At 41.0% G+C, this 144179-nt stretch overlaps 5 protein-coding genes across 10 annotated transcripts; 2 read left to right on the top strand and 3 right to left on the bottom strand.

Moving 5' to 3' along the window:
- Nucleotides 1-15383: 15383 nt before the first annotated feature.
- Nucleotides 15384-18282, bottom strand: LOC101688655 (thiamine transporter 2). Its single transcript, XM_045078493.1, is given in 1 exon segment — nucleotides 15384-18282. A coding segment is annotated over 1 exon segment (906 nt). The 3' UTR covers nucleotides 15384-17376.
- Nucleotides 18283-40980: 22698 nt separating this feature from the next.
- SLC19A3 (solute carrier family 19 member 3) lies at nucleotides 40981-63022 on the bottom strand. 6 transcript variants are annotated; one of them, XM_045078819.1, is made up of 8 exons: nucleotides 62225-63022; nucleotides 61650-61731; nucleotides 52249-52311; nucleotides 49678-49829; nucleotides 46891-47716; nucleotides 45087-45279; nucleotides 43274-43415; nucleotides 40981-42516 (listed from the first exon to the last, which is right to left on the bottom strand). In XM_045078819.1, the coding sequence occupies exons 4-8, from the start codon at nucleotides 49825-49827 to the stop codon at nucleotides 42340-42342; spliced, it is 1488 nt and encodes a 495-aa protein (XP_044934754.1). In that variant the 5' UTR covers nucleotides 49828-49829; nucleotides 52249-52311; nucleotides 61650-61731; nucleotides 62225-63022; the 3' UTR covers nucleotides 40981-42339. The 6 variants fall into 6 exon arrangements, with proteins under 6 accessions (XP_044934754.1, XP_004776664.1, XP_012903364.1 ...); XM_004776607.2 differs by lacking the exon at nucleotides 52249-52311; XM_013047910.2 differs by lacking the exons at nucleotides 52249-52311; nucleotides 61650-61731; nucleotides 62225-63022 and adding exons at nucleotides 56928-57197; nucleotides 60157-60452.
- A 2851-nt stretch (nucleotides 63023-65873) lies between these two features.
- Nucleotides 65874-67639, bottom strand: LOC123391657 (small cysteine and glycine repeat-containing protein 3-like). The gene has a single exon (XM_045078821.1). The coding sequence runs from the start codon at nucleotides 67054-67056 to the stop codon at nucleotides 66478-66480; it is 579 nt and encodes a 192-aa protein (XP_044934756.1). The 5' UTR covers nucleotides 67057-67639; the 3' UTR covers nucleotides 65874-66477.
- A 4613-nt stretch (nucleotides 67640-72252) lies between these two features.
- Nucleotides 72253-73051, top strand: LOC123391658 (small cysteine and glycine repeat-containing protein 3-like). Its single transcript, XM_045078822.1, has one exon. The coding sequence runs from the start codon at nucleotides 72291-72293 to the stop codon at nucleotides 72663-72665; it is 375 nt and encodes a 124-aa protein (XP_044934757.1). The 5' UTR covers nucleotides 72253-72290; the 3' UTR covers nucleotides 72666-73051.
- A 14597-nt stretch (nucleotides 73052-87648) lies between these two features.
- On the top strand, nucleotides 87649-88433 carry LOC123391659 (small cysteine and glycine repeat-containing protein 3-like). The gene has a single exon (XM_045078823.1). It carries the CDS (start codon nucleotides 87687-87689, stop codon nucleotides 88059-88061), a length of 375 nt encoding a protein of 124 aa, XP_044934758.1. The 5' UTR covers nucleotides 87649-87686; the 3' UTR covers nucleotides 88062-88433.
- Nucleotides 88434-144179: the final 55746 nt, after the last annotated feature.

A 144179-nucleotide genomic window follows, 5' to 3' on the forward strand; every position in this document is an offset into this window, starting at 1 on the left:
GAGCAGAGAACCCAATGTGGGACTCGATCCCAGGACCCTGAGATCATGACCTGAGCCGAAGGCAGCAGCCTAACCCACTGAGCCACCCAGGTACCCTAGATTGTTTTTGTAAAGGTTTGTTGGTGATAACACACTGATTCTATTTCCGTTTGTCTGAAAATGTCCTTGTTTTACTCTTATTTTTATAACAGAGTTTCTCTTTGTCTATGATTCTGGGCTGGCCATTATTCTCTGTAACACTTGAAGCCATTGCTTTGTTGGCTTCTACTGTAAGCTACTGACAGTTCCACTCTTGACCACCTATACCTGATTTCTGTTTCTCTAATTTTAAGATTTCTTTTTCTTTCGTTTTCTGCATTTAACCACAGTGTGCTTAGATATGAATTTCTTTTTACTTACTCTTTTTGAGATTTTGGGGGCTTCTTTCTTAATTCTGAGAATACTTCTGGAAAATTCTCAGTGAATATTTCTTTTTTTGGCATCTCTTTACTGCTTTTATTATCTCCTCAAGGAATTCCAGATAGATATTTGTTCAACTTTCTCAGTTTCATCTCCACATGTGTTAATTTTTCCACTTCCCTCTTTCTTTGCTGCATTCTTGGTGATTTTTTCCCCATTCAGTAATTTTTCCTATTATGTGTCTAACTTGTTCTTAACATATTTAAGTTTCTAATCTCATGAGTTCTATTTTCCCCAAATATTCACAAGCATTCATGAAGTACCTCATTCCATTCTCATGTTATTATTTTCCTTTGTGTACAAGCTTGTCAAACATCTTTATATTCTAATGCTGGCAATTCTTCTGTCTCAAATCTTTGTCAGTCAGTCTGATTCTGCTTTTTATTATTTCACTTGGCTGGCTCATGCTACTTTATATCCAGGCACGATTTGGGGCTTTTTAAAAAATAATCTCATATTTGGTGGCATTTTATCTGTGGCATTTTTTTTTTTTTAAATTTCTGTATTGAGGGACAGTCTTTCCAGAGAACATTTGTTTTGATACATACAGGTACCTGGGGGCCATTATGGACCAGGGCCATTTTAAATGAAATACTCAGCTTTAGGAAAAGAAAAAAAATATTTAGCCTGTAGAAACTGGGCCCTAGAATTATGTGAGTGCTGGCTTATGAAAGTAAATTTCCAGGGTAAATTCCTCTGATACCACCCAGATTCATCTTCTTTGTTGGCGTTTCCCCTGTCATTTCATGTTTTGTTTCTGCTTCACCACTCACAGAGGATATAGCTTTTGGGGTTGCCACTAAAGCCAAAATTCCAGGTCGCTGGGGAATCAGCAAATGCTCAAGCACATGAGAGATTCAGTGCTTCCTTATCTATCTGGTTTCCTGTTCTTGCTTTGACCTCTGCAGAGTGTTCTTATTTCTTACCAATTCAGCCGTTTATTTAAAAAAAAAAAAATCTCAACTTTATATCCAGGAGTTTTAGGTGTTTTGTAGTGTAAAGGACTTTTTCTGATATCCAGTTTATTGTTGCTTTAATGGAAATAAGCCTTTCTTATTTTAGTATTTCTTAAATTCTATAGCTCTTAATGGAAGGAAGTCTTTCTTAATTTAATATTTTAAAGAAAAAAAACCACTTGTTTACTTTAAACTTCAAACAACGTGGACACCACCCTTCTTCTCTTTCTTCAAACACAATCCTCAACCCCACTCCTCTCAAGGTGTTTGCCTTCAGACCATTTCCACTAGAACAGAAAAGTAAGAAAACAAGACAATGTCTGAAGATCAGGACTCGAACTCATTGAAAATTCGTATCGGCAGTTATTTTGTTTGATAATGAAAATCTGCGCTCACCTTCAGTTACTCTTTAAGATTCCAAAACGGAATCTTAAATCCAACAGACCACACATCTCACATGTTTTGAGTTAATGAATGCGGCCTGAAAACATTCATCTGAGCTTTCTGGACGGGCCAATAGTCCATGCTTTAAATACATCAAAAACATCTCAGGATTGATATGGGAGGCTTCCCAGGATCTAAAGGAATCCCCATTCCATGCACTCAAATAATAGCGTCCCTGTTCTACTTTTTGTGAGATAATCTTTCTGCTTAGAGTGCCCCTTCCCTTATTAAGCCCTTTGCGGTTAAAACTAAAACTCCATTTTCATGATTCTAATTTTTATTTAATTTAAGGCAGCCAAAAGTACCAGTTATCCTAGCTAGATAATCTAATGGAGTGTGTAATCAGGGGTCCATCTGGTCCCCGAGTGGCTAAGGGCAGTGGCTTCCTGCCAAGAGAGCTGGGGAGGATCATTTCTCATTTCTCCATGAGGACATGGCAGATAGAGCAGAGCAGCAGCTGTGGTGTCCATGTCATCGAAGGGTCACTTTGTACCAGTGGCCTTCCCCTTTTCTTTTTCTTGTGTGCTTCCCCAACTTGCTGGTGATGGGGTTCAGGACAAGTTGCTCCCAAATATGACACTTTGGCATAGTGAATGTTTTTTAACTGAAGGAGTCTGAGGCATGGCAGGTGCAGGAAGGACTTTCCGACCTTCCTTTGGAGCCGGTCCTAAGAACCGAGTGTCTATACCCAGAGGAAAGGAACATCCTTATCTCCAAAGATAAAAGGACACAGAGAGGAATCTGAATGAACAGGCATTGTGAAGTTCCCCCAATTTACTATTCTTAGTTTATATCCTTTTCGTCCTATCATATTTTTTTTTTCATAGCTTTCCACCCTTTTTCAAATCTAGCGTAAAAACATTCAGGCTCAACTATTACTTGGGGTCTTCACTTCCTCAAGAAGGTTCCTGTGTTACACAAAACTTAAATCAAATACATTTGTATGCTTTTGCTAATTTGTTTTTGTTACAGAGATGCAGCTGAGAACCAAATTGGGTGAGAGGAAACAATATTTTTCCTCCCTGACAGGATCAAGAGTTGCTTTTCATGTTAAGCTTCAAGATCATCCAGGGAGGAGGCTGGTGAAAGTAATGAGATTCATGAAAGGGAGTTGAATGAATGTCAACTCTCTCAATCAATACAAAATTGATGATTGGGGCGCCTGGGTGGCTCAGTGGGTTAACTCTGCCTTCGGTTCAGGTCATGGTCCCAGGGTCTTGGGATCGAGCCCCACATCAGGCTCTCTGCTCCGCAGGGAGCCTGCTTCCTCCTCTCTCTCTGCCTGCCTCTCTGCCTAGTTGTGATTTATCTCTGCTAAATAAATAAAATATTTAAAAAATTGATAATTACCGTGTATTCTCCATTGCAAAGGGCATCTCTGCACACTGAAGGATGGAACCGGGTGGGGAGCGTGAGGAATAGAGGGATATAGTAACAGGTAACCAACCTGTGAGTAATTGGGTGTTTTCATGTGAAACCTAACAAAGGGATTATTTTTTAAAGATTTTATTTGTTTACTTATTTGGGGCGGTGGAGAGCAAGCATACAGGGGGTGGAGCAGAGGGAGAGGGTGAAGGGTATAATTTCCAGAAGACTATCTGCTGAGTGTAGAGCCTGATGCCAGGCTCCATCTCAAGACCATGAGATCATGACCTGAGCTGAAACCAAGAGTCAGACACTGAACTGACTAAGCCACTCAGGTGCCCCTCAAAAGGATTATTTAAAAAAAATTAACCTTTTTGGATTTGTGTGATTATTCACCCACTCCCTCTGAAAGTCCCTCATATTTACACCTACGAATTTCATCTATTTTTTAAAAACAAAATTGCCCCCAAAGATTATTTTATATCATCAGTGTACCACAGTATGTTCTTATGGCTTCAGTAAAGCTATATTCTAAAGTTACCTCTTCTTACATAACTAGCTAAATTACTCCTTAGCTTTTTCTAGATGAGGTAAAAAGATTCTTTTAGCTGCTCTCATGGGCATTTTCCCCCTAACCTTTCAGTAATATTCAAAGATATACAAGGAACTTTTTTTTTTTTTTTTTTTTAAGATCTCTATGGTCCTTTTAAATGGAGAAATCTAAAAAAGCCTATGTTGGGATAACAGGCTGAAAAATAATGAGGAAATGGAGGAATTCGTTCAGGATGCCTCAATGCAGATTTCTTTCCACTGAATCTCTATGTCCTATGAAAATGCTGACTTAGGTTGTAGTTTCTATTTTTTAGATTCCAATCTTTTAAAATGGCACTTGAAATTATATTAAGAAGCTCATGGGATATCATTAAGTGCATAACCAATGATAAATGGACATTTATGATTGAGACTTGGGAGTTCTTAATCAACATAACTATTCTTGGCTTTCTGAAGTTAATCCAATTTCGCTAGATTTCTACCCAAAACCAATTTTAAGAGGGCTGCTTTTCAAACCCAGAAATCTGCGGTAAAACTTTTTTGTTTGGGGAATATTTGATAGAAATAGGGATTGTCTTCCCTTATGCCTTTGGACTGTATATTTTGTGCTTACCCTGCTTTGGCACCTGGGGAAACTAGTACTTTATTTAGGAGTTGAGTTTTACTTTACCTAACTTACATGAAAGAATCTCAAAGAAAGTTGTTGTAGCATTGAGGTTAGTGGTAGAGATGATAAGACAAGATAGAAATACAAAGAAAGATTTTATTTTATTTTATTTTTAAAGATTTTTATTTATTTATTTGACAGAGAGAGATCACAATTAGGTGGAGAGGCAGGCAGAGAGAGAGAGAGAGAGAGAGAGAGAGAAGCAGGCTCCCCTCTGAGCAGAGACCCCGACGTGGGACTCGATGCCAGGACCCTGAGATCATGACCTGAGCCGAAGGCAGCGGCTTAACCCACTGAGCCACCCAGGCGCCCCCAAAGAAAGATTTTAGAGGAGTGCTCTGAAACTAGATTTCCCTTGGTTGAGAAGATAAAAGGATTTGGAAATCTTGGCTTATCGGGGGAAACAAAAATGAAGCTTGACTTTTTCTGCCAAACTTAATTTTCACCCCCGGCTTTGGATGTCCACGTGAACTCTCCCAAAAGGTCAAAATTTATTGATTTTCCGACAAAGTTGTCATTTAAATCAGGTTACACAAAATAGTGCAAGGAGGAGGACGGACAGACTGACAGACAATTTTCTTCTTAAGTTCTGGGTTGCCTCCTTCAGTTCTAGGAATTCATTAATTTCAGATTAAGACTCAATGGATTTGTGGAAAAATAAAGGAGATTTCTGGAGGATATTCCTGCAGAAGTCCTCAGAAAAGGTAAGTGCATCCTAACAGTGTTGACTCATGTGAGTAATTCTTGTTTCTTTGTATTAAGAAAGGAGAGAGACACATCTATGTATTGAGTACACTATAGCCTGGGAATGGTATATTTTATAGGCAAGCATCTAATCTGTGTATGAACTCAGATATTATATTTTCCATTCTACTGAAGAGAAAACAGACATTAAAAAAAATAAATTACAGAGGGCACCCGGGTGGCTCTGTTGGTTAAGCGTCTGCCTTCAGCTCAGGTCATGGTCCCAGGGTCCTGGAATCGAATCCCATATCAGGCTCCTTGCCCAGTGGGGAGTCTGCTTTTCCCTCTCCCTCTGTGCTCTCTCATGGTCTCTCAGGTAATAAACAAAATCTTTAAAAAAATTGTATCTCTAGGCGCCTGGGTGGCTCCGTGGGTTAAGCCGCTGCCTTCGGCTCAGGTCATGATCTCAGGGTCCTGGGATTGAGTCCCGCATCGGGCTCTCTGCTCAGGGGGGAGCCTGCTTCCCTTCCTCTCTCTCTGCCTGCCTCTCTGCCTACTTGTGATCTCTCTCTGTCAAATAAATAAATAAAAATCTTAAAAAAAAATTGTATCTCTAGGGGAAGAAAGAGGAAGTGTGTGGCAGGTACAGATGAAATAAGATTGGCCATAAATTTGAGTGATGGATGCCTGATATCATGACACTATTCTTTCTAGTTTTATAATAGAATTAATTAAAAGTTCTTAAGAAATCACTCATAAACATCAAGATTTATATCCATACTTTGTTGATTTCAGGCTTGTGCTCTCTTGATCACATCACATACCAAATGATTTCTAAAAAGCTGGAAAGCGGGATGATAAAATAGGAATTTAAATTTTATTTTAGAAAGTAGCAACTGATCTCTTTATGTCCTCAAAAAGACACGAGTCTATAGTAATCTCAGTTTTAATATTTATTCAATGAAGGTATCTTTCCTTCTGTTAAGCTAGTTTGAGATTAAAATAGATTTCTTAAATATTACTCATTCAATTGTGTTTCCTGAAATGATTTCTTTTCTCTTTTTGTTTTTAAAGAAGATGACTCAATATTCTAAACATTTGCATAGAGACATGTAAGATTTACCGTTTTGTCCATGAGACTGAGTAGGCTTATGAAATCTGTGAACTAAGCATTCATAAGATTGAATTTTAACCAGGGCAAGAAAAACATTTAGCTGTGGGTAATGAGAACCTCTTAAACTGGAATGACTTTATGGGTCTATTTTAGGTAATGCTTTCATTCTTTCACATGCTCAATGAAAAGGTCACCTGTTTAATGAAAAAGTTTCCTAAGAAATAGAATGTATCTTAACTACATCGTATTTATACCTCTCGGTATAAAATTACTCCACTGAAGACACCATGCTAAATGAAAACAAGCCAGAAATAAAAGGCTATATCTCTATGATTCCATTTATATGACTTCCTAAAATGACAAAACGATAGGGATTGAAAACCCATCGATTGATTGGGGAGGTAGCATGGAGAGAGGCAGCTGACAGCAAGGGGGGGGTGGGCATTGTCTGGCTGAAGGGGCGGTTCTTTATTTTCATGTGGTGGTGGCTACACAGCTGTGTGTTTGCCCAAATTAATAGAACCATAAATAAATTTTTTATATGTCAATTTATTTTATGAAAAATATCTCAGCAGGTCCAATTACTATGTGTAATAATATAAACATATGTATGTGTGTGTGTATAGTTTTTAAAGTATACCTCTGTGTCAGTGAGGGCACAGAGGCATGCCCTTACCTGGATGCTGACCGGAAGCCCCAGTCCCTGCTTGTCAACCACAGCTACAGTCATGACAGTCTGGATCACCGGGGCAATGAAGGTGTTGATTCCGAACACCAGGGCATAGCGTTCCACACTGAGATTAACAGCAACCTGAAATCTAAAAGTGTACAAATGGAAAGAGTTTTGAAAGGACACATATGTGGGCTTTTATTTTGTTTAAAAAAATTTTTTTTTATTCATTTGGGAGAGAGAGAAAGCAGAGAGAGCACACAAGTGACAGTGGGAAGAGGCAGAGCAAGAAGGAGAAGCAGACTCCTCACTGACTAGAGAGCCCTCTTCAGGGCTTGATGTGGGGCTCCATCCCAGGACCCTGGGATCATGACCTGAGCCGAAGGCAGATGCTTAACCCACTGTGCCACCCAGGCGCCCACATATGTAGACAGAGCAGGGAGTTGTGTTGTTTCCAAGATTTCTCTCCCCTCAGGCAGCCCAGGCTTCTGTTGAAGTTCTTGCTGAAAAGTTCTTCTAGCAGAGAAAAAGGAAAGAAGGGTAAATGGAATAGTGAGGTGTTATATTTTTAACATTCCATGTGATGAGATATAGTATAAGAATTTAAAGCTAATTAACCTTCTCTAAAATTAAGCCAAATATTCCAAATGTTCTGCAACTAAGGAACACTGAACATTATTGGACATGGATATGGTTTAACAGTCACTCTTTAACCTTGATATATCAATGAGTAAATCACAAGTCTATTTGATGAGTTTTTACTTATTTGGATTCTCTTCTGGATCATTGACTATCTACATTAGCAGTTTCAGAGTCTAATTGATGAATTTTTCTCTGGAAAACTCACAAATTATTTGCTCTCACAGTTGGTTCAGTATGACTGTTAGTTCATTTTAAATAAATGACTGGGTTTTTGAATTTGGTCAGGAAAGACTGACATATATACATTCAAATTCTTCCATCTAATTGAGCTAAAATATTTATAACCTGAATTTATTTAAAAATATGAAAACAAATGGAAGATTTTAAACAATTTTCACATCCTCTCCCCAAATCCTCACATTAAAAAACAAATATAAGCATTTTAAAATTATGTGATTCAATGAAAATGTATTATTTCAGTGCAAAACATTACCAACATAACAAAACCCATAAATTATCCTAGATCCCACAAAGCGAATATAACATGTGGTCCAGGTGAGCCTTAAAATTTCAGGAGTGTTTTGCTCAGCTAACAAATTTTCCTTTGGCAGAAAAAATGCTATACTAGATAGATGCTCTTGAAAGCTAGATTAAATCAAATGGCAGATTCCCTTTTAGTATACAGATTATTCCAGGTTGGAATCTTGATTTAATCTGTACAGATGCTTAAACAAAGTATCAGTGATTACTTTGTTTTGGATAAGACCTTTATATGTGGTAGATTCAGATAGAGGCATAATGATGACATCAGGCTCAGTGTGACATTGAATGCTAAGCTTTTTCAGACTAAACCCCAAAATTATTGTCCCAGGTAACTGAAATGACAAGGAATCATACTATCTAAAATCTTTTTCAAAGCTCCTACTGAGTCATTTCTACATAGGCATAAATCTACTGTGCTGAGTACACTGCTCAGGGCTAAAAAATTCTTGGGAACTGAATTGTATTCATGTTCTGTTAGGCAATTAACGCTAAATACAGATAAGCCTGTAAGACAGTCTGTAATTTAAAGATAGAACCACTTTGAAATTTTATTTGATCATTTATGTTCCATATATTATGGCATTAGGGGATTGAATTTACCCATTTACCCTATCTGTTAAAGGAAAGTCATAGAACAATTTATAAAGCAAAGAAAAACATTGCTTTTTGCCCATAAAAAAATTCAATAGGTTAAAGGTTTTTTTAATGTTATATTATTGTATTTGTTTGTAGTTTTTTTTTTTTTTAAGATTTTATTTATTTGAGAGAGAGATTGAACATGAGCAGGAAAAGGGACAGAGGGAGAGGGAGAGAGAAGTGGACTCTCTGATGAGCAGGGAGCCTGACATAGGACTTGATTCCAGGACCCCAGAATCATGACCTGAGCTGAAAGCAGATGCCTAACAGACTGAGTCACCCAGGTACCCCTTGCTTATTGTTATTGTTGTTGTTGTTTTCCAGACATGCTCACCAAATGTTCATTATGGAGCAGGGACTTCATGGGCATACCAGTGCATGAGCATGGGCATACCAGTGCATGAGCACGATTCTACTTTCACTCCAACAGGGAATACTTAACTGGACCCAGATAACAGCTTTGACTAATATTAATTAAATTAACCACTTTTGTCATGAAACAGAAATATAAAGTAAATATCTTCTTTTATAGAATAATCAGATTTTTTTATATGGACTTCTTGTATCACAGGATGGTTGAAACCATGGATGGTCAATCACCTTAGAATTTCTTCCAAATCTGAACTCTAATCCTTTGCATTAGAAATACACTTATCCTACACATGCTAAATTTATTTTAAAATTTTCTTAGAAGTTAGAGAAGTAAAAAGATGTAAGTGAGGTTACAGAGACTGGATTCACCTACAGAGAAAATGATATTCTATTAGGATTCTGAAATTGGACATGGGAGTGATAATTTCATTTAGCACCAAATTTCATGGATATTTGAGGTCAAGTTCTCTTTCCCACCCCCATGTGAGTGTGTATCCTAACACTAAGATACTATTTGTTGAGTCCTGCCCAGTAATTAGATAACTTAATTAATGTAACCAAAGTTAATTACATCTAAAATAATACCCCTTTTCAATGAGCTTATCAGTCATCTGACTGAACTGACAAATTAGATGAAAGATGATCATTGAGCTTTATGTAGAATGCTCTGAGCATACTGTCTGGGAAAACCCTGACAATGAAAATATGAGTTCCATCTTCATGGCCTCTCAAAATCTTAGCATTCTTGCTATTCCTATAGTTTAACCCTTGCTTCCTCATGTCTATAATAAATCATTCTGAGAATTTCTCAAAACACCAAAACATTTGGGTTGTTTGTTTTTTCCTAAACCATCTCATATTCTGACAGTTAATCTTACAATTTTTTTTTCAAATTTTCCTATTTCTTTCTTTAGTAGAGCAAATTGACTCGCTTCATAGTATGCAATAAATATGCAGATGGCTGTGTACCAATCTGTTCTGAAATATTCAAGAATAACATACTTTTTACTCTTTCACTATGTGAAAACTGTGGTCAACAACAGTAAAAATAACTCTGAAAAAAATATTTTTACTAATTTGCAAGGTCTCCATCTTCCTAAATGTAGCCATTGAGCATTAAATCAAACTAATTTAAGTTTGACTTAAGTTCCTTTTCCTAATCAAGAGTTAGACTGCTGAGAGAAAATGAAACCTTTCAAATAATTTCTAAAATAAAAGTGGGGGAAGGTAGAGATCTCCTTGTTAAGATGTTGATGGTCAGAAAAGACTAAAATAACAATAATAAAATAACAGGGCAAGCCAAAAACCATACTATTCCATAAAGAAAACGTAAGTATAGTAAAGTTGCTGAAAATCCAATAAAAATAGAAAATCTTAGAAACAGCCAAAAGCAAAATTATCATCACATTTAGAGGAAGAACAACAATGAGAATGACAACAAACTCCATAAGGCAAGCTGGAACACAATGGAATAATAATAAATCCTTAAAATGTTGAATGGGGGGGGAAAAAAAACACTATCAACTTACAATTCTAATTAGCAAAAATATACTTTAAAATGACATAAAATGTATTTTCAAATAAATAAAATTTGAGCAAAATTGTCACCAGGTGGCTAGTACTAAAAGAAATGTTAAAACAAGTTTTCAGGGGGCCTGGGTGGCTTGGTTGGTTAAGTGACTGCCTTCAGCTCAGGTCATGATCCTGGAGTCCCAGGATTGAGTCAGGCATCAGGCTCCCTGCTCAGCGGGGAGTCTGTTTCTTCCTCTGACCTCTCCCCTCTCATGCTCCCTCTCTCTCATTCTCTTTCTTTCTCTCACATAAATAAATAAATAAATAAAATCTTTAAAAAAAATAAAATAAGTTTTCAGGCTTGGGGAATCAATAGCAGATGGAAACATGGATCTACACAAAGAAATGAGAAGAATTAGGAATTGTAAATCTATGAGTAAATATAAAAGATTTTCTTTTGGTCCTAATTAAAAAAATTATTTTCCTGTTTAAAGTAAATATACTAATAATGTATTGTAGGGTTTATAACAGAAACTGAAGTAAAATCTCTAAAACAGTACAAGGCACAGGGAGTAAATGAAATTATGTTGCTGTAAAGAACTTACACACAAAGTGGTATAATATTAATTTAACAAAAACCAACGAGTTAAAATCTAATCCCTCTAAAAACAAAAAGACTTAGCCAAGAAAAACAAGAAAAATGGAATTAAAAAAGAAAACTCAATTAACTTCGAAAGAGGAATAAAGGCAAATGAATAGGTGGGACAAATAGTAAACAAATAACAAACTGGTAGCTATAAACTCAATTGTAAGTTACATGGAGTTCATGGGTGAGCCTCTTGAATGTACAAATTAATGTTTTAAATGAATGTTCATGCATTTTTTGAATATATGATTAATGCTTTTGATCAAATCTGGGAACTTTCTCACCATTATCACAACACCTTTTTTCTCCTTTATGTTCACGTCTTCTGGGACTTCATAATGCATATATTAATATAGTTTTTTTGTGTTCCATAGGTCTCTAAGAAAAATTTAAGGCCAAAGAGCATGTCCAAGATTATACAGTTGATGTTAGGTCAAGGAAAATATTTTTAGATGTTTGCTTTGTCTTTGATCAACTTCCTAATTAAAATTAAACATACTGCCACACAGGAAATGAGGAGCAATACCTACCTCGTCCTTTTTTAGGTATTCTCTAGGCACCATTCATCACTTCCTTAGCTCATTTTCTTTCTATTCTAATTAATCAAGATCAAATATTCCCTATGTTTAAACTACTGTATGATTTAACGTTTCTTATTTTTATACGTAGTTTTATAGAACAGCTTCAGTTCTACAGCTGCTCTGAGACTACTTGATAATTTGTTTCAAAAAGAAACAGATGTGCTATGATTATTCAAGCAGGTAGGGAGTGAAAACTAAATTGAGTCAAAATTAGAAACAATCACATCTCAATTTGTTGCTAAATAAAACAAAATCAAATTGGAGAAATTAGAACTATGGTACACTGTTGGTGGGAATACAAAATGGTACAGCCATTATGGAAAACAGTATGGAGGTCCCTCAACAAATTAAAAATAAACTACCATACAATCCAGAAATTCCCACTTCTGAGTATTTATTGAAAATAATTGAAATCAGGACCTAGAAGAAATGAGAGCACTCCCATATTCATTATACTGCTATTCATAATAACCAAGATGTGGAAACAACCTAAATGTCTGTAGATGGATTAATGAATAAAGAAAATGTGGTATATACATACAAATGACTATAATTTAGCCTTAAAAACAAAAGGAAATCCTGCAATATGGGACAACATGGGTGCATCTTGGGAACACTACGCTACATGAAATGTTTCAGTCATAGAAGGGCATATGTTGCATGATTCCATTGATATGTGATGTCTAAAATAATCAAATTCATAGAAGAAAGAATGGGGATGCCTGGGTGGCTCAGTTGGTTAAGCAGCTGCCTTCGGCTCAGGTCATGATCCCAGCGTCCTGGGATCGAGTCCTACATCAGGCTCCTTTCTTGGCGGGGAGCCTCCTTCTCCCTCTGCCTCTGCCTGCCATTCTGTCTGCCTGTGCTCGCTCTCTCCCCTCTCTCTCTCTCTGAAAAAAAAAAAAAAAAAAAAAAGAAAGAATAGAATGGTAGTTTCCAGGGGCTTTGTGAAGAGGAAGATTAAGTTGCTACTTAATGTATATAAATACTTATTTTTCAGTTATGCATCATAAATAAGTTCTAGCAGTCTGGTGTATACTATTGTACCTACAGATAGCAATCCTGCATTGTGCACTTAAAAGTCTGCTAAGAAAAATAGATCTCATGTTACATGTTTTTACCAAATTTAAAAAAAAAGAGGACTATAAAAGAAAAAAAATCAATAAAATTATTCTGTTAAATAAATACAATAGAAAAAAACATAAAAAGTCAAAACCTCAGAGCATATTGCTGTTTACTAATTATGAGAACTTTGAATTTTTTTGCCTGATTAATAACCTTAATCAAGTTCCAGGAGAAAGTCTGTTAAAAAAGAAATATAGTTGTTGTCTCTTATATTAAGCATTAAATATAACATTGAAAATGCTATTCAGAAGAACTAGAAGAATAAATAAAGAAACCTGTTCTGTTGCTTGAGATTAAATTAAGAAATGATAAATACTTACGCTATCGTTATGAGAAGCATGTAACTTGACTTGAATATCACAAAACCAGCATAACACACCCAAATATTATTTGTGTAATGCATGAAAAGTAGAGAACCGGCATCCACTGCTGAGAACATTGCCAGGGCCATCTCTCCCAGGAGATCCCAGTTGACTTTCACACAGCCTGCTGTGAAGGCTGCCAGAGCCTCTGAAAAGGAAGAAATCAATATATATTACAACTTGTCATTCCACATATACAAAGTAGGGTGATGTTTTGTTAAAATTCACAGTGGATGGGCACTGAAGCATTTCCAGGCTATGGTAAAAAATGTTGACCAATCATGACCTTTGACTGAATGACAATCACTTGATCCACCTCTGGGATGTGTGCATATCTTTTTCTCTTAAAGTTTGAAATAGACCAACTGAATTTGGGTCTCCATAAATCACAGACTGGAATCGCCCCAGAGAGGCCTTTTTTCCCCTTTCTTCTTCCCTTTGCAGAAGATAAAACTTGGGTTCAGAAAACTGGTGTCAAACAAAAACAAATCCAGACTTTGATAGGGGGAGGCTTTATTTAGAAGAAAGAATTGCAATATGAAGGACACTCTGATTGCCCAAATCTGCAAGCATCTTAAAATCAAACAGAAAAAGGGTTTTCTTTTATAGTGTAATCCTTCACTGTAGGGCAAGCAGCCATAAATGGGATCTTTGGAGAGGAAGCTGGACAAGGAAGGGGAAATGATCAGTGGAGACTGACAGGAAAGTGTCCTGCTGCGGTCCATTTTCAGAAGATGATGGGGGCTGGGGCACAGTCCACCTTTGTGGTGTTTACTCAGAATTGGGGCAAGCAGAATGTAAGGGGTCTGTAATAAGGAGAGGAGTCTGACTCAAGTTCAGTCAAGACAAAGCACCGTGGAAGGAACAGTCAGTTGTGAACACTTGGTGACCAAGTGAGGCACCAGGTTCTTCAGACTGAATGCCAGCCCTTGCTACCATGTCTTTCTCTGTGCCGCATAACAGATGTTCTAGCAAGAAGGAATTCTCTCTCTGTCCTTATCCTGTTTTCTCTATCTTCTCTATAACATCGATTTAAAAATTCCCTCGAATCCCTAAAACATACCTATCTTCTTTTTAAGAATTCTCTCTATACACTTCCCCATTTGTTGGTTTAATCATTCCCCTCTTTGTTGACTCATTCATTCACCTACTCACTCATCAAATGTTTTTGAGCTTCTCTGTGAGAAAATATGGTGGTAAATTTTGGATCCTTGCTCTTGAAAATAATATAGCCAACTGGAGAAATGAGATGTATCAATTTTTCATTTTAATAGTGTGTGACAGAATTGTAGAAATGCTGACCTTAACTCAAATTTAAACTAATCGTAACCTAGTGGTTCTCACAGAGGTGTTTTTGTCCTTCAGGGGAGAGATGGCAATATTTGAAGACAATTTTGGTTGTCATGACTTGTCAGGGGTGTGGGGTGGTGCTGGTGGTATGTTAAGGGGATCTTGTGGGTTGGGACCGATGATGTTGTGGAACATCTTACAAAGCACAGGACAGCCCCCCAGGACAAAGAATTTCCCTGCCCAAAATGTCAGCATTGCTGAGGATGAGAAACTCTGACCCAAGCCCTACATGTAGTCACAAGACATACCCCCGGGACATATGCATGTGATGATATGTATTATATGGATATATGTATAATATGTTCCTACATCGTGCTGTGAATGAAGTAATCAGTTGTCAGGTTTCTTGCTACCCTTAGCTTTCTTTCTTAAAGACATGGTTTAATTTACATGAGGCATTAGGTCAACAAACCAGTCTACTTACCTGGTTCTGCCTAAAAATTTGACACTAATTAGGGTCATCGCAATCACAAAGAGACTAAAGAAAAATTGTGAATTGTGTTTGGGAAGCTTTTTTTTTTTTTTTAAAGATTTTATTTATTTATTTGACAGAGATCACAAGTAGGCAGAGAGGCAGGCAGAGAGAGAGAGGGGAAGAGAAGCAGGCTCCCCGCTGAGCAGAGAGTCCGATGTGGGGCTCGATCCCAGCACCCTGGACTCATGACCTGAGCCGAAGGCAGAGGATTTAACCCCCTGAGCCACCGAGGTGTCCCTGTTTGGGGAGCTTTTAAAGAATGAATTTTATGCATATTTTACCTTTCCTACACATGCCTTCAGTAAGGGTACATTATCTAAAGAGAAGAAGATTATTTTCTCCCTTCTCCCAGGGAGCAAGTCCTTAGAGAGGAAAAGGGTTTAAGGTAAACAAATCCTAGAACAGGTTTCTAGGAGTCAAAATGGAATTTTTAGAAAGGGAAGTGAGAAGAATATTATCTCAACAATGGACCCTGAAATTTTCAATAAATATATGGGTGTGGAACACCCCAACTTCAAAAATAATATCTTCAAAGTCTTATTTGATGTGAAAGCTTTGTTATATCAGGAAAAACCATGTGCATTGTTGGGCTTACTTCAAAGACAGCTCTGGGCTCTACCCTTCAAACTCTAGAGGATTAACTCTGTATCAACCCCCTTCCCTCCTCTTCACCTCATTCTCTTTGGAAAAGGATTTTAAACTTCACAAAATATGTTCGGGGGAAAAAGGAAGAGTCCGTGGACAAGAATCTAAGAACCCCCCAAACCACGGTAGCTTCTCAGCCAGGAGGGAAGTTTTTGAAAGTCGAAAGCCCAGGATGGGGTTGAGGGGGAATCCTGTAGCAGAAGCTGGAAACCCTCATTCTCTCAGGATCTTCTCAGGGTCACTCAGTCTCGCTGCCTCTTTCCTGCTGCACAAAAAGCAGTATCAGAAATCCATTAATAAGTAAATAAGGTTGAAGCAAACACTTAACCAGTCAGCTCCAGGAGAAGGAATATGTACTCAGGAACACACATAGCCTCTTGGAGGTCCCGCCTCTCCCAACAGGTCACAGCCTGTCTTTCTCCTTTCCTAGCACTCTCTGTCTCCCGCTGCCATTTTCTCCACACTCAAAGATTGCTATTTGTTAAGAACTACTGTGGAGAGACACAATTCTTACTGCTTCTTACTAATGTCAAATGAATGAAAGTATATTGTGTAGGAAAGACCAGAGAGAACAGTATACAAGGTAATACAATAAGCTAGCTGTGGAGAAGAAATGGGATGTAAGATTATAAGAACCCCGTTTTGATTCACTATTATTCCAGAAAAAATCTGGATATAATAGGGAATGGGGGAAGCTGAGTAGGGAAAATAATCTTAATCAGAAGGCAACAAGTTTTGGCAAATCTCTGCATGTAGAGTTAAGGAAAGATATAAATAAATTATTTAAGTTGTCTCAAAAGGAACCTTTGAATGATAAAGTAGCTCATAGAACAGTAGCTTTCAAACCTCTTTGACCATAGCCTGAAAAAAAGAAATATGTTTTATATGTCCACCAGTACATATATATTTGTATGTAAACAGTTTTCACAAAACAGACCTTATCCCTATAAGCTGCTGTGCTCTGTATTCTATTCTATTCTAAATTTTCTATTCTGTTCTTTGATTTAAAAATGCTGGTCAGAAATCCACTACATTGATTTCAAAATCTGTATTCTATAAAGGGTCAGAAAGTAAATATTTTAGGCTTGCAGACTACATAGCCTTCTTTGTTTTTATGTGGTTGATTTATTATTTTTACAAACCTTGGCATATATTATTTTTTCCCTTATAGCCCATTAAAAATGTAAAAATTATTAGCTCTCACGGGTCTTGGGCCATCATTTGCTCACCTCTGTTAATAGTTTGCAAACCACAGTTTATCAATTAGAATTGGAGAGCAATTAGAGAGGAAAGTGATTTGGTAGCTTAACCTTAAACCATTCAACTCTTTACGGCCAAACCAAGTTTGGTCAGTGGGACAGAAATTTGCAGTCCCTGTTTCTAGGGGGTAGGTAAAACTTTATTTTCCATGGATAACTTCGCCAATCTTCCCTTATATTCAATGCCTCTTTTAAATTTTTAAAGTTTGTGTTAAAGCTTTTTTTTTTTTTCCAGAGTATTTGGTATTTAGTATTGAAGTCAGTACAATGAATCTAAGATGATGATTTGGAAGACTATATTTCTTGCACTAAGAACACTATCTGAAAAGATAAAGTCTGGTATGCTGACCTCCAAAGGTTGCAAGGGCTTCTACTGCTCCATTATAGATTGTAGAATTCTGGGACGGTGCCTTGTAATCCCACAGGATTTGAACATAGTTCAAAACCTGATTGAAACCTGCTGTGGAGAAGGCTCACCACAGGGACCAGTAAAAAAGTTGCTCTGAGGAGTAGCACTCCTTCAGATCTTGGAACCACTGCACAAAACCCCTCAAAGTTACGTTTTCCGGCTTTGGAGTGCTTAACGAACCATCATCCAGATTCCTTGAAAAGGTGAATGTTTCTTGGCAGACTAGTTTGTGACCCTTTTGAGGTTCCTCTAAGAAAGCATCTCTTCCTCTTGGTTTTGGAGAAGCCCCTGTGCTGGGTTTTGCGTGAAAAAACATGCTCTTCTTAGGCATTGGTAGGAGAAGTGAGAAAAGAAAGGCCATAGAGACGGAGGCCAAAGATATGATGTTGAGGCAAAAGCACCAGAGGCTGGCCAGGGACATGAGGAGCTGGGCCAGCACCAAGGCTGCTGTGTAGGCCACTAGTGTGATGCTCCTGCAGTAGCCGCTCACTTTCTGGTAGTGCTCGGGGCTGACCACGCTGTAAATGTAGGCATAGTATGCCACCTCGGTGGCAGAGACCATCCCATAGAAGAACTCTAGCACCTGCATGGCTCTTAATCCTTGGCCAAATACAAGAAACAGCCAGGTGATGATGAAGCTGACTCCTTGCAGGATGATGACTGGCTTGTAGCGGACGTAATCGGTCAGGATGAACACGGGGAGCAGCAGCACCAGGTAAGAGTATGTCCAGATTGGGAAGATCTCATTTGTGATCTGTGAGATTAAATGGGGGAGGGGCATAAGGACCAAAGCACTGGACGTGAAACACACCATAGTTCTCTGACATAATATATTACCCAAAGGACAATGTATCCATCCTAGGACACATTGCTTGGCCCACATCAATTTGATACTTCACATGAGTATTCGACGTTATAGTGGAAAGTCGTGGGAAATGGAAATTCAAGGAAAACAAATGGCCCAAATCATGGATATTCCTAACATGTGGGTTCCCCTCTCCAGTGTAAAGAAAGAGCAGTTATTGTTCTTAGTTACCTGCTTCTTACATTTTAAAATGGAATATTTAAATTTAAATAATAATATTTTATATTTAATTATTTTAATATTTAAATATTCAATTAAAAATGGAAAATCTGCATAAACCACTGAGGCTGGGAAAGAGGCCATAATGCATACGTTAGGCTTACCAGCTTTCCCGAGGGCAGTGTCGGACTGCTCACGTGCTGTTGCCTCTCCTTTTAAAATAGTTGACTCTTCTTCAATAAGGTTAAAAAGAATGTTTCGGTACTGGCAGCGCCTAACCATATTTGCCTTTGATCCACAGCAGTATGTGCAGACCCTCAAGAGATCATCTGGGTCATCAGGAACACATAGGACAAATGACCAGTTCAAGATCAAATATCAGAAGAAGGAATGCTCGTCTGTCTTCTGTTCTTCCGCATTCTTGGCCTTACTCTCTTGGGCTGCTTTGGAGGAGCCATGAGAAACCAGTTAGTATCTCTCTTGTTTAAGTCAGCTTTGGCCACAGTTTTCCAGGAAGGAGTCGGTGGTATCGGCCAATCATCTGAGCCCATCAATAGGACATAATTACTTTAGCTTCTATAAGCTGAATCTATAGTGGGTGGGAGATGAGGTAAGGATGGGATAGAACCCCGTAAATCCTTCTCAGATCCCTGATGTAAACCTGCCAACTTATTGAGCCCGAGAGTCTGTTTTGACCTAACCTGTGTCCTGACTCCTTGAGTTCTCAGGTCACCTTCTACCTAAGTGTTCTTATACTTGGGTAGAACTTCATGCAGGCTCTTCCCGACATTAGGTGTATTCACTAACCCGGGAAAAGCTACATTCCAGATCTGTTTTTAGGGACCATCTCTGGACTCTAAATCCAGTCCAGGGGTATCTCCCAGACAAACCTACCTGCACCTACCAGCATTCAAGACTGGCACGTACCTTTTTAACTGGGAAGGAAAATGGTGGATGGGTTTAGAGGGAAGACTTTCCTTGGTGTCCAGTAAGGACATGAGGATGTTTTCTGGCCAAGGGAGATATAATTGTAACGACCCATCTGCTGAATAACCAGCTCATAAAATGGGTGTGACATTTTTTTCCCTAAGGAAATTGAATCAATACAGTGCTTTGTCTGATCTTGTTATTGTTCAGTGATTAAAGGGAAGGTTCGAAAATTTTAGTGTGTAGCCGATTTATCTGGAAGGTTTATTAAAAACCAGACATTTAGACTCAGTAGATCCGGGGTGGGGCCTGAAAATGAACATTTCTAACAAGTTACCCAGGTGATGCTCTTGCGTGGGTCGACGGACCATGCTTTGAGAAACACTGACTCATAGGCTCTTTAGGATTAGATCCTATGACCTAACTAGAAGCCAATAATAGCCTTCATTTTTACACATAAAGAGGAAAATAAAATCTTCAGAGGATTTTTTTCATATGCTTTTTCCTAATTTTCCCCCTATAAATCTTATACTATCCTCTAAGGTTTATATGTAGGTATGGCTACTTTATTTTAGATTCATAATAATAAGCAATGACATCCAGGAGTATTGTTTTTATATAGCTCAAAGCTTGTTTTGAACTCACCCTATCTGTGTGGTAGCAAAGAATTTTATATTTTAAATGACAAATACACAGAAATCATTAAGGCCCATTTGTTCATCTTTGAGATTGTAAGAAGTGTTGATACTTTGCTCCCACCCAAGGTTTAGACATTGGTTCTAACAAGACATAAATCTGAGATAAGCACGTTAGTAAACTTACCACACCGAGGCTTATATTTTTATCTGGTCCTGCTAAATAAGGTACCACAAACGGTTCTGATGGTTTCATCATTGAGAAAATCCAAAGCAGCAGAGGTTTACTGTGGGGAAAACCCAGGAATTGCTTGGTGATGTCTGGCAACAATTCATGGACGGTTAAGCTGTGGGAGAAAAAAGCAAAAAGGAAGTCTGAAGATTGATGCTTTCTTTTCATAAAACTCGTGTTCTCTTCCCCATGCTCCATTTGTCCTATGGTCTTAAAAGTGACAAAAAGCAAATCGTGTGACAGTAAGTACACATATCACAGATCAAAATACAGGGACTTGAGTCTTGTCTTTGGATTTTTTGGTTTAAAGAGAAAACCAATGGTTATCGGAAAACACTGCAGTAAAGGGGTTAAGTTTCATCTCTGCTGGAGTGGCGGGGTCACTGAGGAAAATTTACTCCCCAGTACCGCAAGCCAGTGGGTTTCTCCTGTAATCTTCTTCAGTAGAAAGGAGTCAGGGAATTTCTCCTCAGGCAGAAATCTTGGGCATAAGATAAGATTGGTGGAATTTTGATAAACGTAGTTGCTAAGCAAACATCTCCTTCAAGCCCCCCTGTCATGAGCCTATTACCCTGTAGCAGCTGATGAACTGGAAATTCATTTTACTGAGTGCTTTAAAATAGTGAATAAAATAGCCTTTGCGAAGTGAAGATTTATAAAGCAGATAGACCCCTTGCTTTTTCTAAGAATCAAACTCAAGGTGAACCTTGGTTTAGCATAAGAAGCCTCCACAGATTTTCATTGTCAACCACCCAGGTGATTTGATTTGTTTTTAATATCTCTCTTCAGAAGAACTCCATGACATCTAGACAACATGGCATCATGCATGAAATTCAACAGGACTTAAAAGTATTTCTGAGGTGATACTTAGCACTTGCTCTGTTCCTGTTTTTTTGCCGCTTACATTATTAATACTGAAATGTGAGAACTTAAGTTCAGGAGGTTAAGCCTTAAAGTCTGCTGAGGGAAGATATGTGCAGCCCTTAGGGAGGCAGTCGACTGCTCTGAGAGAACGTCACTCACTCAGTCATTGACCATTTCCTCCCTGAAGCTTCCAGACCCTCTCCAGCTTCTCTCCCTCCTTCATCTATGCTTCCTCTCAGTCACAGCCCTGACAAAGCAGGGTGCCCTGACGGTCAAGGGCAGGGCTCTGGAGTCAGTAAGGTCCAAATTCTTCCTGCTAATTACAAGCTTAAAAACTATGTCAAGTTACCAACCTCTTCAGTACCTCAGATTTCTCATCTGTAAAGTGAAGATAATGATATCTACCTCATGTTGTAAAGATGACACACATTATTATAAGCTAGAACGATGCCAGTCAGTAAGCACGCACTATGCGTTCTGTGGAAGGCATGTCTTTGGAAGACATTGAGGTGCCTTTGACGTGCACATCTGTTTGTTAGCCTGGCAGTTAGAGGGGGCAGGAGGCAGGGATTCATTTTTGTCACTGAGTCTAACACACAATCTCACACATCAAAAGTCTCCTGGAAATGTTTGTTCAAAGTACAGCCACTGGGCCAAACATGGTTTATAATGGACCAGAACAACTCAAATAATAATAAGGAGATATTTCCCAAGTTTTCTAATTACTTAAAGTTGTTCTCTGGAGTAGGAAATACAAGCCACTGTTTGCTTCTCAAGAATATGGAAGTTTGGGGCTCCTGGGTGGCTCCCTGGGTTAAGCCTCTGCCTTCAGCTCAGGTCATGATTCCAGGGTCCTGGGACTGAGCCCTGCATCGGGCTCTCAGCTCAGCAGGGAGCCTGCTTCACTTTCTCTCTCTGCCTGCCTCTCTGCTTACTTATCATTTCTCCCTCTGTCAAATAAATAAATAAAATCTTAAAAAAAAAAAAAAAGAACATAGAGGTTATTCTTTTTTTCCCCAAAAAAGATTTATTTATTTATTTGAGGGGGGCAGGGAGAGAATCCCAGGCAGAACCCCCATCACCACCCCGCTGAGCATGGAGCCTGATGTGGGGCTCAATCCCAGGACCCTGAGACCATGACCTGAGCTGAAACCAAGTGTCAGTCATTTAACCAACTGAGCCCTCAGATGCCCCTGGAGGTTACCATGAAAATAGTTTTGGATCAACAAAACGAGGATTTCCTGATGAGAAGAACACGGCTTTTGCAGTTGAGAAATTCAAATCTGGACTACACCTTTTGAGCTGTGTGACCCCTGGACACAGTTTCTTAAGGGGCCGAGGCCCCAGTTGTCCTCATCTGGGCAAGTGGGTAACTTCCCTTTCCACCTCAGATGTTGGCAGCTGGTTTGTCAAAGAGTGTTGAACTCAGGATGGGTGGATTGGTGGGTCTGATTAGAATACGGAATCCGTTACCACCACCATGGGAAGATTCACATGACAAGTGATCATGTGGAGAAACAGCCAGAACAAATCCTCTCGAATGTGAAATGGGGCTGCTCTCAGGACGGGCTCCAAGTTGGCCCCCTGCTGGTATCCTCACTTACTGCAAAGGGACCCTGCGTTTTCCTTTTCTCTGTGGTGCTCTGCATGCATAGCCCCTCTGAATTGAAGGGCTTTCCTTATGGCCTGTGGAAAACGAATGCGAAGAACCTTGAAACCACGAGGTGTGTCCTATTCCTTGATATGTGGTCTCCCCTGAGATTGACGGGAGTGAAGAACCCAACATGATAGATGCAAACATTCCTTCCTTAGACCTCCTTTTCTAATTCCAAGGCATTTTCCCCCTTTTAAAATTAATGGTGGGGTTACAGCTTTAAAAAAGAGACATATACTGAATTTACAATCTCAGGTTACTCTAGTGGTGTGATGTTAATAGTTCAAGCAGGTGATAATTCTTAGTTGATTTTTAACCTGTTGCTTCAAAGGTCATTGGAAATTAGTTAAAAAGTTACCGAACAAAGGCCCTGATTTGCTTAGTTATGTCAAAAATGTAAATTTCTAGTCTTCTGGAGGAGGATGTTGGGTGCACTGAACACAGTGGGCTTCTGTTTCAGGACACAGTTCCATCCCAGGTGTTTGAGGAGGGGTGTTCTGCAGCTTCGGGGCCCTTGCTATTTGAGGAGCAGGTGCACTGCCATGAGTGGGTGGGCATTTAATAAGTATCCCAGCTATTACTGCAATGTGGACCTTCTGATAGATGTGTTTTCTGTTGTACTTAACATAGCTGGCTGAACTTAGTCAAATTCCTTTGCCTCTCTGAGCCCCACTGATTAAAAGAAGGTAAGAGTGATCTACTTTATTATTTGTGAAGAGTACATGAGGTCAACAGGGGACGACTCAGGGCACTGCCTAACACAGTAAATACCAATGTCTTCCCCTGGCCTTTCTTTGAGAGTCTTCTAGTCCCAGTGACCCAGGAAATCATACCACCAATGAATCCCTGATAAAGTAACAGCTCATAATGTTAGACCCACATAAGTTGAATTATTGATCATCAGTACACAATGTAGGAATAATTTCAAAATTAATTTAAGAGAATAAGAAGACACGGAAAGAGTAAGTTTACAATTTAAGATCACAAGGAAAACTATTTCTTTAAGGAATTAAATTGTCTGAAATCCCTTTATAAATACTAACTTACATATGAGAGATCATAAGTCATTCTTACTTGTCTTTTAATCAGACCTTTATGGTTTGCCATAAAGGGAACATAATCAATTTAGTTAGGTTTTGCTCAAAACACATGCTGTCCACACCTATAATTCTCCATTTAAATGTTTTACTAAATTCATTTAGATTCTTCTCTAGATTAGTGAACATTTACTGGACATACTTTTTAAAGAATTTGGAGAAAATGATCTCTATATTCCAGCTCACCATGACTCAGTATTAAAATTTGTTTTTTTTTTTTTTAAATCTAGATGACTTAAGTTAGCTTTCCATGTCAACATTTTCCATCTGAACCTTGCTCTGCCCTTTCTAACCAGCTGTGTTGGTTAATACACACTGACCAAAACCATCATTTTTAATGGTGATTAGACAGATTTCTTTCTAGTTGACTTTCAGTGTTCATATCACTAATCTTGCTATTTGGATGCTATCAGGTAAGATTAGGGACTCATTTCAATGGCATGGTTCCCTTGTACCCAGGAAATCACAAGGATTAATGAATTGTTGAGACCAGTTTTGGTACTGGGAAGTGACATGGTACCGTAACAAACATAGAAGCATGGAAGTGACTTTGGACTGGAAAATGGGTAGAGGCTGGAAGAATTGTGAGGTACTAGATAAAAAAAAATTTAGAATGCCTTGAAGAGATTGTTGGTAGAAATATTGCCATTATTTGCACTTCTGCTGAGGGCTCAGGAAGAAGAGAGGAGGCACACTACAGAGAAAGCGTCTATTGTTTTAGAGAAGACATATCTCACCAGGAACAGAATGTTGCTAGACATATGAATGGTAAAAGTGTTTTGGTGATGTCCTAGATGGGAAGGAGAAACATGTAATTGGACACTGGAAGAAAGGTGATTTGGTTCTAAAGAAAGGTTCTAAAATGGCAAAGAACACAGTTTAATTATGTTTTGTTGTTGGAAAGAGAGTAGAACTTATAAGCAATGAATTTTGCTTGGAGCTAACTTTGCTTGGAGAGTTCCAAGCAGTGTTGAAGGTACAGCCTGGCTTCTCCTTTCTACTTATAATAAAATGTGAAAGAAAGGAAAGAAATCGAGGGATGAACTCCGAAGCAAAAAGGAATCAGCACTCAGTGACTTGGAAGATTCTCAGCCAATCTAGATAGCATACTTTATAAACAGAGCCAACAGTGTGGCTGGACCATCACTGGCTAAATAGCTCAGGTGTTTGGGTGATGGATCCAATCAACCATCTTGGTAGAAGCCAGGAATGGAGATGGGGTTATCCTGGAAAGCTCTGTAGAGGACCCTCTGGTCTGATGGCTTGGACCTCTGTGAATTGCATTCTACTGGTATAAAACTGAGAATGTTATACCAGTAGAATCACTACCAGCATGGCTTAATAGGGACAGAAGCAGCATGAAACAAAAAAGTGAGTGAGTCTGAAAGCAGAGGCACAGATGCAGAAGTTTGGGCTGATGAGACCCCCTCAGGTCTACAGGGTGAGGCTGCTGTCCTGTCAGGCCCAGAGGACAGAGAGAGTACTGAGCCACAAGGAATGATTCTCAGGTCTTGAAATCATTTTATTAAAATGATTTAAATAAAAATTTACAAATTTCCTTAGAGCTTAGTCATTACTCATAAGTTTATTTTCTATTGACGTTCCCGCTGAGATACTGATGTTGATAATGACAGCACTCCATTTTACTGAGTCTGTCTTCTTTATCAAATTTCAAGTTTTAGAAATGAGTGTGCCACAATGGTAATGAAGGTGTCTTTTGTACAGGAGACTGATGTTCTTAGGGCACCTTTGGTTGGGTTTGTGCTTTTCAGCCAACAGAACTAGTCAGGAAGCCTTTGGGGAAGGAAGACACCCCAACTAGTCAGGAAGCCTTTGGGGAAGGAAGAAAAAGGAAGGAAGGAAGAAAGCCAGTTCTGTTGTAGTTGTAGTAAAATTGTTCTAACTCATTCTCATTCACCCATATTTGGTCTGCCTGGTCTGAACAGAGCTGATCCAGGATGGTGGGCCAGGAAAAAAGACTTATGATGTCTCTTTCTCTGGAACTTACCCTGCTGGATTTTAAGTCTTCCTTGGGACCCATTACCCGCCTTTTCCCCTTCCAATTTCTCCTATTTGGTATGAGAATGTCTATCCTATGCCATGAAAATTATATTTTATAAGCAGATACCTTGTTCTCTGGTTCACAGATGGAGGGGAATTTTACCAAAGGATGAATCATACCCTGGGTCTCACCCGTAGTGATTTATATGATTTAAATGAGGAAATTTGGGACTCTGAATTGATGATATTTAGATGGCAGCCTAGATTTAGAGTGAATACTGGGATAGTTAAGACATTTGGGAATGTTGGGAATGGGGTGAATGTAATTTTGTATGTGGGGGGTGGATGTGAATTTTGGGAGGCCAGAAGGTGGGCTGTTAAGGGTTGAATTGTGTCCCCACCCCAAAAATATGTTGAAGTCCTAATTCCCAGTACGTTAAAATGGAACTTACTTGCAAACAGGGTTGTTGCAGAATTATATAATTAGTTAAGATGAGGTCATCCTAGAGTAGGGTGGGCCTTTATTCCGATATGAGTGAGAAGCTCATAAGGAGAGACACAGATACAGAGACCCACAGGGAGAAGGTGGCCATGTGCCAACAAAGGAAAAGACTGGAATGATAGATCTATAAACCAAGGAACAGTAAGTATTGCCAGGAAACACCTTAAGTTGGCAGAGGCAAGGAAGGCTCTTCCCTACAGCCTTTAGAGGGAGAAGGGACCTACGGACACCTTAGTTCTAAGCTTCTAGTCTCCAGAACTATGAAAGAGGCAATAAATTCCTGATGTTTTAAGCCACCCAGCTTTGTAGTGCTTTGCAGCCACTTTAGGAAGCTGATATTGATTATAATACATCGAATTTGAAATTTTTAAAATTTAAATTCAATTTATTAACATATAGTATATTATTAGTTTCAGAGGTAGAGGTCCGTGACTCATCGGTTGGATATAACACCCAGTGCTTATCATATCACGTGCCCTCCTTATCATCCAGTTACCCTACTCCCCACCCACCTCCCCTCTAGTAACCCTCAGTTTGTTTCCTAGAGTTAAGAGTCTCTTGTGGTTTGTCTCTTTCTCTGTTTTCATCTTATTTTATTTTTCCCCCCTTCTCCTTGTAATTTGAATTTTTAATAATTTGGACAAAATGTATGATACATTACACTTTAAAATTTTTCATTGAATATGTTCTATCCTGGATTTTCTTGTATTCATACTTTCATTATTGTTAACTATAAATAGGACACATGAGTCTTTTTTTACATATTGAATGAAATTTCCCAGTTCGTTTTTATAGCTACCTATAAATATCTTCACCTAGGTAATAAACATTGGTTATACCCCATACATTAGTGGTTCAAAAAACTGAAGTGTTCTCATTGTATGAGTTGCAGAAATGACAAAAGAGTTCCTCACTCTTTTAGGTCACCTGCCTAAGCAGACTGTAATTTTTAAATAAAAATTTACAAATTTCCTTAGAGCTTAGTCATTACTCATAAGTTTATTTTCTATTGACGTTCCCGCTGAGATACTGATGTTGATAATGACAGCACTCCATTTTACTGAGTCTGTCTTCTTTATCAAATTTCAAGTTTTAGAAATGAGTGTGCCACAATGGTAATGAAGGTGTCTTTTGTACAGGAGACTGATGTTCTTAGGGCACCTTTGGTTGGGTTTGTGCTTTTCAGCCAACAGAACTAGTCAGGAAGCCTTTGGGGAAGGAAGACACCCCAACTAGTCAGGAAGCCTTTGGGGAAGGAAGAAAAAGGAAGGAAGGAAGAAAGCCAGTTCTGTTGTAGTTGTAGTAAAATTGTTCTAACTCATTCTCATTCACCCATATTTGGTCTGCCTGGTCTGAACAGAGCTGATCCAGGATGGTGGGCCAGGAAAAAAGACTTATGATGGAAAGACCACCTTGTGTATGTACTAAACACAAGTTAGAGTTACAGGGTTTTCATCACTACTTCACAATGCAAACCCTATGTTTTACGATGGGCATTACCATTACAGAAATTTTCTTTAAAGAAAAGTGGGACAGGCTCATTCTAGAACCTTCTTTTGTCATTCATGGCAATGCTACAGATAAATTGGGTCCAGTGCTATTGTTGGAGTGGATGTAACTCATACTGAGTCTGAAAGAATGGCATAAAGTGAAAATTGTTGAACGAGTCCTAGGTAAAGAAAGACCTCTGTGAATTTTTGGTTGTCAACCGAGCTGTTCCAAGTTCTTTTTTTTTTTCTTAATTGAAAGCGACATGGTACTCCCACCTGTGGGGGATGGGCTGAGCTGTGATTTTGCTTCTCATTTGGAGAAGGTGTTTAAACACCAACTGTCGGGTCTCTTCCCTACTTACTGATTCAGCATGTCTTGGCAAGGAAAGGAAGAGACTGAGAATTTTCATTTCTAACAAGTAGCCAGGTGGTGCTGACCGTTGGGGACCTCACTTTGAGAATCACAGATTAGCAAACAGGAGTTTGGGGCCACTCTAGAGGCTGGAAGTTTTAGAGATTTCTGTAGTAGTTTTAGCTTCACTCTCTTTGCGTATTAGGCACTAGAGGGCAGTGTGATCCCAGCACATGGGGACAGAGAACCAATGATGTCACAGCAAATCCAGACCTGTTTCAGCCCAAGCATCTCTGATTTTTATCTGCTTTGTTTATTGACGGTTAACATAGGAATTTAGTAATTTTTATTATTTTTTTTCACATAGGAATTTATATGTCAAAAAGGTTCTACCGCCAAAAATAAATTTAAAAGTTATTCTCTCTCCAGTCCCTTCTTTTTGAAGTCCTAGGGCCTGCTAGCTAGACAGCAGGGGTGACGGGGGTGTGTGATTTTATGTCCCATTATTCAGACAGCTATAGAACTGAAAGATAAACTGGCTCCTTAGAGTCCGGTATTTCTGATAGTGTTTGCAATGCACTCAAATTCTATTCATAACAGAAATAGAGTTTTGAGACCAAATAAGTTCAGAAGCATTGGGTTACTTTGCTGGAATGTTCCTCAGAGTCTTTAATTGTACATTGGAAATCCTTGAGAGGAGGTTGTAGAATGCAAGTCCACTACAAGTATTTTGGAAAGAATCACCAATCTGGTCCTAATTCTTCATTTTTCTCGAAGTAGAGACCGGAAGATAACATGGCTGCTGGGTAGTGACAGGGCCTGTCTCCTGAGTGCAACTCAATGTACTTCCCACGGGATAGACCTATAAGCCTGCGTGCAATGACAACACCCACGTGGGTTAAATGTGCTTCCTGTTTGGGACCACGAGTCTTCCTAATCCACCTGTTGGAATACTCCTCCTCTAGGTGCTTGCAGGCTGCGCCCCATACTTTCCAACAGATGGGGCTCCAAGGCCCCTTCCTAGACAGAGTCCTCCTCAGGACACCCTGTCTAAATTTTTTTTTTCTCCTGTTGGTAATGCTTTGTCACCACTTGCTATATATTAATATGCTTAATGGTCTTTGCTCATTTCTGCCTTTTAAAATAGAAGAGCCAGAATCATCTTGGTGTCTACTATATTCACATTTAGTAGGTGCTCAATTAACATTTTTTGGATAAATTATCTAGTGTTGGCAAAGTATATAACCTGAGATTGATTATTGTATCAGTCAGGGTTCTCCAGAGAAATAGAATTAGTAGGAGTTATATATGTTATGGGTTAAAATGGCAAAAGCTAGTGTGTTTTATGAAATGGTTCTAATAGGACCCAGATAACCTAAGTGTTATATGAATTTACAGACAAATTTCCACTTGCATTTCTGGGCTTAAAAGTACAATATCTGACACTACCTAGTAATTGTTTAAGTTTAATGGTATTTTATTTGTATACATCCTGCTATGTTACAGAATATTTTTTTTTTTTTTTTAAAGATTTTATTTATTTACTTGACAGGCAGAGATCACAAGCAGGCAGAGAGGCAGACAGAGAGAGAGGGGGAGGCAGGCTCCCTGCCGAGCAGAGAGCCCGATTAAGCCTCTGTTATAGAATATTCTTATAGGCTTCGGGAAGTTTGGATTTAAATGTTATTAAGGTGATAGGTATTTACATTTATCCAAAGGCCTCTCTGAGAAGGGGTTCTACCCTGGTTTTTATTGCAGTTAAGGTAACTGTCTTGGAAAATACTAGTCACTTCTTTATTTTCCATCTTCTGAATCTCACAGGAGTGCTTTTCATGAGCAGACTGACCCGAAACCATACAGGGAATTAAAATCAGCTGATGTCCCAGGCAGGAGGGAGGAAGCCCTGGAAGGTGGCGGTGGTCCGCGGGGATGACATCAAGTTACCAACAGCCAGAGAAGCACAGATATTGGTGAGGTTAACTAACAAGATAAAAATCTACCCTCTGAGGAGATTCCCCTGCTCAGCCTCCCAGAGCCTATCTTCTCTCCTTGAATCCCAAGATCCCTCCTGTTTCGCAGACCATTGAGGTAAGTGAGCAGGGAGTGGGGGTGCGTGTGTGCGTGCGTGAAAGCCTGCAGTATTAGATATAAGAGAAATCTGAAAAGAGATGTGACGTGTTAAAGGACTCGTATGTTAGGTACCTGGCTTCTGGTATTCTCAGCCTGAGCAGTGCTGTCTACAGTGAGAGGTACAAGCTTCCACAAGGGCGTTCACACTTACTTGCCAGTAATAATCCATGAGTCCTCTGGTAATTTCACTTTGAAGGAAGGGTAGAGATAATGCTCACCGTGGAACAAGATGTTCTCTGGAAAAGAGTGAATAGCGTGGGTGGAATCTTGGCTTTGGGAGGGATGACCTTCCAGGTGACGTCATGTAATCTACTACCCACTCTCTCCCTTCATAAGGGGGGCCCACGTGAAGGTTGATTTATTTGAAGATCTATTAGATTGATTGTCCTCTTCCTTGAGGTAAAGTAAATACTGATCCGGTTTTAGTAATAAAGCTCTTACTTAAGCAGAGTAGGAGGCAATAAAAATCAGAAACTGAACTACGTCAGAATGACAACAACGAAAAATATTTGCCAGAGGTTAAATTGAGATAACTGCTTTCCATTTACTTCTACTTCACACAAAGTAGAGATTTGCTCTCCCATATGGAATGCTTTTGGGGTTTTCTAGGTCTTTCTTGTGTAATCAATGAAATGATTATCTGTGGAGCCATGGACGAGCCTCACCTGTTCTCTGTGCTCCTAGAAGCCCACGCTCTTCTTTAATTCATTATGTTTCTGTCTAGCCTGACTGTGGGTGGTTGGCCCAACTCCGTAATTGAATGTGGAGCTGAACTTCTGGTCTTTTCTTCTCCATGACTTTCAGGGACCTACAGCTATTTCTACTATCCTGGAGATGTTGAAATTCCTCTGCCCTCTGAATTTTGGTTTGAGAAAACCAGAGATCAACCTAATAGAAGAAACACAATCGCTGACTTGATGGGGAGGGGGGAAAACCTCAGCCTTTGTGGAGAGAAGAGGAGAAGAATAGGCAAAATCCCAAGACTGAGCAAGAATATAGAAATGGAGGAGGTGATAATGAGAGCGAAGGGGATGGAAGTTATTTCCTGCAGCTAAGGAGAGCAATAATTCTGCTAGTATTTTCCAGGATCTTGAGTTCAAATATCAGCTCCATCATTTTCTAGCTGTGATTTCGGGTGTTCACATGTGGTAGTTGATACTGTCCTTGACCCTCCAGGCTGTCTCCAGACAATGTTCATTTCTTCAGAACTCACTTATCTTGACCACTTCATCGCGGTCTACTTGCCGATATTCACTGACTTCCCCGTCTCTCTTCCTCTGTCTTCCAAATCCTGGGCATCAATTCTTCAACCCAAGTCCTGCTATTATTTTACAGTTCTTCAATATCCAACTGAAATGCATCTCATCTTCCCAGTTCCTCAGTCTTCTCATCTGTAGGGACTCTTTTTCCATGCTGTCTCCATTCCCCATTCTCATGGCCACACCCTATTCTCCTTCTAATAAGGGACCTCATCAACTGGCTCTATCTACAATTACCTCTTCTTGCTTAAGTCATTAGCTACTTTGGTCATACCATTCCTTAGCTCCATTGGGATGTCTCTGTTTTGCTTCCAATATCTCTGTCTTCTCTTTTCCTTCTTTCTCTTGTAATTTCTACAATAATCATACCAACGCTCTAAATTCCACTGCCTGTCCATGTTTTGATCACATCTGTGTGGAAAAAAAACCTCATCTTCAGGTTTTTTTCAGGGTACATTTCTTAGTTGGTGATTTTGCTTTCCTGATCTTGTCTTTTAGACTCAAAACTAAGTTCTCCATTAGGGCTTTCCCCATGTTCCATGAAGATCCTAGGGTGCCCTTCCAAGAGAGGGTGCTGGAATCTCCTGCATGCAATTTTCAACAGCTACTCAGAGATTCTCTAGATTTTGATGCACCCCTAATCTGAAGACCACTCTGATACCCCCACCCAGATGCTTTCCCAAAAAGGGACCACCTGAGTGTTGGGTCTGCATGCTGTTTGGATTAGTGATGCACAAGGGGGGGCGTGGCAGGTTTCCATGGCTCAAAAGACATATGCACACAAGTATCTGAAATTCTTCAGCCCACAGAGACTCTCATCCCCTCCATACCCCCTGGAATCTCCTGAGAGGTCAAATACAACAAGTCTTCTTCTGATACCACTTTAGTTTGAATAACCACCTGTAAATATCACTTCTAGGGACCTCCTTCAACCTGGATGTGCCTGTCTGTCCACATTTTCTGAGATTTCAAGTGCTCAGCCTGTGCTCCAAGTATGCAATTCTCTACCAAAACCAAATTAATTCTTTCTAATCCATATTATCAATAAGCATGTAAAAATAATACCGCTGGGGGTTGCCATTGACCCTAATACCTGCTTGGGTAGACATTTATACAACATACTTTCTATGCCTTGTTTTTAATCCTCTGAAAATTTCACAAAGTAGATATCACCTCCACTTGACAGTTAAGGAAGCAGCCATTCCAGGAGAGATAATGTGGCTGGCCCAGGGTCACGCAGTTTAGAATCCAGTTCTATAAGGATGCAAGGTTTGAACTCTTCTTCTTCTACCTGCTGGATGGGGCATACTGGTTTTGTTTCCTTCTTGCATTCCTTTCAAGTTCTTTCATGGTCTTGTTTACTTTCTGCTCTGCCCTTGCTGGCTATTCCCTAAATTAGAACTGCGTCGTATACAACTTAAGGTTGCCATGTAAAATGATGAACATTGGGGTACATGGATGGTACTGTTGGTTGAGCTTCCAACTCTTGATTTTGGCTCAGGTTGTGGTCTCAAGGTCATAAGATTGAGAGCCCCCCCATGTCCAGCTCCCCACTTGGCAGGGAGTCTGCTTGAGATTCTCTCCTTCTCCCTCTGCCCCTCCCCCTATGTTTGTGAGCACACACTCTCTTTAATAAATAGTTAAATCTTAAAAAAATAAAATGATGAGCATCATTAAATGTCACATATGACCCCAACTGATAATAAACATAGTATGCATTCTCTTTTTCTTATTGAAGTGTAATTGAAATCCAATATCCTGTTAGTTTCATATGTGCATCATAATGATTTAATATTTTTAGATATTATAAAATGGTTCTCACAATAAGTGTAGTTACTATTTGTCACCATACAAATTTATTATAATAATATTATTATATTCCCTATGCTGTATAATATATTTCCATGGCTTATTTATTTTGAAACTGGAAATTTGTACCTCTTCATCTTTTCACCTGTTTTGTCTAACTCCAGCCCCTCCTCCTCTATTTTATGTATCTGTGAGTCTGTTTCTGTTTTGTTTTATTTATTAATTTTTAAATTTAGATTCCACATGTAAGTGAAGTCATACAGTATTTGTTTTCCTGTGTTTGACTTATTTCCCTCAGCATAGTACCCCCCCCCCCAGGTCCATCTATGTTGTTACAAAAGGCAAGATTTCATTCTTTTTATGGCTGAGGAAGGCAGCAGGCATCCTTGAAATCAGTTCAATGGACATTTACAGAAGTTGCTTCGAGGATGCTTTGCTTTTATTGTTACACCTAATAGTGTATAATTTTGAGTAAATGTTGCAGTCCTGTCCAACCCTGGAAAAATTCTAAAAAGCAATGACATTTAAACTATTATTTGACTCATGTACCTTCTCCATGACAAGGAGTAGAATCAGAATTCTATACAAATCATTATTTTGCTATTGCCCTCTCTGTTCTGATACACCCCCCACCCCACCCTGGAATGAATACTTTACCATACTTTCTTTTATCATATGAAGATGAAGCAAAAGTGGTTCCGTATTTGGTGGAACCAGCGTCTATAGCAAAAACTAGAAAGGTGTCTTTCATCAGCTGCTTCCTCCAGCAGATAAGTTAAAACTTGTGCGGGCTTACCTTTGTGCTCTTAAAAGCGAGAGGAGAGGAGGCTTTATACAAAAGGAAATCATTAGTCAACAAAAGCCAAAGTTCACAAGATGAGCGTGGCGGTCTGTCCTCTGCTCTACTGGGACACAAAGCCAGCCGCCATCAGCCACGATCTCAAAGTTCCAGTATGTAGGGCAGACCCGTAACACCTGCAGAACACCTTGATTGAGCAATGAAGCACGCCGTGGCACGCGGTGGCATGCTATCCTCAGCAGACAGGAAGGAAGGACCAGCGTTCCTTAACCCAGAGTAAGGAGACCTCCACTTCTGCATCAGCAGGGACTTGATCTCTCCCGGTATTAAACACAAATCCCTGCTATCCTATCAACAACCGCTTAGAGACACTACGTTTTTGGATTTTCTCAGCACCAGATTTTGTTGAGTGGCCAGAAAACCAGTCAGACACATTCCTGCTATTACTTCGCTAGCTTCCTATGATAATCTCACCCCCCCCCCCCCCCACCCCAGGCTCATCCAAAGTCCTATTTGCTTCCTGGAACCTCTCATCCGGTTGAATTTTTGAGTGCGCACACTTGCCTTTCTCTTCCATGACATTTGACTTTAATTCCTGTTTCCAAAGCTAGATGCATTTTGCCCCCTTTCATTTCCTTCAAGAAAGACTCCCTTTCTAGGATCTCCAAAGCAATTTGGTCTCTCAGTGGGGAGATTCAGGTATCCACCTTCCTCTCCGGCTGCTGCTAACGTCCTGTCCCATTTCTCCTACCCTATCACTTACGACCTGTTTTTGAGCCACTTACAGACATTGGCAACTGGCTCCTGGCCAGCATGTTTCTCCCTCAACATGGGTGTAGCTCACAGGGCTGGCGTTCATCCACCAGTCAGCACTGTGGATTTTATATAATAACCTCAAAGCTCACATGCATTCTTAGGTCAGTTGTCCTTATAATCATTTCAAAAGACAGAAAAGGAAAGAAACAAACAAAAAAAGGACAAGGTTCTCATTTTGTGTTTAGTGGAAGGGAACAGAGTGTGGGACGTGCCTCCTCCCCAAATACTCTGTGAATTTGCTGTGGGTACTGCAGCCTCCCCTGATCCCCAATATTCATCCCTTAGCTTTCTTTTTTTCAAATTTAAATTCAATTTAGCCAGCATCTAGTACATCATTAGGTTCAGATATCATGTTCAATAATTCATCAGTTGCATAAAGCACCCAGTGTTCATCACATCATGTGCCCTCCTTAAAGCCCATTGCCCAATTACCCCATGCCCCCACCCACCTCTGCTCTAGCAGCCCTCAGTTTGTTTTCTATAGGGGTGCCCGGGTGGATCAGTTGGTTAAGCATCTGCCTTTGGCTCAGGTCACGATCCCGGGGTCCTAGGGTCAAGCCCCGCGTTAGGCTCGATGCTCAGTAGGGAGCATGGCTTCTCCCTCTTACCCTCTCCCTGCTCACGCTCTCTCTCTCTCAGATGAATGAATAAAATCTTAAAAAAAAAAAAAATCCGCTAGTTTCCTGAGTCACCTTGCCTGCCGAAGAGAAACTCCAGTGTGATACCTCTAGTAACATGGTCTATGGAGTGGACACAGCTATGTTCTCTAATACTGTTTTGTGCCACCCCCGTCCCACACTTTTTTTTTTTTTTAATTCCGAAGGTCTGGAAGAGCTAAATTGGTGAAAAAAAATTTGTAAAATGACTTGCTTCCCATTGCCCAAAAAGCTGACATTATTTGGCAACTATGTTTTACACCCTTCATTATAACCCACCAATTCCTACAGTGTCCCTAGAATAAACTCTAACTAGAAAGTTACAGATGGAGGCACCTGGGTGGCTCAGTGGGTTAAAGCCTGTGCCTTCGGCTGAGGTCATGATCCCAGGGTCCTGGGATCAAGCCCCGCATCGGGCTCTCGGCTCGGCAGGGAGCCTGCTTCCTCCTCTCTCTCTGCCTGCCTGCCTCTCTGCCTACTTGTGATCTCTGTCTGTCAAACAAACAAATAAATAAATAAATAAATAAATAAATAAAATCTTAAGAAAAGAAAAGAAAAGAAAGTTGCGGATGGATGCTGGGGAAAAGGTCTACCAAAATTGGATACCTGACAATGGAAATATAAGCATTTAGTTAAATTGCCCATACCTTCACATAAAATAACATTTTAATTTACTCTCTAGTGTTCAAGCAGGAAAACCATGGTACATTTAGATTAAAGCCAGCATATGTTGTTGTAATCTGGGCCAGGATCTGCTGGAGCAGAAGCTGATGCTAGAGGAAGTAAGGAGAGTTAATTTCTGTTTCTTTGCTGCAAATAGAAAATGAAGAAGCCTGGGTTTTTGAAGATTTCTGATTAAAAATAAGCTAACTGCAGGAACTAGAACAATGTCTGGTTCAGACCAAGCACTGAATTAATAATTAATAAAAATGTTCTACTACTTAGAATCTCCACTAGGGCAGTTCAAGGTTTTCAGCCTCACACAGACAGGTTTAGCCTCCTTTTGCCATTAGAGCAATGGCCTTCATTTCCAAAACTCAAAACGTATGCTCTGCACTATAATTAGGCAGTACCATGAGATACTTGAATTGCAACTGTCCTAGGAAAATGCCACTAATGTGGTCTCTCAATCAAAACTCAGGCAGCTCAAGAAAATATGTATGCCTGGACAGCTCACATTTAGAAAGGTAATTATTGCTAGTAATATCAGCCAAGACTTACCAAGCCTTTACTGTGTGCTGGGTGCTCTTGGGTACTTGATATACACGTCTTTGCTCATTCAATCCTCACAAAAATCCCATGAAATAAGACTGCTCTTGTCCCCATTTTATAGATGAGAACACTGGGGTGTAAAAACCGTGAAGTAAACTCCCCCCCCCCCCCCCCCCGCCCCGAGTCATGCAGCTTGCAGGAATATTTTCAGTGGGGCAGGTTGATGGCATGGACCAAAATCCCCTGGAAGCTCCATCAAATACCACATCAGCTCTTTTCATTCCTTCTTTCATTGTCAGGGAGACAGAAGGTTGGCAAATTCAACAAGCTATCTTTTCCCAGTTCTGCTTGTTTTCATTCCTTTCCGGACGAGTTCTGCTCTTTGCCTCTCCCACTGCCAGTGCTGGAGACTGCCCGGCTCCCGGTCCTCTGAGCCACTTCCCTCCCTGCCAAACTGTCAGGGCATAGTCCAGACATCTAGGGATACACCCCCTGAAGCCAGCTTCCCCTGTAAAGTCCAACAGAGACTTAATGTTTGGATCCAGATCTTTTTGAGAATATGGGTGGCTGGGGGAAAAACGCAAGCCAGCATCTTCCCCAGGCTGCCAAGATCGAAGGAACTTAATTCAGAATTTCTTCAGAATTTTGTGATCAGTGGCTCAAAGTCCTAGAACCACGGACTCAGAGAAGACTCCCAGGGCAGTCTCCCTCCCACTCAGTGTAGACACAACCAGAACCCTCCCCCTGCCCATCCCGGCCCTGTCCCCTGGCCTCCCACAGGTTATGTTTTTCTGCCTCTGCAAGAGTAAAGGAACATCCAATCAATGATCAGGTCAGAATATTGTGCTTTCGTCTTGCTTTTTTACTTTTCAACTGAATTTGAGGTGTTTTGATACATAGGACAGTATCTGTGCATCAGGAAAGAATGAGACGGACGCTGTCTAGACTCTAAAGCACATTTTGCCAGTTACCTGATTCTAGCTTTCCATTACCAGGGAGCTATTTTCCAGATCTGGACATTGCAGGTAGCAACATGAAATCATTCTTAGGGACAGGCATGCAAGTGAATTCTGTCCAGTAGAGGGACCATCCTCTTTCCACGTGGCAAAAACTCTCCATGTTTCCAGTAAGCACATAAATGAGAAGGGGCTCTCGATTCTCTTCTGGATGTTGGAATAAGTAATAAAGAAGAAGCTATTTGTTGGGGGTGGCGATGGTGGAGGGAGAAAACAGGTGAAGGAGGTCAAAAAATTAGAAGAAATTAAATAAGTAAAAAATGCAGAAAAATGCGGAAAACAACTGTGCTCTGCTATGGCACGAGGGTGCACCTGTCCCCTCGGCCAAGGGAAGTGGTATGCGTGCGCCGCAGCCACGCAAACTCAGAGCTGCTGGGAGGCCCGGCCAGGCCGCCGGCCACCGCTCCTGTCATTTTTCCACGACGTTGGCAGGCACTTCCCTTGGACCTTTCAACACCCGCTACCGTGCGTGCCCCTTCCTGAAAGACCTGGTGACCCTGCTTATTTGTCAAATGCACCCCACGTGCCCCTTCACGTGACACCTTCCTTAAACTGGATCTACACATTTCACCGAAATCAAGGGCCTAGTATAGACAAAGGGCAAGTGTAGACAAGCTAGAATCATAACCTCTTTCTTCTCAGAAATGTTTACTCTTGTCATTTTGAGCCCCTTACTTCTGTTATTTGTTTATGAAGTCTGTTTGTCATTTCCACGAGTCCTTCTGTGTACAAAACAAAGCATTTAAGGTATTTCTCCATAAGGTGTTACAACCAGTCAAGAAACCCCACACCTTACAAAGCAAATCTATGTTTTAATATTAAAAAACCTTTCCCTTTAATGAGATACCAAATGAAAAAAACCTCTTTTTAAGATACTCTTCTGTCTTCTGCGTTTGTTCCTTTTGATTATACATGTACATTTAGGTTACTCCTGCATATTACAAAAAAAAAGAAAAGAAAAAAATCAGAATGGTTACATGTAAAAAATAAAAATCTCCAGCTCCTTATTCTTCGATGCTAATTTATATCCCAAGAGGCTAAACACTTTTTAAAAGTTAGCATTTCAATTTCAGTTATGGTAATTTATGTGGTACAAGCATCAAAAACCATGGAAAGATGCCTTTTTCTCCCCTCCCCCATTCCTCATTACTCCATAGCAGGTAACTGTTAGCAGTTTTGTTTGTCCTGCCAGAAAAGTTGTATGTGTGTATGTAAGCTGATACAGGTATTTTTCTCCTTACTTTTGCACAAATAGTGAACTACCATACTCATTATTTTGGCACTTGACTTTTCCCACTTAATTTATTTTAGATACTTTTTAGTATCTGTAAGTATTTAGATACTGTAAGTATTTAGATACTGTACAGTATTTAAATACTGTAAGTCTCTTCCTTAATTTTTCATCCAGTTAATATTATTACAAGAGAATATATTGATGCACCATAATACATTTTCCCTGTCTCAATATAATGACATTTAAATAGCTTCTAATCCTTTGTTCTCGGAAACACTACTGTAATGAAAAACACCTGTGCGAGTCATTTCCGAGGCAGGCAGTGTTCATTAGTAATATATATTTCTACCAGAGAAATCTATAGGTGGAATTTGTAATTGGGAGAGTGCAGAATTTTCCTTCACAGCAATGAGGCAAATTTATACCCCCACCACTCATCTTTGAGACTGCCTGTTGACTCATCCCCAGATAACCAAGTGTATTGTTATACTTTTGGATTATTTTCTAGTCTGCCAGGTGAAAAATGGTATCTCATTATACTTTAATAAACGTTTCCTTCATGAGTTAATTTAAATATCATCTACATGTCCGGGCCATTTGTGTTTTGCCTTCTCTGAATTCCCTGTTCACATGCTTTGCCCATTTTTCTATTAGGTAACTGATCTTTTTCTTATCAGTTGATATTCATTCTTTCTAAATTAAGGAAAGCAGCTTTGAAGCATTGTAATATTTACTCCAGATTATCATCTGTCTTTTGGGTTTGTTTGCAGTGACTTTTCTTCCATACGTTAAGTTTAGTTTTATGCTGTCAATTCACTTTATTACATGACTTCAAGGTTTTACACTACTTTAGAAAGATTTGAGGTTATAAAATAACCTAGTATTTTTGTGGTTTCTTTTTTTTTTTTAAGTTTCATTCTTTTCTTTCTTAAAAAAAAAAAAAGATTTTTAAAATTTATTTGACAGAGAGAGAGAGACTGTGAGAGAGGGAATATAAGCAGGGGAAGTGGGAGAGGGAGAAGCAGGCTTCCCCCTGAGTAGGGAGCCGCATGTGGAACTCGATCCAGGGACTCTGGAGTCAGGACCAGAGCTGAAGGCAGATGCTTAACGACTGAGCCACCCAGGTGCCCTTCTTTTTTAAATCTGTGCTTTAACACATATATATTGCATATGGATGGAGTTATTCTAGCATTCTTGGGTGCAACTTTGTTTTCCTTGAAGAAAATTGTTCCAATTTATTAAATATTCAGTCTTTTTCTTCCTTTTGTATGAGAAGCTATCTTAATCACAGTCTAACCCATTAGGAACTAAGAATTGATTCAGAACTTTTTACTCTTTTCCAGTGGACTGTCTCTTCATGTTGCTATGTTACTGCAGATGAGAGTTTAAATAGAATTTTATTCTCTGCAAATAATTAAATTTCATTTTCCCGCTTGATGAAGTATTTTCTTGGTTCTTTTTTGTTAATGTTCCAAATACAATTTAGAATCACTAGTTCTGGAAAAAAAAATGTATTTTTTTTTTTTTTTACCTCCGGGATAGGATTTAACTTATAAATTCATTTAGAAAGCATGATCATAGGGGAAGAGAGGGAAAAGTAAAACGACAAAACCAGAGAGAGACACAAACCTTAACAGACTCTTAATTATTGGAAACAAACTGAGGGTTGCTGGAGGGGAGAGGGGTGAGGGAATGGGCCAACTGGGTGATGGACAAGTAATGAGCTCTGGATATTATATAAAACTGATGAATCACAGACCTGAACCTCTGAAACAAATAACACATTATATATTAACAACAACAAAAAAGGAAAGCATGATATCTTTATATTTTTTTTCTTCCTAACCAAGAAGAAGATACACTTTTCCATATGTTTAGGCGTTACCTTGTAATCTACAGAAGTGTTTGTAGGCATATTCATATATGCTTCACACATTTATTAAATAGATTGCATGTAATTATTTTGTATTATTTTTGTTCTACCATAAATTGGGTATTTTACTCCCATGAATCTTCTAAATGGTCGTTGTATCATGAAGGCAGGTGATTTCTATATACTGCGATCTCAGCTTTTAGCTGAGTTTCCCGGGTATATACTTGCTTATGGAATAGTGAGAGTTTTACTTTGTCTTTTACAGTTCTTCTCATTTTTTTTTTTGCTTGTGTAATTGTTTTGGCTTATACTTCTAGTACAATAAATTAAATGAGAATAATAGTGATCATCTTTTCCTTGGTTTTGATAGAAGTAGGAATGTCATTAGTTTTCTCTACTAAGTAAGTGTTGGCTTTGGGGCTGAATTTTATTTTCAGTCCATAATCGAATTTTAGAATTTGGAGAAAAGTGTATTTGAAACCTAAATCTTGAATCAGCATTCTTTATTTCCATGGCAGACTATTCCATGTGTCCTCTTTTGAAGTTTCAAAGGACACAAGCACAGGTGATTCTCAGCACAATTCATCAAAAATTTAGAAAGGCTCTTTAATATTTTTGCACACCTTATTTTATGTAGCACAATCTCTGCCATTTAAAAAGTAGGTGTTCCCCCTCATCAGTGTTTCTTACTTACAAATACTTTTAGAAACTCTGGAAATTTCTACTTAAGTTTTTCTATTTTAGAGATCACACCGACACGGCATTGGAGTGAAGAAAGGTCCTTAGAAATGGGACCTTGAAATTCTCGCAGAGAACTGCAAGGAATATAGAAATACACTTAATGAAAGAAGGAGGCAAATGGCTATGTGATTAAAAAAAAACGTCCATCTCTTGCCTGTTTTGGTAAGATAAAATATCTAAAACAAGCAAAGGGGTCAGTCCAGTTAGTATTTCTGCTTACGAATGGGGAACATCAACTGCAGGTTGAGTGGCGTTTTCTCGTGGTTTGTTTCCATGCCATTGATATGTCCTAGGGAGGAACCAAAACCAGAACTTCCCAATCCTTGCTACTTGTTGGGAGTACCCAACGTCGGCTATTTGACTGAGGCGACGGGTCTTGTCAGCTGCATCCAGCTGGGCACGTAGTATCTGGTCTAAAACTAAGATTTTGTTGTGGTTTTGAAAAGGTTCCTTGAAATCCAGGCTTTGGAAGTGTGTCAGTTTATGGCGCTCAGTGACTTTGTGACCAAGAAGGTCCTTGTTCAGTGGATGCAGTGGCTGCCGTAAGGTCAGAGCTTTGTTCCTGTAATGACATTCCTTGGTCCCTCTGGGTGGAGCTCATCTGGGTTCTGACTTGCTGGAGAGCTCTGTGCTTGCTTTTGGCATTTGGTTGAGTAGATGATGTATGTGCTTCTCGTTAGAAAAATGGCAGCAATAACGGCAAAATAACTCCCATAAACTAAAAACTAGAGAAAAACAAATGGAATTAATTAGACACACATAAAATATGACTGTGTATATCATTGATAATACACAGTCATGGCGCTGATTTGCTTGGATTGTGGGATGACTAAGACCTAGGACTTTAACATGCATCATTTAGATTTGCACAATATTTTCTTCTATCTTAGAAGAATCAGCTATAAAAGTGTAAGAAATGCAGTAACTAAGAATGTGGGTTCTGGAGCCAAGGTTGCTTGGGTTCAAACCCCATTTAACACCACCAAAGTGAAAAAAAAAAACACTAAATCCCACTGATCTATGTGTTTATGTCTTCAGGGTAGTGCAATGCTATGAGTAAATTTTATATAATGAGGCTACTTCTTACATGCTTTTCCCTCCCTTTCCCAGATCCAAATGTAAGATGTGACATTGGGCTAATTTCAAGTCCCGCGGTAGAGTAGGGAAAAGGAACTGAGCTCTGCAATCATGTACCATTTCGAGTCAAATCTCCTAACCCTTGGAAGGGAATTATGGGAGGGAGAGCAGACATACAGGGGACACAATGACCAGAGTAGCACCTGATGAGGTCTTAGGAGCCACAGGCAAACACTAACCGACTGTGCTTATTGCCGAAAACCTGTGTTACGGTATGATAATTAAGGAATTGCTTATTTTAAAAGTTGCCCAACTAAGCAATTCAAGAAATTAAATATTGGATTACCTAGGTATTCTGCATTCCCCCAGCTACCTGACTAGGAAAACAGTAATACTGCAGCTTACCTGAATGCTGATCGGCAGGTTGAGTCCTTTCTGATCTACAACAATCACTGTCATAATGGTCTGAATTACCAGTGCCATGAAGGTGTTCATTCCAAACACCAGGGCGTAGCGTTCCACACTCAGATTAACTGCGATCTGAAATCTGTCATTGAATGTTGAATTACGTTTCTTTTTAAACAAAATACACAAGGGACTCTTATCTTTAAAAGACAGAAACTGGAGATAAAAGTGATGTCTTGTTACCAATACTCTGTCTAAATCTCCTCCAGTTTAGACAAACAGGGAGAGCAAAGAAAGGGAATTAATTTTAAAAATACAACTGAAGGCTGAATTAGAATACCCATTGAGGAAATACAGCACAATTACTCCAATCCAATTTAATGCTTCCAAAAGTGAAAACTAAATATTCTAAGTTCTCATAACCTGAGAATATTCGATACTATCTGGTTTTAGATTCTGTTTCACAGTGAATTTTTATGAAAATGCCAGCAATATCCCATCTATGGAATCATTTGGAGAGTTATTCCTTTTTACTGTCAATTGTATCAACAGTTTCAAATTTGGGTAGGTGAGGTATTTATTCTTTCAGACAGCCAGATCTTGGCTGGCTGTGCAATGGAGTGAATCTATAATTAGTTTGCTTTTAATAATTATATAGATTTTGACATCTTACAACTCACGAATGATTGGCCAGTGTATGTTATTTAGAGCTCTTCTAAATAACAAAGGCAAAGACTTTTGGTTCTGAAGATTCTTTTTTTTTTTTTTTTTTTTTAAGATCTATTTATTTATTAGAGAGAGAGAGAGATCACAAGTAGGCAGAGGGGCAGGCAGAGAGGGGGGTGGGGAAGCAGGCTCCCTACTGAGCAGAGAGCCTGGTGCGGGGCTCAATCCCAAGGACCCTGAGATCATGACCTGAGCTGAAGGCAGAGACTTTTTAACCTACTGAGCCACCCAGGCGCCCCAGTTCTGAAGATTCTTAAAATGAAAAGAAGCAATGTAATCCTACCTTAACAATGTCCTCTCACATAAAAAGAGAAACTTAAGAGACATGAGTTTGATTCATTAAACTGACATATTTCCATTAAAAAAGTAAACTCGTCAATAAGCTTATTCTCTTTCTTTGGTTCCATCTTTTCAAAGTCTGCTTATATTCTTGTGTTTCATCAATTCCTTATCAAACATTTTTGACACATTAAATCCCAAAATTTAACAGAGTTTCTGGCTCTACTTCTTTCATATGATTTGAAATTCAAATATTTCTTATCTCTTTTAGTTAATACCAAAGCCTATTTCCTATAGTCAGCTCTCCCTGAACTTCTGTATGGAACAAAACATTTTTCATTGTTAAAACTATGATTTCTGGGATATACAGTTTTTTATAATCGCATCTACTTTTTTCAATATCCAACTTTTTATAACTTGCTGAGCCTATTTTGCTTCACACAAAAGTACATACCTGGAATGACACAAACAACTAAATGAAATTAACAATAAACTTAATCATTCAAAATCAGATTGCACCACACCTTGTTAGGGCAAAGAGTCTGAAATAAAAGTCACAATCATTGCTTTTGGTTATGAACCCACAGAGCTCTTTTTTTCTTTGATGACTAATCTTAGTAACATTCACAGGGCAAATAGTTAAGTGAAAACATGGCTTACCTGTGTCCCATTCAATACACAATCAACATTTAAAATACTACAATTGATTAAAATCCTTCCAAAGTTCTGCGAGGAACTACAGAAATGCTAGTGAAGAGAGAATATGGTGTGGTTTCAGGAATGGAGAGAAATGGTTGGTAATACTTACACTGCTATGGTTATAAGCAACATATAGCTGGACTTGAATATCAGATAGCCAGCATAGCATGCCCAGATGTCGGTCGTGTAATGCATGAGAAACAGAGAGCCTGCGCTAATGATGGAGAAGATGGCTAGGGCCAGCTCCCCCAGAAGATCCCAGTTGACTTTCACATAGCCCACTGCAAAGGCAGCCACAGCCCCTGAAAAAGAAACATTAAGGGAACTCCAACACATTGACTTTGAGCATGGGATAGGTCAACATGCTCTCTTTACAAAGCCACATCCTGGGCAAATCTACAAGGTGAATACATGGTTTTCACAGAAACAGTGTGATCCACCCAAATGTGGATTTATCCTTTTCTCAACCGTGTTTTCTTTTAGCTTCTCTCTTTACCTACTCTTCTTTCAGTCTGGTAGTTGCCACAATTTTAATTGGCATCTGCTGCATGCCCTGCAGAGCACCCTGGAGAAGGGCCAGAAAGGTTCATTAGAAAGGGGTCAGAAAGGTTCACAGCAGCGTGGGGAGGAGTGATACACAAACCCAGTCACTTGCTACAACATGCAAGGGGCTAGGACAGACAAGAGTGAAAGGGCTGCTCTGGTAGTATACCTAGCCTGTCCATACTTGCCTTTCTGTTTCATTGTTTATTGTAAATTTTTTCAGTGGGTTAAGGATGTGTTGCACTGGGTAGGTTGAGTCTTCACCTTAACCTTCTGGTCTCCATCTGGGTGTCTTTGAGATCTGGTCTCATTTACTTGAGATTTTCAGTGAACTCTGTACTGACTTATGGAGTTTAAGAGATTGAATAATTGGCAGTCATGACAGTTAGTATTTATAGTTTTTTTTTTTTTTATCAAAATGAAAGGTAAAACGTCTTATCAAAACAAAAGGTATTTATGTTTCAAATAACTGATATTTGATTAACTTTTCCATGTGTGAGCCAGGAAAGAATCAGTGCTACAAAGGAAATAAAATTCTTTTCCCTCTCCCCCAGAATTTGGAGCATAGGAGAAAGAATTTCAGTGAACCAATTCCAGCACAGTCCTGGTGTATAGGAGTTAAGGTGAAGCCTCCCAAAAGAGAGACAATAAGAGAACAGACACCACATGAGTTTCTGAAATTTTTGGTAAATGAGGGTGTGGAAATCTCCTACTTCCTAGAAAATATCTTTAAAGTCTCAGTTGAATTAAAGTTTCCACTTACCAGGATATAAATATTTATTGTAGAGTAAACTTCAAAGGCAGATTTCCTTCTGATATTGGAATCTTGACTCTCACATTTATTCCACTTCTCCACTTAAATTTCTTAAGAAAGCTACTTTGGGAAATTTTTGGTGTGGAACCTAGAATTGCTAAAGATGGGCACTAGCTAAATCAAGTCCTTTGTTAACAAAACTCTTCCCATTGTAATTTGGAAGTCTTGATTGATAGTTCAATCTATTTTACTAAACTAATAAAATTTCCTTACTTATATACAAGGTGAGTATTTTCCTTTGGATATAAAAATAACCTGGAAGAAGAAGCGGCATTATTAACCCCTTCCCTGATGGTGAATTGGAATCTTAAGAATTTGGCCAGAATTTAATCATTTGTTGCTTAATCCTGAGCTCTTGAGTTATTTGGCTGTAACTCTACCACATTGAATAGAAGTGTCATGGTCCTCTTTTTATTTTTTCCAGTGACTTCTATTTAAAAAAGAATATTAATACGCCCTCCAAACAAAACCAGTTTACCACCATGGAATTTAGCAACTGAAGACATAAACTTAATGGGAATAGCCATTAAAGGAAGATAAATCAATGTCTGCTTACCTCCAAAGGTTGCAATAGCTTCTACTGCCCCATTGTAGACGAAAGAACTCTGGGATGGTGCCTTGTAATCCCACAGGATTTGAACATAGTTCAAAACCTGGTTAAAACCTGCTGTTGAGAAGGCCCACCATAGGGACCAGTAAAATAGTCGCTTGGAGGAGTAGCACTCCTTCAGATCTTGGAACCACTGCACAAAAACATTCAACGCTACATTTCGCAGCATCGGGCTGCTCAAAGGACCACCATCCAGGTTCCCTGAAATGGTGGATATTTCTGAAGCGGGCTTCTCTTCACCGCCTGGTGTGTTAATTTTGTAAGATGCATCTGACACCTCATTTTTGTTCGGTTGCTTCTGTATTTCTTTGCTGGATTTTGCATGGAAAAACATGCTCTTCTTGGGCATTGGCAGGAAAAGGGACAAAACGAAGGCCACAGAGACGGAAGCCAAGGATATGACGTTGAGGTAAAAGTACGAGAGGCTGGCCAGGGACACCAGGAGCTGGGCTAGCACCGAGGCCGCTGTGTAGGCCACCAGCGTGATGCTCCTGCAGTAGCCGCTCACTTTCTGGTAGTGCTCAGGGCTGACCACGCTGTAAATGTAGGCATAGTACGCCACCTCGGTGGCGGTGACCATCCCGTAGAAGAACTCCACCACCTGCATGGCCTTCACTCCCTGGCCGAACAAGAGCAGCAACCATGTGATGATGAAGCTGACTCCTTGCAGGATGATGACTGGCTTGTAGCGGACGTAATCGGTCAGGATGAACACGGGGAGCAGCAGCACCAGGTAAGAGTATGTCCAGATTGGGAAGATCTCATTTGTGATCTGTGAGGTTGAAAAGCGGAGCACATGACCATGAGGCACCGGGAGGGGAAAGGAATACCTTTTCGGTAGTATGTTACTAAGGTACAGGTGGCTTGCCTAATAGCAAATTCCATATCCAGTTGGATGGAATGTTCTTCATATTATGGAAAAGCACAAGAGAAAACTGATTTTCTAGGAAGAGAGAGCTCCTCCCCCTTCTCCAAAACAAAACCAATTTATGAATGTATGCACCTTCCAACATAAGAATATATTTGCTTAATGTGCAATCTGAACTCTAAAGTTAAATAGTATATACATTTGAGTTAAATTAATTAAAAAATGCTCAACAGCCACTTTAGAATTTTTCAGGCTCTTCGAAAGTAGCATTCCTTCTTGTTCAAAGATTTTTAAAATTAGACAAAGTGGCTACAAAATTAGAAGTGAAAATCGTTTTGTTTATTTGATCCATCACCGTGTCATAAATATCTACAGTCTAGTGAACACATGAGAAGACAGAAAAGAGTAAATAACCTTGCACAATTACAAAGTGGGAACAAGTAATGCACTGGATTTTCCTCCTGGCCAAATTTGCTGGGTTCCCAAAGCCTTTCCCTCCCAGTTCTACTGGTTAATCTCTGCTTACTCAATTCTGCCCTCAACTTGAGGTGGGTATTTTGCAGCTATCATTGGAAATGCTGCAGACCTCAGTGATCAGTCCTAGAAAGGAAGGACCGAAGGGGCTGATCTTTGGGGCAAGATATGGGTATGGTGGCAGCTCTACCACACCAGCCTTTGTTTTGTGCCTCTGTTGTCCACAGCAACCTCTGTGGACCCTAAGGTCAACGACAAGGGAAACAATGAGGGAAAGTTCAGTGATTGGAAGGCTAGTGGGACTGAGTGGCACCTTGGAACCTGGGTACATTAACTGGTCCCTAGTGTTTGCAGAAGCAGACCCCACCGGGTTCACTGTTTGATTTGGGACCTGTATTTGTTAGTCCTTTGTTTCGTCTTCATCATGATAGGCTTCTACCTGGAGAAAATTAGAAACACAGCTGTGGCAAACTGATCTTACATTGCCGCACAACAAGCTTGCTTTTCTGTCTGTAGCACCTCATCACCAAATTAACGAGTGTCGAGGAGCCTTCCAGGTGAAGCCACACTCTGCAGGACTTTTGTGGCTCTGGCTGGAGATGGGGATAAAACCAGCGCAGGCTAATTCTCCAGTTGGGTGAGTGCATTTTCTTGTTGCACTTATTATAAAAAAGGACGTGAAACTTTGAAGTAAGAGAATTTGGCCTTCCGGGGAAGATAAAACTGAGATAAAGCTGTTAATGTCTCACCGACTGGTTGATAGTTTCTCACAACTGAATAACTATCCTCAAGAACTGATATTATTCTTTATCAGATCCTGCTTATACCTCTGCAGCCCAAAACGTCGTGAGGACTGGAGGCCTGGCAGAGATTTTCCTCTAGGATTAGTATAACAGAATCAACTAAGTCCTCCATGAAAGTTACCATGGGTTAAGACTAATGGTAGAACTCCATAAAAGTTAAAATATTTATCAGACATATAATGTGCTATAGTTTCCCATTTTTGTAAGTGTGAGGAGGGAAAAGTAGTTTGAATCATTGTATTAAATGGCAAATATCATGAAAATGGGATCACTGAAGTCAATGGGTTAATGTCTCAAGTTGAATGAAGCCCTAACCCCACATCCTGTTCAAATCCTGTAAAATTAAACCATGTTAAGATATGTCTGTATGTGGGTGCCTGGGAGGCTCAGTGGGTTAAAGCCTCTACTTTCAGTTCAGGTCATGATTCCAGGGTCCTGGGACCAAGCCCCAAATCGGGCTCTGCTCAGTGGGGAGCCTGCCTCCCCCTCTCTTTCTGCCTGCTGCTCTGCCTACTTCAATCTCTCTCTGTCAAATAAATAAATAAAATCTTAAAAAAAAAAGATATGTCTGTATGTATATTAACTTACCTCTGAACTGGTCAGGTTTTTATCTGGTCCAGATAAATATGGTATAAGGAAGGGTTCTGAGGGTCTCATCATGGAGAAAAATCCAAATAAGCACAGGATCACCGTGGGATAAATCCAGGAATGACTTGGTGAAGTTCTGAAACAATCCATGGCTGATCAAATGGGAACAAAGTCAAAATTAGCTGATGTTTAATTACTTTTAGCATCCTGGATATAACGCAAAACTGATCTCTAAATGTTTTGTGAAAGGATAAAGTTTCATCTCTCTGCAGTTGAAATGGAAAGGCAAGTGATGAATGTGTTCTCAAATACTCCTTAGGGCTCCAGTCAAACCATCCTCTGTCAATGGGCTTCTTACTCATTATTGCTGGGACAGTTACACCTCCTTAAGTGTTCTTCATCATGAACGTGGTAAGGAGTACTTACTAATAAATGATAAACTTGGGTTAATTAATACTTGAAAGTAAGTAAAACATTGGCTGGTGAGTTATTGGTGTCCATGTGGTAAGTCAAGTACCTCTAGGAGGTCAAATCCAATTTTACCGCAGATTTAGTGGCTCAAGTTACTACTAATCTGCTCACTCTATTTTGTACTATGACCCTGACATCTTCCACACACTGAATGGCATGTATTTATTTATACATTTATCTCCCCATTAGACTGTCCCTTGCACTGTATGGTGCTTGACACATAACATATGTTCAAGATACTTTTGTTAGGTGTCTTCAATCTGATAATCTGTAATTCTTCAGTTAAAAAAATTAAGCCAGGGACGCCTGGGTGGCTCAGTTGGTTAAGCAGCTGCCTTCGGCTCAGGTCATGGTCCCAGCGTCCTGGGATCGAGTCCCACATCGGGCTCCTTGCTCTGCAGGGAGCCTGCTTCTCCCTCTGACTCTGCCTTCCACTCTGTCTGCCTATGCTCACTCTCGCTCGTTCTCTCTCTGACAAATAAATAAATAAAATTAAAAAAATAAATAAATAAATAAATTAAGCCAGATAAATATCTGACGGGCCATTTTCCCCCATCTCTCCCCATTCCAGACTGATGCTAAGTCTACTTTGGGAAGGCAAGGCATCACTTCGTAGACTGCTCTTCTCCTTTTCATTACCGCTGGGCCCATTTCTTCTCTCTGTCTGCAGTTTCACACCACTCAGTAGGGCAGGGAGCTAATTAATAGTTCATGCTCTTTTTTTCTAAGCCACAAATAAAATTGCTTGAAATTCAAACTCCAGACAGAAAATCCAAAGGAGAATCTGAAACAGAAAAATTCCCTCTCACTCCTTCATATTTGGGATCCAGCTTTTTTTCACAAAGCCTCCACATTTTTGGTGGCCTTGGATGGGGAAACAAACTTACTGTAGAATGCTTTTGTGCATATTATCTAATTAAGTCCTAATAATAACTATAAAATAGATAGCATTCTCCCAAGTTCCCAGTTGAGCATGTAAGAGGTCCAAGGTATCCTACAACTGGCTTCAAACCACATGGTCAAGATTTGAATCCAGATCTCTAGGAATTCTCTCTGGGTCCTCTCCTGTGCTCCACTCTGCGTCATTCTGGTGGCCCTTCTTCCTGGGCTGCTGGCAGCAACCTAATGACCACCTTTCCCTGCAGTGAGGAATCTTTAGGATGAGGGTGTTCATGAAAACACTTTCTTTCCTCACTGCAAGGAAAGGATCTCTCATTGAGCTTCCAGGACCAACAGTAGCTTGAAAGCAGACCCGAGAGAGAGAAAAAGTGATGCTCACTCCAGAAGAGCAAGTCCCTGGATGCAATTCCAGGTATCCAAGAAGAGGAATTTGTTAGGGGCTAGAGAGGTGTGGAGGACCTTCTGGACCACCCTATCTTTTCACAAGTTGACCCCAGACAGTGGCATAGTCCTCTTAAGTTAAATGAGGGGAACGCTGTCTCTGTTTATGTCAACAAGACCCTTGATAGAAACAGTGCAGAGACAATGGAAATTGGAATTTGGATGAGATTATAACTGTGAGTAATGCTGACAATGTGAAAATTTTGCTAGAAGCATACTGGGTTTGACTGTCCTCAGCCTTCAATGTCTGGGATTTATCTCTTCCTGGGTTGTTGCTAGAAACACTGGCAAACTACTGGGGCCTTCTTTCTTTGTGAGTCAGTTCTTGTAGAAAAGTCTGTCATGGGAAGGCAACTACTGAGGCTTGGCTATCTTTCAAAACGTGGTCTTAATAGGGTAACATCTACTGACTCTACATTTAGAACATTCTTTCCATCTATGCTGACTGTGGATTGTCTGCTACTTCAAAGTCATCATCTTCTCCATACATCTCAGAGAACTAAGTCTGCTCCTATGGTTCCCTGGGGTGTTAGGAGTGCCTTGGATTATCTATCCCTTCATCTCTTTACTATCCTAATACTCCTACCCAATGGCATTTGGCTGGAAAGGTCACACAGAAAAAGACGGTCTATGTCCCATGAGAGTGTAAGCAGAAGGGCAGGACTTTTTGTTCGGATGGTTCATGGCTCTATGTTTAGTGCCTATAAGAGTGTCCAACACTAGTAGAGCTTTGTCTGCATTTCCAGAGTGTACTTCTACCTGCATCAGGTGAAGGCCAAGGAGGTCCTTAATTCTACAAGTGTCTCAAGTTCAGTTGTGCATCTAAAATACAGAAAGGGAAATTAGAGAATCGATTCCATTTACTATAGCACCAAGAACCATAAGATACCTGGGAATAAACTTAACCAAAGAGGTAAAGGATCTGTACTTGAGGGACTACAGAACACTCATGAAAGAAATTGAAGAAGACACAAAAAGATGGAAGACCATTCCCTGCTCTTGGATCGGAAGAATAAACATTGTTAAAATGTCTATACTGCCTACAGTCATCTATACTTTTAATGTCATTTATATCAAAATTCCACTGGTATTCTTCAAAGAGCTGGAGCAAATAATCCAAAAATTTGTATGGAATCAGAAGAGACCCCGAATCACTAAAGAAATGTTGAAAAACAAAGATAAAACTGGGGGCATCACGTTACCTGATTTCAAGCTTTATTACAAAGCTGTGATCACCAAGACAGCATGGTACTGGCATACAAACAGACACATAGACCAGTGGAACAGAGTAGAGAGCCCAGATATGGACCCTCAACTGTATGGTCAATTAATCTTCGACAAAACAGGAAAAAATATACAGTGGAAAAAAGACAGTCTCTTCAATAAATGGTGCTGGGAAAACTGGACAGCTATATGTAGAAGAATGAAACTCGACCATTCTCTTACACTGTACACAAAGATAAACTCAAAATGGATAAAAGACCTCAATGTGAGACACAAATCCATCAGAATCCTAGAGGAGAACATAGGCAGTAACCTCTTCGATATCAGCCACAGCAACTTCTTTCAAGATATGTCTCCAAAGGCAAAGGAAACAAAAGCGAAAATAAACTTTTGGGACTTCATCAAAATCAAAAGCTTCTGCACAGCAAATGAAACAGTCAAGAAAACAAAGAGGCAACCCACGGAATGGGAGAAGATATTTGCAAATGACAGTACAGACAAAAGGTTGATATCCAGGATCTATAAAGAACTCCTCAAACTCAACACACACAAAAGAGGCAATCATATCAAAAAATGGGCAGAAGATATGAACAGACACTTCTCCAATGAAGACATACAAATGGCTCTCAGACACATGAAAAAATGTTCATCATCACTAGCCCTCAGGGAGATTCAAATTAAAACCACATTGAGATATCACCTTACACCAATTAGAATGGCCAAAATTAACAAGACAGGAAACATGTGTTGGAGGGGATGTAGAGAAAGGGGAACCCTCTTATACTGTCGGTGGGAATGCAAGTTGGTGCAGCCACTTTGGAGAACAGTGTGAAGATTCCTCAAGAAATTAAAAATAGAACTTCCCTATGACCCTACAATTGTACTCCTGGGTATTTACCGCAAAGATACAGATGTCATGAAAAGAAGGGCCATCTGTACCCCAATGTTTATAGCAGCAATGGTCACGGTCGCCAAACTATGGAAAGAACCAAGATACCCTTCAATGGACGAATGGATAAGGAAAATGTGGTCCTTATACACTATGGAGTATTATGCCTCCATCAGAAAGGATGAATACCCAACTTTTGTAGCAACATGGACGGGACTCGAAGAGATTATGCTGAGTGAAATAAGTCAAGCAGACAGAGTCAATTATCATATGGTTTCACTTATTTGTGGAGCATAACAAAAAGCATGGAGGACATGGGGAGTTAGAGAGGAGAGGGAGTTGGGGGAAATTGGAAGGGGAGGTGAATCATGAGAGACTATGGACTCTGAAAAACAATCTGAGGGGTTTGAAGTGGCAGGGGGGTGGGAGGTTGGGGTACCAGGTGGTGGGTATTATAGAGGGCACGGATTGCATGGAGCACTGGGTGTGGTGAAAAAATAATGAATATTTTTATGCTGAAAATAAATAAATTAATTAAAAAAATAAAATGGGGTAATGATGCTAAATATGTGTGCACTTTCTGTGAGCATCAAGCATCCTGACTGATATCTGGAGGCACCATATAGGGCACAGAGTGACAAACACATGGCTTCTCTCTTCCCTTTTCTCTCATCATGTTGGAGGATCCATAGTGATTCTAGCTTAACAAGGCAAAAACAAGGGAAGATCTCTGACCGTAGTTGAAAACTGAGAAAGATCTGGGGGGCTCACACCTGCATCCTAGGATGCTGGGCTTCCTTTCCTTGCTCCTTTGCCAGCCTCCTTCCCACAGAAAAAAACACAGGCTCCAAAGCTAGATTTTCTGCCAGAGGAAATAAGATAAAGCATCTAACCAAACATTAGCAGGAATCCTTTAGCCCGGGGAGGACTGGGCAGAGCAGCAGGAGTGACCAGACCCTTTCCGAGGCCAAGTCTTGCCTTCAGCTTGCAGGGCTCCAGCCTGGTCACTGCCTGCTGGGAGACTTCTCAGAGGCGAGTATCTGGCTGTTCTTTCTCCTTCCCCCAGCCCAGGATCTCTTTGTCTAGCACGGGCCTCATTCCAGAATCCTTTCCTACTCTGCCTACTTAACAAAGACCTTGTGAACTTGACTCGCCCATCACATCGCCTGGGAACTGGATAAATAGGGACCCCTGGACTCCGTCCCTCACGTGTGGCTCAGGAGGCCAGGGAATCTGCATTTATACAGAATGATTCTGACACAGGAGGCCCAAGGACCACTTGTCCCCTTCCCATGCCCTGGGGCAAACTGGCTGCATGCCACAGCCTTAGAGTTTAACAAGGTGGAGGGGGAAGTGGATGGAAATTGTCCAGGAAGTTTTTGCAAAACTACACATAGACATGCGACCCTGAAATTCTTTTCTGGCATTCCAGGCCCTGAAGAGTCCAGGACAGCTGGAAACATTCTCCGGTGACTCTGATGTTTTGGACATGCCTCTCACACTCTGTCTGCCCAACCCACGAACCCTTTCATGTGCACAAATCACTCCCTATTTGTGACCCATTCCTTCCCAGGCAGCTGAAAGCCTTTTTCAGTAGGGGCCCTGGAGTGTCTGTGTCTCATTGTGAATAAATACCATACAGCACACAGGTATCTGAAGTTCTCCAGCCCAGCATCGCCTTTCACCCACCATCTGAAGGCAGTGATTCTTCTCTTACGTATGTAAGAGGCTGCAAGCCACACAGGTAAAATGACAGCAATCTATCAGCTATTGTCTGCTTGGCTCCTGCTTGACCCCAAATATTGTATTCGTTGCTATACATAATTATTGTCTCTAGCCCTTAGAACAATCCTAATTATATACATTACATATATTGATCTATAATTATGTGTTTTATATAATAATTGTATAAGATATTGTACATAATTATTGTCTCTAGCCCTTAGAACAATCCTAATTATATACATTACATATATTGATCTATAATTATGTGTTTTATATAATAATTGTATAAGATATTTATTGTATAAATAATTATATTATTAAATTCGGTTTTATTAAATAAATATAATTATATGATATAATATATAATTATATATATAATTATAAATAAATATAATTATATGATATAATATATAATTATATATATATATATTTTTTTAAGATTTTATTTTTTTGACAGAGAGAGACACAGTGAGAGAAGGAACGGAAGCAGGGGGAGTGGGAGAAGGAGAAGCAGGCTTCCGGCTGAGTAGGAAGCCCAATTCGGGGCTTGATCCCAGGATCCTGGGATCATGACGTGAGCAGAAGGCAGACTGAGCGCCGTGTCCAGCTCTGCACTGGGTGGGGAGCCTGCTTAAGATTCTTTCTCTCCTTTTCCCTTTGCTCCTCCCCCATGCTCACCCAAGCTCTCTATCTCTCTCAGAAAAGAAGAAAAGGGAAAAAAAAGAAGTTGCAGAGGAAAATATAGGACTAAATATTTATTCATGTCTCTCAGAAACATCCCTGTTAAGGTCATCATAGAACACCTGTTCTCTTTGGGAGGGTCTCAGCCTTCACAGCAAAGCAGCATCCTGGAAAAAAACTGTACTTTTGCTACTTTTCCATTTATCATTATTTTTGACCTTGTAATTTTATCCTCCTCCTAGAGAATACTCTAAACCTTCCCTCATTTCATTGATTCTTATTCAAGGACAGGAATCAGATTGATTTTCTCACTTTGACTGTTTTCCAGATAAGATAATCCTTTTAAAAGTTGCTCCTGTAGTAATAATTCTCATATATGACTCATATGCTCCATTACCACTTTTCAAAAGCGCAAGAACATCATATGGGCGGTTGGTTGAAAGAAAATACAATAAAAGTATATTCTTTAAACAAAAGTCAGCTTATTGGACTATCCTGATTTGAAATCTATAGTGAAAATGCCAGAAATAACATGAAAGACTGAGAGAATCAGCTGCTCCTTCAGGAGGAGACATGGTGCAGCAGCTGTATCTCCCCCAGAGCTTACCTGGGGCAGCTGGGCCATGTGGGAGAGCTCTTCAGAGGTCTAGCAACAGCAGATGGAGGAGGTAAACGCTGGGCATTAGCCTCTGGTGGCCCCGGGCGGGGTGCAGTCTCTTTGCTCTGCCTGCCCAGTGGACTAGAGAGCACCTACTTCTGACCCAGTTGCACCATCTGCACACGTGTAACACATCACGTGGGCCCCAGTGGTAAATGGGCCACATGCACTGTTGGGGTTGCCAGCCAGCACATGTGACCTTCTATGAGCTTGGGAGACCTCGAAACACCTTTGCACTGGGAAGTGATCCATCTAAATTACCTTGGAGATGATTTGTTCCTCATTCTTTTTGCTGGTAAGAAAATAATGATGATTTTTCCATTAAAATTCACCAAGGACCCTCCAGAAAGAGTCTGGTCTCTTCTCTCAGTCTCTACTTGGGGTCTATTTCTGGAAGGCCACCTACTTCTGCTGCCACTTCCCTTTCTTCAGAGACCATAGGATGCTGTAGCCTTCTTCAGAATCACAGTTCCCTGGTGAGTGTAGCGAGACCAACTTTGTTTTATGGTGCTCATAGACCTTTCCCATCTCCTAAAAAAATGTAAGGATTACTTATGTTTCAGCTATGATCAAGTTGTGCTGGGTAGCTTCTCATTATTTTTATTCTCATCTTCCTTAGAACAATTTCTTTTAATTCATCCTCTTATGTGTGTTTCCAATCTCTTGCTATCAGAGTTCAAGTTTTTATCTGTGCTTTCATACCAATCATTACCATATTATTGACTTTTCCCCTTGTTTTTATTCTTTTAACCATGTCTTTAAATCTTTCCAACTGGCTTCAGGCCAATATCTTTTCTGTATGAATGTGCATAGCTTTAATAATCATAATCATAAATATTATTTGACTTATAATAGTGTCCTCGAAATTCCCAACTTACTTATACTGACCACAAAAGAAGTTCACTGGTCATTATAACCCTATGGTATGGAGAAAAGAAAACCTTTTGTTTATCGTTGCCAGGATCCCCATTTGGATTGAGTTGTAAGGTAAACCTAGAACTCACATTGCTTAAGTCTACGACCAGTCACTCGGCTGTATTTCCTTAACTAACTTATAGACTCATTGTGTGAACTAAACCTTTTCCATATTTGTCCATTTCAAAATTTTCATGTGTTTTTCATCTATGCCCTGGAGAACTGTATTGGGCCTGTGCCAATGTAGACCTTATCTAAGTGGGAAGCATGGAAAGTGTCCAATTTCCTAAACAATAGGCTATACATATGTACTACTGTGTATGTATATGAAAACTTTGTAGCCACAAATATTTCTAGGAGTGTATTTCCAGTAACATATAATAGACAACTATTAAAAAGCAAGAACTATAGAAACTGGCATACACTAGTGGGCCTCCGGTCTCCTTGAGGCCTGGGTGGACCTCCCAAGTTAGGGGGACTTTAGGGTGACCACATTCCTCAGCCCACTCTGAAAAAATGGAATTCTCCTCCCACTGCTGGAGACTTCAGAGCTGTGGCCTCCCTGATGCCGGGGAGCAAGATGACCTATCAAAGCAAAGATGTTTCCCAAATGTGGTTTTTCCAAAGGTTTCCCACAACCTTGGTATATCAGAGACTAGGTCAGCAGAAAGGAGCCATTTCCTCAAATCCTCTCCTATGTTTGTTTAGAAGATGCTGCCAAGATTAACTGAGGTGCTAATACGTTTGGAGAAAACTATCTAGAATCCCCAGTCTCCACTCAATTCCTGTCCGATTCTCCCTACTAAACATTTCAGTCATCTCAGAAAGGGTGCTTGACAAGGCAACTAGCCTCTGAGAATGGGCTACCCTAATTTTCAGACTATTCTCCAGAACCTTTACTGCAGTCAAAACATCAATTTCCAATAACACAGCCTCAGGTTGGCATTTTAAAATAACCATGAATCTCACCACCTCTAAATGCCAAAGGACTTGGGACATCAGGTCAAGAGAGATGACATCTGCAAAGGGTTTCACTCCCCAAGCTCCAAAGCTGTTTTAGAAACAGAGTGAGGGCCAGTATTGGTCCCATTTTCCAAAAACTCATCGTTCAGGTTTTTCAATGCCGCTGGAGCCAAGCCCCTCACCAGACAGAAGCAAACCCAAAATCTGACTACTGAGAACTGAAGTATATGCCTGTCACTGACAGTAGAGTATAACACTAATTATGCCTTTCAATCTACTTGCTATTAATGGAGAAGAGAATAGGACTTTGAGTGAAAACATCCAAATAAAGGGAGGGACTGTCTGCATAAGTCAAGCCAGCCAATGTGGGAGACAAGCATAGGGAAGTGATTGCAGGGAGTTGCTAAATTACCATTCCTCTGTTGCAAAATCCTGGATGGGAGGGTGTTTTCACCAATTTCCAGTATCTTAGCCTTCGTCTACCTTAAAATGCATTTCACTGATCTCTACTTCACTCCATACGCCAAAACTAATTTGACATCATCTATTCCAGGAACCACAGAGTAACCTCTAAGGAAAACAGATGATTATGACACAGGGATTGCAAAATGTGTCACCGAAATGGTAAGAAAGACTCGACTTAAAATAAATCGATAAACTGGATTTCATCAGAAAACCGTATCTGCTACTTCACAGATACCATTAGGAAAATGGAAAGGAAAACCACAGGTTTTCCATTTTATAACCACTAGAACACCTAAGCACAAACAGACTAGCAAACCGAATGTTAACAAAGATTTAGAATTCATACACATTGCTTGTGGGAAAGTAAAATGATACCAACTCTTTGGGAAACCATTTGACACTCTATACAAGAAAATTCATATACTCACAATAGTGAAAAAACAGGAAGAAGCTGAAATGTCTATTGAAAGTGAATGGACAATATTATATATATAAGCAACAAATACTGCTTTAATCAGCAACAAGAAGCATTGAACTACTGCACAACTTGCATGAATGTTTATAAAGTTATGCTCTGTCAAAGAATCCAGACACAAAACTGTGATTCCATTAATGTATATAGTCCTAAAACCAGCAGAACTAATCTACAATGTAGAAACTGGATCAGTAGTAGGTAGCCCAGGGTGGGAGACAGGGGAGGAACTGACTGCAGTAGAGCACAAGGGAACTTTTGGAGTGATGAAATATCCTATATCTTGATGAGATATGGATACATGGGTGTATATAACTGCAAACACTCAAACTTAAAATCCATACTTTATATTGTATGTAGATTATGCCTTAAGTAAAAAAAAAAAAAAGAAAAAAAAATCTACTCCTTCTCCCCATCCCCTATCCCTTAAAAACATTTCATTCTGTGGGACCCTCTGCGGCCTTGGACTTCTCTTATTGTTGTAAGCACTGAGGTTTTTCAAATTCTACATGGTACAGTCTGAAAACAGAACAGCATCTTTCTAACTGGGTCTTCCCTAGAAAATTTAGAACAGAAACCGTGCCCACAAATCAGAGCTAGGACAGACCCACAAGCTTTGGAAGCCTGGTCACACAGAACATCCTTCGAAGTAATACAAAGAGAAATCAGAGTTACCTGTTTCTTTTGTGTCCTGAGCTTATTTCTTTCTAAAACCGAGTCCAGTTTCCTGCCTTCAGATCCAACTCCTGCTCCTTCCTGATGTTCCCTGCTGGGAGTCCCTGTCCCATTGCCCCACCCTCTCCTGGGAGTCTGGAGTCCTTTAGAACTGAGCTGTCAAGAGCAATGGCTTTATACACCAGAGCCCACCCCCTTCTGAGGGCTTGCGACACAGGAACCCAACTCTTCCGCAGCCACCCTCTTTTTGGAATCTCATTAGAAGGAAAAAACCCAAACAGAGAAACAGATCTTTGTGAAACAACAGAGAGGTAAACATATCAAAAACACCTTTTCCTGAATGCTAGAACTAAAATAATCTAGTTTTTCTTGAATTTTCTATTAAGTACTTAGAATCTCAGGAAACCAGGAAGTAGAACTATCACCTACCATCCACTCATAAGGTTTTCTGTAACCCCCCCCTCCATCCAGCCTCCAAGAAAAAAAAAAAAGACAAAAGCAAACACTAGGGAAGTTTGCGGAAATGAAGCTCTCCACACAACTTCAAAGAGCATGAATGAGGTGTGAACTGCATACTCAACATGCAGGCCAGAAGAGTTCTGCTTCTGGTCAAGACCACTGTAAGAGCAGATGCAAGTGATCTTTCGAACACATGCTTCGGATTCCATTTTGTCATCTATGGCATTATTCTTTTTGGCTCGTGTGAAACATTTGCTGATGAAGTCATCATCCCCTTCCAGGCTTCATCCTTCATCACTTCATCCTTTTCCAAAAATTATTTTTTTTTGAAAGATTATTTATTTAAGAGAGAGGGGTGAGAGGGGTAGAGGGAGAGAAAGAGAATCCTGAAGAAGATCATCCCCCTTAAAGCGTGATGTGGGGCTTGATCTCATGTCCCTGAGGTCATGACCTGAGCCGAAATCAACAGCTGGATGCTTAACCATCTGAGCCACCAAGGCGCCCCCCAAAATTATCTTTTCATACTTGTTACCATTCATCATGTCTCTAGCTTATCCAAATAACTTCCAATTTATTCCTTTATTCTAAATGATTTGCTAATAGTTGTTAATAACGGAATGGACTATTTAAAACTCTGACATCTTATTGCAGACCTTCCCGGCTTTAGGCTTTATCCCCCACTCTCTTTTCAGGTTTGGGTTTGTGGTGGCCACGGTTTAGTGGAAAAAACATGACTTTGGAGTCCAAAGCTCCAATTCCTCCTCACCTCACCCCTGTTTGTGCCAAGTACTTAACCTCCTCAAGCTTGTTCTTAAAATGTGGATAACCAGATGCCTGGGTGGCTCAGTTGATTAAGCATTTGCCTCTTTGGCTCATGATCCCAGGGTCCTGGGATGAGCCCCACATCAGACTCCCAGCTCAGTAGGGATCCTGCTTCTCCCTTTCCCTTGGTCTGCCACTCCGCCCACTTGTGCACTCTCTTTCTCTCTCTCTCAAATATTAAAAAAGAAACAAATGTGTACAACCACACCCACCTCACGAGGTTGTTCAGGAACTGCTCAGTCTCGTTCTAGGCACATAGCAGTTGCTCAATAAAGCTTCCTTCCCATCTGCTTCCTGTAAACACACGTAGCAAATTCAACCAGAATGAACACAGCTGGGCACTCATAGATCAGAGAGTGTAATCTCAGAAAACAGACACAGTAAATAACTTCACCTAAATTCATTTAAATATTTATCCTTGAATTATCCAACTTTTAGAAACCATTGATAATCTCTGAACAACAATGACTGAGAAAACCTAGTATTTTTGTTCATTTCAGCTACTTCCAAGGCAGTGTGAAGAAAAACATATTCGGAAGTTAGTTATGTTTGGTTCTATTTAAAATATGTACCTTGGGGCACCTGGGTGGCTCAGTGGGTTAAAGCCTCTGCCTTTGGCTCAGGTCGTGATCCCAGGGTCCTCGGATAGAGCCCTATATCGGGCAGCAAGGAGCCTACTTCCCTTCCTCTCTCTCTGCCTGTCTCTGCCTAATGGTGATCTCTGTCAAATAAAAAAAAAATAAATAAAATCTTTAAAAAAAAAAAAAAAAATTAATAAAATATGTACCTTAATGAAAACACACTTTGCCTTAGGAGATACAAATGTATTCCAGTCTTGATAGCAGCAAAGACAGTTCTGTAGGAGTATTTGTAGAGAACATTTTCTTTTCAAACTTTAAGTAACCCAAATCCTCACATCTATTGCACATTTATAGCGGCAATCCTGACTTGACAAATCATTAGGTATCCTTCCCAGGAATATTATTGTAAGATATGGTTGTGTTTCCCTTTAATCTCAGTTAACGGAGTCTCTAAATAGAGTCCTATTTCCCTTCATTTCCAAGTCCCATTTTTCTCACTGGGGCCTTTTTCTCCCTTCTTGGGTTGGGATCTAGAATTCTGCGCTCAAGTTTCCTTTCAGTTAGAAGCGGTGCACGTGGGTATAACGGTGGGGGATGCTGACCCTTTCCCGGGGTCGTGGTCTCATTTAATTGGCTTGGCAGATGGCTGAAAGTGAGATTCTCGCAGACCTAGTTGGGGAGCCTCAGCATCGGCAGGCAGGAGAGCACAGGAGCCTCAGCGCGACGTCGCTCAGGGCGCGCGATGGAATCCAGGCCGGTCCCAACCTGTCCGCTGCCGCGCAGGTACTCGTCCCGCCCGCGCCGCGGAAACTGGAAGACGGAGGAGTGCCGCGGCCCAGAGGTGATGGTGTTTCTGCCAGAGATTCGCTTCCCGCATCTAGTCTTACCTAGAGGAGGGGCTGTCTGGTCGCCAGATCGCTCACATCCCCAGAGAACAAGCCCCCGGACAGGACCCCTCGGCCGACCCACCGGGTGAAGCTTAGCGCTGACTGTAGGGGCGGGGGCGGGAGCCTGCCACACACCGAGTTCCGAGGCCCCGCCCCGACGTTTTGCATATGCTAACTAGAGGCCTCCCGAACCTTTAAACTCGGAGGAGGAAATCTGAGATCTGCGGACAAAAGCTCACCTGGTACCCCGGGTACTGGAACCTGAAAGGAACAACTTACAGTAATAGCCTGACATATCAATGTAACAAAGCAGCATGAACTGAATGCAGTGTGCATCTATTTATAAATATGTCCTTGCCTATAAATCCATTTACTTTTCCCCAAAACTTGTAAGAAGCACGGTTAAGATGCCCATCCTGCGCTGAAGTGAGGCAGAAGGCAGTGGGGCTAGTGAATGGAGAAGTCTGGATTTTTGTTGGGGCATCCTGACTCCAGAGTTAATGTTTATAGTCACTGTGTTTTTATTTTGTTTTGTTTTATTTTATTATTTTATTTTTAAGGTTGTGAGGTGGCATAGTTTTCTTATGCTTTGAGAATTTTCCAACACAAATAGTTCAACTATTAAAAAGTTTTTGTTAGGCAGAGGTGGTTTTAAAAAAAAGCATTATGGGGGTGCCTGGGTGGCTCAGTGGGTTAAAGCCTCTGCCTTGGGCTCAGGTCATGGTCCCAGGGTCTTGGGATCGAGCCCCGCATCATCTCATTGGGCTCTCTGCTCAGTAGGGAGCCTGCTTCCTCCTCTCACTCTGCCTGCCTCTTTGCCTACTTGTGATCTCTGCCTCTCAAATAAATAAATAAATAAAATCTTAAAAAAAAAACAAACAAGCATTATGAAGTTCTCATTGATTAAAATGGGGGAAAAAACAAAAACAAAAACTTTTTTCATTATCTGTTGGTAAACGGAAAACCTTCCCCAAAATTTACTGTTTGGTTTTTAGTACTCTGACTGGAAGTGAAATTGGTTACAAGTATCCCACGTGTTTTTGAGTCACTGCCCTGTTTTTGGCTTGGATTTTCTATTTTCACCTTCCTATGATTTGCAGAAAATTGATTTATAAATTACCAGGCTGGGAGTGGGAATACCCTGCTCATTGTGCAATGGAGTGCCCTGGTATGTTGACTGACAGGCCTTCCCAGAGGACACCGGAATTTTCTTAAAGGTCCAGGGTGTCACAATTTCCTCTGCAAAGAGAGGAGCTCATTTTGGACCTTGAGTTTCCTTCTGTATTTCTCTGATAGCCCTTGGCCATAGTCTAAATCAGAGAGAGATGATGAGGAATTCATTCACTTGAAGGAACGTAAACGTATTTGCTGATTAGGTACAAGAGGTCTGGATTTCATTATGTATTATCCACTGTTGGGAGGGGTATAGATGAGGTCATAGATGATAAGAGACTGGTCATGTTGATAATTGTTGACTTGGGTGACGGTTCCTAAGAAGGTGTTGTACTATATTCTCCACTTATGTTTATATTTGGCATGTTTCATAATAAAAAAAAAAGTTTAAAAAATCACTTATTCATTAAGAAGCTATTTATGGGGGTGCCTGGATGGCTCACTGGGTTAAACCTCTGCCTTCGGCTCAGGTCATGATCCCAGGGTCCTGGGATCGAGCCCTGCTTGGGGCTCTCTGCTCAACAGGGAGCCTGTTTCCCTCCTTCTCCCCTGCCTTTCCTTCTGCCTACTTGTGATCTCTGTCAAATAAATAAATAAAATCTTAAAAAAAAAAAAAAAGCTATTTATGGGCACCTGGGTGGCTCAGTCAATTAAGTGTCTGCCTTTGGCTGAGGTCAAGATCTTGGGATCATAGGATCAAGCCCCAAGCTGGGCTCTCTGCTCAGCAGAGAGTCTGTTTGTCTCTTTCCTTCTGCCCCTCCCCACCCATCCCCGATCATGCTCTCTCTCTCTCTTCTCTCAAATAAATAAATAAAACCTTAAAAAAGAAAAGCAGCAACTTATTGAGTATATATTATGTGCCAGATGCTGTTCGAGGTGCTTGAGATACTTCCAGTAAACAAAAGAGTGAGAAATCTTTGCTTTGCAGAATGTACATTTGTGCATGACATGAGATAGAGGGGATACCATGGGGTGAACATGATACATTCCGGAATTTCATGGTATGTTAGAAAGTGTTAGGTGCTATGAAAAAGAAAAAAAAGAAGAAGAAGACAGAGTAGAGATCAGATGAGGATGTAGAAAATGCGAGGAGAGGACTAGCGTCACGCAATGGGGTGTCCACGATGGGCAAACACGCAGAGGATGAGAGAGAGTCACTGGGAAGAGGATGAAGGATTATTAGGGAGGACGGGTGCTCATTTGTGTCAAATGCAACGGAAGATGGGGAAAAAAGCCCCGTGGAAAATGTCAACCACTCACTTGGTCTTCTTATCCAGCAAATGAATTGAGTGTCTCTTATGGTGGTACTCTGCTGTACGCTCAGTTGTGTACAGTGATATACACAAAAATCTATTTGAATCATTGACAAGGTGTGGAGAAAGAGTGACCAAAGGAGCCTGGCATGGAATGCGGTTTTGTAATTGACTCTCCCTCTGCCGCTCAGACATCAACTTCAAAGGCTTGTTCTTCTTTAGATCCCTGGTGCTTGGCTTCATACCTAACACAGCACTTACATATCTGCTGAGTGAATGAATGAGTGAGTGAAATGTACAGAGCAATGGAGTGAAACGCGATCTACCATGCAGGGTTGCCCAACACTTACTACCAGAATTCAGCTGCAGACCCAGAGATCAGGAAGACATGTGTAAGAGAGCCAGGAATTTCCCTCAATGACACAACAACCCAAAGTTGGGGTTCTACCTGCCCCACCCCCATTTCTATCTTTATTGTAAAACCCATTATAGCACAGTATAGGACCAATCACCTATGAACTGAAGCCTGCCCCAAGTCTTTAAATATCATCATTTGTCTCCTCCTCCATTGACCTCAGTCATGGGAGGGTACACATCTTATACAACAGACAGACACATTAGAATAATGTGAATAATTTTTTTTATTAAGAATTACTTTTTTTTTTTTTTACAGAGACATAGAAATGGAAAGAAGTTAATGAATGTACAATAGAAATGCTCATCATAAGTAATTTTTTGAAGAAAATGAAATATTAAGTGTCATGATTTTATTTTATCAAGCTTATAACATAAATAGATGTTTGACCTGGGTGCCCATGTTCCCACTCCCTAAGGCTGACAATATACAGTGCTCCTTTATCTTTCTTCCAGATGGAGACAAAATTTCAAAGATGACAGAGAATAGTTACCTGCTGGATGTTACCTTCTGGAAAATACAGGGAGAAGAAATTGGTGTCAACATGCAAGCACACTGAAGGGGAAGAATCAGCCCAAAAACTCGGAGCACAAGGACAGAATGAGCAGCTCTAAGACATCAAAGTAATAGGACAGCAGCGAGCAGGCAGGAGGGATGGAGGAAGGTCTTACCAAATGCTGTGAGCAAAGCCCCAGACATCCCTCACGCTAGAGGCAGAGCTGACAGACCGCCTAGCAGCAGCATTGTTTCTTGCAACCGCACTTCTGCTGGCAACAGCACTTCTGCTGGCAACAGCACTTCTGCTGGCAACAGCCTTTTCCACAGCCACAGCCACACGAGCCACAGCCACAGGAACTGCAGCCACAGGTGCGGCGGCAGCAGCAGACCACGGGGGTACTGCAGCAGCCCCCACAGCAGCCGCAGCAGCAGGGGCAGCAGGCGGAGCAGCAGCCCACGCGGTAGCACCTGCAGGTGGTGCAGCTGCCACAGCCGCCGCAGCCACCGCAGCCGCCACAGCCGCCGCAGCCACCGCAGCTACCGCAGCCGCCGCAGCCGCCGCAGCCACTGCTGCAGCCACCGCAGCCGCCACAACTTCCACAGCCACAGCACCCCATGGTGTCAGGAGAGTAAGGACTCAGGAGAGGTGAGGAGGGAGATTCAGGAGATGAGGGAGGTCTGGTGCCCTGTGCCTCACGGACCCTTATATACCTGCTTCTGGGCCCAGCCCCGGGCATGTGGCCACTTCCTTGTTGTGGTTTGCACCAGCTTCCTTGGCGGAATTTCACAAGACCCTGAATGCATTTCCTCATTGAGCACCTCTGACTTCATAGAATTGTTTTAGCATTTACTTCTTCCTCCAGTTGTGCTTTTAATAAACAACATGTTTCTGAATGTTTAATCTAGTTTGCATCAAGCAGTCTTCAAGCGCAAGGATGACCAGCACAGGAGTCTCCCGGGATGAAGATTCATGCATTCTGTGAGCATCGGGGTCCCTTTGCCGAGTGGGTTACAGGCGAACCTTCCTCTGCTCGCAGGTAGTCTTTGCTGAAGGCCAGAGAAGGTGGGGTCCCCCTTGGGGAAGCAAAGCTCCTCCATTTGCTTCTTGTCACTTGTCATAAAGTTCTCAGGCTACAAAATCCAGAAGTTTTCTCATTGATTTTCAGATTCACTTGGTCCTTGACTCATGGGTCAAAAGATGGGAAGGTCACTTGGAAAGGGACTGCTCTGGGGCTGGAGGGCTTGTGCTGATATAAGTCAAAAAGAGTTTCCCACACCAGCTCCCATCTCCCTGTGCTCTGCACTCAAGTTGGCTCCAAGGCCCAGGAAAACCATGGTCCCTCCATGTCTCAGTTTCCTTCATGTAGGTTAAGTCATATCTTTTTTTTTTTTTAAGTAGACTATGTGTGTGTGTGTGTGTGTGTGTGTATAAACGGACACACACACACACACAAATCTTTTTTTAAAATGTAAATCAATTAGTGAATGTATAATGTATTATTAGTTTCAGAGTAAAGTAGACTATATTTTTTAGACCAGGTTTAGGCTCACAGCAAAACGGATCTGAAGGTTCTGAGATTTCCCATATACTCCCTGTCCCCACATGCAGTATCCCCCAGTCATCAGCGTCCTGCCCAAGTTGGGACAGTTGTCACAATGGAAGAACCTAACTCAACGTGTTGTTATCTCCCAAAGTTCACTGTTTTCTCTCCCCCTTGCTTTGGTGTTATAAATTCCCTGAGTTTTGGCAAATGTATAACACAGAGCTGTGTTCTGCCTATTTGTCCCTGTTTCTCTACAAATCTCTGTCTCCAGTTTTAACTTTTCCAGAATGTCTTCTCATTGTAATAATTCACGTTTAATTTGAAAAATGTGCAGTGGACATTTGAACAGCTTAGGTTGGAACTCCATGGTTTCACTTGCAAGTGCATTTTTTTAAATAAATACAGTACAGTTGTGTAAATGTATTTTCTCTGCCTTGTGATTTTCTTTTTCCTTTTTTTCTTTAAAGATTTTTATTTATTTGACACAGAGAAAGCACACAAGTAGGCAGAGCAGCAGGCAGAGAGAAAGGGGGAGCAGGCTCCCCACCAAGCAGGGAGTCCAACTCGGGGCTTGATCCCAAGACCCTGGGATTGTGACCCCGGCCAAAGGCAGAGGCTAACCATCTGAGCCACCCAGGCACGCCACTGCCTTGTGGTTTTCTTAACAACATTTTTTTTTTCTCTAGCTTATTTAAAGTAAGAACATAGTATATAATATATGTAACATATAAAATGGGTGAGTCGATGTTTTATGTTATCAGTAAGGCTTCTAGTCAACAGTAGGCTATTAGTAGTTAAGTTTTCGGGAAGTCAAAGGTTATAGTTTAAACTGTGTGGGGGGGTTTGGTGCCCTAATCCTGCATTGTTCAAGGGTCAACTGTATGCAGTTTATGCCCTGCCTAGCTTTGTGTCACCAGGCCTAAAATAATCACAGTAAAATCTTGACTATTACATATTGAGGTTCAAAATAAATGTAGCAACCTTACTTTGTCACTGTAGCTTCCATTTCTAGCTTTCCTAGAAGAAAGAAACTAATCACATGTACCTTATCGTGGTTAGTGTCCATGCAGTCCTAGGAGGTAAATGCCATTAGCACTGGTTCAGAGGGGTCAAGGTACATGCTGAGTGTCACACCTGGGGTCTGAGCCAGAATTCCCGACTCGACTCTGGTTCACCTTGGCTGAGCATAACAAAGGGACAACTATGTCCCTTCAATTGTAAGATCTGCTCTGTTTTCTCAGAACCTACTGCTGACACGTCCAGGCTCTGTTTTTCCTTTCCGCTATAACTTTGAGATTCAGCATCACTTGCAGGGATCATAACTAGTTCCTGTCATATTTCACGTATGTTGGGTAGAGTAGTGGTCTTCTGAGGCTATGCTTCTCTGCAGAAATGCCTGCAGTTCTGAAGGAGCTCCCGGGTCTCATGATCACTTGAGTCCCCTCTGCAAATGTCACCGTAGACTGCAAAGCCTAAGGAAATGGCACATGACCTTGGCCTTCACAACTAAGTTTAATTTCTTGGATTTTTTTTATATTCAGAAAGATACTATGACCGGTTATTAAAAAAAATTATATTTCAAGAAGGATACCTCACACCCCCATTTTCCTCACCTGTGGCCTCTTGAGAGTTTTCTGGTCTTACTCAAAGCTCAGCTGAAACATGTTGTGTCTGTGTCATCATTGCCCACAAAGCATTGCACACTCCTTTCTTGCCACTTTTTCTACTCCTTTTTTTCTGCCGTCATGTTGCCAGATTATATACTTTGTGTTCCTGACCAGAATGAGTTCCTTGAAGTCTGGGGTCATATTTTATTTATACTTTCATTCCCGTATCAGGAACACAGAAGTGAATTGAGAAAGGGATAGATTGGTGGGAGGTGGGTCCAAAATGCATCGGCTGAAATACTATCCCCCATTGTGATGGTATTGGGGGGGGGGTTTGGAGGGGATCAGGTCATGAGGGTGGAGCCCTCATGAATGGGATTAGTGCCCTTAGTCAGGAACCCCAGAGAACTCTCACCTCCTGGTTCCACGATGTGGAGATACATCGAGAAGTCAGCAACCATGAAGAGGGCTCTCACCAAAACCCACCATGGGGGCATTCTGACCTTGGATTTCCAGCCTCAAGAACTGTGAGTGTTTATAAGGCACCCAGTGTTTGGTGTTGTGTTTGAGCAGCCCGAACTAAGACAGATGTGATCAGGCTAAGGAATTTGGGCCAAAAATCTTATCACACTGAAGGTTTCCAAAATGACACAGAGGAGGACACAGTGGCAGATCTTGGAAAAGATGGGGTCTTCTTACCCAGCCTGTTAGCAACAGGAACAGAGGGGGAAGGAGGCATGGGATATAAGCCCCAGGCCAACGTTCCAAGATGGTAGATTTGTCCACGGCATTCTCCCAGCTCTGTTTTTATGGCCTCTTACCTATTTCTTGGATCACTACCTTTCTATTTTCTGCAACCAGGGTCTCTTGGAAACCATTTTGAGCTCCCTGGGGTACAGCATAGTATACAAAGTTCTTGTCCCCAGGCCCCTTTGCTTGGCTTCCTGTCTCTTCAGCCATGTTTGTGCAACCAGGAGTCAGAAGGCAAGCCTGCTGCTTCAACAAAGTTGCCCACCGGTTTCCCTCACCAAGCATAGCCTTTCTCTATATTCCCTTTTCCCCTTCCTGTGGGGATGAAAGATAGAATGCCGGGTTGTGCTGACAAGCAAAACAGCAGAGACTCACGTGGCTTTTTGTTTTGTTTTGATTTTGTGCTGTGCTCTACTTCATTTTTTAAAGGGGGCTAGGATTTCATTTTGTTGGCATCACTAGCATTTCCTGTGATTTTTCTTACTACTGACCGCCTGCCTCCCTGTGGTATTTGACACAAAAGAAAGTGATGAGACCACAAATCAAGTGACTCCATCCAACAAACATGTTTTGAGCTCTGGCCTCTTGTCAGTATTGTGGCAGGGATCAGTCCGCGTGCGTGAGCCCCTCCCTGGCCTCACTCATCAGCTACCCCACATATTTCATGCCTTCTGAATCATATGTCCCGGGGGGCTCTCTCCAAAAATGTAAAAAGACAGAAGAATTTCATACAAAATCCTTTTGTAGACTTCAAGGGCTAGTTCTGAACTTGCGTCCTTTGCCCAAGTGCTAGGATATGGGATATTTCCCTTACATTTTGGTAGTGCTCTGGAGCTCAGTGGGGGGCTATTTTGCCCATGTCTGGAGACATTTGGGTTGTCATCACTGGGAGAGAGTTTGCCATAATTAGTCAGAGGCCAGGAATGCTGTTCAGTACCCTAGAATACATAGGACACTCCCCACGACAAGGAGCTGTCTGGTTCAAAATGTCAGTGCCGCCAAGGTTAAGAACACTTACCACTGCTTTATCTTCCCAAAGTATTTTCCAAAGAATTTTCTCAGCTATTATTTCAAAGCAATATAGTAACCCGAGACTCACCTAAAAAAAAATACGTCTCAATAATAAAGAAGCATTCAGCCCCTGGCATAGATGATGTTCTGTGCTGGGAGATTCCGTGATGGACCATTTTGTGCCATTAGTTGGAGTGTGTTTTAGAACAGGATCTAAGGCTGAGTGTATGGCCACCCCTAGGAGACCACAGGAAACAGGCAAAATGGGTCATGTCAGTAGCTTTCAAATATACCCTGAATATGAATTTAAAAAGGGATGCACATAGTTAAAGTACTTCTCCTCATCTGCGTGCCATTGCGGGCACACCATTTTGCAGGTAGTTTCCTCTTAGACTGCATTTGATATCCCAAGCACTCAAATTCATGTTTTGTTGTAATTGGGAAAAGTCTTTGTATTTTAAATGCAATAGGAATCATAAAAGAGGAGCCGTTGGAAATATTTACTTTTGCTTTCTAAGCAGCCTCCCTAGGTGAAAGGTACTACACAGCAGTACATGGGGGCCAGCTGGACGGCTCTATAGCAGGGAGTGAGACTTTCATTCTTTGGAAAACATCTCTGATGAGGGCAGCAAGGCTGATTCTGCAGTTGGCAAGGACATTCAGCCTGACGCTCCTTTTACTTCTCAGTCTTTGGTAAGAGGACTTCTGGGTTGGGCACGGAAAAAGCCCCCTTCCTGATGTTCATTGTCGCTGCGCGTCAGCCCATCGGTTCAGCCCCAGGATGTTGTGCTGCGTGGGCTTTCTTAGCACGTCTGTGGCTGTTGACGGCATCCCCTTCTCCATGGCTCCCAGGAGCCCTTGCTGGAATTTTTAGGGCATTTATTTGACTTAGAAAAATAAACAAATAACCTAATAAATCCAGCCAACATCACAAAAAGGGAAGTAATTAATAGATTATGAGATTTTTCCCATGATGACTGAACTAAATAGCACCGGGAAGTGGTCATGTGTCTCACTGTCCATACCCCCAGATTGGGTATATAAGGGGCTCCCCCAGCAGAAGGCGGCATCAGACCTTCCTCACCTCCTGAGTCTCCCTCCTCACCTCTACTGAGTCCTTACTCTCCTGACACCATGGGGTGCTGTGGCTGTGGAAGTTGTGGCGGCTGCGGTGGCTGCAGCAGTGGCTGCGGCGGCTGCGGTAGCTGCGGCGGCTGTGGCGGTTGCGGCGGCTGCGGCGGCTGCGGCGGCTGCGGCGGCTGTGGCAGCTGCACCACCTGCAGGTGCTACCGCGTGGGCTGCTGCTCCGCCTGCTGTCCCTGCTGCTGCGGCTGCTGCGGGGGCTGCTGCAGTACCCCCGTGGTCTGCTGCTGCCGCCGCACCTGTGGCTGCAGTTCCTGTGGCTCATGTGGCTGCGGCTCGTGTGGCTGTGGCTGTGGGAAGGGCTGTTGCCAGCAGAAGTGCTGTTGCCAGCAGAAGTGCGGTTGCAAGAAGCAATGCTGCTGCTAAGCGGCCGTTCGGCTTCTGGGAAGATGCTGCAGGTAACTGTCCCATTAATAAGATTTTCTTTCTTCTTGACAGTCCTCCCGGATTTGAATGTCACCAAGGGTGACATGACACTGGTTATCAGGCTAAGGAGTTTAACACAGATCGCCCGGTCCCTGATATCCTGCCTCTAAATGGAAAACACCAACACAATCCCCCATCCATCACCAAAGTGTGAGCCCAACAAAATAGAGTGATGATTGTTAATGCTATCCTTTCTTGAAATGTGACTGCTGAAATATGTGTTTTTACTCCTTTCCTCCTCTTTTTATGACTTCTATATCCCAAATCTCTGCTAGTTTCTGTTTCTGTAAACCTAAGACAATGATTTTCCTAATAAACTGCATAAAACTGACATTCAAAGTGTCACCAATGTCTCCTCTCTTGTCCTTACTAGACGGTGTCTCACTCAAGGATGTGATTACACCCATCAAAGTAAGACCCCTGGTGTTTGTTTGAGATGGGTTTGGAGTAAGTAATGAGTAATCTGTCAATAATAGGTTTTCATACAATGGTCATAATTTGGTGGCTTCAACCATCCTCCTGTGCAAGCCAGAAAAAAATTCTGACAACACTGTATCAACACTCTCTCTCCACCTCCGGATTCCACTTTTCTAAAACATTTTGATCTCGGTGTCTACAATCAGGGGAAATTTAATACCTAAAGCAATGTGTACTTACTTAGGTTTTAGTTATTTCTCTCTGGTCCTATTAACAACCTAAAATCTGACTGCATATTAATGAGAATTTTTATCCCATCACCAGTACTAGCTAACTGTGTCTTTGTCAGGTTGTGGTCACAAAATATAATGTGATCACAAGAGAATAAATCTATTAGTAAATATTGTGAGATACCCAAACACTTTCTTCACTTAGACTATATTCTGTCATATCAAAATATACTATAAGAACTTAAAAATTAAAATGTCACTATGGGAGAGGATGCCTGGATGGCTCAACGGGTTAAGCATCTGACTTGATTTCTGCTCAGGTCAGGATCTCAGGGTCAGGAGATCCAGCCCCAAGAGGGGCTCAGAGGGAGTCTGCTTGAGGATTCTCTCCCTCTCTCTCTCTCCCCCTCTGCCCCTCCCGCCACTCATTCTTTTCTTTTTCTCTACATAAATAAAATCTTTAAAACAGCACAATGGATTGTCTTCAGACCACATGTCTCAGTGTCCCTTGAAGGCGAACCACACACAGTGTATGTAACTGATGAGCCCACATTCAGACTGCAGTACCCTTTCATGTGAATGATGCTTTAGACTTTTCTACTTAATCTGTTTCTTGTGGAAAGCAAGGCACAGAGCCAGAGGCCGAAGGGTGCAGCTCAACGTTTCAGGCAGCCCACAAGATCTCGGGTCCTCTCTCTCACTTCCATCCGGGAAGTACTCAAGGACAGCAACTGCTTCAGAACATTGCCCTGAACAGAACAGTAGGAGACCCCAGCGCAGGGAGCAAGGGGAAAGCACACACCAAATTCCAGCGTTGGGGATGCTTCCGACGAGACCCTGCTGGGGTTCACAGGACTCAAGCAGAACTGGGTACCTCCTGCCTGGTGCAAGTCTGTGTTCACAGACACCCAGAGGATGGTGGGTGATACTGCCTGCTGGGAGGGGCGTTCCTTGTTACCACTTGCCAGCTTTCACACTAATGTGTACATCAAAGGAACGAGAAAAGAATACGAAATAGCATCGTACCACTGGGGATCACCAACTCGGACAGACACTCCTGGGCATGGCGGGTCACAGGAAAATAATCCAGGGCTCGGAACATTCCTGCACTAGCGGAAGGAGATTAGGTCTGAGTGATAAATGTTTACTTCTGAGGATATAGGGAAATAAGACATTGGTACCAGCAGCATAATATATTTATAGATACAGCATATTTCCCGATTTTACAAATGCATAGAGAGTAACTACAAGTTGTTAGACACTGTTCTAGGCACTAAGAGTACATCAGTGAACAAGACATATAAAAAGTCTCATTCTCATAGACCTAACATCCTAGTTGTGGGAGTGAGATAATAACACTAAGGAAATGAGTATATCATATGGTATGTTAGAGACCAAAGATTGAACATATGAATGGTCAATGACCAAACCATATACAAAACAAAACTCTCACCTATAATCAGCAGCAACCAGGCAGGAACCCAGCCTTATCGAAGCAAGTTGTGCAGGCAGCCCATCTTCTACCTGCAGGTCAGATTTCCAGAAACCTGATCATTATCTCCAGCAAACAATCCAGGAAGTCAAGTAATAAATCCTGTAACAAGCAGCCCCAACTGGTCAGGACCTGATCAGTCACTGGCAGCTTCCCAGATTTCTGTCCCTGCTTGTAACTTAGGACCAACTAGAGAGAGCCAGATATGGCCCCCTTCAACCAGTCACATAGAATGCCCTGCTGCTAGTTAGCTTACCTCCACCTTCCTCCGGCCACAGGCTCCCATCAGGGCACCCTGGGAGCCTCTCCTTTTCCTCCTGAAAGCCTCTGCCAAAATGCAAGACAGAATCCCTTTGCTGTAGTGAGCTCTGAATAAATAAACTTTGTTCTTCATTTATTTCCAGGAGACTTAACAACTCCACCCTTGGGGCGTGTAGGAATTCTCCCACACATGCTCTAGCAGATAGATAGAAATTGTTTGGAGCAGCACTGTCCAAAACAGCAAAACCTTAGAAGCAACAGAAATCCCCCTCATCCAGAGAGTAGATGAACAAATGAATTTTAGTGTATTCACAGGAAGGAATGTGTATACATGTAATAAATCCGTGTCCAAAGAAAAGCAAAGAGAGGGTGAGCATAGGTTTTAAGGTAAGGACTAACCTGAGTGTAGGGCTGCAGATGAAAGGGTTGGGGTGGTGAGGAACCTTTTAGACCTTGATGTCAAGGCTTTATCCTGTTATCTAAAGAATTGGCAAACTAAATAAAGAAGACTATTCTTGGAGTATATTAAGAACCAGAGGTTACAGTCCATTGTTTTCTGTGCCATGGAGGTCCTTAAAAAATAAAGTATGGTAAAATGTGATGTCATGAGGTCATGGTGAAGGTGAGAGACATTTGAGCCCAGAACAGGAAGTGCAGAGGGAGTGAGGTGTCCTGTTGTCAGGGTCAAGAGCACTGTGGACTGTGGGGCTATAAGCAGAGGAGTGGGCTGGGAGCAGGTGTTCAGCAAGGTGGTGGGGGTGGGGGTGAGGAATTGCATCTCAACTGTCAGTCCAGGTCATTGCAAACTTCAGCCTGGCTGTGGATGTCCTAGGCCCCCTGAGAAGGGCAAGTTAGAGAGAAGATCACCAGACTTTCTCTGCAGATAGATTACTGTAACTGTACCTTGAGAATTGACGATGGCAGGGGTGGAATGGGTGCCGCTCCACCCTGAGGAAGCTCTTTTTGGGGGTGGGGGAGTGGAGGGGGCAGTGAGAGAGTCATGGGCATGAGGGCCTCAGGGCATGAGGACCTGGCCCATATTTTGATATTTCGTTGCTGTGCTGCTTTGGAGCTGTTTGGGTAGACCTGTTTCTCTTCAGGCACCGACTTGCCTGGGGCAGGGGTGGGGATGGCAGGGGAGACTGTGGGTCCTCTTGTTCAAGCCAATCATCACAGATGGTCTGGAGCACTTGCGTTGGGTCTCTAGAAGAGATGTTCCAGTTCAATTTTACCCCCCAAATAAGGAGAGAGTAGGAAAATGAGTACGACAGAGTTACGCACTTTCCAACAGAGGCGTGAGATGCCCAGGCCACGTCCCCTGTGTTGCTTGGACTTAAATACTCTGAGCATCAGGAGGTAGGGCTGTTGGTTAATTGAGTTCTGAGGTCATTGTCCTGCTGTGACCCTGGGGGCAGGAGGCAGACCCTATCCAGGATGGTGGGAATAAAGTGGAATTTACCTTGAAGGGAACAGATTTTTCTCACCTTCCACCATCTGAGCCAGCCGGGACAGATTTCAGAATAGGACACGGGGTGAGCCCCTGCCTGGGGCAGGTGAATCCTTCTTCTTTCAATGGAGTTGAATTGTGGTTTGTGACTCCCAAGGGAGCAAAGATGCTGGCGGGCCTCCTGAAGGAAGAGGAGGGGTAGGCAGTAAAGTGGAAGGAGGTGGGAAGAGGCACCTGCGCGTGAAGAGCCTGGCTTGGATCTGATCCTGGTTTAAATCATGCCCTGTTATCTTTGAACCTGCAGGGACTTGCCATTAGTTGTAATCTGAGGCCTGAAAGGTCATGGGGAATTAAAGGAAGACTCTGCTCCACCCTTGGGATGAAGAGTGGGCCCAGTGGTTGTAAGAACCGTGGACACCCAGGGCACTCTGCCCTCAGCCCAGCAGAGCGGGGACCCCTGAGAGCCAGTTGGTGGCAGCGGAGGAGCTCCCTGGTGATGTGGGCGAGGGGTGAATAGGGGCAGCTGTGCCTGGGTGTGGGATCTGGGACCCTAGGGATCTCTCAGGACAAGCTGAGCAAGAGAGTGCCCAGGGTAGTGCAGCAGTGACCACCTGAGGGACTGAATTCCAGCCAAAGCCTGGGGCAGAGTCAGCCATGATCACTGCATGTCTCCTCTCCCACCCTCCCCTGGCCCCTCTGCTCAAGGGTGCACGCATGAGCTCTCTCTCAAACAAATAAAATAAATCTTCAAAAAAAAATATGGAATCCAAATGGTTATTATGCAGATTAAATGAGTCAGTGCTTGGCACAAAATAAGACTTCAATAAGTGTTAGCTATACATTACATCTTTTCTCACTTCTGATTATTTCCTTGGAGCAGACTCTTAAAGGTGGACTGACTAGATCAAAGACTATCCATGTTTTGCTGATATAAGTTATAAATTTGCTCTCTATAAAATGTTTATCAGTTATTCCCAGCCACTGTGCCTGAGGGTTTCTCTGCAACCAACACTAGATATGATTAAAACAATGTTTTATTAATATAGCAGATGGGAAAATTAATGTTTTGTTTACTAGTGAAGTTCACTGTAAAAAAAACTCACAAAAACCCAACCTGAAACTTGTATCATGAACTCCCATGGACCTAGCTTTAACAATAATTAATTCATAGCCAATGTTTTTGAAACACTTCTGTAAGAATTAAAGTATAGCCACAACACCATTGTCATGCCTAACAATTAAGAATGCTTCTTTTTAAAAAAAATTCTTTTTTATTTTAAATAAACATGTAATGTATTTTTATCCCCAGGGGTACAGGTCTGTGAATTGCCAGGTTAAGAATGCTTCTTTTTTAAAGAGAGAAAGAGAGAAAGAGTAAAAAGAGAAAAAACAAGCCAAGGTAAGGGAGGAGCTGAGGGAGAGGGAAAGAGAGAATCCAAGCAGGCTCCATGCCCAGTTCAGAGCCTGATTCAGGGTCTATCTCACAACTCTGAGATCATGACCTGAGCCAAAATTAAGAGCTGGACACGTAACTGACTGAACCACCTACGGGTCCCTAAAATAATTTTTAAATTTTAAAAATAATTTTTAATTAATTACTCTTAGTAATTAGTTATATTTAAATTTCCCTAAATATCTTATCTTTAAAACAGTTACCTTACACCAGTTAGAATGGCCAAATTAACATGACAAGAAACAACAAGTGTTGGAGAGGATGTGGAGAAAGGGGAACCCTCTTACACTATTGGTGGGAATGCAAGTTGGTGCAGCCACTTTGGAAAGCAGTGTGGAGATTTTTTAAGAAATTAAAAATAGAGCTACCTTATGGCACTGCAATTGCACTACTAGGTATTTACCCCAAAGATAGAGATGTAGTGAAACGAAGGGCCATATGCACCCCAATGTTCATAGCAGCAATCACCAAACTGTGGAGAGAGCCAAGATGCCCTTCAACAGATGAATGGATAAAGAAAATATGGTCCACATATACAATGGACTATTACGCCTCCATCAGAAAGGATGAATACCCAAACTTTGGTATCAACATGGACATGGACAGGTCTGGAGGAGATTATGCTGAGTGAAATAAGTCAAGCAGAGAAAGTCAATTATCATATGGTTTCACTTACTTGTGGAGCATAAGGAATAACATGGAGAACATTGGGAGAAGGAAAGGAGAAATGAATTGGGGGAAATAGGAGGGGGAGATGAACTGTGAGAGACTATGGACTCTGAGAAACAAACTGAAGGTTTTGGAAGGGAGGGGGGTGAGGAGATGGGTGAGCCTGGTGGTAGGTATTAAGGAGGGTACCTACTGCATGAAGTACTGGGTGTGGTATATAAACAATGAATCTTGGAACACTGAAAAAATAAAATAAAATATAAAAAAATTAAAATAGTAAAATAAAAAATAAAAACAGTTATCTAGTTAGGGTTCTAAGAAGACTCATGTATCCTTAGAACTGGCTGAAGCCTTTCCTGTCTATTCTAACCCGAGTTTCCCCTGCAGCCCTCTCTGTGTCCTTGCAATTTGTCTTTGCTGTACAGTGGGTTAGTTTTCCACGGGCTGAGTTCTGGAGTTGGAAGACTCCATCCCTGTGGAATCATTAACACTCTGGAATTCCAGTAATCAGATCTAGTGGCCTGTTAGGATTCTGTACCTAGTTTTGGATAAGGTTGCTTCGTTGGTGGTATTGAACTTTTCTATCAAGAGATACATCATTCTATTGTCTCACTCTGTGTGATATTGGCATCCCTGGCTAGTCACTATGGAAATCCATGAACTCATTAGGACGGCTTTTTCCTTCCTCTTCGTTACTTGGGCTCTGTCTGCAGAGGCAAATATCCTCTTCTCAACTCTTTGGTTACTCTGAGGTGTATTTTACTTACAAAAGGCAGAGTAGGGCGCCTGGGTGGCTCAGTGGGTTAAGCCACTGCCTTTGGCTCAGGTCATGATCTCAGGGTCCTGGGATGGAGTCCCACATCGGGCTCTCTGCTCAGCAGGGAGCCTGCTTCCTCCTCTCTCTCTCTGCCTGCCTCTCTGCCTACTTGTAATCTCTCTCTGTCAAATAAATAAATAAAATCTTTACAAAAGGCAGAGTAAATGCCTGATTCTCCACCCCACCATTTTTAAAAAACCAGTTTCAAAACAATGTGTTAATTTTCTGGCATCTTCCAAAGATGACTATGAGGTTTACTTTTTATTTTTTGGTATTATTACGAACTCATGTATTTAAAAATATCTAATATGTTCAGTACATTGCAGTTATTATTTTTTTGATGCTCAAATTGTCACCTCAATGTGACTCCGTTACACTTTGTAGCTTCTTGTTCAGGGTTCAACTTGTACCTTTCATCACCCATTTTTCAAGGAGCCCTGGTTTATTATTTTTTTTAATAGTGTGATTCTGTCCTTTGTACATTTTTTTCCATATGGATTTGTAAGAACTCTTTCCATATGAATATATTTATCTTTTGTCTGTCAGATGAGCATATATAGTTTTCCCAGTTAAAAAAAAATTGAGACTTCATGTTGAGTTATGTTAACATTTTTTTTATTAGTGAAGAAATGTTGAGTTCATATTGAGTTGTTGGCAGATGTTTAAATATAAATTGTACATATTGATATTTTTCTTATGAGTTTTGTTCTTGGTGCTATAATAAGCAAGGCCTTCCCTATTCTAGCAATATACAACTATTCTCCCATAGTTTTTATATTACATCATAGTTTTAATTTTTATATTTCAATATAAAGTATAAATATTGAAATATCTTTATGTAAATATTAAAATATGAAAAGATCCATCTGGAATTTATGGAGATTTGGTGTGATGTAAAGTTTTAATTTTAAAAAAAAGTCACTGTTATGCTATAGTTATGCATGATGGTACCATTGACAACAGCTAGAGTAAGAGTACATGGGACAGGCTGGATGAAGGACATTGGGAAGGGTATGTGCTATGGTGAGTGCTGTGAATTATGTAAGACTGATGATTCACAGACCTGTACCCCTGAAACACATAACACATTATACGTTAATTTAAAAAATTAAAATTAATATTAAAAAAGAATACATGGCACCTCTCCGTAATATTTTTAAATTATAAACCTACGTGATTTTTTTTTAAATTTTATTTATTTGACAGAGAGAGATCACAAGTAGGCAGAGGCAGGCAGAGAGAGCGGAAGGGAAGCAGGTTCCCTGCAGAGCAGAGATCCCCATGAGGGGCTCCATCCCAGGGCCCTGGGATCATGACCTGAGCCAAAAGCAGAGGCTTTAATCCACTGAGCCACTCAGGCGCCCCTACATGATTTTTAAAATAATGGAAAAAATATTTTTGTTGTTGTTGCTGTTGGTATCCCAGTTTATATTTCTATATGGTTAGCTAAATGTCTAATTGCTTAGGTATCTTAGTGGTGAATATGAGGAAATTAGACACAAAATTGGCTATTAAGTGGTCATTAAAAACAGTTTCTAAAAAGCAAATATTCAATATAAGGGCAATTATATACAATTAAATGGTAAGTCAAAAATCAGAATAAAACCTACGTATTTGTAATACTCTTCATTTTGCTATATAAAGTCACAGAAAATAACATCAAGGTTATTAAAAGGGAAAGAATAGCTTAACAATGACAAAATCTGGTGGACCTCATATTAATTAGCTGATTGAGTTTAACATCACCACTAAAGGGTAAACAGACATCACATGCTTTCCAATAGCATGTTCTGAGGGGGGAAAAAAAAAATCACATGTGTAGTATTCCTGCAAATGTGTTTAACCTGGATTTTATCATGAGGGAAAAAAAAATTCATTCTGAGGGTGATTTTGCAAGAACACCTTGCCAGGACAAAAATAAAATGTTGGAGGACCATTCTAGATAAAAGCCAACTTAAAATACATCTTTGGTTGGAGCCAGGTTGACATTATTAAAATTGTCAATACAAATTATAAGGCATTCTTGGGATAGAGAAACTGAAGATTGCCTGTATTTACGTAGTAGCATGTATCACTATTAAGTTTCTTAAGTGTGAAAAGTGTGTGGTAGTTCTACGGAAGATCTCTTTTGGAAAATACATGCTAGGGGTCAAGTTTGTTAAAGGTGAAGTTTCATGTTTGCAACTTATTCTCAAATGAAAGGGAGAGAGAAAACTAAAATTCTGGCGAAATGTTCCTTCTTGGTGAACTTAAATGAGTGATATCTTATTGTGATGTTCTCAGAACTTTCCTATAGATTTGTGATTCTCCAAAATAAAAATACTGGGGAAAAAAGTAAAGCCTAGGAAAGCAGTGGCAGGAAATCTGACAGGTGCAAGTGGTTATTACAAGCAGTGTTAACTTTCACGCTTAGAATTTTCTATATTTTGGGACACCTGGGTGGCTCAGTCAGCTAAGCATCTGCCTTCGGCTCAGGTCCTGATCCCAGAGTTCTGGGATCAAGTACCACATGAGACTCCTTGCTCAGCAGGGTTCCTGCTTCTGCTCTGCCTTCTGTTCTCTCTGCTTGTGCTTGCTCTCTTGATCTCTCTCTCTGACAAATAAATAAAATCTTTTAAAAAAGAATTTTCTGTATTTTGAAATTGTTTATAATGAGTTTACATGATTTTAAATTCAGAAAAAAATGTTTTGAAGGAAGGAGGGAGTTACCACTCTGTTTCCTCCATTTTTCTCTCTGAATGTTTCAGGTCAGTTCCCCCAGTCTGAAGTCATGGTAGATGGACACAGGGAAGAAGTGAGGGCAGCATTTCATGTCTCTGGGTGGTATCTCCCCATGTTTGGTAAAGCATTCTTACCAATGGACAGTGGAACCATCTTCACTTCTGTCATGAATGTGTTTGGGGACTAGCTCCTCTCATCTGGGTGTGTTTCCTTAGAAATCTGAGGGACAGTGCAGGTCCAATTCCCCAACTAAAGAGCATCTTAAGGACGAATAGGAATTTGAAACCCTGAAGAGAACAAGTTTAGGATGGATTATTTAATGAAACCTATAGATTTACCTAACTTGATTATAAGACTTTCCCGATTGTTTCCCAAATTGCTTTACTTTCAACCCAAAGTCTGAGACATTGAGCACTTTGGTCAGTTGGAAGTCAGAGACACCTGTGTCCCATACAGCAATGAAGGCACTGTCATTGTCACAGGCACAATTTTGCTTGGACTCTGTCAGCCTCAGGTCCAGAACCATTTGTGTAATTGAAGAGACACAGTGAGTCCCCTGAAGCAGAAGTATTCAGAGCACCTCTCTCTTTGGGTACGAACATTCCCCGAAGCATTAGTACTTCTCTGGGGGAGGTGATGTCACAGGAACACTATAATGCTTGGAGGTACTCATGCCATCCAAAAGCCTGTGGGGTTTCCATCAGTTAGGTTTTTCTTTCTAAAATCACCCTAATGCATTTCGCCCCCCTCCCCCACAGCCACCCCACTCATGCACACCTTGCTGATAACACCTTTCCCTTGACTGCATGTTTTAATATTTTGGGTAAGTTTGTAGTCACATAAATGATCTTGTTGAGCTCTCAAATCACCCCTTCTAAGTCCTTCTAAGTTCACAAGAATCTCACCTCTCTTTTTAAAAATTTTATTTTATTCATTCATTTGCAAGAGAGATAGAGAGAGAGAGCACAGAGACTGAAGATGTGGGTCTGGATCCTAGGACCTGGAGATCATGACCTGAGCTGAAGGCAGATGCTTAACTACCCAGACGCCATGGGATCTCTCTCTCTCTCTATCTCTCTCTCTCTTTATTTTATTTTATTTTTTTAAGACAGAGATAGCAGGAGAGAGCTCAAGCAGGTAGGGGACGGAGAAGCAGGCTCTCCACTGAGCAAGGGAGTCCGACCTGGGACCGGATCCCAGCACCCTGGGATTATGACCTTAGCCAACGGCAGATGCTTAACTGACTGAGCCACCCAGTTACCTCAGAATCTCACTCTTTTTGACAGCTGTACAGTATTCTGATGTATAGCTATAACATTTAATGTGACCTCAATGGTAGACATTTAGGTTTTTTCCTGGTCTTTAACTACACCACAGAGAATAACCTTGTCAATTATATATGTCTTTGCCCAAGATATGAAATTTCTGTGTTGAAAGAAAGGCATGTGCTTTAAAAGAAAATGTACAGGGGCACCTGGGTGGCTCAGTGGTTTAAAGCCTCTGCCTTCGGCACAGGTCATGATCTCAGGGTCCTGGGATTGAGCCCCACATTGGGCTCTCTGCTCAGCGGGGAGCCTGCTTCCCCCTCTCTCTCTGCCTACTTGTGATCTGTCTCTGTCAAATAAATAAAATGTTAAAAAAATGTACATATTGCTAAATTGCCATCCTGAGAAAGAGTACCATTTAGCATTCTCACCAATATTGTAGAAAAGGGACAGTTTTTCCATGCCCATGCCAACAGATTGCTATTCATTTTTCAAAGATAGCTAGTGGGGACTGGGGGAAAAAAAAAAAAAGAAAGAAAAAACTCTTCAAGAGATTTTGAAGGCCACACTTCCACATTATCCCTGTCCATGCTTATTTCACGCAAGCCGATTGTGGTGGTGTGTATGAAATCCTCTATGGGAAACCCCTTTGGCAAATGGGATGGCAGAGTTTTCCTCAAAGCTTCATAGCTCCAAAAGCTGATTTGTGTACATTTCATGTGAAAATAAACTTCTCACTGAGGAGCAGTATTATGATTTCCCATAAGGGAATATTTAGGTTGTAAGCAGACCTGAGTTGGCTAAAAACTTGTGGGAATTAATCTTTGGTGGCTAAACCCAAATTTTAAATTCAACTGAGGAAATCCACTTGTCAAAAGGATGCCATTCCCAAGTCAAATTTAAAGTGTATACAAAAAAATCTGTATTTTCACGAAATTATTTTACCTTGGAAAGATACGCATGGATGGCCACGATAGACATCCTGATGCCTGAGGTAGATTTTATCAAGCTCTGTGTGTATGCTTCACTATTACTGTCAGTTTACTTAAGACCTTCTTGAAAAAAATTAAAATATTTCAGGTTATAGTATAGATTTGAAACAGATAAAATAATGAAAAATATAATGTTGGCTAAATTTATAGAAGTAGTTGGCATTCACAATAAATGCAGGCAACCCCAGTGGAGCCCTTTCTTCCCGGCTCAACACCACCCGTTCATCCTCCCTGAGAGGTGACCACCAAATGAGAAGCTTTTGGGAGTCAATGTTTTAAGGATGACCTAGTAGAGTTAATTAGAGATGATTAGTACTATAACTAGAAATACAAAAGCAGCAGCTGAGAAATCAGGAATCCATTGTACTTAGAGATGAGAAAGGCAGACCCTGATGAACAGCCATGAACTCATTGTAAAATGATCCTACTGGTCTGACCTCAGGGCTGCTGTGGGAGGCTCTTCTGGTGTTGGGAAGGGCTCACATCCTTTGGTTTAATGATTCCTTTTGGTTTAGATTCTTCTGAGGTGTGAAATCATGAGTCACTCAAAGCAAAAAGAGAAGAAGCGCAAGCAAGGTCCCAACACAGGGCCCCAGGCGGTAAATCTCTCACAGCCGGGCAAGTAGCCGGTGAGCAGCAGACCTGGACAGGCTGAGGGAGTGTGCCCCCCATGACTATTGCCTGGGGCAGGTGCCAGGCCTGCGTCTCCCAGGGTCAGCCGAACTGCCAGCATCTGCCAAGCGCCACAGCCACCAGCGCTATAGATGAATGATCAAGATGTTCTCCATCTTTCTCCCATGGTTGTCCTTATATGAGACCTTCATGCTAGTGCTTCTAGAAAGTGAAGACTCACCGACACTCTTGAGTGTGAGATACTTAATGGAAGAGAAAATTCCAGGATATTCTGGTGACAGGGAGACAGCGGGAGCAGACAGATGGGATGGAGGGGAGCCCTAGCGATGGGAGCAAGTAGATGCCCCAGCAACACCTGCCCACCACCCGCCTAGCAGCAGCACTGCTTCTTAGAGCAGCTCTTCTGCTGGCAACAGCCCTTCCCACCACTGCAGCCATGGGAGCCGCACCCCAGGAGCCACAGGAGCCACAGGAGCTGCAGCTTCAGGAGCGGCGGCAGCAGCAGACCGCAGGGTTACTGCAGCTGCCACCACAGCCACTGCCGCCGCCACCATAGCCACCGCCACAGCCACCATGGCAGCCAGAACAGCTACCACCACCTCTGCAGCCACAGCACCCCATGGTGTCAGGAGAGAGGACTCAGGAGTAGAAAGGAGGAAGACTTAGAAGGTGAGAGCAGACTGATGCTGCTTTCTGCTGGGGGAGCCCTTCAGGTACCAGGTCGGAGCCAGTGCCTTGTTGTGTACCTGTCTTTCCAGGAAAGGTCTCACGGGGCCTTTACCCACTTCCTTGTTGACGTCTCGGTCCCTCAACCTTGCTAATTTTAAGGTCTTAACTGGTCTCTTAAATCTATATTTGGATTAGAACATACTTCTAAGAGGTGTGTGCCCATGAGGATGTACACGTGTATGTATTTTTTGCCCCAGGGCCTCCTCCAGTGCCTTGGTCCCTGTAAGTCGTCAGTGGACAGCTGTTGAGTTCAGTAAGTGCCTGAAATATTTAAGAACAATCCTTACATTTTTAGAGCCATGGGGTTCTGAGTCTAGAGTCACGTAAAATCCCATGTTTCTGTATATGCTTCTTAGTCATCATGGGTTTAAGGAAGGAAACAAACACACACACACTGTGTTTCTCTCCGCTGGGTTTCACCACACACCTCTCTGTTACAAAAAACTTTCTGAAAGGATAAGTGAAAACTGGATTGAAAAGAGAAAAAGTAGGCACCCCTAAATGTATTCTGTCTCCCCTTAAAACCCGGATAGGCGTTTCCTGGCTCCCTGAGACTCTTCCTTCACAAGAATCGATTGCTCATTCACATTTTCTTAAAACGTTGTATGATCTCAGGCGCTAAAGATGTAATTGTGGGCAGCCTGCTCCGAAGTCCTCGGCTAAGATGAAGTTTCTGCTGCTGTTTGTTAAATGACTGAGGGAACAAAACATAAGAAAGGTTTTGTGGGGGTGGCTCGCTTTCTTTCGTGCCTCTCTCAGTTGAAGACTGGTGGCCAGGACCCTGTTTCAGACCAACGAAGGCCAGGATAATTTTTCTTTTTCTTTTTTTTTTTTTTTTAAAGATTCTTCTTTATTTATTTGACAGACAGATCACAGGTAGGCAAAGAGGCAGGCAGAGAGAGAGGAGGAAGCAGGCTCCCTGCCGAGCAGAGAGCATGACTCGGGGCTCGATCCCAGGACCCTGAGATCATGACCTGAGCTGAAGGCAGAGGCTTAACCCACTGAGCCACCCAGGTGCCCTGAGGAGAATGTTTATATGCAGTGATCGCTCTCCTCGTGGCTGCCTCTCCTTAGAGAGCCTGCGGCTGGGACCAGGCCTCCAGAAGGGCTGTTCTTGCTGGATTGTTGTGAGAACCCACCTCCTCCACTCCGGACAACCTACCAGACAGGAAGCCACCCCTCCACCCCAGTCTATCTCTGGCTTATGCTGCAGCTCTGGAGGGGACATAACCCGGCTCTGGCGGGTCTTCACTCCCCCGAGAATGCTCCTGTCCCTGGATTTAGAACGGACACCTCTTGTATAAACTTACCTTTTGAAAGCCAGAGAAGAAAGACTTCGAATGCCCTTCCGGATCTACCGCGGGTCCAGCGGAAGGCTGTCAGGATGCTTCTGGCTCTCCATGTGGTTGCCCTGCATCGTGGGAAAGCCCTGCCGTGGGCACGGGAACCCCGGGAGAGTTCTCTGATGGCTCCTGTCCGAGACCCACGCATCTTTGTCAGGACCCTGGAACTACAATTTTTCCTCCACTTTAGCCATCATTTTTCTACATTCGATCCGCAGACGATGCGACACACAATGATTTCATTCATAACAGAAAACTCAGAGTTTACTAAGTCCGCTGCTGTGCTAAAAATAGCAGTGTTACCATGGCAAGGGTGTTCAAGAAGGAAGTAAAGGAAAGGTCTTGTGAGATTCTTCCATGGAAACTGGGCTGAAAAATAAGGGGGGGGGTGCCAGTATATAAGGGGCTCCCCCAGCAGAAGGCGGCATCAGACCTTCCTCACCTCCTGAGTCTCCCTCCTCACCTCTACTGAGTCCTTACTCTCCTGACACCATGGGGTGCTGTGGCTGTGGAAGTTGTGGCGGCTGCGGTGGCTGCAGCAGTGGCTGCGGCGGCTGCGGTAGCTGCGGCGGCTGCGGCGGTTGCGGTGGCTGCGGCGGCTGCGGCGGCTGCGGCGGCTGTGGCAGCTGCACCACCTGCAGGTGCTACCGCGTGGGCTGCTGCTCCGCCTGCTGTCCCTGCTGCTGCGGCTGCTGCGGGGGCTGCTGCAGTACCCCCGTGGTCTGCTGCTGCCGCCGCACCTGTGGCTGCAGTTCCTGTGGCTCATGTGGCTGCGGCTCGTGTGGCTGTGGCTGTGGGAAGGGCTGTTGCCAGCAGAAGTGCTGTTGCCAGCAGAAGTGCGGTTGCAAGAAGCAATGCTGCTGCTAAGCGGCCGTTCGGCTTCTGGGAAGATGCTGCAGGTAACTGTCCCATTAATAAGATTTTCTTTCTTCTTGACAGTCCTCCCGGATTTGAATGTCACCAAGGGTGACATGACACTGGTTATCAGGCTAAGGAGTTTAACACAGATCGCCCGGTCCCTGATATCCTGCCTCTAAATGGAAAACACCAACACAATCCCCCATCCATCACCAAAGTGTGAGCCCAACAAAATAGAGTGATGATTGTTAATGCTATCCTTTCTTGAAATGTGACTGCTGAAATATGTGTTTTTACTCCTTTCCTCCTCTTTTTATGACTTCTATATCCCAAATCTCTGCTAGTTTCTGTTTCTGTAAACCTAAGACAATGATTTTCCTAATAAACCACATAAAACTGACATTCAAAGTCTCACCAATGTCTCCTCTCTTGTCCTTACTCGACGGTGTCTCACTCAAGGATGTGATTACACCCATCAAAGTAAGACCCCTGGTGTTTGTTTGAGATGGGTTTGGAGTAAGTAATGAGTAATCTGTCAATAATAGGTTTTCATACAATGGTCATAATTTGGTGGATTCAACCATCCTCCTGTGCAAGCCAGCAAAAAAATTCTGACAACACTGTATCAACACTCTCTCTGCACCTCCGGATTCCACTTTTCTAAAACATTTTGATCTCGGTGTCTACAATCAGGGGAAATTTAATACCTAAAGCAATGTGTACTTAGTTAGGTTTTAGTTATTTCTCTCTGGTCCTATTAACAACCTAAAATCTGACTGCATATTGGTGAGAATTTTTATCCCATCACCAGTACTAGCTAACTGTGTCTTTGTCAGGTTGTGGTCACAAAATATAATGTGATCACAAGAGAATAAATCTATTAGTAAATATTGTGAGATACCCAAACACTTTCTTCACTTAGACTATATTCTGTCATATCAAAAAATACTATAAGAACTTAAAAATTAAAATGTCACTATGGGAGAGGATGCCTGGATGGCTCAACGGGTTAAGCATCTGACTTGATTTCTGCTCAGGTCAGGATCTCAGGGTCAGGAGATCCAGCCCCACGTGGGGCTCAGCAGGGAGTCTGCTTGAGGATTCTCTCCCTCTCTCTCTCTCCCCCTCTGCCCCTCCCGCCACTCATTCTTTTCTTTTTCTCTACATAAATAAAATCTTTAAAACAGCACAATGGGTTGTCTTCAGACCACATGTCTCAGTGTCCCTTGAAGGCGAACCACACACAGTGTATGTAACTGATGAGCCCACATTCAGACTGCAGTACCCTTTCATGTGAATGATGCTTTAGACTTTTCTACTTAATCTGTTTCTTGTGGAAAGCAAGGCACAGAGCCAGGGGCCGAAGGGTGCAGCTCAACGTTTCAGGCAGCCCACAAGATCTCGGGTCCTCTCTCTCACTTCCATCCGGGAAGTACTCAAGGACAGCAACTGCTTCAGAACATTGCCCTGAACAGAACAGTAGGAGACCCCAGCGCAGGGAGCAAGGGGAAAGCACACACACCAAATTCCAGCGTTGGGGATGCTTCCGACGAGACCCTGCTGGGGTTCACAGGACTCAAGCAGAACTGGGTACCTCCTGCCTGGTGCAAGTCTGTGTTCACAGACACCCAGAGGATGGTGGGTGATACTGCCTGCTGGGAGGGGCGTTCCTTGTTACCACTTGCCAGCTTTCACACTAATGTGTACATCAAAGGAACGAGAAAAGAATACGAAATAGCATCGTACCACTGGGGATCACCAACTCGGACAGACACTCCTGGGCATGGCGGGTCACAGGAAAATAATCCAGGGCTCGGAACATTCCTGCACTAGCGGAAGGAGATTAGGTCTGAGTGATAAATGTTTACTTCTGAGGATATAGGGAAATAAGACATTGGTACCAGCAGCATAATATATTTATAGATACAGCATATTTCCCGATTTTACAAATGCATAGAGAGTAACTACAAGTTGTTAGACACTGTTCTAGGCACTAAGAGTACATCAGTGAACAAGACATATAAAAAGTCTCATTCTCATAGACCTAACATCCTAGTTGTGGGAGTGAGATAATAACACTAAGGAAATGAGTATATCATATGGTATGTTAGAGACCAAAGATTGAACATATGAATGGTCAATGACCAAACCATATACAAAACAAAACTCTCACCTATAATCAGCAGCAACCAGGCAGGAACCCAGCCTTATCGAAGCAAGTTGTGCAGGCAGCCCATCTTCTACCTGCAGGTCAGATTTCCAGAAACCTGATCATTATCTCCAGCAAACAATCCAGGAAGTCAAGTAATAAATCCTGTAACAAGCAGCCCCAACTGGTCAGGACCTGATCAGTCACTGGCAGCTTCCCAGATTTCTGTCCCTGCTTGTAACTTAGGACCAACTAGAGAGAGCCAGATATGGCCCCCTTCAACCAGTCACATAGAATGCCCTGCTGCTAGTTAGCTTACCTCCACCTTCCTCCGGCCACAGGCTCCCATCAGGGCACCCTGGGAGCCTCTCCTTTTCCTCCTGAAAGCCTCTGCCAAAATGCAAGACAGAATCCCTTTGCTGTAGTGAGCTCTGAATAAATAAACTTTGTTCTTCATTTATTTCCAGGAGACTTAACAACTCCACCCTTGGGGCGTGTAGGAATTCTCCCACACATGCTCTAGCAGATAGATAGAAATTGTTTGGAGCAGCACTGTCCAAAACAGCAAAACCTTAGAAGCAACAGAAATCCCCCTCATCCAGAGAGTAGATGAACAAATGAATTTTAGTGTATTCACAGGAAGGAATGTGTATACATGTAATAAATCCGTGTCCAAAGAAAAGCAAAGAGAGGGTGAGCATAGGTTTTAAGGTAAGGACTAACCTGAGTGTAGGGCTGCAGATGAAAGGGTTGGGGTGGTGAGGAACCTTTTAGACCTTGATGTCAAGGCTTTATCCTGTTATCCAAAGAATTGGCAAACTAAATAAAGAAGACTATTCTTGGAGTATATTAAGAACCAGAGGTTACAGTCCATTGTTTTCTGTGCCATGGAGGTCCTTAAAAAATAAAGTATGGTAAAATGTGATGTCATGAGGTCATGGTGAAGGTGAGAGACATTTGAGCCCAGAACAGGAAGTGCAGAGGGAGTGAGGTGTCCTGTTGTCAGGGTCAAGAGCACTGTGGACTGTGGGGCTATAAGCAGAGGAGTGGGCTGGGAGCAGGTGTTCAGCAAGGTGGTGGGGGTGGGGGGTGAGGAATTGCATCTCAACTGTCAGTCCTGGTCATTGCAAACTTCAGCCTGGCTGTGGATGTCCTAGGCCCCCTGAGAAGGGCAAGTTAGAGAGAAGATCACTAGACTTTCTCTGCAGATAGATTACTGTAACTGTACCTTGAGAATTGACGATGGCAGGGGTGGAATGGGTGCCACTCCACCCTGAGGAAGCTCTTTTTGGGGGTGGGGGAGTGGAGGGGGCAGTGAGAGAGTCATGGGCATGAGGGCCTCAGGGCATGAGGACCTGGCCCATATTTCGATATTTCGTTGCTGTGCTGCTTTGGAGCTGTTTGGGTAGACCTGTTTCTCTTCAGGCACCGACTTGCCTGGGGCAGGGGTGGGGATGGCAGGGGAGACTGTGGGTCCTCTTGTTCAAGCCAATCATCACAGATGGTCTGGAGCACTAGCCTTGGGTCTTTAGAAGAGATGTTCCAGTTCAATTTTGCTCCCCAAAGAAGGAGAGAGTAGGAAAATGAGTACGACAGAGTTACGCACTTTCCAACAGAGGCGTGAGATGCCCAGGCCACGTCCCCTGTGTTGCTTGGACTTAAATACTCTGAGCATCAGGAGGTAGGGCTGTTGGTTAATTGAGTTCTGAGGTCATTGTCCTGCTGTGACCCTGGGGGCAGGAGGCAGACCCTATCCAGGACGGTGGTGGTTAATTGAGTTCTGAGGTCATTGTCCTATCCAGGAGGGTGGGAATAAAGTGGAATTTACCTTGAAGGGAACAGATTTTTCTCACCTCCACCAACTGAGCCAGCCGGGACAGATTTCAGAATAGGACAGGGGGTGAGCCCCTGCCTGGGGCAGGTGAATCCTTCTTCTTTCAATGGAGTTGAATTGTGGTTTGTGACTCCCAAGGGAGCAAAGATGCTGGCGGGCCTCCTGAAGGAAGAGGAGGGGTAGGCAGTAAAGTGGAAGGAAGTGGGAAGAGGCACCTGCGCGTGAAGAGCCTGGCTTGTATCTGATCCTGGTTTAAATCACGCCCTGTTATCTTTGAACCTGCAGAGACTTGGCATTAGTTGTAATCTGAGGCCTGAAAGGTCATGGGGAATTAAAGGAAGACTCTGCTCCACCCTTGGGATGGAGAGAGAAGGGAGTGGGCCTAGTGGTTGTAAGAACTGTGGACACCCAGGGCGCTCAGCCCTCAGGCCAGCAGAGCGGGGACACCTGAGAGCCAGTTGGTGGCAGCAGAGGAGCTCCCTGGTGATGTGGGCCAGGGGTGAATAGGGGCAGCTGTGCCTGGGTGTGGGATCTGGGACCCTAGGGTTCTCTCAGGACAAGCTGGGCAAGAGAGTGCCCAGGGTAGTGCAGCAGTGACCACCTGAGGGACTGAGTTCCAGCCAAAGCCTGGGGCAGAGTCAGCCATGATCACTGCATGTCTCCTGCTCCCAACCTCCCCTGGCCCCTCTGCTCAAGGGTGCACGCATGAGCTCTCTCGCAAACAAATAAAATAAATCTTCAAAAAAAAATATGGAATCCAAATGGTTATTATGCAGATTAAATGAGTCAGTGCTTGGCACAAAATAAGACTTCAATAAGTGTTAGCTATACATTACATCTTTTCTCACTTCTGATCATTTCCTTGGAGCAAACTCTTAAAGGTGGACTGACTAGATCAAAGACTATCCATGTTTTGCTGATAAAAGTTATAAATTTGCTCTCTATAAAATGTTTATCAGTTATTCCCAGCCACTGTGCCTGAGGGTTTCTCTGCAACCAACACTAGATATGATTAAAACAATGTTTTGTTAATATCGCAGATGGGAAAATTAAAGTTTTGTTTATTAGTGAAGTTCACTGTAAAAAAAATTCACAAAAACCCAACCTTAAACTTGTATCATGAACTCCCATGGACCTAGCTTTAACAATAATTAATTCATAGCCAATGTTTTTGAAACACTTCTGTAAGAATTAAAGTATAGCCACAACACCATTGTCATGCCTAACAATTAAGAATGCTTCTTTTTAAAAAAAATTCTTTTTTATTTTAAATAAACATGTAATGTATTTTTATCCCCAGGCGTACAGGTCTGTGAATTGCCAGGTTAAGAATGATTCTTTTTTAAAGAGAGAAAGAGAGAAAGAGTAAAAAGAGAAAAAACAAGCCAAGGTAAGGGAGGAGCTGAGGGAGAGGGAAAGAGAGAATCCAAGCAGGCTCCATGCCCAGTTCAGAGCCTGATTCAGGGTCTATCTCACAACTCTGAGATCATGACCTGAGCCAAAATTAAGAGCTGGACACGTAACTGACTGAACCACCTAGCGGTCCCTAAAATAATTTTTAAATTTTAAAAATAATTTTTAATTAATTACTCTTAGTAATTAGTTATGTTTAAATTTCCCTAAATATCTTATCTTTAAAACAGTTACCTTACACCAGTTAGAATGGCCAAAGTTAACATGACAAGAAACAACAGTGTTGGAGAGCATGTGGAGAAAGGGGAACCCTCTTACACTATTGGTGGGAATGCAAGTTGGTGTAGCCACTTTGGAAAGCAGTGTGGAGATTTTTTAAGAAATTAAAAATAGAGCTACCTTATGGCACTGCAATTGCACTACTAGGTATTTACCCCAAAGATAGAGATGTAGTGAAACGAAGGGCCATATGCACCCCAATGTTCATAGCAGCAATCACCAAACTGTGGAGAGAGCCAAGATGCCCTTCAACAGATGAATGGATAAAGAAAATATGGTCCACATATACAATGGACTATTACGCCTCCATCAGAAAGGATGAATACCCAAACTTTGGTATCAACATGGACATGGACAGGTCTGGAGGAGATTATGCTGAGTGAAATAAGTCAAGCAGAGAAAGTCAATTATCATATGGTTTCACTTACTTGTGGAGCATAAGGAATAACATGGAGAACATTGGGAGAAGGAAAGGAGAAATGAATTGGGGGAAATAGGAGGGGGAGATGAACTGTGAGAGACTATGGACTCTGAGAAAACAAACTGAAAGTTTTGGAAGGGGGGGGGGGTGAGGAGATGGGTGAGCCTGGTGGTAGGTATTAAGGAGGGTACCTACTGCATGAAGTACTGGGTGTGGTATATAAACAATGAATCTTGGAACACTGAAAAAATAAAATAAAATATAAAAAAATTAAAATAGTAAAATAAAAAATATAAACAGTTATCTAGTTAGGGTTCTAAGAAGACTCATGTATCCTTAGAACTGGCTGAAGCCTTTCCTGTCTATTCTAACCCGAGTTTCCCCTGCAGCCCTCTCTGTGTCCTTGCAATTTGTGTTTGCTGTACAGTGGGTTAGTTTTCCACGGCTGAGTTCTGGAGTTGGAAGACTCCATCCCTGTGGAATCATTAACACTCTGGAATTCCAGTAATCAGATCTAGTGGCCTGTTAGGATTCTGTACCTAGTTTTGGATAAGGTTGCTTCATTGGTGGTATTGAATTTTTCTATCAAGAGATACATCATTCTATTGTCTCACTCTGTGTGATATTGGCATCCCTGGCTAGTCACTATGGAAATCCATGAACTCATTAGGACTGCTTTTTCCTTCCTCTTCGTTACTTGGGCTCTGTCTGCAGAGGCAAATATCCTCTTCTCAACTCTTTGGTTACTCTGAGGTGTATTTTACTTACAAAAGGCAGAGTAGGGCGCCTGGGTGGCTCAGTGGGTTAAGCCACTGCCTTTGGCTCAGGTCATGATCTCAGGGTCCTGGGATGGAGTCCCACATCGGGCTCTCTGCTCAGCAGGGAGCCTGCTTCCTCCTCTCTCTCTCTGCCTGCCTCTCTGCCTACTTGTAATCTCTCTCTGTCAAATAAATAAATAAAATCTTTACAAAAGGCAGAGTAAATGCCTGATTCTCCACCCCACCATTTTTAAAAACCAGTTTCAAAACAATGTGTTAATTTTCTGGCATCTTCCAAAGATGACTATGAGGTTTACTTTTTATTTTTTGGTATTATTGCGAACTCATGTATTTAAAAATATCTAATATGTTCAGTACATTGCAGTTATTATTTTTTTGATGCTCAAATTGTCACCTCAATGTGACTCCGTTACACTTTGTAGCTTCTTGTTCAGGGTTCAACTTGTACCTTTCATCACCCATTTTTCAAGGAGCCCTGGTTTATTATTTTTTTTTAAATGTGTGATTCTGTCCTTTGTACATTTTTTTCCATATGGATTTGTTAGAACTCTTTCCATATGAATATATTTATCTTTTGTCTGTCAGATGAGCATATATAGTTTTCCCAGTTAAAAAAAAAATGGAGACTTCATGTTGAGTTATGTTAACATTTTTCTTATTAGTGAAGAAATGTTGAGTTCATATTGAGTTGTTGGCAGATGTTTAAATATAAATTGTACATATTGATATTTTTCTTATGAGTATTGGTCTTGGTGCTATAATAAGCAAGACCTTCCCTATTCTAGCAATATACAACTATTCTCCCATAGTTTTTATATTACATCATAGTTTTAATTTTTATATTTCAATATAAAGTATAAATATTGAAATATCTTTATGCAAATATTAAAATATGAAAAGATCCATCTGGAATTTATGGAGATTTGGTGTGATGTAAAGTTTTTATTTAAAAAAAAAGTCACTGTTATGCTATAGTTATGCATGATGGTACCATTGACAAAAGCTAGAGTAAGAGTACGTGGGACAGGCTGGATGATGGACATTGGGAAGGGTATGTGCTATGGTGGGTGCTGTGAATTATGTAAGACTGATGATTCACAGACCTGTACCCCTGAAACACATAACACATTATATGTTAATTTAAAAAAATTAATATTAAAAAAGAATACATGGCACCTCTCCATAATAGTTTTAAATTATAAACCTACGGGATTTTAAAAAAAATTTTATTTATTTGACAGAGAGAGATCACAAGTAGGCAGAGGCAGGCAGAGAGAGCGGAAGGGAAGCAGGTTCCCTGCAGAGCAGAGATCCCGATGAGGGGCTCCATCCCAGGGCCCTGGGATCATGACCTGAGCCAAAAGCAGAGGCTTTAATCCACTGAGCCACTCAGGCGCCCCTACATGATTTTTAAAATAATGGAAAAAATATTTTTGTTGTTGTTGCTGTTGGTATCCCAGTTTATATTTCTATATGGTTAGCTAAATGTCTAATTGCTTAGGTATCTTAGTGGTGAATATGAGGAAATTAGACACAAAATTGGCTATTAAGTGGTCATTAAAAACAGTTTCTAAAAAGCAAATATTCAATATAAGGGCAATTATATACAATTAAATGGTAAGTTAAAAATCAGAATAAAACCTACGTATTTGTAATACTCTTCATTTTGCTATATAAATTCACAGAAAATAACATCAAGGTTATTAAAAGGGAAAGAATAGCTTAACAATGACAAAATCTGGTGGACATCATATTAATTAGCTGATTGAGTTTAACATCACCACTAAAGGGTAAACAGACATCACATGCTTTCCAATAGCATGTTCTGAGGGGGGAAAAAAAATCACATGTGTAGTATTCCTGCAAATGTGTTTAACCTGGATTTTATCATGAGGGAAAAAATTCATTCTGAGGGTGATTTTGCAAGAACACCTTGCCAGGACAAAAATAAAATGTTGGAGGACCATTCTAGATAAAAGCCAACTTAAAATACATCTTTGGTTGGAGCCAGGTTGACATTATTAAAATTGTCAATACAAATTATAAGGCATTCTTGGGATAGAGAAACTGAAGATTGCCTGTATTTACGTAGTAGCATGTATCACTATTAAGTTTCTTAAGTGTGAAAAGTGTGTGGTAGTTCTACGGAAGATCTCTTTTGGAAAATACATGCTAGGGGTCAAGTTTGTTAAGGGTGAAGTTTCATGTTTGCAACTTATTCTCAAATGAAAGGGAGAGAGAAAACTAAAATTCTGGCGAAGTGTTCCTTCTTGGTGAACTTAAATGAGTGATATCTTATTGTGATGTTCTCAGAACTTTCCTATAGATTTGTGATTCTCCAAAATAAAAATACTGGGGAAAAAAGTAAAGCCTAGGAAAGCAGTGGCAGGAAATCTGACAGGTGCAAGTGGTTATTACAAGCAGTGTTAACTTTCACGCTTAGAATTTTCTATATTTTGGGACACCTGGGTGGCTCAGTCAGCTAAGCATCTGCCTTCGGCTCAGGTCCTGATCCCAGAGTCCTGGGATCAAGTACCACATGAGACTCCTTGCTCAGCAGGGTTCCTGCTTCTGCTCTGCCTTCTGTTCTCTCTGCTTGTGCTTGCTCTCTTGATCTCTCTCTCTGACAAATAAATAAAATCTTTTAAAAAAGAATTTTCTGTATTTTGAAATTGTTTATAATGAGTTTACATGATTTTAAATTCAGAAAAAAATGTTTTGAAGGAAGGAGGGAGTTACCACTCTGTTTCCTCCATTTTTCTCTCTGAATGTTTCAGGTCAGTTTCCCCAGTCTGATGTCATGGTAGATGGACACAGGGAAGAAGTGAGGGCAGCATTTCATGTCTCTGGGTGGCATCTCCCCATGTTTGGTAAAGCATTCTTACCAATGGACAGTGGAACCATCTTCACTTCTGTCATGAATGTGTTTGGGGACTAGCTCCTCTCATCTGGGTGTGTTTCCTTAGAAATCTGAGGGACAGTGCAGGTCCAATTCCCCAACTAAAGAGCATCTTAAGGACGAATAGGAATTTGAAAACCTGAAGAGAACAAGTTTAGGATGGATTATTTAATGAAACCTATAGATTTACCCAACTTGATTATAAGACTTTCCCGATTGTTTCCCAAATTGCTTTACTTTCAACCCAAAGTCTGAGACATTTAGCACTTTGGTCAGTTGGAAGTCAGAGACACCTGTGTCCCATACAGCAATGAAGGCACTGTCATTGTCACAGGCACAATTTTGCTTGGACTCTGTCAGCCTCAGGTCCAGAACCATTTGTGTAATTGAAGAGACACAGTGAGTCCCCTGAAGCAGAAGTATTCAGAGCACCTCTCTCTTTGGGTATGAACATTCCCCGAAGCATTAGTACTTCTCTGGGGGAGGTGATGTCACAGGAACACTATAATGCTTGGAGGTACTCATGCCATCCAAAAGCCTGTGGGGTTTCCATCAGTTAGGTTTTTCTTTCTAAAATCACCCTAATGCATTTCGCCCCCCTCCCCCCCAGCCACCCCACTCATGCACACCTTGCTGATAACACCTTTCCCTTGACTGCATGTTTTAATATTTTGGGTAAGTTTGTAGTCACATAAATGATCTTGTTGAGCTCTCAAATCACCCCTTCTAAGTCCTTCTAAGTTCACAAGAATCTCACCCCTCTTTTTAAAAATTTTATTTTATTCATTCATTTGCAAGAGAGATAGAGAGAGAGAGCACAGAGACTGAAGATGTGGGTCTGGATCCTAGGACCTGGAGATCATGACCTGAGCTGAAGGCAGATGCTTAACTACCCAGACGCCATGGGATCTCTCTCTCTCTCTCTCTCTCTCTCTCTTTATTTTATTTTATTTTTTTAAGACAGAGATAGCAGGAGAGAGCTCAAGCAGGTAGGGGACGGAGAAGCAGGCTCTCCACTGAGCAAGGGAGTCCGACCTGGGACCGGATCCCAGCACCCTGGGATTATGACCTTAGCCAACGGCAGATGCTTAACTGACTGAGCCACCCAGTTACCTCAGAATCTCACTCTTTTTGACAGCTGTACAGTATTCTGATGTATAGCTATAACATTTAATGTGACCTCAATGGTAGACATTTAGGTTTTTTCCTGGTCTTTAACTAGACCACAGAGAATAACCTTGTCAATTATATATGTCTTTGCCCAAGATATGAAATTTCTGTGTTGAAAGAAAGGCATGTGCTTTAAAAGAAAATGTACAGGGGCACCTGGGTGGCTCAGTGGTTTAAAGCCTCTGCCTTCGGCACAGGTCATGATCTCAGGGTCCTGGGATCGAGCCCCACATTGGGCTCTCTGCTCAGCGGGGAGCCTGCTTCCCCCTCTCTCTCTGCCTGCCTCTCTGCCTACTTGTGATCTGTCTCTGTCAAATAAATAAAATGTTAAAAAAATGTACATATTGTTAAATTGCCATCCTGAGAAAGAGTACCATTTAGCATTCTCACCAATATTATAGAAAAGGGACAGTTTTTCCATGCCCATGCCAACAGATTGCTATTCATTTTTCAAAGATAGCTAGTGGGGACTGGGGAAAAAAAAAAAAAAAAGAAAAAACTCTTCAAGAGATTTTGAAGGCCACACTTCCTCATTATCCCTGTCCATGCTTATTTCACGCAAGCCGATTGTGGTGGTGTGTATGAAATCCTCTATGGGAAACCCCTTTGGCAAATGGGATGGCAGAGTTTTCCTCAAAGCTTCATAGCTCCAAAAGCTGATTTGTGTACATTTCATGTGAAAATAAACTTCTCACTGAGGAGCAGTATTATGATTTCCCATAAGGGAATATTTAGGTTGTAAGCAGACCTGAGTTGGCTAAAAACTTGTGGGAATTAATCTTTGGTGGCTAAACCCAAATTTTAAATTCAACTGAGGAAATCCACTTGTCAAAAGGATGCCATTCCCAAGTCAAATTTAAAGTGTATACAAAAAATCTGTATTTTCACGAAATTATTTTACCTTGGAAAGATACGCATGGATGGCCACGATAGACATCCTGATGCCTGAGGTAGATTTTATCAAGCTCTGTGTGTATGCTTCACTATTACTGTCAGTTTACTTAAGACCTTCTTGAAAAAAAATTAAAATATTTCAGGTTATAGTATAGATTTGAAACAGATAAAATAATGAAAAATATAATGTTGGCTAAATTTATAGAAGTAGTTGGCATTCACAATAAATGCAGGCAACCCCAGTGGAGCCCTTTCTTCCCGGCTCAACACCACCCGTTCATCCTCCCTGAGAGGTGACCACCAAATGAGAAGCTTTTGGGAGTCAATGTTTTAAGGATGACCTAGTAGAGTTAATTAGAGATGATTAGTACTATAACTAGAAATACAAAAGCAGCAGCTGAGAAATCAGGAATCCATTGTACTTAGAGATGAGAAAGGCAGACCCTGATGAACAGCCATGAACTCATTGTAAAATGATCCTACTGGTCTGACCTCAGGGCTGCTGTGGGAGGCTCTTCTGGTGTTGGGAAGGGCTCACATCCTTTGGTTTAATGATTCCTTTTGGTTTAGATTCTTCTGAGGTGTGAAATCATGAGTCACTCAAAGCAAAAAGAGAAGACACACAAGCAAGGTCCCAACACAGGGCCCCTGTGTTGGGCAAAGACATATATAATTGGCAAGGTTATTCTCTGTGGTGTAGCAAGGCAAGTAGCCGGTGAGCAGCAGACCTGGACAGGCTGAGGGAGTGTGCCCCCCATGACTATTGCCTGGGGCAGGTGCCAGGCCTGCGTCTCCCAGGGTCAGCCGAACTGCCAGCATCTGCCAAGCGCCACAGCCACCAGTGCTATAGATGAATGATCAAGATGTTCTCCATCTTTCTCCCATGGTTGTCCTTATATGAGACCTTCATGCTAGTGCTTCTAGAAAGTGAAGACTCACCGACACTCTTGAGTGTGAGATACTTAATGGAAGAGAAAATTCCAGGATATTCTGGTGACAGGGAGACAGCGGGAGCAGACAGATGGGATGGAGGGGAGCCCTAGCGATGGGAGCAAGTAGATGCCCCAGCAACACCTGCCCACCACCCGCCTAGCAGCAGCACTGCTTCTTAGAGCAGCTCTTCTGCTGGCAACAGCCCTTCCCACCACTGCAGCCATGGGAGCCGCACCCCAGGAGCCACAGGAGCCACAGGAGCTGCAGCTTCAGGAGCGGCGGCAGCAGCAGACCGCAGGGTTACTGCAGCTGCCACCACAGCCACTGCCGCCGCCACCATAGCCACCGCCACAGCCACCATGGCAGCCAGAACAGCTACCACCACCTCTGCAGCCACAGCACCCCATGGTGTCAGGAGAGAGGACTCAGGAGTAGAAAGGAGGAAGACTTAGGAGGTGAGAGCAGACTGATGCTGCTTTCTGCTGGGGGAGCCCTTCAGGTACCAGGTCCGAGCCAGTGCCTTGTTGTGTACCTGTCTTTCCAGGAAAGGTCTCACGGGGCCTTTACCCACTTCCTTGTTGACGTCTCGGTCCCTCAACCTTGCTAATTTTAAGGTCTTAACTGGTCTCTTAAATCTATATTTGGATTAGAACATACTTCTAAGAGGTGTGTGCCCATGAGGATGTACACGTGTATGTATTTTTTGCCCCAGGGCCTCCTCCAGTGCCTTGGTCCCTGTAAGTCGTCAGTGGACAGCTGTTGAGTTCAGTAAGTGCCTGAAATATTTAAGAACAATCCTTACATTTTTAGAGCCATGGGGTTCTGAGTCTAGAGTCAGGTAAAATCCCATGTTTCTGTATATGCTTCTTAGTCATCATGGGTTTAAGGAAGGAAACAAACACACACACACTGTGTTTCTCTCCGCTGGGTTTCACCACACACCTCTCTGTTACAAAAAACTTTCTGAAAGGATAAGTGAAAACTGGATTGAAAAGAGAAAAAGTAGGCACCCCTAAATGTATTCTGTCTCCCCTTAAAACCCGGATAGGCGTTTCCTGGCTCCCTGAGACTCTTCCTTCACAAGAATCGATTGCTCATTCACATTTTCTTAAAACGTTGTATGATCTCAGGCGCTAAAGATGTAATTGTGGGCAGCCTGCTCCGAAGTCGACGGCTAAGAGTGAAGTTTCTGCTGCTGTTTGTTAAATGACTGAGGGAACAAAACATAAGAAAGGTTTTGTGGGGGTGGCTTGCTTTCTTTCGTGCCTCTCTCAGTTGAAGACTGGTGGCCAGGACCCCGTTTCAGACCAACCAAGGCCAGGAGAATTTTTTTTTTCAAGATTCTTATTTACTTATTTGACAGACAGATCACAGGTAGGCAAAGAGGCAGGCAGAGAGAGAGGAGGAAGCAGGCTCCCTGCCGAGCAGAGAGCATGACTCGGGGCTCGATCCCAGGGCCCTGAGATCATGACCTGAGCCTAAGGCAGAGGCTTTAACCCACTGAGCCACCCAGGTGCCCTGAGGAGAATGTTTATATGCAGTGATCGCTCGCCTCGTGGCTGCCTCTGCAGCCCTGGAGAGCCTGCGGCTGGGACCAGGCCTCCAGAAGGGCTGTTCTTGCTGGATTGTTGTGAGAACCCACCTCCTCCACTCCGGACAACCTACCAGACAGGAAGCCACTCCTCCACCCCAGTCTATCTCCGGGTTATGCTGCAGCTCTGGAGGGGACATAACCCGGCTCTGGAGGGTCTGCACTCCCCCAAGAATGCTCCTGTCCCTCGATTTACAACAGACACCTCTTTTATAAACTTACCTTTTGAAAGCCAGAGAAGAAAGACTTCGAATGCCCTTCCGGATCTACCGCGGGTCCAGCGGAAGGCTGTCAGGATGCTTCTGGCTCTCCATGTGGTTGCCCTGCATCGTGGGAAAGCCCTGCCGTGGGCACGGGAACCCCGGGAGAGTTCTCTGATGGCTCCTGTCCGAGACCCACGCATCTTTGTCAGGACCCTGGAACTACAATTTTTCCTCCACTTTAGCCATCATTTTTCTACATTCGATCCGCAGACGATGCGACACACAATGATTTCATTCATAACAGAAAACTCAGAGTTTACTAAGCCTGCTGCTGTGCTAAAAATAGCAGTGTTACCATGGCAAGGGTGTTCAAGAAGGAAGTAAAGGAAAGGTCTTGTGAGATTCTTCCATGGAAACTGGGCTGAAAAATAAGGTGGGGGTGCCAGTATATAAGGGGCTCCCCCAGCAGAAGGCGGCATCAGACCTTCCTCACCTTCTGAGTCTCCCTCCTCACCTCTCCTGAGTCCTTACTCTCCTGACACCATGGGGTGCTGTGGCTGTGGAAGTTGTGGCGGCTGCGGTGGCTGTGGTGGCTGCGGTGGCTGTGGTGGCTGCGGTGGCTGTGGTGGCTGCGGTGGCTGCGGTGGCAGCTGTACCACCTGCAGATGCTACCCGGTCAACTGCTGTCCCTGCTGCACCGGCTGCTGCGGGTGCTGCTGCACTGTCCCCGTGGTCTGCTGCTGCCGCCGCTCCTGTGGCTGTAGCTCCTGTGGCTGTGGCTCATGTGGCTGTGGCTCCTGTGGCTGTGGCTGTGGAAAGGGCTGTTGCCAGCAGAAGTGCTGTTGCCAGCAGAAGTGCTGTTGCAAGAAGCAATGCTGCTGCTAGGCCGCCGGTGTGCAGGTGATGCTGGGGCCTCTGCTTGCTCCCATCACTAAGGCTTCCTCCCTCCTATCAGTCTGCCTCCACTATCTCCCTTGGTTGTATGACACCTACGCCCTGGGTTCTCACTCAGAATTTAAGTAAGTTTTGCCATTTAAAAAATCATCATGTAGACCTTGTATACAATGTCATCCAAGAAACAAGAGAGAGAACCTCTTGATTACTGAGCTCGGCAACCATAACTTCTACTGTGTTCTCTTCTTTATGTTTTTTTCCTATCTAGACATTAAGTCTTTTTGTATTTACCATAAATGTTCTGTCTCTTCTGTGGCCACAGAAGCTTTCCAGATACTCTCCTGAAAAACCTCTTAATAAAGTACAAAAATAAACTTGGAACAGTTGTTATTGTTTTAGTCTTAGAGTAATTTTCATTAAGCTAACATTAATTATGTTCCTCCGTGGGTTGGGGCTGTCAATACACAAAATAATTATGCCTTGTGTTATTATAATCTAGTCATACACAAATAACCACGAACGCAAGGCAGGATAATGAACATGTCTAAAGGCAGGGATGTGGTGTGTTGTGGAAGGGCGAGTCCACATGTTTGGGCGGGGATTGAGGGTAATGGACTGGAATAGTTACAAGACATACATGACATTTGGGGGTGTGTTTTAAAGAAGTAGTGAAATTTTGACAGGTGGAGATGATTGAGGCAGGATATTTCAAGGAGAAGGCCCAAAATCAAGGAATGGGAAAGTTCAAGACGTATGTGGGAGGTTGCAAGCCATGAGTGTAAGTGAAATACGGAGTCTGGGCATAGTTGGAAAAAAGCAATCACAAGACCAGGTACACAATTTATAGTGAGAGCAGTGGCTGGCATTCACATTGCCCTTAAAAGCCAGCGTTCTTCTAAGAACTTAAATGTTTTGATGGAAGGCATATTACTACACCCACTGCACAGAAAGAGAGGTTAGGTAATTTGCTTAAAGCACGTGGATGTTGCTGGTGGTTTTTGAGAGGGTTTTTTTAACTATGACATACAGAGTTAACTGGTTCGTGGAGCGAGCTGAAGCTATGTCAGCAACCCTGGGAAAGACAATGAGGACCTAATACAACAGCAAATGGAAACCCGAAGTATATGTGTGAGTGATAAAACCATAATACAAAACCCACTACTGGAGGACCATGTCTGCAATTGCAAAATGGGCAAGATACCAAAGGTGATTGCTATGGACTGAATAATGTCCTCCCTCAACACCATTCATGGGTAGAAACCCTAATGCCCAGTGTGATGGTATTTGGAGATGGTGTCTTTAGGAGGTAAGTAGGTTTAGATAAAGTCTTGACGGTGTGAACTCATGATGGGATTAGCGCCGGAAGAGACGCCAGAGTTCTCTCTCAATCAATCTCTCTCTCTCTCTTTGCCCTCTGAGGGCATTACAGCAAGAAGGTGGCTATTTGCAAGTCAAAATAGAGCTCTCCCAGGAGTCAATTACACTGGCACCCTGATTTCAGACTTCCCACCCTCCAGAACTCTGAGGAAATAAATCTTATTTAAGTCATTGAGTCTGTGGTCTTTGGTTATGGCAGCCTTGGAAAATACAGTGATGTAATGATGCATAGTGACTTCTAGTCTTGTTTCTGAGCTCTTTAAGGTACTGTTCAAGGCAGCCTGTTTTTAAATTCATATTAAATATGGTCAACATAGGTGAAGAACTGGCCATTTCCTTTAAGGTCATTTCTCTCACTCTTTAAGGTGAGGGGGTAAAGGGACTTGATAACAATGTAAAAAAGCCATCCAATAAATCACACAGTAAATTCTCTCACAAATCACTCTGATCCTGTTCACCATGTATGTATGTATGTATTTATTTATTTGTTGGGGGGGTGCCCACGTGCAGCATGGAGCCCGTGGCGGGGCTGATCCCATGACCCTGAGATCATGATCTTGAGCTGAAACTAAGAGTTTGACACTCAACCAACAGAGCCACCCAGGCACCCCACAGTGTATTTATTTTTCTCCCTCAGCTTGGTGTTTTGAAGAGTGGCACATTTCCTTGATTTGCTAACCTGAAAAGATCTAGACTTGAAAAAATTGTCTTTTTGGTCTTCTTATCTAAATTTGATCTTTCACATTCGTTTCTAAGAAGACTATTTGGATAAGACTGTAGATTAAAAATATGTATGGATCAAAAGACTTAGCACACATTACAGTTTGCTAATAATATTATTAGAATGAGTGGATGCTAGGGGCTCCTGAGTGGCTCAGTGGGTTAAAGCCGCTGCCTTTGGCTCAGTTCATGATCTCAGGGTCCTGGGATCAAGTCCTGCATTGGGCTCTCTGCTCAGTGGGGAGCCTGCTTCCCTTCCTCTCTCTCTGCTGGCTTCTCTGCCTACTTGTGATCTCTGTCTGTCAAATAAATAAACAAATAAATCTTAAAAAAAAAAAGAATGAGTGGATGTTAATTATATGTATATAACCTATATGTTTTATATGTTTACATGTTACTCATATCTAATATTATTTATGTCATATATGTTATCTTACATAGGTGATACATGTTTTTATATACATACATATCAGGTTATGCATGTGTTGTTTGTTATACACAATATTTATACACATATATATACCCACATATGCACTCAGATTATGAATTTGATGACTCAACACGTGAGTTTTCTTCACTCACTTATAAAATCTAGTGATCTGTGATGGTATGTTCTCAGATACAGTTGTTCCTGGGAAGGCTTGCTTCATCTCCTTCCATCTGTTCCTCCTTGATTCTGGGTCCCCTGTGACTCCTGGGACTTTGCCCACGTGTTTACTTTACCCTCTATGGATTCTATGATCCCAGTTATCACAGGTTAGAGCATTACCATCCAAAAGACCTTTGGTCACTTCAAAGCAGCCAAAGCAAGACATAGGATATTCAGTCTATACTTATGGACAGAATGTCCTGGAATTATGTTTATTGGCTGTCTGGGGAGGAGGAAGGCGAGCGTCAGTGAGAAGGATAGGAGTGTGCTGGGAAGGATCAGCAGGTGAACAATGATGTTTGACTCGGCTTGCCTGTTAATGTTGGAAAGGTAAGATTTGGCTTATCTCAATTTTTTTTTTTTTGACCTGACTTCTGGCTCTCTTTGCTGTTAGAGATTAAATGGCCTGTTTGGAAAATATGCCTGGAGTTAAAACAGAGCCTTACTGACTTTTGTTTAATCTACGATTGAGGTTCTCTCAACAAGAGAGTGTGTTTGTTTACACCTTGGCAAGACCCTGAAGTAATAGCATGGTGCCTTAAATATCTCCTACATTTTCAATTGATTGAGCAATTATTTCTCTTTTACATTTGTCAGGCTAATTAAATTAAAATCAGATGATATTGAACTCAACCTCCTATGATAAAGAAAAATACACATATTTAGTTTTTATATGAGATAAATTTCAAGGGTCACTTACTAAGAAATGTAGTATAACATACTCAATGACTTTTTAATTTACTTCTTGTAAGGACATCATCTGCCGAGAGTGGCATACTGTGGTAGCAAACCACCAGAGGCTGGATGGCTTAAATCACAGCAAGTTCTTTTCTCAGCCCAAGATCAGAGTTTGGTGAGGTTTGGCTTCTCCTGAGGCCTTTCTCCTTGGCTTGAAGATGGTTATCTTCTGGCTGGGTCCTCACCTGATCTTTTCTCTGTTTGCATCTTTCTTCTTGTAAGGCTAACACCAGTCATTTTACATTAGAGCCCCACCCTTAAGATAAGACCTAACAAGGTCTTATCTCCAAATACCAGAGGACTGGCATCCTTAGAGAAACTCAGCTCAGTGAGAACAGACACGGGGAAATGTTATGTGGTAATAGCTGCAGAGATTGGAGTTGTGCGGGTGTAACCCGAAGGATGCCAGATTGCCAGAAAACCACAGAAGCTAGAAAAGGCAAGGAAGGGTCCTTCTAAGGATTTCAAAGGGAGCAGGCTTCTGGATTTCTGACTTCTGGCTTCCAGAAGTATTATCTGTGAGATAATAAATTTCTGCTGTTTTAAGCTGCCCAACTTGTGATTCCTTGTTACATCAGCCCTAGGAAACTAATACAGGGGTTAAGTACCCTGCATTTAAGAGTAGCATATAAAGAATTGCTATTGATTTCTTTCATTTGGTCCTGTATGTGGTCACTGTGAAGAGCTCTCTAACCAGCACTAATGATTTCTTAGTTGATTGCATTACTATTTCTAGGTATCTTTGTCTTGCTCCTGATAGTAATGGTAATACAACTAAAGCCTCTCCAGTAAATATAATGTTCGTTGTAGATTACTGGGACATTTCTAGGTTGCTAAGGGGTACTCTTTAAAAAAAAAAATAAAAAGCTGTCAAGTTTAATGAGATGTATTTTTCTGTAGAAGTTGAAGTAGTCTTTTCTCTTAAGTCCATCAAAACTGTGAATTTTCTAAGTGAAATAGCCCTACACATTTTTTTTTTTGGGGGGGTATGGACCCTACCTAGTTTAGAATCAATATTAACACTTGCCTTATAAAATGAGCCAGGCAGCTTTCTTTTTAAAAAAATATTTCATAGAACAATTTTATAAATAAGAAATTGAGCATTTTAAAGAATTTGGTAGGATTAACTAAGAAAGGGGTACTTGAAAATGTATGTGTAGTTGTTGATAATTTTAAAAAATGCAAGGTTAATTAAAAAAGTTTAAAAAATTGATTCCCAGTAGAGGGAAAGATGAAACAAAACATGAATGAGCTACAACCGAGGGATATAGAGCTCACCAACAGTGAGTAGATACAGCAAGACAATGAAATTACTTTAAAAATTATTTTTAAAAAGAGGAAGACATATCCTCATATCAGGGAGATCATATGGCTTAAGTGGGTAGAAGACGAATAAATGAAACAAGATGGGATTGGGAGGGAGACAAACCATAAGTGACACTTAATCTCACAAAACAAACTGAGGGTTGCTGGGGGGAGGGGGTTTGGGAGAAGGGGGTGGGATTATGGACATTGGGGAGGGTATGTGCTTTGGTGAGTGCTGTGAAGTGTGTAAACCTGGTGATTCACAGACCTGTACCCCTGGGGAAAAATATATGTTTATAAAAAATAAAAAATTAAAAAAAAAAAAGAGGAAGACACAGCTTAAAAAAAAGTCCGTGCCAATGTAGTTAACATACAGTGTTATATTAATTTCAGTTATGCAATATAGAGATTCAACAGTTCCATACATCGCCCGGTGCCTATCAAGGTAAGTGTGCTGTGGGTCTCCTTCACCTACTTCCCCTACCCCTGCCTCCCTTCTGGTCACCATCTGTTTGCTCTCTATAGTTAAAAGTCTGTTTTTTAGTTTGTCTTTCACTTTTTCCCCTATCCATTTGTTTTATTTCTTAAATCGCACATAGGAGTGAAATCATATGGTATTTGTCTTTCTCTCACTTATTTCGCTCAGCATTATACCCTCTAGTTCCATCACTGTTGTTGCAAATGGCAAGATTTCATTCTCTTTTACAACTTAGTAATATTCATTGTATGTACGTACCCTATCTTCTTTATCCACTCATCTACTGATGGACACATGAGCTGTTCCCATAATTTGGCTATTGTAAATAATGCTGCAGTAAACATAGGGGTGCGTGTATCCCTTTGAATTAGTGTTTAGTAGTGCAATTGCTGGAGTAGGATAGTTCTACGTTGAACTTTCTGAGGACCCCCCATACTGTTTTCCACAGTGGCTGCACCAGTTTGCATTTTTACCAAGAGTGGCACATATCAGGGAGATCTTTTTCTCCACATCCTTGCCAACACTTGTTCTTGTGTTGTTGATTTTAGCCATTCTGACAGGTGCGAGGGGGTCTCATTGTGGTTTTGATTTTCATTTTCCTGATAAAGAGTGAGGTTGAACATCTTTTCATGTATCTGTTGGCCCTCTGTATGTCTTCTTTGGAGAAATGTCTGTTCATGAAAGGCACAGCAACTTTATGATTCTCTCTCTTTTTCTTGGAAACATATTTATTTGAGAGTACACATAAGTTTGCATGGGCATGTGAAGGCAGGGGAAGAGGGAGAGAGAGAGTGAAGTGGATTTCCTGCTGAGCGTGGGGTTCACATAGGGCTGGATCCCACAACCCTGAGATCATGACCTGAGCTGAAACCAAGAGTCAGACACTTAACCAAATGAGCCACCCAGGCATCCCCATGATTGCCTTTTTGGGCCCAAGCAGGCATTAGCTGGTTGAGCTTTTGAAAGCAGGTCATAGTCTAGTGTCCCTCCCTGCAAGTTATCTTCTGAACACACTTCTTGTGTGTGCACTTAACACACTATGGGTAAAATGTTACATGGGTCTCTGAGCTTTCTCTGCCCGACTTTGGTTGGGAAGATGCTTACATCAACTTTTCTGCACACTCCAGTGAGGAGCCCGACTGCGTCATGTCTGTATTTCCATATTAGTTTTTCTTCTTAATGTGTCTCACATAGCTCCAATGATCCCTTTCATCATGTTTCAACTCTTTATCTTTCTGTGTGTTCTTTTTATAAGCCATCTCAAGTCCTTTGTGAAATCAAGTGGAATATAAATAAGCAAGCACTTCAGTCCAGGAAAATGTTCGTAGTTACTTGCCCTTGCTGTAACTTCCCAGAATTCAGCTTCTCGGATTGGTTCCTATTGGCCGACCCTGAGCAGTTTTCTTTCTACAGGAAAAATGCATGGGTTATGAAAAACCATTCTTTATGTGCATTTCCCCTCTTCTTCCATCTACCTTATTTTGATGCACTGTGAAAAATGGACCCAATAATTCCTCCAAACACTAAATTGGGCATAATGCCAAAGAGAGGCAGGTAAGATTAGAAAAGAGGAACTTCACCTGTACCACGATAAATTACCTTTTGTCTTGTTCAGAGAGGTAGATTTTAGTAGTCTTATCTTGTGGAAATTCAGATGTCATTGTTTTCAATGATCTATGTAAACTCTTCTGTAAAGTAGACATCTTTTTCCATATTTTTAAAATTGTTTTTCTCTCATCCCACTTAGTCATCTCTCAAGGCCAGAGGTGCTAACAAAGATTTTTGAATAGCGTCCATTCAAATGGAAGAGAAAAATGGTTTGACCAAAGGCCCTCAAGACAGATACGCAGGACCTCTTGTCCTAAGATCTGACTGGAGACGTAGCCATCTGTCTCTGTGTTGTCTCATGCTGTGACTGGTCTCAAAAACCCAAATTACAACTCGGTAACGTGTTTTCATCCTTGTTTTGCAGAGACTGCTTTTGGAGATATCAAATCCAAATTTGAGATTTATTTATTTATTTTTCTTTTAATATTTTTATTTGTTTATTTGAGAGAGAGAGAGAGAGCACAAGCAGAGAGAAAGGCAGAGAGAAAAGCAGGCTCCTTGTTGATGTGGGGCTTGATCCCAAGACGCTGAGATCATGACCTGAGCTGAAAGCAGTTGTTTAACAACTGAGCCACCAGGCACCCCTGAATTTGAGATTTCTTATTAAGATGTCATGATGTCCTTTCTCTGAATGAAACTCACTCTTGACTTCACTCCTTCTTTTCTTTCCTTGTCATTCCTTTGTTTTTGTTTCTACACTTGAAAAAATCAAATATATATGTATATACATATATGTGAAATATATGAAATATATGTGGTATATATGAAATATATGTATATATGAAATATGTGTATATATATGAAATGTATGTATGTATATAGGTATATACATATATATGAAATAAAGTGGCATATAACTAATAAAAGAATACAGTGTTTAGAAAAAAATTTATTTTTTTCTTTAATTTTGTTGAAGATACAAACAGCTTTTCTGGTGGCTTTTTTTTTTTAAATAATGAAAGATAAAGCTTCATTAGTTTTCAAAAATAGCTTGTTATGTGTATGTCTTCACAATTACACTGTCACAGCATATTCTGCATGCAAGGACCACTCTCTTTTCGTTGGACATTTTTTGGTTAAGACTCGGACCATGACAACCTTCTTTGACATGTTTGGGAGTCACTGAGCACTGATTCCATCTTTCAGTCTACACTTTACAAAGGAGGACACTTAGCACATCCCATAGCCAAAAGCTTTCTGCAAGGTCAGATGTCGGTGCTTCCGTCTGCTTAGATGTGAGCAGGGGTGCTGTGTTTCCCTGTGGTGCCAGTTTATTTATTTATTTATTTATCTTTATAGTTTTTTTTTTTTTTTTTTTAGAGACACATTGAGAGAGGGGACACAAGCAGCGGGGAGTGGGAGAGAAAGAAGCAGGCTTCCTGCTGAGCAGGGAGCCTGATGCTGGGCTTGATCCCTGTACCCTAGGATCATGACCTGAACTGAAGGCAGATGCTTAGACTGAGCCACCCAGGCGCCTCTGATGGTGCTAGTTTATGAGGGAGTGTTGTCTGAAGCCCGGGATCAGGTCTTGAAGGATTAGCTTGAAGCAACAGGTGAGGAAGATAAAGGTTGACGTTGGAATCCTTATTCCTGTTCCTCTGCTTTGTCTTAAGTCAGTGATGGTGATGGGGTGGGCTCGTGTTTTCAACTGTCTTCGGTGACTCATGTGTTCCCTTTCTTTCTCAAAACCTCCTCAGTAAATATTTGATAACATAAATCACTTCTTAAAGGTTGAAGGTGACTAGTCCCAAGCAAAATTTCATTTAATATTTTAACTGGGAACCGTGTGCCTTTGCAGGACTGTCAACTGTGATTACTAGTTTGGGCTGATGCGCTTTTGTGATGTTCTGCACAAGCTCTGGTCTCGAGAGGAAAGCTGCCTGCATACATAGCACACAGAATGTTAATCCACTTAAATAATAATTATGCAGAATAAGAGTTAATGGTGCACTAGATAGTCGTCCAACATTTTTGCCCTGACTCTTCAGCACATAGCGCAAGAAAGTAGAGTGCACCCAGATTCAGAGAAGGACAATGTTTAAATAATTGGCTGTAATGCACCTTTATGGCCATTTCTCCAGGCTCTGTTTTTCTAGCAGGGAAAATGGTGTCTTAAACATTTAACACTATTTGATAGCTGCTGTTCTTTGTCTTCAGAAGAGCGCTTTAAATCAAGCAGTGATAACTACCATAGATCTTTTGTTTTCTTTCTTTCTTTTTTTTTTTTTTTTCCTCTTAGCCATTTTTTAAATAGGGGAAATTACTGAAGTGGAATCATGGTGTATGTAGGTGTGTGCAATATACCTTATAAAAAAGGTAGTGTGTGGGGGTGCCTGGGTGGCTCAGTGGCTTAAGTGGCTGCCTTTGGTTGAGATCATGGTCTCAGTGTCCTGGGATCAAGCCCCTCCTCACCCTTCATAGGGTTCTCTGCTTAGTGGGGAGTTTGCTTCTCCCTGTCCCTCTGCCCCTGTTTATGTGCTTTTTCTCTGTCAAATAATTAAATAAAATTTTCTCTTTTTTTTTTTTTCTAAAGAGAGAGAGCATGTGTTACACACACACACGCTAGTCATATGTCAATACGCATGCCCTCCCCTCCGCCTTTCAAGTTTTGAGTGTGTCTTCCAGTTCTGAGAGTGGAAAGCTGAAAGAAGTCCAGAAAGACAAAATGAATTTATCTTTGGAGGACAGAGAAAGGATTAAGTAAGGAAAGAAAATGGGTGAGTCCCTGCAAGAAGAAAGCCAAGGCTGAGTTCTTTGGGAATTCATGGGTCATTTTCAGAAGGTAAGGGGATGAGGAGGTGGGCCACACTGCGATGCGGAGGCACTTGAGAGATTGGAGGGTAAAACTGTTTGGGATGTTTTTCCCTGACTTCTACAGTTTGCTTCCTACTTTGGACTCTGCTAAGAGATTACAGTGAATATTCATATCTTATTTTTTCCTAGATAACTTGACTCTGCTAAGACAGACCACAGGGCAATGCAGCCTCACAGAGAAGGTACACATCTATCTGTCTACCACTCTATCTAAACCGGTGTTGATTTTATATTATGAAAATAAATCATGGTCATGGAGAAATGTCCAGCAATGGACAAAGTAAAAAGTAAAAGTCCACTGTGAAGTTTGTCACTTAAATATAATCACCTTTACATTCGGTAGCTACACTCAGATTTTTTTTTGTCTACACATATACTAACATATAGTTAATATTTGCAAAACAAGACTAAGTTCTATCTATATATTTCAGTGCAACTTTCTTTTTTCATTTGTTAAGACTGCATGCCATCTCTCTGGCCTCTCCATATCTTTTAGAAATTCTTACAAAGTTTTCCATCTCATAGATTCACTGCAATTGTTTTTAAAACTTATATGTCACCATTATGGGGTATTTAGGTTGTTCCCGGTTTTTTGATATTGTCAATAGTGCTGCATTGAGAATCCTTGACCATATGGACATACAAATTCTACCATAAACGACTCTTCAAAAAATATAAAAGGTTCTTATAATCCTTTGTATTTCAATGTTATCAGCTGTAATATCTCCTCTTTAATTTCTGATTTTACTTATTTGAGTCCTCACTCTCATCTTCTTGATGAGTCTGGCTAAATTTTGTTTATCTTTCCAAAGAACCAGCTCTTAATTGTTTTTTTTTTTAATTTTTTAAAATTTATTTATTTGACAGAGAGAGATCACAAGTAGGCAGAGAGGCAGACATACACACACACAGAGAAGCAGGCCCCCTGCTGAACAGAGAGCCAGATGTGGGACTTGATCCCAGGACCCTGAGATCATGACCTGAGCCAAAGGCAGAGGCTTAACCCACTGAGCCATCCAGGCGCCCCCAGCTCTTAGTTTTAGTGATCTTTTCTGTAGTCTTTTTGTCTCTATTTCATTTATTTGTCATCTATTTCATTTATGCACCCTATGTTGGGTACTTAAATACTTACAAATGTTATACCCTCTCTTGATTGACCTCTTTATGTTATGTAGTGCCCATCTTTGTCTCATTATTGTTTTTTGTTTCAAAGTTTATTTTACCTCATATGAGTATAGCTACTCCAGCTTTCTTCCGGTTTCCATTTGTATGAAATATGTTTTTCCATCCTTTCATTTCCAGTCTCTGTGTGTCTTACATCTAAAATGACTCTCTTATAGGCAGCATATAGGTAGGTGTTTTTTTTTTAATTGACTCAACCATTTTATATCTTTTGATTGATTTAAAGTAATTATTGATAGGTAAGTATTTACATTCTGTTATTTGTTTTCTCACGATTTTTATAATTTTCCATTCCTTTCTTGTTCTCTTCCTTTGTGATTTGATCCTTTCCTTTCCTTTCAGAGAGAGAGAGTACACATGCATGTGAGGTGGGGAGGGAGGGGCAGAGGGAGAGAGAGAAGCCTAAGCAGGTTCCATGCTCGGTGTGGAGACTGTTGTGGGGCTCGATTTCATGGCCCTAAGATCATGACCTGAGCTTAAATCAAGAGTCAGATGCTCAACTGACTGAGCCATCCAGGTGCCCCTGGTGGTTTTCTTTAGAGGTATGCTTATGTTCCTTTCTCTTTAATTTTTGTATATTTACTATAGGCTTTTGCTTTGTGGTTACCACAAGGTTTACATATAGTAATTTATATCTAAAACAATCTATGTTAAGTTGATAACAACTTAAATTTGAAATGAAAGGGACATTGCAACTGATACCACAGAAACACAAAGGATAATTAGGGACCACTATGAGCAATTACATGCCAGCAAATTGGACAACCTAGAAGCAAGGGATAAATTCCTAGAAACATAGATCCTAAGAGGCTGAATCATGGTGAAAAAGGAAATCTGAACAGACTGATTACTAGTACAGAGATTGGATCAGTAATCAAAAACCTTCTTACAAACCAAAATCCAGGACCACTTGGCTTCATTGTTAAATTCTATCTAATATTTAAAGAAGAATTAATACTAATCCTTCTCAAAGTCTTGCAATAAATGGAAGAGAAGGGAACTCTTCCAAATTCATCTTATGATGCCAGCATTAGTTTGATACCCAAACCAGAGAAGGATGCCACATGAAAATTATAGGCCAATATCCCTGATGCACATCGGTGCAAAAATCCTCAACAAAATGCTAGCTAACCAAATTCAACAATACATTAAAAATATTATACTGCACCTAAAACTAATATAAGATTTTATGTCAACTACACTTCAGTTTAGAAAATGGGTTATAAAAATAGATTGTACCCCATGATCAAGTGGGATTTATCTCAGGGATGCAAGAATGACTTGACATCTGCAAACCAATCAGTGTGATACACCACATTAACAAAAAGAAGAATAATCATATAATCATCTCAATAGTTGCAGGAAAAGCATTCTACAAAATTTAGCTTCTATTTATGATAAAAACTCTCAACAAAGTGGGTATAGAGGGAAAGCACCTCAACATAATAAAGGCCATATATGACAATTCCGCAGCTAACATCATACTCAACAGTGAAAAATGTAAAGTCTTTTCTTTAAAATCAATATGAGGATGCCTACTTTCACTACTTTTTTTTTCCAACATAGCCTAGAAAGAAGAAGAAATAAAAGGCACCTAAATTGGAAAGAAAGAAGCAAAACTATCACAATTTGCAGATGACATAATATTATGTATAGAAAACCCTAAAGACCCCACCAAAAACCTGTTAGAACTAATATATAAATTCAGTAAAGTGCAGTATACAGAATCAATATACAAAAATCTGTCATGTTTCTATACACTATCAGAAAGAGAAATAAAGGAAATAGTCCCATTTACAATTGCATTAGAAAAAGAACAAAATGTCTAGGACTAAATTTAACAAAAGAGGTGAAAGACCTGTATGTCGAAAACTATATAATTGATAGAAGAATATGAAGACCCAAATAAGTAGGAAGATATTCTGTGCTCATTGGCTGGAAGAACCAATGTTGTTAAAATGTCAATACTATGGAAAACAATCTACAGATTCAGTAAAATCAAAATATCAATGGCATTTTTTCAAAGAAAGAACAAATAATTCTAAAATTTGTATGAAAGCACACACCCACAGAAAAACCCCCAATAGTCAAAGCTATCTTGAGAAAGGAGGACAAAGCTGGAGGTATAAAGCTGTCTGATTTAAAACTATGTTATAAATTTCAAAACTGTAGTAATTAAAGCATTAGAATATTAGCAAAAAGATCGGACACCTAGGTCTGTGGAACAGAATAAGGACTCCAGAAATAAATCTGTGCATTTATGATCAATTAATTTAAGACAAAGGAACCAAAAATATGTAATGGGGAAAGGATAGTCTATTCAATAAGTTGTGTTGGGAAAAGAAGAAAACTATTTTATGCTATATGCAAAAGAAGAAAACTAGACCATTATCTTATACTATCTGCAAAACTCAAAATGGATTAAAAACTTAAACATAAAGCCTGAAACCATAAGACTTTTAGAAGAAAACATAGGGAGTAAGCTCCTTGACCTAGGTCTTGGTGGTGATTTTTTGAATCAAACACCAAAAGCAAAAGAAACAAAAGTAAAAATAAACAAGTGGGACTACATCAAACTAAAAATCTTACATAGAGAAAGAAACTATCAGCAATATGAAAAACGAACTTACTGAATGGGACCAAATATTTGTAAGTTATATATCTGATAAGAGACTGATATCCAAAATATATAAAGAACTCACACACCTCAAAAAACCCCAAATAATCCAACTGAAAAGTGGGCAGAAGACATAAACAGGGATTCTTCCAAAGAACACATACAGGTACATGAAAAGATGCTCATACATCATAATAGATTTAATCACTGAGGAAGTGAAAATCAAAACCTCAATGAGAATACTGTTATGCTGAAAATAAATAAAAAATAAATTAAAAACAACAACAACAACAACAACAACAACAACAACAAAAAACCTCAATGAGATATCACACCTATCAGAATGGCTATCATCAAGAAGGCAAGAAACAACAGGTGTTGGTAGGGATCCAGAGAAAAAGGAACCCTCTTGCACTATTGGTGAGAATTCAAGCTGATGTAACCACTCTGGAAAACAGTATGGAGGCTCCTCAAAAAATTAAAACTAGAGGGACGCCTGGGTGGCTCAGCTGGTTGAGCAGTTGCCTTTGGCTCAGGTCATGATCCCAGCGTCCTGGGATCGAGTCCCACATTGGGCTCCTTGCTTGGCAGGGAGCCTGCTTCTCCCTCTGCCTCTGCCTTCCACTCTGTCTGCCTGTGCTCGCTCTCACTCTCTCTCTCTCTGACAAATAAATAAATAAAATCTTTAAAAAAAAATTAAAACTAGAAATACCATACGATCTAGTCATCTTACTATGGGGTATTTACCTAAAGAATACAAAAACACTATTAAAAAATTTTAAAAATTAAAAAAAAATCCTATTGGATTATTTGGTTTTTAGATGTTGAGTTGTATCAGTTCTTTATATATTTGGATATTAATCCTTTATAAGATTTGTTATTTGCAAATAGCTTCTCCCATTCCATAGATTGCCTTTTAGTTTTGTTGATTGCTTCCTTCACTGTGCAGAAGCTTTTTATTTGATGTAGTCTTAGTAGCTTATTTTCATTTTTGTTTCCCTTGCCTCTGGAGATACATCTGGAAAAATGTTGCTACTCAATGTCAAAGAACTTACTGTCTGTGTTCTAGGATTTTCATGGCTTTGGGTCTCACATTTAGGTCTTTAATCCATTTTGAGTTTATTTTTGTGTATGGGAGAAAGTGGTCCAGTTTCATTCATTTGCATGTCTGAGTCATTTTCTCCTTGTCTTGAAAGGAGAGTGAAAAGGAACTCCTGCCCACCTTTGAATTCATGACACTGGCCTATGCTTAGATCCTTCCTTTGTGGTTCAGCATAATTTCCTGAGCTTTTAAGGTCAAATCTCTTTATACTTGGCTTCCAGTTTCATTACTTTAATAGGAAAAAAAAATGCATTTACATAAAACCAAAAGCTGTCTTTATTGGAAAATGAGTGAATTTGTACTATGTGAAAATCCACTCATGAAAGTCAGATACCAATACCAGTAATTATGAGACTATGTGATAACTGTGACTAGAGTAATGTATGGAACCCACACTGGAACGGAGAAGAGGAAATTTTGGGGTGCTAAGGGAGATATAATGAGGAGGAGAAGTTCCATGTAGAGAGTAAGTGTGGGTAGGCAGAAACCGCCTTGTAAACAGTGATGAATGTGAGAAAGGCATGTGGGGTGGGGAAGTGTGTGATCACAGGTGCTGGCATGTGGGGTGGGGAAGTGTGTGACCACAGGAGATGACCTACCGTTAATCCTGAAACAACCACCCCTCACCCCCACCCCATAACTCTTTGTAAGCCGGGCAAAGCCAGACTTTATCTTCCAGGCAGTCCTGAACCAGACAGGACTTTGAAGCAAGGGAGTGGCAAGACCAGATCTGAACTCTCCAAAGTCCTCTCTGATGAGGAAATGGTAAAGCAAAGGGTTTGAACAAGCTATTCACAGGGCAGGGGCTGTATGACTGGGAAGGCTGCAAACAATTCAGAAAATGTGAAACCCCTACGAGAGAATAAGAGACTCCGGTGAAGTGGACTTTCCACCCTTCATGTTTAAACATGGAACAATAAGCAGTGTGCCTGGAGGGGTAGACATCTCAACAGAAAATTATGATATAACAACAGTTAGCTCTTGCTGTCTGTTTACCAGAGGACTTTCTGAGCCCTTCCCATATATTAGCTCATAAAATCCATGCAACGATTCCATGATCTAAATTCTGTTTTACCTCTATCTTACATGTAAAGACAATGAGGCACGCAGAAGCCTACGGTCTACCCACCGTCATTTAATGAACAGGCAGATCTCACTCTTGAATTGAGGCAGCTTGGACCGTGAACTGAGCTTTTAAATACAGCCTTGTTCTGCCACCTGGTGGCTAACAGTGGAAAGTGCAACAATGGAGGTGTGTCTGGGCCAGTGTAGGGGGAGGTCAGTGAAGCCTGTGGAAGATGCGAACTTGAACCAGAAGTTGGGAAGACATCTGAAGACAGAGGCGTTTGAGACAGAGGGAGAGGCACGTGCCAAGGTAGCAAGGCGACAGTTTTGGCTCCCTGAACGGGGAACATGATGATCCTGGTGAGCCAAGAGGTAAGCGGGACATGTCAGGAGATGAAGTGGAGAGGTTATGGAGAACACGTTATAGGGTACATTGTAGGGACTGGGACTTTGAACTTGAGCTGATGGGAGAGCAAACCAAGGGAGCAATGGGCTGAGATTCCCATTTGACACAAATTGTCCAGCAGCTACGAGGAAGAAGGAAAATGGGTTGGGAGAGCTGAGATCAGGCCAGAAGGCCAAAAGAGAGCCCCAGGGAGAAGGTGAGCTACTGGTGGAGGGCAGGGAGAACAGCACAGTCAAGGAGGGCTTCAGGGGCTAAATGGCCAGAGCTTGCGAGTGGATGTGAGGTGGGGGATGAGACAGAGGGTGAAGAGTGATGTTGGGGTCCACAGTCATGATGATCCGCAGTGGAGAGGAAGCAGGAGATCAGGTTTGGGGGCACCAGGAAAAAGACATGGGTACAGTCATTCATTGTTTCTGAAACTCTGTAGGAGTGACCCTCCATTGGGGAAGTTTTTGACCATAGGAGATATTTGGCAATGTCCAAGACATATTTCATTCTCATAATTGGCGGTGGACACTGTTGGTTACTGCTGAACAACTTACAGTGCCTGGGACACCTCCACAACAAAGAATTATGCGACCCCAAATGTCAATGGGGCCAGCCTCAGTATGCACCGAGGTCAGTGTCGCCTGTGTGGTTGCTGAGTTCAAGCTCAGGAGCGGGCCCCCGACTGGCTCCATCATGCGGGGTCTGTCCCCACCATGCTGCTCCAGGACCCAGAGCAGAGTAACCCCATCCTACAAAAACAAGACCTTGTGCTCCTGGCAGTTTCCTAATGCATCCCACAAGGGATAATGTTCATTCAGGGTTCCCTGCCCCACAGGAGGACTTTGTCAGTCTCTGTGCACTAAGAAGTGCATTCCAAGGCTCCAACAGCTAGATTACAGCCTTATCTTTGAGGAAGCCACTGGATAAAGTTGGCCACTAATGGGAGGAAGGTTCTCCTTCAGGTGGAATTAGTTTGTTCTGATGGTAGGTTCAAGGCTTTTCTCCTTTTCTTTCTCCAAGGCTGCCTTCTTAGGAGCAAAGAGTGGACCAGGAGGCTCATGGGAGTTACAGCTTTATGGGCTGGTCCTCCAACACTTGATTTTGGGATTGATTCTCAACAAAACACGAACTCTTCTTCACTATCAGTGCTGTGAAGTGCAGTTCCAAGAATAGGGCTGCAAACCCACGATGGGTGGGTGAGTAGAGAAGGGAGGGAAGCTTCTCCAGGATGCCTGTGGGCCCCTCCCTCTCCCAGCAGCTCTTGACCACAGCGGCCAACCAGGCACACATCGCACCATGCTGCTTGAGAGAAAGTAACCTGCTCCCCCTAACTGCCAGTTACTGGGCTGACTGTTGAGAACAATTTTCTTAAGAATCATTCCTTGTTTGCATGTGCAGGACGCTTTGGAGGGCAGAAAGAAGCCTGCCTTATGGTGATTCAGAGACTCTTCATACACTGCAAGTTTGCATGGACTCTAATACATTACTCCCTCTTCTTGAGGCAAAGCCAATATTTAAGCAAAGAGTTTGCTGGGGTCCTGGGTGGTGCAGTGGCTTAAATGTCTGATCCTTGGTTTTGGCTCCTGTCATGATATCAGGGCCCTGGGAAAGAGCCCTGTGTTTGCTCTACACTCAGCCCAGAGTCTGTTTGGGTTTCTCTCTTCTTCTCCCTCTGTCCCTCCTCCCCCCAAACACCCCAGCTCAGTTTTGCTCTCTCTGTCTAAAACAAATAAATAAATCTTAAAAAAAAAAAACAAAACTTAAAAATGAGTTTTTAAGTTTTGGGTACCAATTTTAACTGAGGAAAACCACAGCTTAGAGTCTAGATGGGCAATGCACGAAGACATAGTGATCCTCTACTGACAGGACACCCTTCTTGAATGCCAAAAATATTTATGAAATGAATGATGAAGCAGGACAGTGTGGGGTAAAGCACAGCTAATCTCACATTTGCTAGAAATAAGTTTTGTGGCTTGAGGATGCAAGTTGACTCAGTTTCTCCACTGGTTTTGAAAAATTGCACTATTTGCTTATGCGGGGGTGGCGTAGGGATCGATGTTTAAATGTTTTGTCATAATAAGACAAGAGGTGAGTGAGAGGAACAGAATGCAGGCTGCTGGGTCAATGATGCTACACGTCATTCTTCTGTGTCAAGAACTGTCGAACGGTTTCCCTCCTCACATTCCTTCCCCCGGTGGCCCGATACTAATTTCTGTTGACTTTGGATGGGGTGTGTGTGTGTTGGGGCGGCGAGGTGGCAAGTGGTTTCCTGTGAAATGGAGAAACGGGAAGCAGCTCCACTGTTTGTCTTTCCCTGACAGATGCCTTCAGCCATTGTCAACTGTCTTCACGGTTTTGCATCTCAGCTTTTTCTATATATGAGGTAACACAGGTGAAAGAAATAGGTAAGGGACGAAATGAGCTATCCTGCATTGACCCATGCTCAGGTGGTTTCACCTCCTGGAGCTTCTGGAAGGGAGTTCTCTTTCTCCTGGGAGGTGCTGAGGCCTGGGCTCTCACAGAGAGACCAGACATCAGGCCTGGAAGTGAGCACCTGGTTAGACAGCAGCTCTCCTGTCCAAGTGGCTTCTGACCAAAAGGACAGGATTGGCTCCCTCCCAGCGATGGTCTTTCTGCTACCAGATTTCAAAACAAAGATCTGGAATTATAGAATGCAGAACAGTTTAACTTGGTGACACTCCTTTTCTGCTAAAGTTCCTGGGAAGGGTCCCTCTTGCTGAGCACTGTTGATGTTTTTTAACGGGTTCAACATTTGATAACAGTATCTAAAGGCAATGGCTTGAAAATGGTTCCTACGTGATTTACTGTTTGTCAATAAGATTATAGTCTTGGCTCATGGAATAATTTGGAAATTCTCCAGGGCCCAAAGCCTTCCTGATTAAGGCACCTAGAAAAGCGGTGTGAAGAACGTGTCCTGGGCTAGTGTGCAAACAGATGCTGAATGAGGCTTCGAGGCCAAACCAGAAGTGTAGGGCGCCTCGGGGCCCCACATTGACTGTGGGATTCTACCTGGTAAGTTTGTCTCTGCTTCTTTGTCTTTAAGTGGGCATGTGCCTTGGTCACCACGTGGAAGTCAGTCCTGTTCAGCACCTGGTTTCCTCTTGCCACTCTATCAAAGCTCCACAAGCATGGTGGCTCATGATGTCAGATGAATGTTGTCCTATGGTTCTGGAGGCCAGAAACCAGTCTCATGGGGTGAAGTCAAGGCATGGGCAGAGCTGGTTCCCTCTGGAGGCTCTGAGGGGGAAAGATGTCCTTGCCTCTTCTGGACTCTGGAGGCCTCATGCCTGTCTCAACTCAGGCTATTCCCCACACCCCTCTGACCCCCTGCTTCCATGTCGCTCCACTTTCTGCATGTTCTGCAGTCAAATCTTCTGACTTCCTCTTCTGAAGACACCTGTGATCATATTTAGGGCCCACCCTAATCATCCAGCATAATTACCTGATCTCAAAAGCCTTAATCGGGGCTGCCTGGTTCAGTCAGTTGAGACTCGATTTTGGCTCAGGTCATGATCTCAGGGTTATGAGATGGAGCTTTGTATCGGGCTCTGTGCTCAGGCGGGTCTGTTTGAGGATTCTCTCTCCCTCTGCGCCCTTCCCCCTTCTCGTGTTCTCTTTATTTCTCTCTCTAAAATAATAACTAAGTCTTAAAAAAAAAATAGTCTAATCAAGGCTGTGGAGTCCTTTCTGCCCTGTAAGGTGACATTTTCAGGTTGCGGGGTGAGGACCTCGTGATCTTTGGGGGCCAGTGCTCAGCCAATCAGAGCACTTCTCCTTCAATATTAGTCAAACTGGGTGACCCAGAGGATCAGGTTTAGTCTGGGGGAAATCCTCATAACATCTGAAAATATTTGCAAAATAGGAGGCTGACACGATTATGCTAAAAGCAAATGTTTTAGGTTTAGGAAGTGCTATCTGGACAAATGCTTTCTTTAGAATCCTTTAGGAATACAACCTGCTAGAAAACAAGACATTTGTTTGCTAGAATGTCATTTTACTTGAATGACAGCTTTTTATTACAATTGATATTTTTATTTTATATATTGTTTCAGCTGGCACTATCATGATGACTTCCACCCGCTCCCCCCATCTTTGTCTGGTAGGTGTTTCCCTTCGAGTCTCCTAATTTCTGGAACTCTTTTCCCCTCTAATCATGAGTCATGGAGCTTTGAGCTGTGTCAAGGTGTGCTCCCCACTCAAGCACAGTGCAGGGAATGTGCTTCAACCGAAGAAGGAGACAGATGGTGCTGGAGGAGTGTTTCATTTTGTCATGTTAGAAATGGTGAACATCCTAGAGAACATGGTTGAATGCTTGATGGAGGTAGGAGCACGTTTTAAAATACATGTGTTTTCAGCATTGATCTGAATGTCAGAAGATCTGGTTCTAATCAGATGACAAATTTGGGGCCGTTTATTTGCTTTTTGTGGTTATTGGTTCCTCAGTTGAAAGAAAAAGGACTTTCCTACATTCTCTGTGGGTTCTCTTCCTTCTTTCCCACACTAGGATTCTTAAAAGTTAAGTCGACTCTGACAAGTTTCTCCACTAATTTCTCAAAGGCCTTTTGAGGGCTTCTGGGTCATTATAGAGGTCCTCCTCCAGGTACTTTCTCCTTGAGATTCCCCAGAGTGACATGAATAAGCTCTCAAAGTGCAAAGCAAACAAATCCAGAAAACAAACAAGGGAGGGTTTGAAAGCTATAGGAAGCCCCGTTTTTCTTTCTTTCTTTTTTTGTTTTTTAAGTAGGTTCTATGGCCAGCATGGAGCCCAGTGTGGGGCTTGGACTCATGACCCTGAGATCAAGACCTGAGCTGAGATCAAGAGTCGGATACTTAACTGGCTAAGCCATCCAGGTGCCCCAGTATGGAGCCTTTTCAAATTGGCTTCTCTCACTAAGTGACATATATTTATGGTTCCTCCATGTTTTTCACATGGTTCAATAGCTCCTTTCATTGCAGCCCCAAATAATACTCCATTGTCTGCAGGTACCACTGATTATTTACCCATTTACCTACTGAAGGACATTTTGGTTGCTTCTAAGTTTTGGCAATTATGAATAAGGCTGCTATAAATATCTATGTATAAGTTTTGGTGTGGTCATAGATATTCAACTCCTTTGGATAAATATCAAAGAGCACAGTTTCTGGATCATATGTTAAGATATATTTAGTTTTTATAAAAAAATACCCAACTGTCTTCCAAAGTGGCTGTGCCATTTTGCATTTCCACCAGCAGTGAATAAGAGTTCCTGTTGCTCCACATCCTCACCAGCATTTGATGCTGTCAGTATTCTGGATTTTGGCCATTCTAATAGGTATGGAGTGATATCTCAATATTGTTTTAATTTGTATTTCCCTGATGACATATGCTATGGGGCACTTTTCATATGCTTGGATACCAACCCTTTATCACATGTTTCTTTTGCCAATATTTTCTTCCAGTCTGTTGCCCACCTTTTCATTCTCTTGATATTTTTTTCAGAGTATATGTTTTTAATTTTAATGAAGTCCAACTTATTATTTCTTTTATGGTTTATGACTTTGGTATTATATCTTAAAAAATCGCTGCCTTACTGAAGGCTATGGAGATTTTCTCTTATGTTATCTTTTAGGAGTTTTATAGACTGGAGTTTTAGTTTCTGTTGATTTTTAATGCAAACACTTAAGCTTTTTTGTATCCTTGTCTTTGCATAAGATGAACCTACCCACTTATGACATTTTTGTTTGTGAAAACAGGTCCCTTGTTGAAAGTATTTCTGGCAGCAGGCATTAAGATAGTAGCATGACATCCTTTTTCTCTATGTATTTAGTTATCCTAAAGATAAGATTGTCTAGGGTAAGAGGATCTTGGGCTCAAACAGGAATATAATGTTCCTCAAACAGGAATATAATGCTCTGAAAGCATCACTTTTTTCCTAAACCAAATAGAACAAAATAGAACAGTCGCTTTCCAGTAACAGATAATTATTGTTTCCTATTTATTCTTTGGCCTTCTTAGGGTTATAAATGCCTTTTTTGGGGAACATAATAATGAATTACTTTACACTTCCTTTATATATGGACATTTTACCTTTTTCACCCAAAGTAAAATAAGCAGAAAAGAGGCCAAGGGGTTCATGTTAGATCATCAAATATAACACTGGAATATCTAGTGTTGGAGTCCTGGTTCTCCACTCACTAGATAACTCACACTGGAAAAGACACTCTACTGATTTGGGCCTCCATTTCCCATCTGAAACATGAGTGGTTGTCCCAGACAACCTCTAAAGTTTCTGTGAAAATATCAGTGAGCTCTAAGTAGGTCACTTTTTGTTGTAGATTTTTCCACATCTAAGTTGACCCTAGAAAGATTTCAAATCTATGTAACTCAGTTTAAAAAAGAACAAAGAATACAAGAGAGGAAATGATGAGTCTACAGCTTTCCATTTCTCAATTTTTAAAATCAATGTTCTGGTATTGTCTATCAGAATTTCCATTGATCATGGAAAAGGCATTGGACTGCTCCTCTGTCTTTCTTGTTGATTAATAATCTTTCATTTCTATTCCACCTTAAGTTCCAGGAGGGTTTTCTATTTTTAACTTTTTTGGTACTTTGATAGAGCATGCAAACACTGTCAATACTGATTTCTAAGAAATATTGATGTTGAAATTTATCCTTGGTGTTGTGGTGTTTTGTCCCCCTTGATAGAAACTGGAAAAAAATCTCTCCCACACTTTGAAAACTGACATGAAAAACAATGCTAACAGTAACGATTTTTCTTATAATGAAAAAAATGTTGACATTTACACATTTTGGTTCACTTTTTAATTCCTTCTTGTGTGCTGACATGTGCAGTCCCAATCCACATGATTAGTCCTCACTTGTTGTTCTTGACTTGGCATCATTTCACACAGGCCATTTGTTTAAAACAAATAAACAAACAAACAAACAACCCCAACAAGAGTGTACTAGTATAAATTCATGATTTCTGCTCCAAGTTTTAGGTTGCTAGGGGTGGTTTGACCTTCAGAGAGACTCTGGTTAGAAGCAGATGGAATTATATGATGTTTGCAGCATTATTTGATTCTTGTTGAGATGGAGAATGTGAGGAGCTTGTAACAGAGCTAGAAGTGATTTGAAGCCATCCAGGGAAACATATCTCACCGTCATGTCCCAGAGTGACTTGATTTTCTTTGGGTTCTTCTTCCCTTGAAGATTTCAAGGAAAAGAAGAAAGGAAATCTTCTGTCATGAGAGAGAAAACAGCAGAGAGGCATAGGTGAGGCCTTTGGAACCCATGCACAGAAGAACTGATTCTTGTATCTCGTTGTAGAGGAGTAAGGTCTTGTAAAAGTTATTTTTTTCCCCCTGAAAAACAGTAGAAATGCAAGATTAAGTTAAGACAATAATAACAGTCTGCTTTGACTGCACTCAAGTTTGTGCATCAAAATTTTGTTTTAAAAAATTTCTCTTCCATTTTGGAGTAATTTTGTACCTACAGAAAAGTTGCAGAAATAGTACAGAGCACTCCTGTGTACCTTTCATCCAGATGTCCCCATGCAGCCAGCATCCACAACTCTGGAACATGTAGTAAGACTGAGATCATCTCATTGGCACTTTCTTATGAATTAAACTCCAGACTTCACTGAATTTCACTGGTTTCCCACTAATTACCCTGTACTGTTCTGGGATCCCCTTGAGGTGAACATTTTACATTTAGTTTGTCTCTCTCAGTCTTTCTTTGGTCTGTGACAGATTCTCAGTCTTTCCTCATGACCTTGACGGTTTTGAGGAGTCAAAGTTTTTAAATTTTTTTATTGTCTGTAGTTTATTATTTTATTTTATTTTTATAATTTTTTGTTATGTTATGTTATATTAGTCACCATACAGTACATCATTAGTTTTTGGTGCAGTGTTCTATGATTCATTGTTTGCATATAGCACCCAATGTTCCATGTAATACATGCCCTCCTTAATACACATCACTGAGTTCACCCATTCCCCCTACCCCCTTCCTCTTTAAAACCCTCAGTTTGTTTCCTGTAGTCCTTAGTCTCTCATGGTTCATCTCCATCACTGATTCCCCATCCCCCCTTCATTTTTTCCCTTTCTTCTTCTAATGTCCTCCGTGCTATTCCCTATGTTCCACAAATAAGTTAAACTATATGATAATTGTCTTTCTCTGTTTGACTCACTTCACGTAACGTAATCCCCTCCAGTTCCATTCATGTCAGTGCAAATGTTAGGTATTCATCCTTTCTGATGGCTGAGTAATATTCCATTGTATATAAGGACCACATCCTCTTTATCCATTATCTGTTGAAGGACATCTTGGCTCCTTCAGTAGTTTGGCTATTGTAGACATTGCTGCTATGAACATTGGGATGCATATGGCCCTTCTTCTCACTACATCTGTATCTTTGGGGTAAATAGCCAGTAGTGTAATTGTTGGGTTATAGGGTAGTTCTATTTTTAACTTTTTGAGGAACCTCCACAATGTTTTCCAGATTGGTTGTATCAGCTTGCTTTCCCACCAACAGTGTAAGAGTGTTTCCTATTCTCCAGAAACTCTCCAACATTTGTTGTTTCTTGATTTGTCAATTTTTGCAATTCTATTTGGTGTAAAGTAGTATCTCAATGTGATTTTGATTTGAATTTCCCTGATGGCTAATGATGTTGAACATTTTTTCATGTGTCTGTTAGCCATTTGTATGTCTTTTTTGGAGAAGTGTCTGTTCATGTCTTCTGCCCATTTTTGGACTCGATTATTTGTTTTTTGGGTGTTGAGTTTGAGAAGTTCTTTATCGATCTTGGCTACCAGCCCTTTATCTGTAGTGTCATTTGCAAATATCTTCTCCCATTTCATGGGTTGTCTCTTTGTTTTGTTGACTATTTCATTTGCTATGCAGCAGATTTTTATCTTGATGAAGTCCCAAAAGTTCATTTATAAAAATACTTTTTAAAAAGTGTCCTTCCTTCTTTTCTTTCTTTCCTTCCTTCCTTCCTTCCTTCCTTCCTTCTTTCCTTCTTTCTCTTTTCTTACTAAGAGATAGCCTGCCAAGTACCCGGTAAATGGCAGTGTCTCTCACGATTACCTGTTCTGCTTCCTAGTGGGTCAATGTTGTCCCAAGGTCAACATAACAGGATGTGCCTAGGAGAAGACAGCCAGTTTCTAGGGGGAATGTCTAATAAATCATTCTATTTCGTCAAGGGTAAATGTTCTAGGCATAGAGCTGGAAAAATACTATTTTTTCCCAATTCAGAGTTTTAGTGACTTAACCAAAAAAAAGAGTCCCAATTTCTTCAAACCCTGGACAAAAAAAGACTTTCGTTTGTTCTCAGAGTGAGTATGTGGAAGATTCCCAATAAACCTTATTATTATTATTATTATTATTATTTTTAACAGTTGTATTGGGATTTAAGTCACATGTCATATCCTGGTCCTGGCACAGGAGCTGTTACATCCTGGATTACCAGGCACCTTTGTCCCACAGCAATTTATTGATCCAAAGGTATGAGGTTTGAGATAAGACAGTGCCCCTCTGAAGTGTCTTTCACAAAGTAGATGCACAGGATTTATTGCTGAAATTACAGCAGGATAGTATCAATGCTCATCCTAAGGGTTTAGTTCTGTTCTTTATTGTTGCTGAAGGAGCATGAGCTTTAGAATCAGTCGGACGCAAGTTTTGATCTTGGCCCTGGAACTTCATTGCTACATGACCTTGGACCAGATGCAAATTTCCCTGAGTTTCATTTTCCTTATCTGTAAAATAGGCACTAATGAGTGCATGGTTATAATAATCATTGGTTGAGACACCATCATTGTTAGCAAGAATTCCCTGATTCTGGCATGATTAGTTCCCAAATATAATTTTGAGAGACACTGGAATAAGTAAAAAGAAATATGAAATCCCCTAGCACAAAACTTTTGTATGTTATTGGTTAGTATTTGAAAATAACTTAGAACAAGATCTGGTCCATAAGGTCCATAAGTGCTATGTAAGTATTAGGAAACAAAGACATTTCATGGAAGATAACCAGAGCTCTGAATAGTGTGGAAGAGTTGATCACTATGTTAGCTGAGAGGTAAAATTTAGTTGTACTTTTGAAGAAATAATCTCACCTACAGCAAAGAGAAACTAAGTAATCCCTCACATACCCACCTTCATCTCCAGTGCTATTTTGAAGACCTCCACACTTCTTGCTAGAATATCCCCCACGTTGCCCTGCTTTATCCACTCAATTTCAATTCCAGTGTCAGAGCCTTTCTCCCCAAACCTGCTTTCTGTCCTCTATTTCTCTTTCCCAGATCCATACAACACCAGGGAGATCTAATCCTCAACACCTCAGGATAAGAGTACTCCATGTCAGCATTTTCTTGAATGTGGACTCCATGGTGGGACCCAAAGAGTAAAATGAGAAACTAGCCAGTGGTTTCATCTTTTCATCTGTCCTGGGGAAGCTGCCTTTGGGAGAGAGAGGTGTTTGGCAGAATTGGTAGAACTTCTGGCATGGATCATTTCCTAGAGAAGAAAGTTGAGGATAAAGAGCTGCTGAATGAAGAGCCTCTGCCTTACCTTTGGAGGGCTGCTGAAACTGCAAAACCACCCCAAGCTGCTGCCAGCCTCCTGCCTCACTGCTATCTTTGCAGATTTAATACTTTAGTGAGGGGCTGGGGTCATATTGCTGAGCCCACAAATAGTTGCTTGACCTTGACCCTGAAACCAGTTTGCAAATCTTTAGTTGTGCACGGTTGAGATGTGTCCACAACTTTGGTCTTTATTGCCATCCTTCCTTCCTCCCTCCCTCCTTCTCTCTGTCTTTCTTTTCCTCCTTCTCTCCCCCTCCTTTCTCCCTCCCTCCCTTCCTCCCTTTCCTTCTTTCTCTCTCTCTCTTTCTTCCTTTCTGAAGCATAAATCTTTCAGAGTGGGTGCGACCACAGTCTGAGTATCTAATCTGTATTCTTCAGTTTAGGCATATAGCCAGGAAAATCACTCCAATGCAGTGTATTCACATGTTTCTGGTTTTATGGCTAAGAAGCTTTAGTAGATAGATTTAGAGAAATGATACTTTAAGCAAGAAAACAACACGTGTGTATCTTGAAGTTGGTGGTGCAGAATGGTTTGGCGGGGGCGGGGGTGGTGGATCTCTTGACTCTGCAACTGCTTAGTTTTAAGACGTGGACAAAATTCTTGGGTGTGTAGTTGTCTTATTTGTTGAGGTGAGTGAGTGAATTCTAAAATCACTCACAACACTGAAATTTTACTGTGGATTTGAACATTTTACTCTCTTCCCTCCAAATCAATTGTATATTTTAACTTGAAGCTCTGAATTGATGAAAATAGATGACAGAAATAAAATCGGTTCACATTTATCATCTTTTCCAATTGGTCTGAGTTTTCCTTTTGGGGATTAAAAAAAAAAGGAAAGAAAAAAAGAAAAGAAAAGAAAGGAAAGATAGAGAAGAAAAGAAAAAAGAGGAAAGCCACCAGAACTGATTGGCTTGGTCCCAGGACCAGGAAACTACCTGCTCAGCCAGGCATTGTAGGGAAGCTTTGAGATAAAGAGCCTGGGAACAAGGGATCAGTTAGATTTTCTAAGGAAGGGGAATCAAATAGCACGCAAGTAACACGGTGTGATTATCTGAAGAGGATAAAGGAAAGAAAGAAAGGAGTGCCAAGGCTGGGAAAGTACCATCTCAAATAAGAGAAATCCTGGAATCCATCCCATAGGAAACAAGAGCAGGCAATTTGGAGCCCATTTTGTGTCCAAGAAAAGACTCCAGTGGGTTGAAAGTCCTTTGTGTAGTGAGTTCAGGGAAATGAATAAAAAAATATGGACATGCAAGTTTCTTCAGAGCAAACCCAAGGATTTATAGAAAATCTCCAAAGCAGAGGTTTTTTAACTTTTTGAAATTACAGAGTCCTTGAAGACTCTGGTGGAAACCGTGGTCTGCTTCCTTAGAAATATGCACCTATGCACATAGAACCAACCTTTCTTTCTTTCTGTTTTTTTTTTTTTTAGACAATTTTTTATTAGTTTTAGACTCATAAGAAAATTGAGAGGAAGGTACAAAAATTTTCCTATATACTCACTGTCCCCACATATACACGGCCTCCCGACCATCAATATTGGCACTAGAGTGATGTCTGTTGTAATCAGTGAACCTGCATTTATAACTCATTGTCATACAAAGACCATAGTTGTCATTAGGACTCACTCTTGGGATTGTTCTTTCTATGGGTTTGGATAAATGTCTAATGACATGCATCCACCATTATAGCATTACACAGAGTAATTTCACAGCTCGCTAAATCCTCTGTACTTTCCCTATTTATCCCTTCCCACCACCTCCAACCCTTGGTAGTCACTGATCTTTTTACTATTTCCATAGTTTTATCTTTTCCAGAGGGTCAGAGAGTTGGAATCATATCATACATAGTCTTTTCACATTGGTTTCTTTCTCTTAATATTATGTATTTAAGGCTCTTCCATTTGTGTGTGTGTGTGTGTGTGTGTGTGTGTGTGTGGCTGGCTTGTTAGCTCATTTCTTTTTAGTACTGAAGAATAGTCCATTGTCTGAGTGTACTCCACAGTTTATTGAAGGGCATCTTGGTTACTTCCAAATTTAGGCAGTTACGAGTAAATTTCTGTGTGCAAGTTTTTGATGGTATAAGTTTTCAACTCCTTTGGGTAGATACTAAAGGAGTATTGTTGCTGGATTGTGTAGTAAGAGCATGTTTAGTTTTATAATCAACCACCCAACTGTCTTCCAAACTGGCTTTATCATTTTGCATTTCCACCAGCAGTGAATGGGAGTCTTTGTTGCTTCACATCCTCTGCCACATTTAGTGTTGTCAGTGTTCTGGATTTAGGCCATTCTAAGAGGTGTGGAGTGGTATTTCAATATTGTTCTACTTTGCATTTTCCTGATGGCATATCTTTCCATATGCTTCTTTGAAATAATATATATATCTTTTTGGTGTTGTATCTATTAGTCTTTGGGTTTTAATTTTTTTTTAAATTGGGTTTTAATTTTTTGTGTGTGGTTTCATTGCTGAGTTTTAAGAGTTCTGCACATGTTCTGCACAGCTTGTATCAGATATATTTTTTTGCAAGTGTTTTCTCCCAGTCTGTGGCTTGTCTTCTCACTCTCTTGACCTTGTCTTTCACAGAGCAGACGTTTTCAATTTTAATGAAATCCAGCTCATCAAGTATTTCTTCCATGGACTGTATCTTTGATGTTATCTCTAATCGTCATTGCTACACCCAAAGTCATCTAGATTTTCTCCTACGTTATCTTCTAGAAGTTTTGTAGTTTTGCTTTTAGGCCTATGATCCATTTTGAGTTAATTTTTATGGAGAGTGCAAGGTGTCTGCCTGGATTTTTTTTTTTTTCCATATAGATACCTAGTCTTTTTTTTTTTTTTTTTGCACCATTTGTTGAAAAGGCCATCTTTCTTCCATTGTATTGCCTTTGTCTCTTCGTCAAAGATCATCAGTTCACCATATTTATGTGAGCCTATTTCTGGAATTTCTATTTTGTTCTATTGATCTATTTGTCTATTCTTTTACCAATGCCATACTGTCTTGATTACTAAAGTTTTAGAGTAAGTCTTAGTATCTGGTACTGTCAGTCTTCCAACTTTGTTCTTCTCCTTCAATATTGTGTTGGCTAGACCTAATACTTTGCATATCATTTCTGGGGCTTGGTAAATATCTTGAAGACCATCAGTGGGTCCTAGGAATCCACAAAGTTGAGATTAATAATTCTTTACTTCAGAAATGTTGTAACAAACCTCAGTAAGTAATAAATAATTTTAAAGGCAGAATAGTTAGGAAAGGCTTCATGAAAAAAGAGTTACCTCTAGTAATGCTAAGAAAGACTGGAAAAGGGTATAGGGGATCAGAGAAGAGCAAGGTTGCTAAGATGGAAATCCAAGCAGTACAGTAAAGGAGTTTGGGTTTTGGAATAAAGTTGATCAGAGTTGAAATTTCAATTCTACTATGGTCTAGGTATATAAAATTGGACAAGTGTGGCTTATCATGATGCTTAACAGTAAGGTATGCAGTGATAATTCCAATCTTTCTCTTTCTGTGGACAATATGGAAGAGAGAAATGATGGCGAAACCTCATGGACCAGAAGTCTGGACTGATCTGCGTTCAAATCCCAGCTTGAGAGGAAGTGTTATATCTATGAAGGATATAATTCTGAATTATAAATGTTAAATAGGTATTTTAATTTTTCTGTTTCTCTAAAATTTCACACTCATACTTGTTGCCCCCTCCAAAATCTCTTCACTTCATTTTCTTTATATTTTCTCTCCATGATCATTCTTCTTTCTCATTTATGTCTTCTCTTAAGATCTAGCTCATACAAAATGATCTTTTCTGTTTTTGTTTGTTTGCTTTTAAAAACAGCCCTATAGGAAAAGTAGACTGGTCCACCATCATATTTTCTATTTTTGGGGACCAAGAACTGGAACAAAATGGAGAATAGGTGTCTCCATATCATTATTACCATAGTCTCTGATTCTGTGATGGGTGAGGAGGCTGCTTTAGGAAACTATGGCATTAATTCAGAAATGGAGTTCTGAGCAGGGCAACTGCCCAGAGGCCAGGGCAACTATGGTGGGAGAGAAGAAAATGAGTTGGAAGCCAAGTGTGTAAAAGAATTAGTGACCAACGGATATGGGAAATGAGGGTGGGGATAATCAAAGGAGACTTCAGTTGGTTCATTCATCTGGCACACCTTCTTGAATCTCTACCAGTGTGGAAAACAAAGTCCCATGGGATTTCAAAGTAAAGCATTATTTCATCCTATTATGGAAACTGCTCTAGAAAAGTAGCCTTTGAATTAGGTCTTGAATGATAAATAGGGTATGACCATCCACCAACAGTGATGGGCCAGGTATAGGGAAGAAGGAGTAAAAGGCATTACTTCAGGAATGGGATATTGGGGAAAGACCCTTGAATCAATATGTCCATATTGTTGAATGAGAGATAAGACCAGAAAAAAATCTTGGATTTCTAAAAGACGTCTTGGGACCTTGTACATTGAGGGGTGTGGGCAGTGCTCCAGAAAATGAGGACCTTCCCACCTTCTGAGAGTCTTTCCCAGCCTGTAGATATTATGGTGAATGTTGTCCAGTTTAGTGGACACTGCCTTCCCAGGTGGAAGCCCTGAAGGCCTGGCTCCGAAGGGGTTGGGATAATCCCAGAAGCACCAATCAGTCCATTTCCCCAACCCTTGGCTCTGTCTGTGTCTGAGGCTGATTCAGAGGTTTTGCATTTACTTTCTGAAGCAATGTCTTCCCTCCCTTTTCATATCCAAATTCTCATTTGGAATCACACCAACTTTTCCCCTTGCATCTTGATCACAAGAAGCTCATCTTGAATCCCTGTTTGAGTTTGTGAGCATCATTCTCATGGTCCTGGAGAAGGGGATCAGGTAGTTCATGTGTGATCATGCTAAGCTACTCTTAGTCACTCCTGGGAACTGAATTCATTTCAAATTCTAAAGCATTTACTATGACTTGCTGCTGACAGATTACTTTGTACTCCAAAATCAAGTCTCTTCCTGGCATACAGGAAATAGTAAATAGGTCACAAGAAAGGCAAGAGTGAAAAGATCAGCATTCTTTAAACTGCAAGAGTTGAAGCTGAGGAGGAAGTTGGTGGAGTCCTTGCCAAACCTCCTGGCAGAATGGCACACGTGCTGGGGAAAATTCTGTCAGAGGGTGTCACGCACACCGTGGGTGGATTGTAAATGCTCTTGGAATGATGGGATAGGAGTGGAACGAGGCTTGCTCTTTTGTTTTTTTTCCCCCGGAGGATCTGCACATGAGAAATTTTTACAGGTGACAGGAGGTAATTTCTTCACATTGAGGAACTTCTAAAAGTCTTTCACACCAACACTGAGTGACAATGTTTTATTTATTTATTTTTAGTACCCCATTTCCCATATCTATTTTCTCTCTTAGCTGAGGAAATGTTAGCATCTGCTAATGCTTCAGACAACTTTTGAGATGACAGTGAGGGAGAAAGTAAACAACTTCATTTCTCCTTTTCTGTAGTGTCACATCATATATATATATATATATATGTATATATATACATATATACATATATATATGTATATATATACATATATCCCATCATCTTCTTAATTCACATCTTCACAGTTTGCCATGTTCTTGAAGGACAGGGGTTCTTGGATATCAGGAGCACCCCACCCCAAAAATGCTCCTCATATTTATAGGATATTGGTTGCCTAAATATTCAATGTCCTTCAATAGCGTAGAATCTGATACACTGAATTGAGAACCTCATTTACTTCTATTTCTCTTTCTTTTCCTTCTCCCCTCCCTCTCCTTGTGTCCCCTCTACTCCTGGATTCTAATCTAATTTCCATCACTGACTACCTGTGATTCTAGGTAAGTTGTTTTGGATTTCTTGGTTGTAGTTTCTTTATGTGTTAAATGGAAATAATACTGGTCATTATTGTATATTATATATATGTAATAGTAGTATCTCCCTTAGGAGGTTATTGCAATGATGAAACAAATAAATACACATAAAAACACGAAACACTTATGAAAATGCCTGCCTGTTTGTTTCGAGGTAAATGTACTTTTTCACTGATTCACATGTATTTAATTGAAACAGATACTTCTCAACCACCAGGACTCTCTCTTTTGCATCTTTGTCTTCACCACACTGCTTAGTGTACTGAAAGCAATACCGTTATCAACAGCTCACTCTGATTCCTACTTTGCATGGCACAAAGCACTTTCTCTTGCATTGCCTCACCAGCCCTCTCAGTGATCCTTGGACACACATTTATCCTCACTTTGTGGAGGCAGATCTGAGGTTAAAACTCAGTGGCTTGGTCAGGGCCATGTGACCAATGCATGACCCAAGTGACATGAGAACTTAGTCCTTTAAACTCTGGCCTGGTGCTGCTTCCTCCAGCCAAACTGACTGCATATGTTCTACCACTATTCGTGTGTGTGTTTTAAAGTTTTATTTATTCATTTGAGAGAGAGAGAGAGAGCAAGTGCACACAGGGGGAGGGGTAGAGGGAGAGGGAAGAGAGAATCCCAAGAAGACTCTGTGCTGAGGGAGAAGTCCCACATGTGCCTTGTTCCTTGTTTCCATGACCCTGAGATCATGACCCAGCCAAAACCAAGAGTCAGACTCTTAACCAGCTGAGCCACCCATAACCCCTACTCCTGTGTGTTTATATGTGTTTCTAAAATGTTTCTTCTTTCAAGTTATGTAAAGTCATTTGACCATTTTTGACATTTGGTGTTAATTTCTTATTTATATACATGGAATGATTGAAACTCCTAAAAGATGAAGATTTTCAGTCTTTCTAATGTTTTATTGCTAAAAATTGTAGGAAGTAGAACATTCAGTCTCTTTCTCTCCTCCCACCACAATCCTCCTTCAATGAAATCTCTCATTAAATTTAGTTTTCCGGGTGCTTTAGGTAATTATATATATTGCTGTAATTATTCTCTTATTTATTGTGACATTCAACAAGGGTGCGAATTCCTTGGAGTTGGAGAGAGGAAGAATATAAAGCCTGAATTATTTTCTTAGTCACCTTTACCCTAAAAAAAAAAGCTTTCTTATTTGTAATGGCTAAAACTATGTGTGCATGCTACTGACTTACTCTAAACTCCCCAGAGCCTGCGGGAGGATCAGATAATATATCTTCCTATTGGGGACAGTGGTGGGAAGTAAGTGCATACATATATATATACACACTTGTCAGTAAGTAAAAGGGCCAACATGTTTTTAGAGTTGGTTAAGCAAATTGTACTCCTAGATCTCATTATTGGGCACAGAAAATAAGAAAGGAAAAGAGAAGTAGAAAGAGAGGGCAAAGTACATCTTTTACTTTATATGTTAAAAGGAATGAGAATGAGAAGGAGGAGGAAAGAAGACAAAGAGACAGAAAAGGAAGAGGAAAAAGGAGAGGGAGAGAGAGAAGACAAGCTCAAATTCCTAAAGAAAACATGTGATATTAAAATAGGATAAGGGGGAGTAAGAGGAAGGTACATCAGAGAGCTGTATGAAGGCACTTCATGTGCTCCCCAGGGTCAATGATGCTTTGACTTCCCCATTCCTATTTTTATAACCATCTTTCTGAAAGTGATTGTGTATCTTTACTAATTAGTAACACATAGTTTTAGGGTGGAAAGGTTTCCAGTGACTTTCACTGTGAGAGTCGCAATTTCTTAAAATTATATTATACTTGTTCTCAACTTTTTATTCTTTCTGTGGTCCTGCTCATCCTTCAGCTTGGGTGAAAATCATCTGTGGCACTTGACTTATTTCTGAGAGAAAGTTCTTTACTAGAAAACTTTATAACACAGATGTTTGAAAGTCTGATGGTTTTCACTTGTGAGTCTCTACCTAGGGAACACAACCATCCTCAGAAAGGGAGGAAACATTTCAGAAGGTACAGATCTTAATAGTCATGATATTGATTAAGGTGTATCCTTTTAGTTGGGCTTCATAATAGATTGGGGGTTTGTTTTGGAAATGTTGTACTGATTGTTACTTCAGAATAGACCACATTTTGTTCTGGCCCATTTACCATCACTCACCAGCCCCCTTACGTATGGCGGCCTTCGATTAAGGTCTGTAGGACAGAAGCAAATCAGTAAGCCCATTCAGCAAGGAGTCCAAAGCTTTGGCCTTGTTGGTTTCATTCCCTGGCCGGCACTATATCACTCCACCTAGTTCTTGCAGCAATCGAAACATCTTTGAACCAAGCCAATGATTCATTTAGACTTCCTGAACTGACATACTGACTCCAGGCAAATCAGTAGCTCTTGCCTTGAGCTAGATGGCATGATGGAGCATTCCAGTTGTTCATCTGATTCTGTCATTGGGTTCACTCCCAGTGGGCACCTGTGGAAGTGCACTATAAATGGTAATGTATGTAGTTGGAAATGACAAGGTAACTTGGGATAAGTCCTGCTATGAGTGGAAGTGTAATTAAGATGGTGGAATGTAGCACAGTCAAGAAATATAACAAGATTAAAAATGGATGCTTGCTTAAGGTGAGACCATGGTGAAATATAAGGAAGTGTTTATAAGCCTATTGGTTAAACTGGCTTATTATAAGCTGATTAAAATTATAAGGCTATTCAGAGTAGAATGGTGGTTACCAGGGCTAGGGGCTAGCAGAATTGGGGAGATGATGGTCAAGGGCACAAAATTGCAGTTAGAAGATGAATCACAACATTGGGTTATAGTCAATGATGCTGTATTACATGCTTCAAAGTTGCCAAGAGACTAAATTTTAAATATCCTCACCACACATACATACACACACATTATAAGCTATCATACTCTAAGAGTTTATAGACATTTCTTCTATTTATTGGAAATGAATTTGTTAATAGTAATATCTATAAAATAGTTATTTTATGTCATTGAATAGTTTATTACTTCTAAAAGAGAATTCAAAGAGCAGGTATTTGCACATTGCTTATTTTCTCATGGAGATGCTAAGACCCAGAAGATACACTGACTTTTCCAATCACATAGCAAGTTACCGGTAAGGCTAGTTATTCTTTAGCCTCCACCAGCAAAGTAATCTGTGTTTCTGAAACTGTTTCATGGAAACATTTCACCAACCTAAGAAAGCAACTTCATGATTAAATTTCAAAACAGCTACTACCTAATGTAAACTATTTCTAGCTAGCTTTCACCCATTTTATCCTGCAAATAAAAAAACACAAAATATATAATTGATGTTCTTCTGGAATACTTATGTTTCTTCTAGGTCTACCCATGAAGTTAGGAGGGTAGAGAAAATTTTGCAAGACTTACTGTACTATTGTCCTGAAAGCCTGATATGAAGTATTCCAAAAAATAAGGTCATTCAGTCTCTTCCAGTGGCAACTTTTGCTAAAAATATTAAAACTATGAATAAAAGTAGCTCTTTAAAATCATGTTTCTGGGGCGCCTGGGTGCCTCAGTAGGTTAAAGCCTCTTCCTTTGGCTCAGGTCATGATCCCAGGGTCCTAGGATTGAGTCCTGCATCAGGCTCTCTGCTCAGCAGGGAGCCTGCTTCTTCCTCTCTCTCTCTCTCTGGCTGCATCTCTGCCAACTTGTGATCTCTGTCAAATAAATAAATAAAATCTTAAAAAAAATAAAATAAAATCATGTTTCTAAGTTCATTATACTAAGAAATGTGGATTTTTTAAAGTTTTTAAATTAAAAAAAATTTTTATTGTATTCAGTTAGCCAACAGATACAATAGCCATCATTTGTTTTTGAAATAGTGTTCAATGATTCATTAGTTGTGGAAGTGAGGATTTTTTTCAACATGTGGGTTGGAAATAGTTTATTCTTCTTTGATTATAAAAGCAATATGTGTTTATTATAAAAATTATATAAAATTTTTAAAAATATTAAAAAGTCAGGAAACAACATATGTTGGAGAGGATATGGAGAAAGGGGAACCCTCTTACACTGTTGGTGGGAATGCAAGTTTGTGCAGCTACTTTGGAGAACAGTGTGGAGATTCCTCAAGAAATTATAAAAATAGAGCTTCCCTATGGCCCTGCAATTGCACTACTGGGTATTTACCCCAAAGATACAGATGTAGTGAAAAGAAGGGGCATCTGTACCCCAATGTTTATAGCAGCAATGGCCACGGTCCCCAAACTGTGGAAAGAACCAAGATGCCCTTCAACGGACGAATGGATAAGGAAGATGTGGTCCATATACACTATGGGTATTATGCCTCCATCAGAAAGAATGAATACCCAACTTTTGTAGCAACATGGACGGGACTCGAAGAGATTATGCTGAGTGAAATAAGTCAGGCAGAGAGAGCCAATTATCATATGGTTTCACTTATTTGTGGAGCATAACAAATAGCATGGAGGACAAGGGGAGTTAGAGAGGAGAAGGGAGTTGAGGGAATTTGGAAGGGGAGGTGAACCATGAGAGACTATGGACTCTGAAAAACAATCTGAGGGGTTTGAAGGGGCAGGGGGTGGGAGGTTGGGGTACCAGGTGGTGGGTATTAGAGAGGGCACGGATTGCATGGAGCACTGGGTGTGGTGCAAAAACAATGAATACTGTTAGGCTGAAAATAAATAAAAAATTTTTTTAAAAAGCAAAAAAATATTAAAAAGTGCGTAAGTACAAATATACATGATTTCTCATAATGGGTTAACATGTTATTCACAATTTTGCTTCCTACTACTCTATTTTTATGTCATTAGTATTTTCCCCCTTGCATAAAATGTTTTAAGGTTATTTAAATGACAACATATTACTCAATACTATGGAAATCCTATAATTATTTAAATCACTGCTCTATTATTAACAATTTGGGTATTTTCATTTTCTTTCCTAGTCTACACAGGGCTGCAATGAACAGTTCTGCATGTCTTTTTTGCAAACATTCGTGATTGTATTCTTAATAGATACAGATTGTCTTAAATAAATGATGAGGTTTAGTCTTTCCCAGAACAACCCCAGAAATGTCTAACAAGTGGACACTGAATCTTTCTCTGCAGAAGGGCCGTGAACTTACATAATATTGAGGTATCTAAATGTCACATAATAGAACTCAAACCATGTCGACATGGTGGTGGTTTAGCTGATGCCATTTATAAGGACCAAATGAGAATTGTTAGCTCTAATATGAAAATGTGTGCTCTGAAGGAACATGTGGCCCCAGTCCCATCTGTGCCCTAACTAAGCAGCATTCCTTAGCAAATTATTCTCTGCCTACTCAGATTATTATAGCTGGCTCCTTCATGTCAGCTTTGAGAAAGCATGCAGGGGAATTTTCAAGTTTACAGTAGGGAGCAACCAAGATTTCATCATCAGAGCAATAACTCAGTTAGATATTTAAAACCTCTAATCTGTTAAGTAAATACACTCAGTATCCAGAGGTTCCTTTGGAAAGTACGGGATTGATAGGGACTGCCCTCTGCTTTTTCATTCGTTCTCTTCCGGTTCTTCGATGTCCCTGGCAAAATATTTACTTTAAGGGTTCAGGGCATGGCATATATATTTCACAGCATGTTCTCTTTGTGCCAGGAAAAAAAAAAAAGTCCCAGCAGTAATGAGGTCGAGGCTAGGAACTATCACAGTAGCTGACAGCATTCAGACATTTGCCACATTTAGACTTACATTTCATGGAGGACTATATCTAGTTGCTTCCACAAAGCCTTAAGTGAATGCATTTACTTCTATTTATTTATGTTGTGAAATGTACAAGAAATTGGGTCCGTTCACTCGGATTTCTGGTAGGTAGCTTTGCAATCTCAAAACTTAAATATGTACATATTTCTTGATCCTAAATTCCATTTTTTGGACTTATTTTAAGAAAGTGATTAAGAATATGTACAAAGAATCATCCATAGAATATTTTTTCATAGTACTATTTACAACAACCAAAAAGTTAGAAACAACCTAGGGAATTAAATCACAGACAACCATGTAATGAGAAACCATGCTACTATTTAACATGATGGTACAGAAAGTACATATTTTGATATGAACATTTGACCATATCTGTATTCTTAAATGAAAAGAGTAGGTTTTTAAACACATGTATGCCATGCTCTGACTTCAGTTAAATATACAAATAGATACAAGTCTAGAAGGTTTTACAAAAATCTTTTTAACATTGTAATTCTCTAAGATGGTGAGGTAATAATTAATCTTAATCTATAAATAATCTTAAAAATTAATCTAGGGACACTTCTGTGGCTCAGTCTGTTAAGCATCTGCCTTTGACTCAGGTCATGATCCCAGGGTCCTGGGATCGAATCCCACATCCCACTCCCTGCTCAATGGGGAGTCTGCTTCTCCCTTTCCCTCTATCTTTCCCCCTCCTCGTTGCTCTTTCTGTCATGCTCTCTCTATCTCAAATAAATAATTAAAAATTAAAAAAATAGTCAATCTAAAATAATCTGTAATTTCTCTTTTGACTTCTTTAATATCTTTTTTCTTTTAATAGAGTATGCATTATGGTAATATTTATAAATTATTTATATTTTAGAATGTCTAAAGATTTTATTATTTGAGAGACAGAAAATACAAGCAGAGGGCAGGAAGGGGCAGAGAGAGAGGGAGAAGCAGACTTCCTGCTGAGAAGAGAGCTCATGGTTGGGCTTGATCCCAGGACCCAGGGATCAGGACCCAAAGAGAAGGCAGATATTTTACTGACTGAGCCTCCCAGGTACCCCTGTGGTACTATTTTTTCAAAAGTTCAGATGTTTAAAGCTCTGCTCTTTCTACATTATGCCTTAGAGATTTTTTTCAACTTTCAAGAAAAAGCACTCGAGGATTTATGTCTTCAGCTTGATATATATGCTTTGTCTTCATGATAAAATCTTTTTGCAAGGAAAAGACTAAATATTCAACCATCTCATTAAAGCCACTCAAACATTTCAGGAGCTGCTCTGACTCTGGGAACAACGGGAAGGCTGTGCTCATGTCAGAGCCCAGAGTCTCACAGCAGCATCTTCTACTACATTGAGATACCTCAGTGTCCTGCACACCACCTCAGAATCCTTGCACCTTCCACAAAAGGCTGACTTCTCTTTGTCACATGGAAACCATCAGACTGAAATCAATCGTAAAACAGTTGAGTAGTATTTATTGCATTTTCCACTGAATATTGTTAGAAGAAAACTCTATCAAACCAAGCACAGCATTTCAGCAAAGTCCTTTAAGGAAAATACAATCAATGCTTTTTGGAATGTTTAAGGAGTAAAACCTCATATTAGCCCAAAGAAATTTAAGTTAACATATATGTTGCAGGCATAGAAAATCAAGACTATGTCTTATAGCACAATTTGTCAGTTGGAGCACATGTTTTAATAGAAATTCTAAATACTTTATTTATTTAACATGTAAGTGTCTTCTAACTCTTCTACACATACAAACACACATCCAGTATCAACAGTGAAAATTTTGTTGTGCTCTGTGGTATTTATCTGATTTCTTACGGGAATTTTAATCTCATGATGTTTTGTGTAGCTTTTAACCCTCTTCAATCTGGATTCCAAGGCACAGATTTGGTTGAGCCAGTCAGAGAAACCCCTTTAACACTCTCCTTAATCTCCTCCAGTTCGGGAGGAGATTATACTGAGTGAATTAAGTCAGGCAGATTGAGTCAATTATCATATGGTTTCACTGACTTGTGGAGCATAAGAAATAACACGGAGGACATGGGGAGATGCGGAGGAGAAGGGAGTTGAGGGAAATCAGAGGGGGATATGAACCATAAGAGACTGTGGACTCTGAGAAACAAACTGGGGGTTTTGGATGGAGGGAAGTGGGGGGTTGGGTGACCCTGGTGGTGGCTATTAAGGAGGGCACGTATTGCATGGAGCACCGGGTGTGGTGCATAAACAATCTTGGAACACTGAAAAAATAAAATAAAAACAAAACAAAACACTCTCCTTAAATAAGCCCAGTGAATCTTCATTGAATAAGGAAATGAATTTCATTACTTCCTCTTCATTGAATAGAAGGGTCCATGTAAAATGAGGTATCCCTTCTGGATCTTTCCTTTGACTCATAATACTTTGCATTCTTTGTCCCTTCCTTCTTACTTTGCCC

This window comes from Mustela putorius, unplaced genomic scaffold (assembly GCF_011764305.1).
Source record: "Mustela putorius furo isolate JIRA1106 unplaced genomic scaffold, ASM1176430v1.1 tig00000275_pilon_pilon_pilon, whole genome shotgun sequence".
NCBI classification, from domain to species: domain Eukaryota; kingdom Metazoa; phylum Chordata; class Mammalia; order Carnivora; family Mustelidae; genus Mustela; species Mustela putorius.

Coding starts and splice junctions, on each gene's coding strand:
- LOC123391657 (XM_045078821.1), bottom strand. CDS start 67,056: ATGAGGAAATGCATTCAGGGTCTTGTGAAATTCCGCCAAGGAAGCTGG.
- LOC123391659 (XM_045078823.1), top strand. CDS start 87,687: ATGGGGTGCTGTGGCTGTGGAAGTTGTGGCGGCTGCGGTGGCTGCAGC.
- SLC19A3 (XM_045078818.1), bottom strand. Junction 47,717..49,677: donor AAAACCTGACCAGTTCAGAG/GTAAGTTAATAT, acceptor TCAACCTCACAG/ATCACAAATGAGATCTTCCC. Junction 45,280..46,890: donor AGCTATTGCAACCTTTGGAG/GTAAGCAGACAT, acceptor TTTCTTTTTCAG/GGGCTGTGGCTGCCTTTGCA.
- LOC123391658 (XM_045078822.1), top strand. CDS start 72,291: ATGGGGTGCTGTGGCTGTGGAAGTTGTGGCGGCTGCGGTGGCTGCAGC.